This window comes from Anabrus simplex, chromosome 1 (genome assembly GCF_040414725.1).
Source record: "Anabrus simplex isolate iqAnaSimp1 chromosome 1, ASM4041472v1, whole genome shotgun sequence".
NCBI lineage: Eukaryota > Metazoa > Arthropoda > Insecta > Orthoptera > Tettigoniidae > Anabrus > Anabrus simplex.
Window position 1 is genome coordinate 1,298,211,247 of NC_090265.1, and position 144,179 is coordinate 1,298,355,425.

Consider the following 144,179-nt stretch of genomic DNA (forward strand, 5'->3'; position numbering starts at 1 on the left):
GTATTTTACTTCTTTTGAACAAGCAACACAGCGGGCTGTGACATCTCTTCAAAATAACCGACTTACGTTGCGTTTCGGACATCGTCTTCAAGTTGTCGCGTACAACTAGTACAATTTGACATTGCACCGTCATATATCGAAGTACCTAATTATGACGGGCATACTCTATAACCTTCTAAGGAATTATTTCCTTCATCACTAAAATATCGGTAAACACAAGCAGTGGTCATATGTTATTAAATGCGGGGTCTGATAACGCTGTACACTACCAGTCGAAAGAATTGGAACAAACTGAAGCATTTTAGATTACCCATTCCACTCATCCGTAATGGTGGTTGCATATGCAGCAAGGCGGATCTTGCCCCGTCTTGAGTTCGAATAATGCACGCCTCTCGTATCCAGTTACGTGTATCTACAGTAGCCGTCAGGTTCTGTACTTAAACCACTCATTCGTGTACCTACCAGTGCATACAATGCCCGAATGCGTATCCTTTATAATTATGTTATACTGCGTCAAAACAAACCTCGGTATAAATGAACGCCCTAGTCGCTTGTTGACATGTTTTTACGAAAATGAGAAGGCCCGTGGTTGGCTATTCGCATATTCGGAACAAACAACATTCAGCTCCGACTACGACACGCTGCTCGCCGCACATTGTGAGGACAACGCTCTCGAGATTTCTCGCGATAAATAATGCCTGCGCTAGTCTCGAGAAATCCCGAGACCTCGTCTCAGACTGCCCATCACTAATGTGCACCTCCGGAAGTGGAAATCTCGGTTCTTAAATTTCACAACTTCCTGACGGGGATTCGAACCCACGTCCTTCCGGGTGAACCGAGCAAGCCTTTACCACCTCGGCCAGGCAGCCCCTGAGATGATGATTAGTGCTAGTGTAAAATGAAATCTAAAAGCTGTAAACGATGGTCACTGAATTTGTGATTTTCTGCTGGATTTAGTATGTTAAACTAGTAGTATTTCCTCTAATATCTTCTCTCCATGGAACTGCTTGTTGTAATTGTTGGGTAGTTATGTTTCAACTTTAATATCACTTGTAGTGTTAAGCTACTAGGAAGTTCAGCCTATAGTATTGTAAGCCATAGTGTTAAGTAATGGAAATACTTAAGTGGTGTGTGAATTTATGTATAATGATACTGGATTTAGAGTTAAACTAGTATTTCTTCTTATTTTCTTTCGTTGTTATAGTTGTAGGGTAATGATGGTTTAATTTCACTTCATTATCACTTGTAATGTTAAGCTGGTAGAAAGTTCAACCTATACTATTGTAAGCGGTAGTGTTAAGCACTGGAAATACTGAATTTGTTTATGTTGGTGCTGGATTTACAATGTTAAATTAGTAGTACTCGTAATATTTCCTTTCCATGGAATTGCTTCTTGTACTCTTGTTGTTGGGTAATTATGGTAACTTTACATATGACGTGAATACTCTATAACATTGTAAGGAATTATTTCCTTCGTCACCAAAATATCGGTAAACACAAGCAGTGGTCATAATGAGATATTGAATGTGGGGTCGGATAACGATGTACACCTATCTGTCGAAAGAATTGGAGCAAACTGAAGAATTTTAGATTACACATTCCACTCATGCGTAATGGTGGTTACATATGTAACAAAGAGCATCTTGCTTCGAGTTCGAATAACGGTCGCCTCTAGTATGCTAGTACGTGCACCTACAGTAGCCGTCAGGTTCTGTACTTAAACCACTCATTCGCGTACCTCCCAAATGTCAGAATGCGTATCCTTTATAATTATGTTATACTGCTTCAAAATAGACCTCAGTAGAAGTGAACGCCCTAGTCGCTTGTTGACACGTATTTACGAAATGGAGAAGGCCCGTGGTTGGCTATTCGCATACTCGGCACAAACAACATTCAGCTCCGACTACTGTAGGCCTGACACGCTGCTCGCCGCACAATGCGGGGACAACGCTCTCGAGATCTCTCTTCAGAAATAGTGTCTGCGCTAGTCTCGAGACCTAGTCTCAGAATGCCCATCACTAGCTTATCGGTTAGCAGCGAGATCGCTGAATAACAGTGACTCTATTCGTGGTTTTATTTCAATTCCATGCAGGAGTTAAATTTGATTTGTGTTGAGTGGTACAGCGAAATGTAGCGAATATTTGTCGCGTAATAAAGTAGCCTATCTGATAACTGAGTGTGGAATATCAGCATTTCTATGGAAACGTGCGTGCCAATAAATATTAAAAGCCTAGTAAAGTACTGCAGGTTGAAATGTGAGCACCTCAATATCATTAACGAAAGTGGAAACAGAATATCATTATCTTAAACAGTCCACGGCTTGAGTTGGACATCTTAGGTGAAATCCTGTATAATTTATGAATAATAGTAGGGTAGGATATACACTTAGTGATGGGCAGTCTCAGGCGAGGTCTCGAGATTTCTCGAGACCAGCGCAGGCACTCCTCGCGAGAAATTTCGAGATATCTCGAGAGGGTTGCTCCGCATTGTGCGGCAAGCAGCGTGTCGTAGGCCTGCAGGTAGTCGGAGCTGAATGTTGTTTGTGCCGAGTATGCGAATAACCAACCACGGGCCTTCTCCATTTCGTAAATACGTGTCAACAGGCGACTAGGGCGTTCACTTCTACTGAGGTCTATTTTGACGCAGTATAACAATTATAAAGGATACGCATTCTGACATTGTATGCACTGGGAGGTACACGAATGATTGGTTTAAGTACAGAACCTGACGGCAACTGTAGGTGCACGTACCTGGATACTCGAGACAAGGCAAGATGCGCTTTGTTGCATATGCAACCACCATTACGCATGAGCGGAATGTGTAATCTAAAATGCTTCAGTTTGCTCCAATTGTTTCGACAGGTAGGTGTACAGCGTTATCAGACCCCGCATTCAATACCATATGACCACTGCTTGTATTTACCGATATTTTGGTGACGAAGGAAATAATTCCTTATAATGTTATAGAGTATTCGCGTCATAATTAGGTACTTCGATATATGACGGTGCCATGTGAAACTGTGTCTAGTTGTACGCGGCAACCTGAAGACGATGTCCGAAACGCAACGTAAGTCATGGATGTCGGCTATTTTTAAGAGATGTCACATAGCACAGCCCACTGCGTTGCTTATTCAAAAGTAAAATACATCGGCGTTAATACTTCTGGGATGATCAGTCACTCACAAACGCATAGGCCTATCAATGAAGAGGAATCGACACAGAACACCTCCGGCCCGGTCTGAATCACAAGGAGCTACCCTGACGACGATTGTAAGGCATCCAGGTAGGTTTACATCCTAATAACAATTAACAAATTATACAGGTTATTTAGCTAAGTCCACCTGACATAACTCGTGAACAGTTTAAGATACTGGCATTCTGTACTCACTTTCGTTAATGGTATTAAGGAGCTCATAGATCAACATGCAGTGCTTTCCTACGCGTTTGACAAAATTTATCGTCACACGTTTCCATATGAGAACTGCCGATGATAACGATCAAGCTTACTCTTAGTTCCTGGGACGTCGCGTCGCACAGCTCGCAGCACACGAGAATCGGTCTCGAGAGCGTTGCCCCATCACCCCTGCTGAAAGAATTGTAGCAAAGTCGGGCGTTTTAGATTATACGTTCCACTCTTGTGTAATGGGGGTTGCATATGTAGCGAAGCACATCTTCCCCGTTTCAGGTTCGAATAATTCACGCCTCTAGTATCCAAGTAGGTGTACATCCTATCTACAGTTGTTCATAAATTATGCATGATTATTCAGCAAAGATGTCCACCTCAAATAAGTTGTGAACAGTTTAAGATACCGACATACCGTTTTCAACTTCGTTAATGGTATTAAAAGGGTTCATAGTTTAACATGCAGCACTTTTCCTGGCTTTTGACAAAATGTACTGGCTCACACGTTTTCATATGAGAACGTTATATCACGCAAAAACTGCCAGTGATAACTAATCAAGTTTAGTCTTAGTTACTGGTACGTCGCACAGTTTGCATTACAGGACGATCGGTCTCGAGATGTGCGACGTCAGTCTCGAGCGTTGCCCATCACTATATACACCTACTTCGATACTAGATGCGTGCATTATTCGAACTTGACTGGGAGATGCGCTTGCTACATATATGCAACCACCATTACACATGGTGGAACGTGTGAAATGCCCGAGTACGCTTCAATTCTTCCGACAGGGGTAACTGTAGATAGGATGTACACCTACGTGGATACGTCCCAATTTTTGTAGACAGGGTAACTTCTTGCGATTCAGACCGGGCCGGAGTTTTGTGACAATGCCCTTTCACTGATATTGTGTATAGTGCCAGGACATCCCAAAAGTATTTTACTTCTTTTGAACACAGCATCTCTTCAAAATGACAGATATCCACGACACGCCGTTTCGGATAGTCTTCAAGTTATCACCAAAATATCAGTAAACACAAGCAGTGGTCATATATTGAATGGAGTCTGATAACGATGTACACCTACCTGTCGAAAGAATGAGAGCAGTAATGGTGGTTGCATACGCAGCAAGGTGCATCTTGCCTTCTCGAGTTCAAATAATGCACTCCTCTAGTATCCGGCTAGGTGTATCTTCAGTAAGGCAGTTTCTGTACTTAGCCAATTCATTTGTGTACTTACCAACGCATACAGTGCCAGAATGTGTATCCTTTATAATTGTTATACCGAGTCAAAAACCTCTGTAGAAATGAACGCCGTAGTTGCTTGACGTGCATTCATCCCTTTGAGGACCATGACATGAAAGTCGAAAAATAAAAGTGGACCTTTTCTGAATATCTAATAATGACTAGAAAAACGCTAACAACAACTGTACAAATTTTATTGACCATTGTACAATTTTCACATGGTTTCAGAATGAAACCACTGGGCATCTATGCATCTGTTACATGATTCATTGTTGCAAGTCTCTTTCAATCGAGTTCTTGTTTTTAATAAACACATCGTCATAAAACATGTGTTACACATTGAACTAACGTACTTACAATCTTTTGTGGATCTCTGCAAAGCAGTTCTTGGTTTTCAACAGGCAAAGTCCCACACCATGATCTTGTGCGGTGGGGTTCATTAGCTGTACTGCAGTGAGCGCATCTCCGAGATGGTCCCCTCTTTGGCATATCTTGTCTCAGGAGCAACACAGGCTTTGAACTTATTCTGCTGCTTTTGCACCCTCTTCCTTGTAGGAGTTGAGGACGAAGACACCCTTAACAGACCAGCAATTATGGACAGACGAAACTGCTTTAGTTATTGGGTTTGTTTCGCAGATTTCTTTGTAGATCACGAAAGCATTTACAACGGTTACATCCAGGAAGCGCCAAAGAATTCGGTGCCACCATTTCTTACCCTTTCTGTCAACCTCATACGTTCATTTCAACATATTGGCTTTATCCACAAATCCCATATGAGCATTGTAATCCTTAGGAATACATGGACATGCAATTATTACTCGGGTACCATCTTTGTTCTTTCGTGAGACTGTGGATATATCTGCTACTGCATGGAAGTTGGAAAGGAACTGAATTCCTTTGTTGTCTTTCCAAACCACTGCAACGTGACCTTGGCTACTGCACCGAAACTGGAATTCACCACGTGACATGCTCTTATCAAAGTCCTTAGGAAATCCAACTCTTCCTTTCTTCACTGTGCCGCAGGCACATATGCCCTTTTGTCTCAGATGAAGCATTGGTGGCACGGAAGTGAAATAGTTATCAAAATACACTTGATGTTTTCCCTCAAGTTCTTCAGGAAGATCTTTCACTACCCTGGAACGACACTTCTCAATGTTTTGCCCGACCTTTCCTGTATATATTTGATATTGTAAAATATATCCATTTTCACTTGCACGAACCCAAACTTTGTAACCGCTTTTGATGGGCTTTGTGGCATATATTGTTTTCGAGTTGACCTTCCTTTGAATCTTATCATGGACTCATCCACAGCCTGCTTTTCTGTGGGTTTATAGCATTGTAAGTTTCAAATAATCCAACAACGGACGAACCTTGTAAAGTTTATCAAAGTCTCTGTCCCCTTTTATAGGCTGAGTATCACTATCATTCAAGTGAATATGACTAAGTAACCATGAAAATCTGTTTTTAGGCATTATTTATGATATATATGCATCTCAGAGAGCAGGATCTGAAGACCAGTAGTCCCTATAAGATGGACTCTTCTTTATGCCCATCAAGAAATTGATGGCAAGAAACTTGTTCACTTCTTCCTTATCAGTTGCCTTGAAAGCCGTAGAGCCTCCGAGTTTCTGGGTGCAGTAAAGGTTAGTCTGGTATACTATGCTTTCTATAAGGTCATCGCCAAATAAACAGTGAAATATTTCAATAGGATTTTGTTTGTCACCTGGAATATTTGGTCCACAGTCTTGAGAAAATTCCCCCTTTTCATGTTCATATATTTCTTTCACCCACATAACAACGGCCTCGCTATCTTCTTCCTTATCTTCACTATCACCACTGTTCACACACTTATTGTTATCAGCAGTGTGTCACAGATGAATTTTCATCGTCGAACTGATCTAAAATCTGTTTCTAGCACTAATTCTTCACTCTCACTATCCACGCCTGAAATTTCTGATTCAGGATCACTGGGTATTTCATTAAGAATCTGCATAATTAACTCATTGATGAGGTCATCTCTTCTATAAGAACATGAACCTTCCATAGCAACACCTTATTAAAAAAAAGTGTTAGAAAATTTTGCAGTAAATGCACTGCGTCCTAGTAGCTTCAGATTGAAACCACGTACATTTATGTACAAAGCATCCAGTTCAAATTTTAAAAATGCTAAAAAACCATTTAATCTAGTCCAAGAGATATATAACTCAATATATATTACATTCTGATCTAGATACGAATGTTAGAAACATCAGAATTAAAAATGTATTTACTTCACGCTTTAAAAGCCACTGCACAGAGTACATCAACTAGGAACAATGGCATCACGCCCGTCACGAACAATCTAACGGTCCTACTGTTGTGCGCACTCTACGCTAGTGGAATCTACAGAGCTGCGCGCGCAGCTGGTATCAGTCTGAAACTAGTGGGCCGCGTTAGCAAGGCAGGCGAAAATGTGGTTTCAAACCGAAACCACTGGGCCTCAAAGGGTTATGGAATGGAGAAGGCACACTGTTCACTATTCACATATTCAGCACAAACAACATTCAGCTCGTCATGACCGCGTGTCGTGAGATGCTCCTTTCATATCTCAGTGCTGAGCAAGTCTCGAATCCGCAACCTCCCAGAATGAAGAGATTGGGAGGAATGGTCTAGAACCTAAGCGGATGTGTAACGGCAAGTTACAGTGCTTAGAATGTTTGAGTGATATTTTGAGTGGAAATTCAAAATATTCAAAGCACATAATTCAATGCAATTTAACATAAAGCGAAGTGAGCGCAGTGTGAGATATCCAACAGAACGACGCCAATATAGAAACAAATGCAATAGGAAAACTTTAAGGGTAGTTCGAGAAACCAGTGGAAAGAAATGTCACCTAAGCCACACTGATTTTGACGCAACAGAAAAACACTTTGTTCTAGACTGTTCCAAGAGGAAACACGTAAGCCAATCAGACTGAGACAACAGAACTTTGTGGTAGCAGGGGATGACGTTTGGGAAAGCACTGGAAATTTTTGAGAAAGTAGCAAATAAACATAAGCTGGAGTGTGAGAAGAGCTCAGAGAGAATCTGTCCAGCTACAGTGAAAGATACGTCGTGGCAGTAAGCCACAGGGAAGAGTCGAAGGGAAAAATCTTCCACGTGCCATGATTTACGCATCGTGAACTTTAGCCACACAGACACCGAGAGAGAACCTACTCCACTGTTAAAGAAATTCAAGTAACGGCAGTGTGTTATTATGCTCACCAAATGCATAATTAACGAGAAAACTACAGTACGGAAAATTGGACTTTAGTTGGGGAACAACAGTTTTTAAGCTACGAAGTTCGACTGTGGATCTGCACTGCTATTTGTAAAAGTGTACCGATGCTTTGCATAATACAGGTGAAGGGAGTTGTGAGTGAATAGGAAGTGGGTAGTCTTGTTATTGCCATAGTGTAAGCTCCCTAAAATTGAACCCAAGTCTCCAGCCTCTCCAGTCCTTAGGATCACGACAGGCCTACGACATGCTGCTTGCCACACAATGCAGGGACAACGCTCTTCAGATCTTTCAAAATTTCTTGAGAGAAATGGTGCCTGCGCGCTAGTCTCAAGACCTCGCCTCAGACATCACATCAACAGATAGATGTTGTGGTCACAGTTGCTGTAGGCACACATAAACACATGTATGACTCAAATTCAAATCACAGGAAATTAAAAAAAAAAAGAGTCCATGAACTGAAAATGTTGAGAATTATCTTGATCAGTGAAGCCTGGCCAAACATCTGAGGGAAGAGTCCATGGAAGTTGTAAGAAACAAAACACACAGATTCAATAAAAGGAACAATGATAGGCCCCTCTTTGATTAGCCTTTATTAAACATACTTTTGCACACGAGACAAGGAAACCAACATCTGTACATAATACCATATATAATGTTCTGCATTATTTTAAAGGCTTGATCTTGGAAGGGTCAATCGAGTCTTAGTTTAATGCTGCTTTCTCCTGAACGAACATCCTGAAACAAAAAATTAAAAATTACAGTGAATGTGCTTGCCAGAAAGAATGCACCACAACTACAATTTGTTTCCCTGATCACTGAAATTTTCTCTAAAATTGAGGAAGGTATTCAGCTTTTACATACAGTAAAACCTGTCCTGAGTGCAAACTCAAGGGACCGGAAATCATTTCTGCTATATACGGGATTCCAGTTAATAAAGGTGTTTAAAAACAAAAACAAACTTGTATCCCTCAGATAATCCAGCAGTACATTTACATTTTTTAGTGCAATAGTAGATACAATAATGACTCCAGTCACATGTCGTCGTTCAGGCAGAAACTAAGTCAGAAATCCTACTTCCGAGTTATAGCTCCTTTAATGTTTCAAACAACCACTAAAATCAGTTTTGCATTATTAGTTAGTACTAACATGTTTTTTGGGGTTGATGCCACTATTACTGCGACTTCCAAATTTAAAAGAAATCTAATATTTTTGACTTAGTGACTTCTGCCGGGAAAGGAATGAACTTCTTCACAGATTGTATTAAAGGCAAAAATAACAAGTACAGGCTCACAATAATTGTGTAGGTGCATGAAATTATTATTTATTATTTCTGAACTATTTCTAATAACTACACAGGATGATTCAGAGAACTAAAGTGTGACAATATAAAAAAATTTTAAAACACTCATGTCAGTAAATCAGTAAACCTTTCTCACTGTTACGTGTCATGTTTTACTCATTATCACTAGCTTCAGTCACTTTCACTGTCCACACTTGGTTCTGGATTTCGATCCCTTACTGCACCTGAATGGCGTAAGGAGCGGTACCATGCTTGAAATTCTGTTGGAATAACTCCTTTATTGCAGAGACTAATAAGATCCTTGTACTTTTGTTCTGATATAGGGAAAGGAGTTTTTTAAGCCTAAAAGTATATCTCAGAGTATCTTCCAGAATGACCATATTGATATTTGAGAATACCCGGTACATCCTTTTCAAATCTAAAGCACTTTACTTTCAACCAGTTTACTTTATTTCCATCACTGTCCTCGGTTTTGTTACACATACAAAGGGCACTATGAAAGTTTTGTAATGCGAGTGAATGCTTTAGATTTTCTGAAAATAATCTACACCACACTCAATACACTTCTCCATACACCGAAACTAGTCACTGAATCAACTCTGCCACTTTTCTTCAGTTACATTTTCACACTCTTGATCCCATGCTGCCAGAAACTCCTTGTCGGATGCAAAATGCCACCCTTTCAGTTTCATCTTCACTTCTGGGAAGAATGCAATGTCACATGGGGCAATATCAGGACCGTATGGAGGGTGATCAAGCACATTCAACCCTGATCTGGCAAGAAAAACCATTGTTAACATTAGCATGATATGCTGGAGTATTGTTGTGATGCAAGAGGCAAGTGTTGAGCCGTGACCATGGACGGAGCTGCTTGAGAGTCTGGATGACCTGAGGCAGACAAGTCTCACTGTACCACTTCGCAGCAACTGTCCTTTGTGTGTTTCCAGTACAACCCGAGTCAGGATGCCCCGTTTAGTGAAGAATACTACAATCGTGCTTTTCTTCACAGACCTTGACTTTCGCACAGTCACAGGAGTACCCTCATCTTCAAACAGCCACACCTTGTTCCGTGATTTTGTTGGGACATTATTAGAACTGCTGCTGCCAGGAGGCATACATGACTGCTGGAATATTCATGTGGGTTGTTGTAGGCTTTCTAGACCTACACATCTTGTCTATTTCACAACAATCTTCATCTGAAGGTAGCCAATTAGGATCCTTGTCACTATCATCCATGCGAGGATAGCCAAAGGGATCAAATTCACTATCCTGATAATGAAGATTGAAGAATTAGAAAAGTTGTTAAGTCCTTGTGATTTAATTTTCAAAACTAAAAAATTCTACACAAATTTACATCACTATTTTCATCAGCAGTCGATTCTGCAATGATGGTGCTTTTATTGCCCTGTATTTCTTTTGAGCCAAGTCCATTCTCCTCAGTTGCAGCCGGCTCTGCCTAAAATGTTAAAAGATTGCTAATAATAAATTTATTCCTCTACAGAATCAGATTTATTAATGAATGTAAACGAGAATGTAGAAAGTCCATGACAACTCGAAGAATGGATCAACTGTACTTAGAAGAATAGCTTCAGATTCTACATTTAGAGAGAGATCCTCAGGTTCTTGGTGTTTAGCATAATGTATTATAAGGTGACTTCTGCTTCTAAAGATAAATCGCATACTTTATAACAGCTGCATAATACGAATTCTACTGAACAATAATCAAAGGAAGAACTTGCACCAAGCAGAAGTCACTAAGTGGACTAAGGAACTTCTGCCTGACTAATAAACTGGAAAAATGCATTTAGTGAAAATAGCGAGTGCAGTTTGCAATGGAACGCTTCTCAATATGACTTAGTAAGTTCTACCTGCCGATAGAGCGTCATTTTGTAAGTATGGTTTTGCACCTAACTCAAAACTGCCATTCTGACTTAGTGACTTATGCCTGAATGACTACGATATACACTAGTTCATCACCCCTAACACAAATCTGATCTTTCTTAGAACCACCTTACAGTGCACAGCAGCACAGGACATCGCGAATTCCTTCCAGAGCCAGGTAGGACGTTTAAGAACGATGTGCCTCCATTTATTACGGTCCTAGTATGTTTCTTTTCTCTCTAGGGTATCCCATGTTTCTTCTCTCATCTGATCTAACCACCATTTTCTAGGCCAATTGGTCCTCATCCCGGAACATCGAAGACTTCCTTGGCGTTTGTCACCTGCATCCACTTAACGTGTCCTAGTTACTTATGCCTTGCAAAACACAGCCTTTCTTCCATGGTCAGGGCATACACTTATTTAATACACATTGCAGGTTTTATAGAAATAACATCAATAGTAATACTATACAGTAATGTCATTTACTTCTTCCAGTAATCCAGAATCGTACACTGGACACAACTATCCTCAGTAGCTCAGGTCTAAATAATGTTGAACAATTCCAACTTATTTTTCGTTAGCAAAATGGACAATGTTCTTTACAGCTGATAAGGCATGCCGGTAGGACTTCCCATTATAGTACTCGGCACGTAAGACTATACAATAAGAAGCCTATATCGCCGCCCTATTCTCTTGTCTTAATGGCTCATCACTGCTGCCAACTTGACTAGTTTCATACTGAAATCACCAGACATAACCACCAACAAACTAACATCAATGTATCAATACTGAAGGTTACCCCACCAAAGTAAAGGATCAATCAAGGTACTCATAATTAAGCGAATATATTAACGTACATATGCCGTAAGACAATAAGAATACTGTACCGGAAACACCGCTGAGTGAAAACAAATTTGAAGTATGTGGGTTAAACTTCACGAGAGGTGGAAGATAGGCAGCCCGCCTAACTCGCCGACATGCACAGCCGCTTCGAGCTAGCTTTACGCAGCCAGGCGTGACCATATATGGTAATGTTCCAACCTATGTGTAAAAGTTAAGACTATGTTTTTACACCGTTGGCGGAGGCCAACTTGTCACACTTTGAGCGATTTACAGTAAGACTGAAGATGGTTACTCACGCTTTTGTGAATCATATCAAACTATGCATCATCTTCTATTTGACTCCTGTGTTTGGAAGAGCAAGATTTACTCTAGAATGGCATTTAAACTCATGCAATAAAGAAATGGCTAAAACGTCTGTACTCTATCTTTAAAGGAAAAAATGACCCATTGTATTCCCCGCGTGGTGGTACTAATCACAAGGAGTTTCATGGTTCTAAAATAATGATCCCTTGGTCGCCCCTTATGGCAGGCAAGGGATACCGTGGGTGTATTCTTTGTCTACGTCCCCCACAAATAGTAACTAAAATGCCACATCAGCAAGTAGGGTCCCTAAATTTTATCGTTAGCAACACTAAATCAAACCCAACAATTAAAAAACTAAATCACTACCTTCAGTATTAACAGGGAAGAAAGTAACGTACCCTTAGTGTAAGCGCTTACACTGCAGAGACTAAACATAAACCATCTTCATAGTCATCAATCTCCGTTCTCTTTTCTTGTAGGTTTCTAACACTGACTGTCTCAGCTTGTAGTTGCAATTTTCTGCACTGACATTATCATAATTACACTGTTCTGGAGAGTTTGTTGTATCAATCAGTATCTGTCATTTTAGATCGATATACTGAAAAGGGTTAGGAAGAAAATTTACATAATTTTCCGCTACTGTAGCAAAGTTTCCTTTCGTTTCTGCATCAGACAGTTTTCGCTTAATTACAGGTAAACTTACATTAATATTAAACCATAATTCACAGGACTGGAAAAATTTTTCAATATGGACAGTTCTCCAATTCATGAAGGTTCCACTAAAGGCAGATATTATACTAATAGACATTAATTCAAAAGTTTTATATTCATTGCATTCACTAGTCTAGAAAACCTATCCAAACAAGCATGAAATTTATGGAGGGAGAAAGAAGACAAGTCGCTGACAGCTAAAGCCTTTTTGACGTACATTGAAAAGACAAAATAGGGAGGTTACTGCAGTCCCATGGAGTAAAAACCATTCCAACATCAACAAAAAATCCAGGAACTGCTAAAGTCTGCTAAAAACAAGAACTATCCTCTCTCCATAGCAGGAATCTACAAGATCCTGTGCCACTGCGGCCAGGTGGACGTAGGAACTACAAAACAGAGCATTGTGGCTGAGGCAGGCAGACAAAGACAGATTGATCAACGCCGGACTCCACACTGCTTCAATCACTGGAGAAATAACAGTCAATCAGCAACCCCCCCCCCCCCCCCACTTCCCCAAGGCAGACCAATAGGTGAGCAGCAAACTGTGGCCTGCATTATCATTGGCCAAAGAACAGTCCATCAATGTCTGCACCCCACCCATGGTGGGCCATAGCCTGCAATATATAGAGGTGGAATTGCAATGTCACTGATTAGTGTTATATAGAGGATGGTTGCCTAGTTGCACTTCCTCTTAAAACAATAACCACCACTGCCTTTCTCCAGATCTTCTGCATACTCAGATAAAATAATACAGTAAAACCTCGTTAATTCGAAGTCGTTGGGACTAAAAAATCAGACATTGAATTACGTGATTTCGAATTAACTGCCAATTCGCAATTCAGAAGTACTAACCCTTGCCGCATTACGAAATATTCTAAGGCCCGTTACTGCATGCAGTTAACCTTGATTCACAGTTTATACCTTTCAAATGCCATGAAAAAATAACTGTTTCCAAAATGTATCCAAAAAGGTGCATTTACAGTATTCAAATAATGCACTTGCATATCTCACTGGCAAATATAACCTCACGCAACGAAAGAAAGAAAAAAAGCACAATTCAGAGACGAGGAAAAATCTATGCTGTCTCCCGTGTGCAAGTGCTTTATTCATTGGAGTACTATACTGTATGCATTTTAGATGCCTTGTATTTACACAGAAAGTACCCGATGCCCATAAAATCAAACTTTCCTATGACTATCCTTGTACGATTTCCCGCCATGGCACTTCTCTCGTACTTCAGAAATTTAAGCACTTGCCGCGTCACAAAGTATTCTAAGACCCATTAATACATGCAATCACCTCGATTCACAGTTTAAACCTTTCCAATGCCATGGAAAAACTATTTCCAAAATGTATCCAACAAGGTGCATTTACAATGTTCAAACAATGCACTTGCATAAATAATTGACGGACATAACCTCACGCAATGGAAGAAAAAAAATCACACAATTCAAAGACGAGGATAAATTATGCTGGTTCCCCTCTGCAAATGCATTGTAGCTTATCGAACTTTTCTATGACGAGGGGATAAAGATTCTCGCTTCCATGTGCATTGAAATTGCAACGCACTACAATGACCCCCATCCTTGTACGATTCCCCGGCTGGCCCTTTCTCCTTTAAAACCATAAGACCGTTTGGGCTCGCATTAAAATAAAGCAATGCAGTTTCATCGGCAATTACAGTATTGTTCGGTGCCTACAAATTTATTATATGAGCAATGCTTTTTCGTCAACTGTCGGCATCGCCAGCGTTTGCGCATTCTGTTTTCCCGCACACTGCCTGTTGCGTGATACTACGGCGTTCCTTTAAAAGGTCGAATGCAAAAGAATTCCGATTTCATTGAATTTGGCAATCATGAAACGCACTGTAGACCCACCGAAGTGAGTGTAAATGCGGAAAGCTACCCCTCCACGTTCCGGAACACGCGTTCTATTATGAAGCGGATAAATTTCGAGTTGAAATTGCCCTGTAACATACTATTGTTTTAAAATGTAAAGGCAGTTTCGAAAAGTCTGAATTTCGGTAATGGGGCCGACATTGTACTTCGAATTACGAATTATCCTTATTTCGAATTAAACAATTTAAATAACATGCAAAACTGTATCTCAGGTTTCCGGGAACGAGGGCTTCTTCGAATTACGTTGGATTTTGAATTAACAAATTTCGAATTATCGAGGTTCTACTGTATCTGCAAATCTCAGAGTTTTGATATCCTCTCTTTGGATTGTGATTTCTTTTCCAAATTCCTCTGATTTCCTTTTCTGCCAGTTCTATATAATAGGAGAGGAGACAAACTGCAGCTTTGCACCACTCCCTTCTGGATTGGTTCTATTTTTGGAAGCTAGTCACCGCAGACTGATTTCTGTACAGATTTGCAGAGAAGTTATGCCTGTTTTCTACCCCGTCTCAATATTGAGACATGTACGAATGCTCATCAAATTTTGTTATCTGTGCTTTGGCTGTGATGGGTACTCTCTCAGAAACCTTATAAGCTTCACACACAAAGCACCAATGACTCTTCGGTTTGTGAAAGTCAAAATTGAACCGTGTAACGAAGATATGCCCATGCATGCCTTGCTTCGCTGGAGTAGAACCATTAGATAGCGATACAAATCATACAATTTATTAACGGACTTACGGTTTCAAAGGAGATAAGTGCCAGGCCGGGAAATCATACAAAGGTAGGGTCTCTGTACTGTGTTGCTATGCTGACCAGATGGAAACGAGACTTCTTCCCCTCGTCATAGGAAAGTTTGTTAAGCCACAATGTTTTAAGCGCGTCTGGTACTTTCCGTGCAAGTACAAGGCATCTAAAAATGCATACAGTAATCCAATGGATAAAGCACTTGCACAGATGAGCCAGCATAGATTTCTCATCTTTGAATCATGATTTTTTTGTGTTGTGTGAGGTTATGTTTAACAGCGAGGTTATCCCAGTGCATTCATTATTTGAATACTATAATTGGACCTTGTCGGATACATTTTGGAAACAGTTTACATCCTCAGTATTTGAAAACTGAATCAAGGTTAACTGCATGCTGCAGTGGGTCTTAGAATATTTTGTGATGCGGCAAGAGTTGGCATGTCTGAATTACGAGTTGGCAGTTAATTCAAAATCATGTCATTTGAAGTTCGAATTTTGCGTCCCAACAACTTTGAATTAAAGAGGGCTTACTGTATTCCTAAAATTTAATTTCTTTATGTCCAGTAGTTTTGGCTTGGCGATAAAACTTGCAGAATGACACTCAGCTTGCAATAGAAAATGGTGATGTTCATGTCATTATTGTCGACTTACAACAATGTATACAGACACCTCATATGACTGTTGTTCGACTTGTTGGCTGAACGGTCAGCGTACTGGCCTTCGGTTAAGAGGGTCCCAGGTTCGATTCCCAGCCGGGTAGGGGATTTTAACCTTAATTGGTTAATTCCTACAGCACGGGGGCTGGGTGTATGTGTTGTCTTCACCATAATTTCATCCTCATCACGACGCGCAGGTCGCCTACGGAGGTCAAATATAAAGACCTGCACCTGGCGAGCCGAACCCATCCTGGGACATCCCGGCATTAAAAGCCATACGACATTTCATTTATCTGACTTTTTATAAAAGACAGTGAAGGGCATTCAATTTTGGAGTGCATAATGCAGCTACTAATGAAATTTACATGTATACATGGTCTGAGGATGTGGGATGTAAACATGGTCTGAGGATGTAGCAGGAAGGGGAGCAGATGATATTTCTTGTATAAATTAGTATAATTTTAATGCAGTGCCAAATTATGTTAGATGTTGTGCATTCTGATTCATGTTAAAAATAAAAAAAATTGTGAGTTCCTGGTCATATCTTGTTCACACTAACAAATATGACATAGAGCTTAAGTATCTAAACTATTTCCAACAAATCAAAGCAGACAAACATTCTGTATCACTCCACGTGTCCATGTGTCTCGCTGCTTGCTCTTTATGTCAATATGAACATAAATGAAAATGGACGGATGAAGACATATGAACATATTTGAGATACGGTAAAAAAACAAACCATTTGTATTAGACCCCCGTTTCACCACTTTTACAGCCAAAAAAGGAAAAGGGGGGGTACAATATGCGGTAACCTCAAATTTAGTGCAGTGAACACGACTTCAAAGATATAAAGAGCTATAAATTGTATATTTAAAAATTCTACACTGTTCTTTAACAAACTAATGAATGTACTTGAGTTATACTGGTTATTTTCGTTGGAAGGCAGTAAAAAAAGTGTTAAAGTCAATAAATGATGAACAGTACTTTTAGGCCTGTATATTAAGTAAATATCCGTTTTACTCATATCACGACATTCAATTAATCTCATTAATTCTTCTGATGAAGTCGGCGTCAGGAAGGGCATACGGTTGTAAATACTTGCTAGGAAAATTAGTTTCACTTCATACTCGACACCGTACAGAGAACGGATAAGTGCATCGTATTACAATATTATGCAATGAAAAATCCACAGCCTGTTTCCAGTCATTCGACGAGGTCCGGAACGGAATGAAGCCCCATCTAGCGGCGAGGACAGGAATTGCGCCGGCTGCCGAAACCTGTCGCACTCCTCTGGGGCAGTGATTAATGAATGACAGATGAAATGAAATGATACTGATAAAAAATAACTTTATGGTCAGTCATTTGTCTTTGTCAGTTGAGCAGTAGGCCTACCGCAACTTCCCTGCAACCAGTGTGTCATCATTCCACGTGACATCTTCACTGCCATCTCGTCAGCTATGCACTGCAATTGAGACCGAGAGCATTCGAGGTCCCGTCTTTTTGAACACTTTAAAAACAGTTTCCTTTCTGACCAGAGTCCAAACTGTGTGAGGCTATTCCCAAATGGTTTGTGGAGATGGTCTGATATTCCCAGCTGGTATGTGTGTAGCAGAAGCCACTGCTGATTAAAGACGTGTTGTTGAAAGCGTGCCGAACGACCAGCTGATAACTAGCATATGTTACGAGTTGTATTTCCGAATGTAATACATAGTGATCGAAAGCATTCTTTTGATAACTGCAACTGTTGAAAGCCAGACCCTTATTTTTAAGTAAATTCCATGCTTGTTCTCTACATTTATAACATCAGCATTTACCTAAACAACTGTAAATGAGATGAGACCGCATTTTTTAGGTTAAGTAAGCTATCGCTCGGATACTGCCGAAAGTTCCACGGCGGAAAGAATAAAAATAAATAAGAGGAAAGTTTGCTGCATTTATGGATATCTACAGGTGTGGCGGTAATGCATTTAATTATCATAATATTTAATTTCATAAATTCGTTGTCTCCCACCTATTATTAACATATACAATAGTATGTTTTCTTTGGTGCAGCCGAAAACTGCTGAAAGTGAGGACATAAAAAATCAATATTATTTGCTAGGTACGCTGGCGAGTAAAACAATTGTGACTGATCACTAGAGATATGAATTTGCCGATTTTATTCCTGTGTTCAGAAACGTAGGCTTTTGAGATATAAATCCATTTTTGGGTCTTTTCAGCTGGATTTTGTTGGTTTTATTGTGCTCACAAATGCCCATTTTAGGGGTTTGTGCCTATTTGATGCCTTTTGACTGTAGTTTAAAGAACATTTTATTTGACAGAAGTATCTTCTCATTTCTCAATATCTGTTTACCCCACGCAAAAAAATAGGAATTCCCGGAAGTCACCAGGAATAGTGGTTGGGAAATTTCCATCAGGAGAAACAAGGAACAATTTGATAATGAAGCTTTCAGCCTCCTAAGACTTACGCGAGAACTAATCAACGTCGAACTATGTTGCACAACCAATAACCCCTATAGGCTCCGTGCGTATAGCACTGTGCTGCTACGGGTGGATATTATGAGTACTCAGAGGTTGATGTTTATGAACAACGGATCGTAAGAAGTGTGTTTAGATGTATTTATTCAATTGTTTTATAGTGTTATCTTGGCATTATTGTTTAAAAAAAAATCAGAGTTCTGGAAATACTATGTGCTGTGTTGTTGGCTGTAACAATACAGTAGATACTGCAATACAGAACAAAGTGTGAAATTTTATAGTTTTCCATCACGACCTCAAAACAGATTTGGAAAGATAGTGGAACTTAGCAGTAAATCGCAAGAAGTAATTGGGGATTTACATATTTTAATTAATACTAAATTACACTGTACAAAAACTATATTAACCATAAATTTACAAAAAGGTTATGAGCTACAACCAAATAATTGTAGCAATGAATTTTATAAATAGGTAAAGAGCTACAACCAAATAATTATAGTAATGCTATATTTGAAAAGTAAGCTCCATACACCTTATTTATAAAGCACACACATTATGATCGTAGAGATGATATATAAATCACAATAGTCTTAATGAAAGCCAAGATAATAATAATAAGAATAAATTCCTTAAATTGTGAAATTTTGTAGTTTTCCTAAGTCAGTGGGCAAATGTATTCACAGAAATAGGCCTACATGGCAAGAAATAGGAAGACCATCTTAAATATGTCATTATATATAAACATTAAATAAAGAAGCATTACAGTATTTTAAATAGTCCTATCAAAGTAATATTATGAAACCAGGTAGTCACAAAATATTTTGAGTTTATTACAACAGAAATTCAAATAAGTGTAATTCAGTTAAAACTTAAATTTTACAGTATGTGTTCAGAATGATAATTGCATTTAGGCCTACAGATTGCTCAAACTTTATCACATGTACACAATTCATTTTATAGGGCAGATGGTACTTTGTGGACACCAAAATCATCTAGAATCTGCAGCAAACACTTCATAGGAGGGTGTAAATCTCAACATCGTTCTAGTCCAGCATATGTACCAAGTATCTTTCCAGAATGTTACAGAAGAAAGTAAACAGGAACACGCTCTCTCAGCAGATTTGTAAGACTGAAGAAGAGAAGTGTAAATAGAAATTTAGTCATTTCAACACCTCATATCAGATCTGCAAGATAGTGAGCCTGTTCTAGTGACCATTAAAGCTGATGTCCAAACTCAAATAGAAATTGTGGTGTACAGTATAAAGTAATTTTTAATTCAGTTGTGTTTTGGATGGAAACAGTGTCAGCACACAAGCAAGTATATCAGCCATTCGCACATTACATGCTAAACCTAGACATGTTAGTAAACTGTCTGGTCCTGATTTCACATATGAACAAAGACGATTTCTTGGTTATAGCTCAGTTTTCCACGAATCACAAATTAAATGTTCTCACTGGTGTATAAAAAAAAAAGAAAATTTTTAATGTATTTTTAAATGTACTGCCAGACACTACTACACACAAAATCAGTAAAGAAAATAAGACTCTTGGTGTTCTTAATGAAAATTAAGTTAGCCTTGCCATTTGCTGCCCTTGCTGTTATTTTCAATCTTCACCATAGTACTATTTCTAGGATATTTCAATCGGTTTTACCTGTACTGGCACAAGCAACAAAAAAGTGAGTTTTCTGGCCTAGCAAGGATGTTGTTAAAGCTGCCTTCTGTTTTTAAAGATAACTATCCAAATTGTAGAGCTATTATAGACTGCACTGTAATTAAAACAGAACAGCCTCCTGAAATCAGCCAGCGTGTGTATATGTACTGTATAAGTCTACATATACTGCAAAGGTCTTTACTGCAATTGCACCTTGTGGTATGGTGACATTTATTTCCAAATATTATGGTGGTAGAGCTAGTGACGGTTTTTATCATAAATGACTGGAATTTTGAAACTGATAAACCAGGAGATCATTATCACCTACAATTGGTTTGTCTTTGCATGATATAGGGCATTTAATTTTTAGTACCCTTTCTGGATTCCCATCCACCATTACTATACCATCAGGAATAGCACATAACCAAGGATGGGCGAGATGAATTACAAGACCACATTCAACAACTGTTATGTCATAAATTTGTGTATTTGGCAAGAGCAGGTTTTTCTAATTTATTTCCAAATGTGACATGTCAAAGACCCCTACCATAAAGACATTTAGGATTCAAAAGTGTATTCACCAGTTTCGTGTGAACTTAACTGAATGTGCCCTACTTGCAGAGATCCCTTTCTTTCTTTCTTTCTGAAAACCAGAGGTCAGACTTTGATGTAAAGTTTTTACACAAATTTCAGTTGCTTGAGTCTTATTAATTACAACATGATTATTATACAAAATTATTTGCTAGTGAAGAATTATTGACAATACACACATTAATTACAGATGTAGTCTCCTGTTTCATTAATAATGTTATTACATGTTAACATGCTTTATTCTGAACAGTAACTGTGACATCTGCTATTAAATATCCTAGCAATTCATTGGCAACTTTAACCGATTCTGATTTTTTCTCCTCATAAGACTTTGGAAAGTATACATGGGGTTTTTAAATCATGAATTTCAGCTGCATGAACATCAAGCCTCTGTCTTTTCGTGGGAAAAAGTTCTTCTAACCTCTTCCCCTTGTTATATTTCTCTTTCCCGTGTTTGAGATACGAGGTCGAGACCATTCACATGGTTGATCAGTTCGCGAAGTTCCATTTTCTGAGTTCGCTGCATGAATAACAGCAGAAATATGCTTGCACTTCTCCGACGGTCCAGCAAGGCATTCACAGGGACAGTTAACCGTCTCTCTAGTAACACTAACCTATGAGAACATGATATCCTATTAGAAATAAGCCTAACAGTTTTCTGAAGTCAACACTGCTTAATGTGTACATGATCATTAATACCGTTATCACCTAAACTGGTACATACATGATTAGGTAGTTACCTCTGTCGTGACATGGTAAGGTTACTGGCGAACTGATGTCTTTCTTATCACATCAGCAGTTATTACACTGTTGGTATTTCCTGCAAACTGTTTTTCTAGTAAATTTATTACATGTCCACTTTCCGCAAGTAGACTGCCTTTCTTCGAAGAATTGGGCCGATTACTGTCATATAAAATACTCTGAAATCCCACTGTTATTATCAAGTCTGCCATGGCAACACGTGGTGAGGTGACAGCTGATGTTTGTGCACTCACGGAAAACGCAATAACTATTTCCGCCATTCGCAGCACGGCGGTGCATTTCTCTTAACGCACGGAGCCTATACCTCCCAATGGATGCGAGCTGTTGTACAAATACGCTTTATCTTCAGAACGCGTTGTGATTTATTGTGAAGAAGTAGTAGTATGTCTGCGCAATGCCAAAAGAAAAATCGACAAAAGTCCTACTGGCTGAACAGTGGAACACGGTGGGATCCCAATTTCACTACGGATGGAAGGGTGTCTTCCGCTAAGCTTGCTGTTAGGAGGTAGGTTTGTTTGTCCCTTTTTCCTGTGACTGAGAACAGTGATTGCATTTACAGGCCTATTAATTTATTATATTATGTATTGTGGCAAATGGTTGTCGCAATGCTGTATTAGTCGTAACTTTTTTTTATTGCCAAAATGTAAATAATCATTTCATTACTCAATGAAGAGTTAGAACGTCTGTGGTCTCAGGTCACAGAGTGGATGAAAATTAAAAATCTGTATTTTGAACTGTAATTTCCTGTGAAAATAGAGATTTACAACTGAAATGCAATTTTTAAAAAAAAATCATGAATAATTCTCACCAGCGCTATGTGTAGGTTGTAGTAAACCCTATTATGCTTCCGCTAAGCTTTTGAAAACATGGGTTACAGATCCAATGTGGTGCGGCCAGGAGAGTCACATGTTTTACAAGGCTGCCAAGACTATCTTTACATAACCAGGCCAGTGAAACGACCGTTGGTCTGGATTGGTGAGGTCCGGTTAGCAACTGTTGTGCTGGAGGGCAAGGAAAGAGAATCTGGAGGGTGTAAGCTCCCAGGTTGGGGCAGCGAAGCAGCCAACAAGCCTCTAGCATTACCTCTAGTCTTGCTATATTATGACAAAAAGCAAGATTATGGGTGAATGCCATGACAATTTCAACTTACACGGTTTTCGAATTTTAAACGAGGGTGGCAGCCTTGTGGGCACATGATGCAGGATCTATTGCAGGAACAGAAAATAGTCTTCACGACATCTGACACTAGTGACCAAAGCCGGCGAATAGCAACAAATATTCACAAATCTGAGATTTAGTGCCTCCGTTTATTTTTCTATTTTTTTTTTTTTTGGCTAGTGCTAGTGGCTTTACGTCGCACCGACACAGACAGGTCTTATGGCGTCGATGGGATAGGAACGGCCTAGGAGTTGGAAGGAAGCGGCCGTGGCCTTAATTAAGGTACAGCCCCAGCATTTTCCTGGTGTGAAAATGGGGAACCACGGAAAATCCTCCTCAGGGCTGCCGACAGTGGGATTCGAACCCACTACATGCCGGATGCAAGCTCACAGCCACGCTCCCGGTAACTTTTCTATATAATAAGCAAGAATACTGTTAGGGGCAGCTCGGTGGGTCCCTAGCAAGCATAAAGGAAGGATCTCTCCTCTACACTACTCAGGTACAGTTCCACATCATTTTAATGATTTTTTTCACCAGGTGAACTCCACATGATACAGCCAAATTTAACTGAAAAATCTTTGACAACATATTTCTATGTAAATTATGAATTCCCATTTTCCTACTTTAAAAGTTTTGTACTTCTGGAAACATCTCTAATAGTCTTTTTTATGAAACAAATGAATGATATAAATAAGCATTATCGGCAATTAGCCCATTGTAGAAATTTAAGATATAGGAACATTGCAATTTAAGTCAATTTTATTATTTTTTAGATCAATGTGAAAAAAAAGTACCATATAGATCAACAAAGAAATACTCCGATGCATCTGACATGAATACAGAAAGCTGTATCAACACAGCCTTTCTACCAGTCCACTGTGAACAGTGACCAACAACAATTTTCTTCAGACCTATTCACTGCAATCGTGGGAGCATAAACTGGAGCATCTTCCAACTTCAACAAGATGCCGGGAGCAATCACCGAGTTGGAGAAGAATGGCATGGCCCTGGTGGAGTAATTTAGGATTGTGGAAATCAGGGCAAGTTTTGACCAAACCTCCAGCAAGGTAGCAGCTGTCAGCGGAAAGTTCGATGGGGTCCTGCGGCAGAATCCAGGATGGAAAGCGATGGTAAAAGTAACCAGGGGCTACGAGGTAAGGTAGATGAAACAATGGAACTAAGGCCAGATGAAGTGGCTTTATTGAAAGTTTTGCCCGATCACTTCATATGAAGTTGAGAGATCTTTCTCCCAGTACAAAACATTCTGCAAGACAAGAGAACAAGACTTACCAGAAAACATTGAAAAGTTACTTGTTGTAAATTCCTTTCATAGAAATTGAGTGTGTTATTAAATTGTATTTTTCCACGCCTATTTTGTTGTCTATTTCACACGTTAGTGCCTATTTAGGCTAATTTAAAGCCTATATTCCTGCATATTCTAACGGTTTTTAGTGCCTATAATTCTATCACGCACCAAACCTACTTCTCTCCCAAAACAAAAACCCCTATACTGGCCCGAGTTACGAGATATTAAACGATCACTTTGTTAATGATCTCACCTGCCTATATTAATAGGCCTAGCAACAATCGTGAATATTTCTTAACTAAAGTGAACTCTTCCTCATCCCGAGGTGGTGCAGCTCTATTTCTGACAGGCCCCCAGTGGAAGGGAGTTGCACGTACCATTTTTACCGCAAATCAATCTTCCTGCCATTCGTAAATCTCAATACGGTACTGGGAATTGAAATCGGGCTCCTGAGAACGGCAGTTAATTGTGCAAATCATTACGCGGGCCAACATTCTTAACTACAAAACACAGATGTAACACATGATTTCGACGCATTTCAGTTGTGTGGGTCATACAGACGAAACTATTCACAAATTTGTAAGATGTCATCAGAGCTGCATAAGGCTTGTACCCACTTCGAAGCAGAATCGTTCCCTGACGAATTACGTGGGGGGAGGGAGGTCTTTTATGCAAGATTTATTTTTTTAATTTTCTTTGCCTCTAAAAGCCATGGGGGATCTAATACGCAAGGGGGTCTAATACACGAAGAAACACTGTAATCATTGCTATAAAATATATATCTGCCATGAAAATTAGAAATTATGCCTAATTACATGACATTTCATTAATCCGAACTTGCAAGATGCTCGATTCCCTATAGATCGGACTATTCACTGTCAATTGCATCACTAGAATCCTCTCCTAAATAGAACCATTCTTTTCAACTACGTATCTATGGCACTTTCCAGGTCCCGCATCATTTCCCCTTTTACAAGGAATCAATAACAGTAAATCTCCACCTTTTTGATGCTTATATTTGCATTAAGCAAATCTATCAATCATATACAGTACATGTTTCATTCCATTTGGAACATATCTGCTGTACTACAACGCTTAGCTGAAATTACGAGGTATTTATCTTCTTAAGAACATCTTAATAAGTACCTTGCTTTACTTAAAATCTATGTGAATATAAAAAAATCAAAATAAATTAAAACCAATGTGGCTGGTTGATGGGGTGGTGAAATGGGAGGGAAATGGATTTACTTATTTTAGCCTATTTTAAAACTATATCTATTCATTGGACCGTATGTTATTTCAAAATGTTTTTGTTTCTGGCACTTTTCACAATGATATATATTCTGCTTGTCTACTAAGAAAATGTTTTTGAAAAGTAATTTTCCTTTGTCACTGTTCTATATTTTAGAAGGATGTTCTCTTCATTTACTCTTTCCAAGGAGATTGTTGTTTGTTTTAATTTTATGAAAGTGTCCCTTGAGTTCAATTAATTCAGGATCCCTGAAGCTGATTTGCTGTCTTACTATTATTAAAACAGCTTCCCCGAAGTCTGAAATGAAATAAAATGGGGAATTGCTTTTTAAAAGTGCCTTAACTTTGCACAAGAAACACAGTATATAAAAGAGTGGTTTTGTTGACAAAGTCTACTGTGTTCTTGGAGGAGTGACGGCTGATGCAGCCTTCTGTCTTGTGAAGTAATGATGTGTGTGTTCCAAAGCTTGAAGAATATTATTTTTATGGTAGTTTTTATTCTTGACATTTGCGAAAGTTGATTTATCTCTCTGTTCTGACAAAATGTTTGTTCGTTTTTGGAAGCACCCATCCAATTCTACATTGACAACCTTGAGAAGCTCAAATGAACTGTTTTACAGTGGCAACAGGTATGTTACTTTGTCTCTTATACGCTCAGCGAGCCGATCTATCGGCTCGAGTGGTACTGCTTAAAACCACTATCGGCTCTGTTCGGATGGCTGTATTAGTACCTCAAAAGACTCCCCGATGTCAGGAAAAGACAGCAATAGTAGCTTTTGGATTTAGTTTACAATTTTCTCGAGAGATAGACACACTAAGCTCATCTGTTTAAATGAAGTTATCAAACCGCATATGTTTACGCATGGCGAGTTGAGTGTTCTGCTTGCGAGTACATTGTACTTTAAGTTTCAACATACCTGTTTTCCTTCGTTTTATTGTTTTCATTTTTATAATAGTTTACTGTTTATTATATTTTGTTTATATTCAACATTTATCAGTGTTCTCAAGTGAAGTTTAGTTTAACATTTTGTGTTATTAGATTTTCGTGCTACGAGTAGGCCTATTTTTTTTTTAAATGGCTGGGCCAAGTTCTAGGCTACATAATTCCAATGTTTTAGATTAGATAGATACTTTAGACAATGAAAGTGACTTTATAGCCGATTGTGATTTGGATTATAGTCCTCCGACACATTGGCTGAATGGTCAGCGTTGAGGCATTCGGTTTAGAGGGCCCGGGTTTGATTCGCGGCCAGGTCAGGGATTTTAATCGAGTATGATTAATTCTTCTGACCCGGGGACTGGGTATTTGTGTTTGTACCAACACTTTTCTCTTCATATTCAGACAACACACTACACTACACACCATCACAGAAACACGCAATAGTGATTACATTCCTCCATATAGGGTTAGCATCAGCAAGGGCACCCAGTAAAAAAACAGAGCCAAATTAACATGTGCGACAAAGCTCGTACCCGCGACCCCGCAGGTGTGGGAAAAGCTGTAGATAAAGAAGAGTGATTTGGATTTCACAAGGTAGTTATGATAGCAGAAAGTTTTCCAAAACACAAAATGCTGACTCCGGAAGGTACGTGTAGAGTTCTTTACCTTGGGTGCTATAACTCATGACTAAAGAATACAAAATATAAAATTATATCACGTCACTCAGAATTAAATGCTCTTATTTTCAGAATGACTGAATAATAGTAACACTAAAGAACAGATTACTTTTTTAGTATATGAAAACAATTTTTTCTTCTATTTGCTTTACGTCGCACCGACACAGATAGGTCTTATGACGATGGGACAGGAAAGGGCTAGGAATGGGAAGGAAGCGGTCATGGCTTTAAATAAGGTACAGCCCCAGCATTTGCCTGGCATGAAAATGGGAAACCACAGAAAACCACCTTCAGGGCCGCTGACAGTGGGGTTCGAACCCACTATCTCCCGGATGCGAGCTCACAGCTGCGCGCTCCTAACCGCATGGCCAACTCGCCCGGTAAACAAATTTTTTTTGTAATATAATTTCTATGCCTTTGCTGGGAGGACTTAGTTTTTACAGTGCACTGTGTCTTCTGGTATGGGCTAGAGCAATTTTGTTAATTTCAATGATGTGTTTGTCTTATCCTTGGCTTTGACAATATGAGCGATGCTGGTAATGCCATTCCCTGCTATGAATGGTACGAAAATGTTGCTCATAGGGTCGGTCGGTGCATGCATTTCAGTGGGCTTGGCAGACTGATATGTAATAGCAACTTCTGGCTCGGTGAGGAAAGCAACGGGAAACTACCTCACTCCTCGTTTCCTTAGTAGACCTCTTCAGTCGAAATAGGAGCACATTAGATCAAATATTCATGGTACGTCAAATGATGGAAAAATGCTACGAGCATAATATAGATCTACATATTTGTAGCTATATGAATATATGGAGACGATAGGAATACCACAGAAACTGATTAGGATGATCAGAATCACTTTAGGAGAAGTAAGGGCAAAGGTGATGGTGAATGGAAGAATTGGAAATGAGTTTGCTCTTAATACAGAAGTCAGACTCTCTCTACTTCGTTTGATCTGGCAATTAACCAAGTCCTTGAAAAAATAATGGATACCGGAAATATTGTATATAAATCTAAACAAATTTGTGCGTATGCAGATGATGTAGTGTTAATGGCCAGGAATGATAGATATTTGAAGGGAATGTTTCTTGAAATGGAGGAAGCAGGAAAACTGATGGGATTAGAGGTGAATGACAGTAAATCTAAGTATATGCATGTGACTGTTATAGAGAGCAGAAGTCAAGATAATCTGACAATGGGCATACTTTTAATTATTGAAGCCTGGAACCTTTTAGTTGATGATGCAAATAAATTAAGAATATTTGAAAGGAAGATTATTAGACAAATATTTGGCCCAATTCAAGACCAGAATGGATGGAGGATAAGGACGAATGCTGAAATACAGGACATATTAGACCAGGAGGATATAGTTGGACTTATTAAGGCACAAAGATTGTGATGGCTTGGCCATGTGGAAAGAATGGAGGAAGATCGAATGCCAAGAAAAGGAGTTAAATCCCGAGTAGATAAAAGACGGTGACAAGGAATGCCCCGTAATAGATGGAGCGATGAAGTTGAAGCTGACCTGAGGGCAATGAACATCCGCCCATGGAGAGTAGCCGCTCAGGATTGAAGTAGATGGCGGACTATCGTAGAAGAGGCCAAGGCTCACACAGGGCTGTAGCGCCGGATAAGTAAATAAGTTTATAAAGTAAATAATATATATAGTCAGTTTTAGTTACTCTTATATCATGTCATTTGTTTCATCTCATTACCTTCTCTGACGAAGTTGATGTCACCGGAACTGCAGTAAGGCCTGTACCCGCTTCGAAGCGGAATCGTCGTTCTCTGACGAGTTATGTGGCAAATATTTTCACGCCGAAGTAGTATGAAGGAGAAGAGGCATAGAGAAGTGCACAGCTACGGGGTCTTGTATGCGAGATTTAGTTTTTCACTTTATTTATCCCAAAAAACCAGGGGAGAAGTCTAATACGCGAGGGGATCTAATACACGAGTAAATACGGTACATTTAGGAATGCCATTTGTTTTACGTCGCACCGACACAGATATGTCTTATGGCGACGATGGAATAGGAAAGGCCTAGGAAATGGAAAGAAGCGACCGTGGCCTTAATGAAGGTACAGTCTCGGCATTTGCCTGGTGTGAAAATGGGAAACCACGGAAAGCCATCTTCAGGGCTGCCAACAGTGGGGCTCGAACCCACTATCTCCCGATTACTGGATACTGGCCGCACTTAAGCGACTGCAGCTATCAAGCTCGGTCATTTAGGAATGGCCGTGGAAGTAAGAGATTGAAGTTGCAAGGAAATCAAATTAAGCAAACAGATGTCATTGAAGGATAACATCATGGCGAGCATTATTGGCAGTAATTTGAACCTTAGTGAAAATTAGTGGTACAGACAGGCAAATAGCCGTACCCTAAGCCAGCAGTAGGAGAGGGGCGATGAGCAGTGTGGAGACCGTGCCGAATGCATGCCTGCGAACACTGACACTCACGACAGAACGTTCTCGGACACAGCCGAGAGTACGTTTATGTTACATAGTTTAACACCAATGAAATGGCTGGTGATCCCTTGAAACTCAAAGGCATTGAGGAATCACCAGGCATTTCATGGGCAAAGGAGGGAACTAGTGAGTAATGTGAATAAGTTCATGCAGAAGGAAGCAAATGATTTTAATATATGACAATTTCACATTTTCCCCATAAGAAAATATTCCCTGGTCAAAAGAAACGAAAATTCCTGCTTCCTAAAACTTTCAACAAATGAATTTCTGATTTAAACGTACTTGTTTTAGTTTTTATATTTAAACATTCCCTGAAGCTAATAGTATACCGTATAATCTCCAATACCACCCGCACCCTTATTTTGAAAGAACAAATTTTTTAAAAAAAAGTCATGTCAAAATTATTTACGATTCCATGCCGTCAAAAACCACGAACACAGCAGCTGAACTTCCGAGCGCTGAATACGACGCGTTGGCGTCAGTGTGTGATTATCAGCCGTCATCCATTCTGTGTAGAGCTATTTCAAGGCTGCTTTAAATGGATGGTTCACGCAGACATCCAGCGGCTGTAGCGTAAGACTTCATTCCGCGCGGAATGACTGCAAGGTCAGTTTTCCCATCCTTGATAGGTTTCTTCACGCATGTGTTGTGTGGCCGCGGTAACTGTCAAGAATAAGCCAGCTATTTTGTCCCAATAATGCACCAGGGTGACGTAGCCAGACACACTTTACCCAGTCTTGCACAAGTGAACTGTCCATCCAGCTGGAGTTCTGAGATCTGACAATAACACCAGAGGGTAGTTTTTTAGGAAGCATCTTTTGCTTCAGAACAATGTACGGCGCCAATTGGGTTCCGTCGGTGAGAATACACAACATTACCGTACCACTGATTTTCAATACCACCTGTTCTAATGGTAACACTTTTCGCACCCTTAACGTTCGGAGTCCTGTCCACTGGAATTTCGAAGTAGACTGGCATCTGATCTGCACTGCCAATTTGGGAAACCAAATATGCATTTTCCTTCCGCAACCAAAATATGTGACACTGAAAAGACTAACTTCTCATCGTAGGCACCAGGAAGACGCTGTGAAATTGAGGTACGCCTTCGTATGCTCAACCCATTTCTTAAAAAAAAATTACAAGCCCATCCTCGAGTTGCCTTAAACTCTTCCGTTGAAAGTTCCTTTGCGATCTCTAATGCCCTTAGCTGACATTTCGGTTGACCACCACATCCCAATTCCCGCCTTTCTGTCACATATTAATAAAGTTTTTTTTTCAATTTCTGGATATTGTACAATCAGTCCACGAAAAGCTCTACGATTACCTCTACATGTTAATAGCACATTTTCTTCTTTCTCTAATCGCAAATACACGACTCGCTGATATCTTCTTTCATACCGGCGGCACAATTTCCAATAATTTCGATTTCCCGAACTACTTACAGTTTCTCACTCGCAGCAAAAGATCACAAACACTTTGTGGAATTCATGTTAATACTCTGAGAACGTGCGTATGACTGACGCCAAACGCGGAAGTAGTGTATACTGAGAGCGGAGAGAGCATTGTTGCCAAGCCGCGCCGGTGGTGATGCCAGATTTATGCACTTTCGGAAAAAAAAATTCCCAAAATTTTAAATAAGACCCGCACCCAATTTTGGAAGTGATATTTTCGAAAAAACAGTGCGGGTGGTCCTCAAGATTATATAGTAATTTGTTTCATAATGTTGCTGATAACATCAGCAGCTGAAGAAAGAACACACCGCCTTGCATTCTGACTAGTATTCAATCGGACATTACACCACGCTAGTGGCATTTATAGTGGCAAATATTTTCACGCTGAAATAGCATGAAGGAGAACGGGGATTCAGAAGTGTATAGCTAGGAAGCAGTTAGTGATGCCGGCCTTCCTGCATCCTTTGCTGCAACCCCTGACTCCAACAAATTTGTACAATCTCACTGCAGAATTCAAGCAGTCTTCTGTGTGACATTTCCTATATATGAACCACACATAATGCAATGTCATGTCCAATAGTCACATGATGCACCACCACTACTTTTCACAAAGATACGTACAGTAGCTCTGCCTAAACGAGCCATAAACTCAAATCTACTTCCCAGTCATAAGAGGACATATGGAAATTCTTAGTCTCTCAGACCATGATGAAAAAGTGTGGCCTATAAGCTAAGGAAGGCACTGTTACTACTGCTCTATCATTCCACTTGCTAATCATAATCTTAGTTTCATTGTTGCAGGGAAGTTCAAAATTATTTTTTTGATTTTACATCAAACTAACAACCTTTACAGTTTTAGGAGACGCCGAGGCCCGCAGGAATTCATTGACATGCCAGTAAATCTACAGACATGAGGCCGTTGTATCTGAGCACCTTCTAATACCACTGGACCGAACCTGCCTAGTTGGGCTTAAAAGGCCAATGCTCTAACAAACTGAGCTACTCAGTTCACCGGCCACTTCAAATGACCCACAATTCTTCTTACTGAACTGTTTGCTTGGTGTTAGTGGACTATCTCTCGGAATAATTCTAACGTTTGGTAACTCCTAAATATCCCATCACTGAACGAATTTATAAGCTGCACAGAAATAAACATTGTCACAGTAAATTGGGTAGGGCAAGTTTTTTCTTTGCCTGGAAATTCCCTTTTAAGTATTGAAGTAAGGGTGCTGAAGCCTTCCCATAGTTCTTGTACTGTACTCTCCCACTAAAAGGCATTTTCCTCGATATACTCAAAATTTATGGTGTAGCCATGAACCAAACCAAGAACACGTACTTAGTAACCAAAGCGAATGGGCTAACCATACATGAATTGTTTACAGCCATGCTTTCTGTAATATGCCATCACAGATTCCTCTCAACTTACGTGCTGGTCTGGAACAAAGTGCTTCAGAAACCTTCCTGGTAGGAGCTGAATGATAGGCCTGAGCCTTCATATCTCTGCAAAGTGGAATACTGACTTTTTTTTTTTACAAATCTATATTCGTGGTCTAGTGAAAAGCAACATTACTCGTGTCTTTACCTTGATCCCAAGAGCAACTACATCCTGGCAAATTGTTGTACCAGTCAGACATAAAACTGCAATGAATGTTTATTTCTGCAGCATTTATTGAAGGATCTGGATAAAGTTTGAAAGCTCCATCAAAATCAGTTCTATCTACGAACAGTTCAGAAAAGTTCACGTGGAGTACAGTTCCTGTAAGATGAATAACCACGAGCAGGGAATAGAAGCATACTCAGTTTGACATAGCTTTTCCAATGAGAATTGGCTAAACATGAAAAATTTTCTTGATGTGTTCCACCTTCACCATTACTATACATTCCTTGTGATTGGGCAGTAGTTATACACTTATGAAGACTATTTGCCTTACTGGTTCATCAATGTTACACCAGTGGTCAACTTCCTTTAGGAAGAGCTATCTTTCTCTTGCCTGCAATGATCACCGAGGGCGGAGGAAGTCGTAGAAAGTTCTGCCGAAGCTTGGAAGATAGGTAGAACATTTTGACATGTAGTTCAAGGTTTTTAAGTGATTACCAACTCAGCAAGCTCTTGCAACATTTTCCCCGATTGCCCGCTTCCATCTTCCTGTGCATCGTTTACATCAGAAAGACCCCCATAATCTGGACACTCCATAAATATATTATTAGCATCAGGAATGTCATCTTCATTGATAAAAAATATTTTATTCAGAAACGGTAATCACATTGAGGACACACAAAGGACACTAAAGAAAGTTTTGCAATGTGAGTGAACGCTTTAGACATTTTCAAAATTTCCACCACACTCAATACACCTCTCCATACGTCAAAACCAGTCACTGAACCAAGTCTGCCACTATTCTTCAGTTTCACTTTCACGCTCTTGATCCAAATCATTGCGAACCGCTGCCGTTGCCGTGCTGAGGTTAAAAATTAGGCCTAGATTTCAGAATCAAGACCGCCTAAATAAGCAAAGGTAGCTGTGTTTCGCGAAAGCCAAGGATGGGGAATTGCGGGAGTGTTAAACGACGAGAACATAGCAGCAACAGCAGAAATATATCCAGGAGCTTCTATAAGCAATGTCCTGGAAAACGTAGAAGCAACTAGGAACTTCGGGAGCGACGATGGAGTGCTTATCGGTGGGACGGACGATGTAGCTCACGATGACGCTAAGAATGTAAGGTCACAACTTAAATACACACTAGGGAAGCTGACTCACACTAACGTCTTTGTAGTGAACGTGCCCCCCACGCATGATTTGAGCAGAGACTCGTGTGTGAACATTAGGTGGACAAGGTCAATACAGATACTATTAAAATTTGTAAACATTTTCGGAATACTCGGGTTATTGAATGCAGCAGTTTTGAGACACACTGGTGTACAAAACATGGCCTCCATCTAAACAATTCAGGTAAAGGAAAGATTGCTAATATTGTTCACAATTTTATTAATCATAAGATATGTAGTTTGAAAAACGCAACTCCCTTAGTTTATAATACCCACCAGGAAAACTAGTAGAAAGAGCCAGCTGTTCTTCAAGCTGGCTCAGTCAATTAGAAAATGTTATGAATTTTAAGAGGCCATGGAAACCAAAACTAGCATCTGTTACTGAATCAGATCGGTTACCAAATCAAACCATTATCAAAGATAGTTTTAGTAAGTAGCCAAACTCAACTATGTTATTCTCCTATTCATAAAATAATCTTCGTTTTGCCTGATGACTGAGGCAACGTGACTTATCATAATATTCAGCCCTCTAGCCAATGAACCATACTCCACCATTCTTCCCTATCTAAAGCTTTCAATGAGGTTGTTCTGAGAGACACTATAGGGGGCCATTCACCATGTCAATCCATCACGTTGGTACTCGTCCTCGTTGTCTGGTTCCCTGGACTTTGCCCTCAACAATCAGCTTTTGAAGACTACCATCTCGGTGCATTATATGTCCAAAGTAGCGTACAATCCGCTGAGAGACCTTACACGATGGACGAACTATTATCTTTTACTTTTACATGAAAAATCAGGTCAGAAATCTCCACCAATGATGAGTGATACAAAAAGTAGTTGCCAAGAGGTAAATGGCATTCAAAAGGATAGAAAGGGTAAATCAATTTATTGCAAGTGAATATCCAATGCATTAGAAATAAGATGTTAGAATTAGAACACTTTTGCCAAACCGAGAAAGTTGGAATGATTTGTGTATTGGATTTCTGAAAATCACGTAGAATATTTTGTGCCCTGTGGATATACTATTGCAGATATGTTTTGTAGGAGTAAGAAAAAAATGGGGGAGCTGGGATTTTAGTTAGAGTGTTTTAAATTTATAAAAATTTATTTCAGTCAATATTGTGTGGAATTAGAGGGAGAATTTAGTTGTGTGAAGCTGGTTGATCAGAATTTGATAACTTAGTTTGTATAGATCTCCAAATGCCGATGCTTATGGATTTCTTAAGAATTTTGAATTAGTAATGGAAAAAATTTTGAACTTTAAGGCCAAAGTTGCTGTTTGTGGGGATTTTAACAGAAATGGCATTTTCAGATGGGCAGGTTTCTAGAAATTTTCTGAATTTACTAAGAACTCTAAATTTAACTTGCACAAACAAGCTACCTACACGTAATAATTCATGCTTGGATAATATTATTGTAAATTTTTGCGAGATCTGTATTAACTAGACTTGTTGGTGGGGGTTTTGCAGATCATGACCCCCTGCATATATCATTATACTTAACCAGCCTTACATAATTTACAATGACGAACCTGTTCTGATGTGGGTTAAAAGTCAGGGTGATTATTATATTAATATATTTATTGAAAACCTGAAACAAACTAACTGGGGCTTTGTATTTGAATTTGAAATGGGAGAAAGTTATGTTGAAACTGTATTTGGAAACTTTTTAGATAAATTGGTTGAATTGTGGCATTTATGTTCACCACTGGTAAAAATTACGTAGGGTTAGGAGGGGTAATTGTAAACACCTTTTTGAGGTTCCATATGTATTACTTCAAAAAAAGTGTATTCAAAATTATATTTAAATATTTCTAGCCATATGAATGAAATATAGGGGCTTATGGAAGTATGTATTTGTGAAACCAATAATACAATCATATAAATAAACAAAATAAACAATGTTTATAATTACCCCATTAGTTCACAATTACCCCTACACTTCAGGGGTAAATGGAAACACCTATTTACACGTTAACAATACTTGAATAAAACCAAGGGAAAATTTAAACAAAATACAGAATTAATATGATATACAAAACTGGAGGCTGTAATACGTTGTTTACATTTACCCCAATATAAATGTTTTAAGCTACTGATAAGTTTTTCATTAACATTAAGAGAGGTTTTATTGGATGATATTCATGATAATGAATACACACTAAAAAAAGAAACAGAAAATAGCAGAAATGGGCTCTGTAATACATTTCAAAACAAATAAATAGGCCTATTTTTTCTCATTAACATTCACAGACCCAGAAAAAACATAAAAAAGCTTACGATCATGTGACTCTACATTTGGGGCTGGTAATACACCTTTTATAATTGAATAATGAATTGTATAAACATCAGTTTCTACAATAACAAAAGTTGCGTTGGTGATATTTGTGCTTTTCAGTCCAGTCACAATGTATTCGCCGTTTTCCAACACTGAGTTAACCACACAAATATACATGTAATGGGTTTTTCTCTTATTACCCCCAAGAAAATCAACCAAAATGTAAGAACCAGCAGTTACGGACTCAGGCATTCACAAATTATGTCTTCTGTTGCTTCAATTTCGAGTTCTGTTCTGATGTCTTCTTCATTTTCAGCGTCTGTCAGTTCAATGCTCTCGACATCAGTGTCGTTTGTTCAGGTTTCTTTATACCCATACTTTTCTTCATTTTAACAGTTTTTATACCTTTGCTGCCTTTCATCACACAGGTTTTCTTGTTCAACCTTTTCTTCTCTGCATCTTTCAATTTATCTAAAACCTCTGTAGTTGTTAGCACTTCTCCGTAGCTCAGTTGTTTCAGTCTTGGAATCTGTTTTCTTTACATCAACTGCTGCTTTTGAATCTCGAACACAGTTACCCATAACGTTAGAGAATATCTCAATAACACTTTTTGGAGTAGGAATACAATGCTTTTTCGGTGATGGCTGCCTGATTCTGGTGGATAAGTCCAGAACAACACTTTCAAGTCCCTTATTAGATGTGTGTCCAGTTTCAAAAGAAGTAGAAGTCGTGATCACAGTCTTTATAGGTGTCCTTGGTAAATTTCTATGAGAATTAGAAGACAATGGCGTGTTAGCTGAATGCAAAGTAGATGGCAGTGACGTATCAAATGAGCTTGAAGTAGATGGCATTGGAATATCAGCTGAAAGTGAAGTAGGTGGCAGTATCATATCAGTACAGAGTTTAGGCTGTTTGTAAGATTTGTACCTTAGCAAGTCATTTGGGTCAAACAAATCTTCTGGGAACTTGGATGAATCAACAGGAAACACACTAGTGCTCATAAAACCACTCACTACATTTTTTGGTGTTACAGCTGCATGTAACACTCCTCCAAGAAGTGCACCAAACTGTTCTTTTGTCAGGCGACTTGGACCCCTGCCCATTTCAGTTTTACCATGTTCCACCAATTTTTTGTCCCACTTAGTTTTCACTGGACCAAACACAAATTTATCCAGTGGCTGGATTCTGTCTGTCAAGTGACTAGGCAGTCGCACAAGTTGGATATTGTTATTTATAGCAGCTTCTACTATTGTAATACTTATGTGACTGCTATGTCCACCAAATATGAGCACTACTGTCTGATCAGGCAAATTATGATTGATTCTGATATTTCTCACATGAGGAATGAAACAACATGTAAACCAAGAAAAGAACTGCGGCTCTTCCATCCATCCATTTTTGGATGCTGCATACTGGGTACCTGGATAAGCTGCCTAAGATGTCAACCTTGCTTGTACTGCAGCAACCTTAAATACTATCAAGGGTGGCAAAAAATGGCCATCAGCAGACACACACAGCAAAACAGTGGTTGATTCCCGGCCAGAGCCTCCTGATAATCGACTCAGTGCCTTACCCTTTTCGCCAATTGCTCTCAGTCTACTAGGGTCATGAGAAAAGCCACTTTCATCACAATTGAAGACAGATTTTTTTGGATACTTCAAATTATATTTATCGCACAATCTTATTAGCTTCGCATAGAAATCATACACTGCAGCTGGATCACAAGCACATTTTCTAGATTTCTGCAGATGTTCAGCTTTCTTTAATGACAGATTGGGATGCCGCTTCATAAAGGACTGGTACCAGTCTTCCCCTGGTATGCCATCTTTAAAGCCTGAATTTATGTTGTTTGCCTGTACATAATCACCAACAAGATTTTTCAATTCCTGCTTATCACATGGGTACCCAATTTGTGATCTTGCTATAAGGCAAGTGACGATTTCCTGTTCAACGCCAGATTTCAGAACTGTAGGTCTTCCAGCACCAAGTTTATCAATGGGCACTTTTCTTCCCTTTATGCGATGGTACAGAACAGAAATGGGAACACCATAACGTTCTTGTGCCTGCCTGTATGTGCAAATGTGATTAACAATATCATTAACTGCATTCTGAACATCTGCTTTTGTATAGGACGGTTCTTCCTTTTTTTTCACATAGGTTCTTGGCATCTTGTTCCTGTTGAATAAATGAATATACTAAGTAAAACAATCTGCCAAGAATCTATAAACTTTGAAAATTTTAAATAGGCTACCTACAGGTTTCTGTGACATGAATGAAGATGTTTACATTTACCCCCGATGTAAAATTATTGGAGGTAATTGTAAACACCAATGTACTTCCATTCTAACCTATTCACAGGCTGTTGTGCAATCAGGATAAAACTCAATTTCACACACTAGGATTATCCAAAGATATTGAAAGTCAGTCAGTCAAACTTTTCGGTTTTCATATTGATGTCAAATTGAACTGGGAAACGCACATTGATCATGTTTATAAAAAAAATATCAGGAGTCGCTTATTTGATATGGAAATTGAGGGATTTAGTTACCAGTGACTACCTAAGGATGGCATGTTTTGGTCTCTTCCAGTCACATTACTTATGGACTGTTATTATGGGGGCATTCTTCTTATGTATATAATAATCATCTAATATAGAAAAAGGTTGTCTGAACAATGTGTAGGGCTGGTGCAATTGACCACTGTCGACCTCTCTTCATTAAATTTAAAATACTGACAATTATAAATTTGTAAATTTATATATCTTTGACACATGTGAAAAACAACATAAATGAATTCAGTTCTAGGGAAAACATTCACCTTTATGATACTCTGGGTAAAGCAGACAATGACATCCCAATTCTAATGCCGACAAGAACTGTTCTCTCACATAAAATCAGTTAAGCCCTGCATATATTTTGGTTTGAAAGTGCATTGGGACTGGGATTATTTTGATGGAAATACAGTGATGCTTCACTCGGTGAGAAATTTATTATTTACGAGAGCATTAAGGAGTTAATTATACAAGAATACAACATATGAGTTAATAAACCCTATATCACACCTAACATTTTAATCGGTACTTCAAAAGTGTGTGGTAAGCCTGAAAACACTCCTCCAAAATGTAGTGGAACCTGGCATCTTTGGCACAACCACCTAACTTCAGCTCTCTTGTGTTTTGTGCGAACTTTACAGGCTCTGGAGGGGAACTGCTTTGTTGCAGTGGGTGGAATAGGAATAGGGAAATGAGCCCAGTTCCTGGATTGCAACCTAAGGGGGGTCATCAGCCAGTGAGGGTCTTCCTGAAATTCTCCACTCTGGAAGACTGATACTGCTGATATTTCCTTCAGCTAAATCTACTCTAAAATCAGTGTAGTGCATCTTTTTCACAACAATATTTTGGTACACAATATATGAGTTGAATAAGGTCATGTCCAAAATATAGAAGAATAGTTTCCTGTAACCCTTTACTGTACGACGCATTACAGGAAAGCTAGCAAGTACTTGATCTTGCCTGTCCACTCCAGGCATTCCCTTGTTGTAGTCTATGATTGGAAGAGGCTTCTGAATAATCTGCTCACCACCATCCCTACGTTTCCTCCTCTTCCTTGTCTGTTGCATAGAAATGTCGGTATGCATTGTAGACAGCACACATATATCCCTACGGTCCTTCCATTTCACTGCCAGTATGTTCCTACAACTCGGAGCTACTGCCTCCCCTGTTTGTAGTTGAACTGCCTTGAAATCTGGTGGCATGTTCTTTCTGTTTATCGTAACAGTGCCAACAGCATGTAAACCTACTTCTAGTAGCTTATGAAACAGCTGGGGTGATGAGTACCAGTTATGCAAGTACACTACATGACCTGCGTTCATAATGGGCTGTACTAAGTCCAATTCAACAGGTTCACTAACTGGAAGATCAGGGCTAAATGCATAGCAGTAGCCTGTCCCACTCTCGCAAAGTTTGTACATTTTTATCCCAAACCTCGCCCGTTTGGAAGGGTTGAATTGAACATAACTCAAGACGACCACGGAACTTGATAAGGCTCTCATCAACAGCTACGTCACGGCCCATTTTGTAAATTCGCATGAATTTGGTTTCTAAATAATTTATAACAGGCCTTATCTTTCGGAGCTTATTAGTTACAACAGTGAAACCGTCATCAGAAAAATGAAGAAACCTGCTTATCAGCATAAAACATTCGTAGCTAATTATGGTGCTATATATAGGAGTCTCAATCACCTTCCTTTTACTCCAGTATGACTTTATTTTTGACTTTTTCATTTGGCCCATAAGAATGTACAAGGCAATGTAAGATTTCATTTCATCCACAGTACATTCTCGCCATGCCAAGTCAGACTGTAGTGTCTTTCGATTTGGATCACTCAACAAACGTTTAGCATAGTCATTAGTTTCTACAGTTACCATGTAATAGAATTCGTCACCAAGAAACTCGGAAACTACTTGTAAAACTGAAGGATTATTGCCTAGCCTTCTCGATACAACGGCATTCACACCACGAACAGCGGAACAGGGAATTTTTTTTATTTTGTTACCGTCACGGGTCCATACCCAGTCCGCCTGCTGAGCATGGTCATCTGTTTCCGCTTCCTCTTCGATTTCCACGTCACTTTGGTCATCAGAACTGTTATTAGCACTACTCACACTACTACTAATATCACTGAAAGAGCTGCATTCTTGATCATCATCACTTTCTAAAAGTGATTGTATGTCAGTAACTTTGAGTCGTTTGCTCGCAGCCATGTTGTCTACATATGAAGCTCAAAGTTGAAAGAGCCCACTTCAATTTAATATTACCAAGCATACTATCGATATATGTTAGCAAAGAACATATAACAATGAAGGCGAAGATATTCTGCACACATTGTAAATGCGACCTAATCTGCCATCTCTTGAGGCAAAGTAGAATTGCGTAGGAAAGTCAGACAACGGAACAGTTCCGTGGTCCGGCATTCAGTCCACCAAGCCAAAGCACGGAATGGTTCCGTGGCTCAGGCCCAATGAGTTAATAAATTACCACATTCTGCACGGCCCACTCCTTTTAATTTTATTTAATTTTAATTAATTTTACATGAAAAAGGTACTATTGGTTAATAAAATCCATTTTATAGTACCTCTGAATTCTTAGAAATGCATAATGTTAGTATTAAGTTTTAGTAAAAAGTGTATATACATTTAGCCTCAGTAATATTAAGTACTAAATTATCAGTTGACAAAGCCTATTTCATTGTATATGGTTAATGACAAAGATTCTTGATCCATGCTGCCAGAAGCTCCGCATCGGATATAAACCTCCGCCCCTTTTGCTTCATCTTCACTTCTGGGAAGAGTGCGAAGTAACATAGGGCAAGACCAGAACAAGGATCATCTTCAACCCTAAAATTTCCTCTCTGGAACTCTTTTATACCAGCGGAAAATTGTTGTCCGATGTGGACAGTCTTTCCCCAGCACAGGAGTCATTTCCTCCAGGCACTGGTCAACAGTTAAATCCACAAGCAAAATTGCAGCGGATAATTGCGAGATATTCACCTATAGGCCACACTGAAACTTAACTTGCTTTCAGTCCCACTGATTGGTAACAACTGGTGTGAAGGTCGTGCCTTGCTGTCTTCTAGACCGGTTTTCACCCCTCACCAGATCAGGGGTGTCCAAACAACCGTTTTTGCGTATTGCAAAACTTTCCTAGTGCCCTTTGTAGTTTTCTGCTATTGTAACTGCCTAGTGTAACAAAGCATGAAATTTGCATCTTCATAAACAGTACTGTGAAAATTGTGCAGAAGTATGAATCTTTTAAGAAATATTTATTTCAAAACATAATTACCTCTAATTATATTCAGAAAAATACAATCTTCTTTGTGTTTTGTACACACACACACTCTGATCTGAAGTGAACGCTTCTGAACCTCTTGGAAAATTATATAAGTATTGTGGTAATGTGCCACCTCTTGGACAAATATGCAACTAACAAAATACACAGACTCTGGGTACACTAGATTGATAAACTTAACCATAATAGGTATTTGTTCCTGTTCCAGCAAAAGTGTTCAAGTGTGATTATAATGCTTGCAGACAACTGTCACTATTGTAGTTCCCTTATTTTCAAACCGATGGCATTAAGCTGCTTATATCTGAATACAGTGAATCACACAGAACTACTGTAAAAACAGGATTTTCACAAATTGTCAGACCACTGGACATTAAAAGATCACAAATGACTATTTTAAACATTCTTAGGGACCTAGGAATTAATTGCAAAGTGAATTATCTGCAGTACAATATATATCTCAAATGAACATTTTAAAAATATAAGCTAGTTATATTGCAATGATCGAAGTAAATGATACCAACCTTCTGTTAGTCTCGCCCTCCCTCCAGTAGGCTGGCACAATATCGTTGAACAGCCAGCACATACTACTACACTTTGTGCATGACTAAAAACAGTTGTGATCTTGTAACAACCTGGAAAATAAACAAATATAGCAATAAACACAATCCAGTTTGAAGTATTCATCCTTAATAACCATGCTGTAAATTGCTGACTAGGTTGAAGCTAACAAAATTAACATCCCAGCAATTCCTAGCACAAACAATAGCATGAGAAATGAGCAAATTATTTGGCAAAAGGGAACAATAACTTGACATATTCTTCAGTTATATCACAAACTGCTTATTGAAGGCGGTGGTGATTATTGTTTTAACCTAGATCCGCCCAGCACGCCATAATGGGATGGCAAACTAGACTCAAACTCTTAAACCGTGTACACTGTACTGTTTACGTATTATTGTGCTTAGAAGTCCCGCCTAACATCATACGTAGTTTATTTCAGAATATCGTGCTACATACAAAACAGTAGTGTTTTCATGAATGGCTTCAATTTGGAAGTAATTCCCATCTTACTTATATAGTTATTTACATGGAACCTGTTGCACTGTATATAACTCTAAGGTGCTAATTTGTATGGCAACTAGCTGAGAGACACCCTGGTGATGGTGTCCTTTCACTTGAAGTACACGTTTGGTGGTAATTACCTGGCACACTGAGCAAAAGTGGTATCTTTCTGCTCTATACAAATCATCCCATACTTATTCTAGTGCTGTTCCGTTCAAACTTTTCCTTCATTTCATTCTTCTTCTTCTTATCAACCTAGCAACTTATTTTTATCACACTGACTAGCTGATGTACCCGTGCTTCGCTACGGGATTCTCAGAAAGACTGACTTTGTGGTTTTCCTAACTGAAATCAACATAGGTCATTACAAAAACTTAAGTATGAATGTAGCGATTAAAAGCAATGCTATCATATAAAATACTCGATCAAATGGAAAGCCGCACGTTTTATCACTTTTAATGAACAGTGCTGCGGTTAGATTGTGGTGCCAATCTAATAGTCCAAAGTTCCAGAGCTGGGATGACCAGGCCACAGATTGCCAAGAACACTCATCTGTCATTATTCCGCTAAATATGCACACTGTTCATTCCAATCAGTACCTCGGAGTAGGGATTGAATAGCCCGAATGCTATGATGATCCAATGTGTTACGTACCAGTAGTATCAGAAAATTTATAAACCAGCGGAATGGCATGCTAAATAAGAAAGTTATCTAACCCACCAGCTACTTTCCATCAATATTCAGGCAGGCTGTTACACTCTGTCCGACTGGGCGAGTTGACCGTGTGGTTAGCGGTGCGCAGCTGTGAGCTTGCATCCGAGAGATAGTGGATTCGAACCCCATTGTCGGCAGCGCTGAAGATGGTATTCCGTGGTTTCCCACTTTCACACCAGTCAAATGCTGGGCCTGTACCTTAATTAAGGCCTAAGTCACTCCTAGCCCTTTCCTATCCCATTGTTGCCGTAAAACCTATCTATGTCGGTGCGACGGAAATCAAATACTCTGTACGCAGCAGTAATCCTATCTACCGGAGATGAGGGGCAACAGAAGACACAAAGCACATCACGACAAACAATGGTCAATGTAATGTTATTGATCAGTGTTATGAGCTTTCTATATTGTACGCCTACACATTTAGTTTTCTTTCGACTCTGTGATTTGTAAAATATTTTATACCGTAAACTGTAGTTTCTTATTCTCTGACTTTACATACCGATTTTCATTAAATACTGTTTACCCATTTTCTGGTTACTCAGCGCTGATATGGACTTAGTAACAAAAATTCAAATCCATGAATATCTTTGTGATCATAGCCAGTACGGTAACAATGTATAAGACATGAATAATAGGAAATTTAATACTATATAACCTTAGTTATGTAGCATTCATCGATTACACCTCTAATAAGAAAATTTGAGAATTACATTTTAGGCCTTCCCCTAAACTACCATTTCACTCAGCGTGAGTAAAATGATTTATAGCCTAGATTGTAGAGGCTCATCCCCCGACTTCACATACCGATTTTCATTAAAGTCTCTTCAACCGTTTTCTCATGATGCGTGTACATACATACATACATACATAAATTACGGAAAAGGAAAAAGTGCATTTTCTTGTTACTATGGACATGACCGATACAGAAATACCATTATTTTCAAATTCTGAGCAATGTACAGACGAAACTCTTTATTTTATATATATAGATGGCCAGTTTCATCAAACTCCGTTAAGGATTTAATGTCACATTACACGGCTTTTATGGGACAGTTAACAGAATGGCTGTTTCACCAACCTTCGTTAACATTAACGCACTGTTAAACTCTGTTAATTCAACGTATAGCAGTCTCGTCCCATTAGGCTGCTTAACACTGTGTTAAAATAAAAGTAGCTGGAAGAGATTTTGTGTTTGGTGTTCAGGTGCTCTACAATTACCTTCAAAATGCCGAGACACAGAAGTTTCATGGAGAAGAAATCACATACTTCAACCAACAGAAGTACAGTTTTTGGAGCAATATAAGTTACCTAAACCTGCCGCGAGGAAAGTATGCGAAGATAGGTTAGAATACTGTAGGCCTACAGGATGAAATTCACTTGTTTCCAATGCAGCAATTGCTGATTACATTGAGACATAATGTAACAGGATCATTCAGATCATTGCAGAAGAAATCAGTATTGTAAATTTGCAGAAGAAATCAGTATTGTAAATTGTAGAAGAGAGATAGGTAGGCCTACTTAAACTAGTATTCCATTAACTTACTCATATGTAAGAAACATTGAGTTGAAATATAAATTTAAAGGAAGGGAAAGAATAAGCAAAAATGCAACCTACACCATGTATAACCTGGTAGGCCAAATTTCTAGCATGATTTTGCTACTGTAGTTATTAATGATCTGTCCAGTTAATAAAATTCTGATAGCGATATTCTGCATCACAAGTTGTCATTACGAAGAGGCTCAACTTCGTCGCTAATAAATAAAATAATCTTCTAAGTCATCTATTTAAATGCTGGAATAAATATATAACCTCCAATCTTGGACCGCTCCAACTCGTTCTTCGAATAATCTTTTATTTTTTTGCACTTCTTTCTCAGGTTGTCGAACTGGTATTTCCAAGAGAACAGGAGAAAGGCAACAAATAACATTATGCCCAGCACTGTTCAGAAGAGCGAAATAATTTTAATGCTACACACTGCTGACTTGATCGTTAACCTCACGTTAGTTAAGGAGCTTGTTATAGTGCTCTGTAAACGCAATTTCTGTAACGCCACATTAAATCTTAAGGTGTTAACTTAACGCTCCGTTATTGGATTTGTAACAAGGGTTGATGAAACTGGCCCTGAGTATGTTTCACATAAAATTGATATTATATTGCAGTTTTCTTGTTGAAAGTATCTTTAAGCAGTTAATCCTCCTGTTTTTTCACACATTTCACATTTATGGGTTTAAATTTTTTTTGAGATGAGGAAGAGAAGATATTTTACGGAATGTTTTTATGGCCGGATGCCCTGCAAACTTCAGTTAAGGGGACACTGTACTCCCTATACACACAATGTTAAATTACCTACCTTGAGATACATTTTCCTCATTGACTATACATTACATATGAAAAACTTTATATTGTTTAATGCTTTATTTTGTCTTGAACCAATTTCTTCAGTCTCAAATAGAAATTTTTTTTAAAATGTATTTTTGAAAATTGTCAATTATTTCATTTAATGGCATATAAAACACTGTATGAACAAATTTCTATAAGACGCGAGACCTTAAATAAATGCCATAATGTGTTTATATTGGTCGAAAAAGCAATGAAAATTTCCTATATGGAGGGTTGACCCAGTTTGTACGATTTTGATGTACCTTTTTTCCCAGGCAATTCCATTTCTCCAGACCCGGTTGTGCTTGATGTGATAGCCACGGGCACGGACTATTGCCCTACATCTCAATTTCCACTGTAGAAGACTGACAGAGTACAGGAATAGGAATATTGTCCTGTACTTCCTTGCACACTTTCCAAAGACCCTCAATAGTGACAGGACGTCTAGAAGAAAGCCTGCTTGCCAGGAGACCAAAGGCACAGAAATCCATCAGCAAGGCGCCCAGAAATTTGAAAGGAATATCTCAAAATTGTACGACCCGGACACCCGTCTCTGCTTCTTTGCTCTTGTAATAGGTTACTGATGATCTGACAGTATGACTGGATTCTTTATCGATGTGGCTCACGACATTTGAAGCACCCCCACCATACAGCCAAGGGATATCTTCGTCGAAAGAAGCATCCATGACATTCTTCTGGAAGTGGGTAGTATTGATCTTCAGTTTTCGGCACTCTGAGGATTCTGAGTTTATCCCAGGCACAGTATTCTGCCACTACCACGAACCCCCTAGTAAACTTTACTTCATTTTCCTTGACGAAGTTTGAGAGCTCCTTTTGGCCCTTAAGTCAATAAATTGCCCGGGGCTAGCTGGTGTCACCCAAATAAACCAAACCAAAGCTTTAAAATAACAGTTTCTGTAGGAATACTTAAGTAAACCTGTGTTTAACAAGTGATGTATACAGTAGAACAGCGTATTCATTGCGTCGTGCTATGCGAAGATTTCTTCTTATACAGAGTGCCGCTTTTGATTCATTCGCAAATTTCCTGGCATACTCCCGCCACATAGGAGCACCGTACGTCAATTAGTGAAGAAGTCGCGCACCACCGGATCCATTATGAGCCGTTTTAACAGAGGAAAAGCTTGACGAAAATCCCTGTCGCATCTCGCCGTGCAACAGGGTGTCCACCAAATCCAAAATTCCCCGTTTTCCAGTTATAAAAACTAGGTTTTTTCCCCGACACATTACAAAAAAATAAAATAAAATTGTAAAGGAAGTTTCCAGATATGACAGTAAAATTAAAATACATTTTGAAAGCTTAACACCCAAAAAATAAATGAGCAGTTAATGAGCATATTAAATTTCAAAACAGCGGGCGAGTTGGCCGTGCGTGTAGAGGCGCGCGGCTGTGAGCTTGCACCCGGGAGATATCGGCAGCCCTGAAGATGGTTTTCCGTGGTTTCCCTTTTTCACACCAGGCAAATGCTGGGGCTGTACCTTAATTAAGGCCACGGCCGCTTCCTTCCAACTCCTAGGCCTTTCCTATCCCATCGTCGCCATAAGACCTATCTGTGTCGGTGCGACGTAAAGCCCCTAGCAAAAAAAATTCCAAAATTTTGGAAATAGTCTAAACTCACTTTAAAGATTTAAAAATTGTCTTTATTGCCATTACTGCTTCAGCGAAGAAATTTCTTCATCTATAGCCACCAACGACTGTCGAGCTTCTGCCATCACCCTCCACTTCTTTTCCTCTAATTCTTTCAGCAACAAAGCGGACTTAATACCCTGGCCGCAAACACAAATTGTCCTCTGCCTGCCACAGCTACCACAACGAACTCAAAGTTCAACTGCACAGAACGAAAGTTGCTACCTATTTTTATAAACAAGTTCATGAGATGTGTACTAAGTGCACACGTTTCACCGTTGGTTCTGACAAGTCACTGAATAAAGTTTCTCAGATGGGCCAAATGGATTTTGTAGTTCGTTGCTTCAGTTGATACTAATTTTATATTGAATCCGTGTTTCTTGGTCACTACCTCCTAGGATTTGTTAAATGTTTTTTTTTTGCAAGGACTCAATCAAAAAAACTCTTGCAAATTTCAATGGATTGGTCCAAATGCTAATAAAAAGTTCCATATCAGTAATTTATTAAATAATGATCCAGATGCTCCTATTTTGGTGAACATTGGACCTTGTGGCTTGCATACTGTGCAAAATTCATATCGAATGCCAGTAAAAGAAACCCAGCGGAATATTGGAGAGTTTCTTCATGCTCTTCACTTCTTGTTTCGTCAAACACATTGGCTGAATGGTCAGCATACTGGCCTTCTGTTCCGGGTTAGATTCCCGGCCAGGTCGGGGATTTTAACCTTCATTGGTTAATTCCAGTGGTCCGGGTGCTGTTTGTTCTGTCCCCAGCATCCCTGCAACTCACACACTACACAAGCCAATATCCTCCACCACAATAACGTGCAGTTACCTACGCACGGCAGATGCTAGATAAAGCCACACGAAATTATTACTTCTTGTTTTGCTACAATCCTGCAAGACGTGCTGATTATACACATCATTCAGGTTCAAACATATTTCCTTTGAAATACAGTAGAAGTCCGTTATGACAAGAATTCATAACAGCGAAAAATGTACTCGCTACAACGGATTGTCGTTATATCCGATTTTTATATAAAAGTCGGAAAACACTTCATGCACTTCAAAATCGGCATGAAACGGCAATCAGTTTGTTCAAAACTTGCGTTTCAGCAGGCAATATCCACACTACGGCTTACTTGTTTGTTATTTTTCGTAATCCAATACTACGTGAAAATGTATGTTTAATTTCATTCTGAAAAAAGTATAGTACCATATTTCTCCGAATCCAAGATGAACCCCACTTTTTCCTTCAAAAAATTTTAATCAAGCTCAAAAAGAAGTTTGTAAAATCATATGAATGTCTTGTTGTACAGTAGGCCTACGCATTTTAGACCCTTTTTAGACGCCGAACATTGACTTTCGTCACGCTGTATTTCTTTTTTTTGCGGCTGCAAAATTATTCTCTATTTCTGCAAGTTTAAGGACCATTAACTTGACAATGGCATAATACCAAACAAAACCCATCGAAAATTTTCCGGCAATACTTATTCCAGGCGTCTCTACAATATAACGATCCATCAGGAAATTGTTCTTGCTGTCTATAAAACTGTTACTTTTACGCAGCATCAGATATAACCGGCTGCCGCTACACGCACGTCTCGCTTGTCGGGTTCGGCCAAATTCGGTGGCTAGCGATGTATAGTAATCGTGAACGTTGAAAGTCAACGAACGAGTTTATTGCGTCACGGTATGGCCATTACGCCCTTGCGTTTTTCATGCAATCACCTCACAATTTCATCCTCGACTTCTTTAAAGCGTCCTTGTTGCGGACCACTGAATGCATTTTTTTTGTACAGTACGCATTTTTAGCTCTTTGTCTTCACGCTAACGCCTATGTCGTATTTTCTTGCGGCTGCACAATTATTCTACTTTTCCGAGTGTTTAATAAACATTAACTTAAAATGTTCATTATAATATCGACTAGAACCCGTTGAAAATTTGCCAGCAATACCTTTTCCTCGTATCTTTACAATACGACTATCCATCGCGAAAATATTCCTGCTGTATAAAAACCTTAATTTTACTAAGCGTCAAGTACAATAGACACGTTATGACTCCGCCACTGAGTAGCCATGGCTTTTCTAAGAATTTGAAGGATCGCATGCTTTGATGCCATTCTGCAGATTCGAGAAACACACAGGCTCTGTACAACTGGTTGTCGCGGCTAGCGACGATATGCAGTAAAGAGGCGGTCGTTTGTCAACAAGTTCTGTGCGCGTGTGAAAAGAAGCAGCGTGGTTACAGCGGTAGTTGCAAGTGGTATCCATTAACTTAGGCCGCAAATGCAACAACCTTGAGTTTTCCGCATGAGATTCTGAGAGAAAAAAGTCTTTGATTCGGAGAAATACGGTATATCTCCAGAGATTTCTGTGGCCAACACCTCAGCATTCTTCTTCAAACAGCGTTACCTAACCTAACCGTACATGTAGCCCATCATGAAAACATTTGAAAGCATGTAGAGAAAATCTCCTCGCAAAAAATGTACATGTAAATAGCCGTAACTGGACGCAAGAAGATATGAAATATCCTCTGAAATCAGTGATGTACTCTGCCATATCTTGAGGTGTATCACATTCTTACTTAATTTCCGTATATAACATTAAAATCAAGATATCGTTTACTTCAGTCTTTATTTATAACGAATTAACAACTGCTATCGGCCACGTTATCGACTCATTTATTACGAAAACGTGTTATCCTCTTTCATTTCAAATTTTACTTTAGAGAACAGCAGTCGATGGGTATTACTAATCAACTCCAACATCGCATTTTAATGTCAACGAGAGAGCTCGCAAATGCACAAAGAAAACTATACCGTACCGAAGATGATCGATCGCATTTTGTTGCAAACGTTTCAGTTTTCTTATTCAAACAGAGTCACGTATCCTAACTTAACCGTACTATAAATATGATGCAAACACACTTCAAGCGCCAGTAGAGAAATTATACCTTTCTCGCTATAAATTTTCATAATGGCCTTTCCGGAATTTAACCAGATGCTACAAAATATAAACTAACCTCTGAAATCAATTAAGCACTCTGCCATATCTAGAAGTGTATCCCATTCTTACTTGTCGTATTTAGCCTCAACATTAAGCGGTCGTTTAGTCAGCCTTAATTTTTCATGAGTTAACCGTTATCGGACACGTTATTTACGCATTTATTACGAAAATAAGTTCTCTTTCATTTCGAATTTTCTTTACGGAACAGCTGTGGATGGATATTACTAATCAACTCCAACATCGCCTTCGTATGTCTACGAGAGAAATCGCTAGTGCACATACCGAGGAAACAATGCCGAAGGAATCAATCGCATGCAATACCATCGCTGGAGTGCATAAATGTCAGTAAAGGAAAAAATCTCGCGCGCTTAATTGCTCATACTAACAGATGCGCCAGTGATAGGGTTCTCGCTGTAACCGAAGGACGATGCGCAATTTAATATAGGAATTTTCAAGGGACAGAAAAACTCGTCGCTATAGTGGAGTTCTCGTTATATGCCATACTCGCTATAGCGGACTTCTACTGTATTGTGCTATAAGATGGCTTGAAAATTTGAAAGTCAATGAACGTGCTATAGATATCCTACTTAATGTTGACAAATATATGGAAGGAAAAAACGGAGACAAGAAAATCCCGAACTGTAAAATAGTTATCAACTTCACTATCAAAGATAGTGTATGCACTTGCTAACAATATCCGACCCTAAAACAAGAATAGGTACATTATTAGTATTAAGAATAAAAGAATGAAATTATTCGTGGCTAATGACTGGCATAGGAAGGATGTTGTGGGTGATCGAGACCACAGTGCCAATTTTTGCCGAATCACATTCTTGCCACGAACTATAGGCTCCGTGCGCTGCCGGGAAAAATGCACCGCTACGCTGCGAGTGGTGACCATTGTAAGTTAATGCGATCACCGCGCACATGTCTGTCATTTCACAGCGTGTTGCTATGGCCGACTAAATAATAACAGTGGGATTTTAGAGTGTTTTATGCAACAACAATCGGCCAAATTATTCCAAACTTCAAGAAAGTGGTCATGTATTAAATTTACAAGAAACACTGTTCGCAGGAAATAGCAACAGAGCGAATAACTGCAAATATGAGAAAAACGTTGGTTCACTAGAGAGAGTACCATTTCACAATAGAGGCAACATAGTAATTTATGTATTATTTGTGGAGATAACGAGGTTAATTTTCATGTACACATTCAATAATGCTGTCTTCAGAAAAATATATTTGGCCTCTCTCTAATACGATATCATGTTAGCGTAGGTTAAGTTGAGAGGGAGACCTTGGTAAAATAATAAAAATGTTTCCATGAAATGCAAGCATATTTCTGCTGTTATTTATACAGTTTACTCGGAACATGTCACCTCGTGTACCTATCAACCCTGTGAATTGTCTGGACCTCGCATCTAAAAAGCGCGGAAAGAGAAAAACAACAAGGAGAAGAGTTTATAGAGGAACTTTTTCCGATAAAAAGGCACAGGTTTGATGTTGGACCAGTTGAAATGATCAGAATATCTTAACTTTGCCAATAAATTATTGTGTCTGTATTTATAATATGATCGCGACCACCTTTGTAAGATAACGGTTAGCGCTACTAGTTTCCTTCGTCGGGGGCCCGGGTTTGATTCCCGATACAGACGAAATTTAAGATTGACATGAGGGTACATGCAGCTCATGTTCATTAGGGGTTGCTTGAAAAGAGTTGCACCACCTCGGAGCGAGAACAGAATTTTACGTATGTAAAATGCGGTATTTCTGTGAGCTATTGATACTGTGTAATGGAGCCCAATTGCTATAATTACAGTATATATGTCCACTGCCTTTTTAAATCCATTTCGTGAGGTTGTGACAGAATACTCTAAAATTTCACATTGTGATCTGTAGTACGGTATATTATTATTATTTATTTATTTTGCACACTTTCGTGGTAATGATAATCAAGCAATTGTACAGGTTTTAGGAAATCAAAGCAGAATAAACCTTAATGTAAACTACAATTCTACGTAGAATTTGAACCCATAAATTTCCATACCGTTCCAGTCATGGCAATGACCACCGTCTTCTGCATGGTCTTGTAGATGTTGGTGCTGACATCCAACTTCTTCAATAATTTGTTTGTAATTGTTAATCTTTGCATTGTGTTAAGAGTAACTCTGTATTAAATACTGTAAATGTACAAATCCGGAATCACTTCCTGAGATTTACTGCTAAGATCCACCGTATTTTCAAATCCATTTCGTGAGGTCGTGAATGAAAGCTCTGTATTACTGTATCTATTAATGCAGCCAAGAACAAGCACATCATTCTCTCGCAACGTAGCGACATTAAAAAATTATCATCTGAAGACAACACTGGAAAATAATTGAATAAATGCATGTAAACGTCACACACATTCCAGCTTCTTATGGCGAGCTGTCGATGAAGATGACTAAGTAGTTCTCGTAGTATCCACCCGCACCAGCATGGAGCCTATACTGAGATGTGGTACACAGACGAACTTTATAGGCCTACTAACCAAACACGGACGTAAATAAAATTACATCTACATTGAAGACTATTAAACCTATACAGCACATGCCGAGCCAGGTAGCTTAACCACGTGGCTATTTATTGTAGACAGTACAGTCGGCAGCCACGTTTTGAGATTGCACTCAATCTAAGTATATAAATCGATATGAATGGCAGCTTGGGATTGGCTGGATCAAGACCGAATGCATACAGTCATACTTCACAAACTCAAAAGCTCCAAACCAACAAACAACTTTCACCTTAAAATGTGATGTCACTTTATTTTAAATCTTGTTCTTTATTCACAAAATTACACGTGATATTACAAGCTACTAGTCGTGCCTCAAACTTCCGAACACCTCGCATGAAAGATAGGTTCGAAACTCAACCAGTGTTGCCAACTTCGAGATCCGCTAAATACTAGTAACAACCCGCTAAAATTCTGCCAAGAAATCCAATTTCAAATAATGAGCAATAATAATAATAATAATAATAATAATAAAAGTAAATGTCTGCACACACCTGATCTGTGAGTTTGTGGGATTAACCCCTTGCCTGCGAGCCGGCGAGCTAAAACTTGTAGGCGTTTTAGTGCTGGGTGCAAACTAAGTGAATCCCCTACCTCAAGGGCCACACACAAAACAGCCCAGTTCACTAAAAACGGTCTTCCTTCATAGCATAAATATAAATGCTACTCTCTCACAGTTCATTATCTGTCGTCATTCGTCAACTAAGAGATAAGTAACCTTTCCCCACGCGTTGCAAATTTATGATACCATGATCTCATAACATCAAATCAAAACCTCATGTGACTGCTAGTTCCTGACAAGAAATACAGAACAGCTCGTAGACAGACTGGAGCACAAATTTTTAAAAACGTAAAATGGATAAAACACTAAATTCCGCTATAATAAATCTAGAATTCTGCCAAAAATCCGCTGTCCGCTAAATGTTATATTTCTCCGCCGACAGTCTTCTAATTCCGCCAAATTTAGCGGAAATTTCGCTAAGTTGGCAACACTGAACTCAACATGGCGCGGCCCAAACGGTGTCATGATGCGTTACACATTTACACAAGGTTTACCTACATCAGCACATTTAATTGTAATAATAATAATAATAATAATAATAATAATAATAATAATAATAATAATAATGAGCACTCTAACAAATATTAAGTTTAAGCGAATTTCACACTTTCCTGCATTCAGCGTTTTTGCCTGTTATTACATTTTATGAGGTAGTGACCATCGCACACGTCATTACATAGTAAACAAACAGTCACCCGCTGGGTTGGGGAATTTTGCCGTATGCATATTTCACTGTGGAAGCCACATATTTAAGCCGTTAGAAAACTGAAAATGCAATATAGGCCTCTCATTTCCCCAACACAGAATATTCAATAGTAAGCAGATCAAAACATTGAAAATTCAATCGATCAAACAAGTTATCATAGTTGCTACTGCTTGCTATAGGCTTTCCATATAGCTATTGATTACTTCACATTCGAGATCACACTAGATTTTTTAAAATGTTTATTCAGTTTTCTTTACCACTTATTCCTGGCATAAAAGACAGCCCTAGATTAATGTTATAAAAACTGGAAAATGTACTTTTATTAACAGATAAATACAGTATGTCCATTTTATTTTGTCTAGCAGAAGAACGAATTTCCAGATTTTTTTCCAAATTCCCTGACATTTCCTGTCATTTATCGAATTCCCTGATATTTCCCGGTTTCCCATATGGATGACCACCCCGTGCAAGCTAATGTGTCATTACCTTCTGCCCACAAAGCAACAGAACTGTTAAAAGCAAAACCATACAAACCCACAACTGTCCAATATTTAAGAGGACCTGACAGTTTCGCTAGGATTCTGTATTGCAACTAGTTGCTTCAGTCAGTACCCAGAACTTTTGTTTTATAGCGATGAAGCTTGGCTACACTTAAGTGGCCATGTACATAGTCAAAACAATTGCTACTGGTGTGCAGAAAATCCCCACCAGCTACATGTCCATCCACTTCATGATGTAAAGATAGGAATTTTGGTGCGCAGTAAGTGCTTGTAGAATTGTAGGCCCTATATTTTTCAGTGAAACAAAGGCTGATTGATATATTAGACCTCATTCTCACACCATTTTTTCAAGAGATGACGGAAGAAGAAAGGAGTAAAGGTTACTTTATGCAAGATGAAGCGACAGCACACACTGCTAATCGGTCTACGGAGGTAATACGGGAAGTTTTCGAAGATCGTGCGGTTAATTATCCCCCTACATCTCCTGACTTAAATCCCTGTGATTATTACCGGTGAGGGATGCTGAAGGGAAAAGTGTATGTGAACAACCCTCGCACAAGAACTACAAGAGAACATTACACAATTATTTCGAACATCACACGGGCTAGGATTCGCCGAGTGTTTGCAAACCTATTTACGAGATGTCAGGTGCGTTTGACAGCTGAGGGCAATATTTTGAACATCAAATGTAATGCCAGGTAGGCTTTAGACTAACAGTATCACTAGAAATGGATTTCTATAAGTGCGAATTGCCGTGAGTAGTGGGAACGAAACGCACACATTGTATCGGCTAGCGACGGAGTGTCATTGCTCTAGCCATGCTCCGAGTGGTGCTGCGGAGCGAGCTAAAAAAACCCTGTATATATACGTTTTGATGCAATGTCTTCTTTGCTTAGCCCATGTATGGGATATAGTGGCATGCTTTACATTTCTGCAGAAATGTTCTAAGCAGTTTTGTGTGGCAGGTATACTTGTCCATTTTGTGTGTTTTGAGAGCTATCTGATATTATTTCAGCTTCAATGGAGTGAAACATCTTTCGTATTATCCTGTAGCAATCGTGGGATCAAGTATACATTCATCTCCTGTTGAAGGAAGTGACTGTTTCATCATAAATAGTGATTCCAGAAAGGAATTTTTTCATTAGAAAGATTGAGAATATATAGGGGACAATACTGAACTAAAAGAAAGTGTCAAGAGTGTGCTGTCTCATTATCTTGCAAGAAGTGACCATTACTCCTTTCTTCTTCAGTCAGTTCTTGAAAGAATGGTCTGAGAATGAGGTCTATATATCTAATCAGCATTTATTTTTTCACGGAGAGCGAACACATTGAACACGCTACTAATACCACAGATGTTAAACTGAACTACTGCTGTGAAGCAATGGTTATTGCTACCGTACAGCATTAGATCTTAGCCGGCCATGAAGCAATATATATCTCGGAAAATGAATCACCCAGCCGCGCTATCGCCTTCAGTGCATGTTCCCCCGACACATGGAGCGAGCTAAAAAAGAGACCCTGTACAAGTTTGGCAGACGAGGCACAGCATTAGAAATGTATAGATAGAGGTTTGGCATTGAATAGATCAATGAAAGATGAGAGCAAAGAAAACCAAACAATGACATGGGTAATGTAAATGATACCTTTATTTATTCTACGTTTATTTTGTGAACACAAAAACAAATTAGTACAATATAAAACTAGCAGATTTCAAATAGTTAGAAGGAACAGCTTCCAACGTAAGTTAAGCAAATAAACAGAAATTTCCAATATATAACCTGGTTGAAAACTTTTGTAAATTACACAAATGAATTTATACTGTAACCACAGTGTATAAAAGAGAAAGTGCGATCACTTCTCTGTGTGCCTCACTTTTTGTGTGCACAGGCACCACAGCATCTTGCTGAAACTGTGGGGTAGCAGTTACTAGAGGATGTAGTTGCTAATGCAGTACCTGATCTCGCGGGAGGAAGTACAGCTTATTTTTAACGTTCACAAATCAGTGAATGCTCATGTGAAGTTTTAATAAGTACTATATAGCATTTTTACAAGCGTCACCTAGCATTACCTGAGTGGACCTTTTGATTAGTTAAAGATCTTTGACATGAGAAAAATAGACACATAATTGCTGTTTCAATCACTTGTTTTGGTAATAGTTGAACATTTTGTTTGTATTCTAATCAATCGAATCGTTGGATTTTGAAAGATTATTTTCACTGCAGAATTCTTGAAACATGTATGTGAAATAAGCAAAGTTATTAAACTATATATCATTAGTACAGCCCGGGGGCCACCCACGCGTAGCGGCTTTGGTTTTTTTCCTCACTCTCTGCCTACTCTGAAAGGATATTCTCTAGCAGGGCTCAGTGCTGCCAACCTCTGTACTTAAGAACTATGCTTGCTTCGATAGCTGGTGGTGGTGATCATTAGATTCTAGCCTCTGGACGGAAGACGATTGGTCTGGACAGTTACGATTCTTGCCATGGACAAGACCATTGGACTTCTAGATTCGTGAGCGCGGCCACTTGCGCTTTTATTGTGCTGCAGTTGGTAACGCATTATGATTAAGTTCCTTCATGGGAAGGTGACCACGTGCAACTTTACATTGGCCAATAGGAATACAAGAAGCTATTTGAGAAATGAATATGGCGTGTAATAATCTCAATTAGGTTATAAAAGTAAATGTACTTCTTGGGGCGGGATGGTGGGTTCCTGGACATCGCAATGAACAGATCTCTCCTCTCAGACGCTCTCCAAGCAAGACTGCATTACTTTCCACTAACTTATATTACAAATATAGTGGCCCCCGGGCTAGATTAATACCAACTCTATTTAATAATTGATTTACTTATAGTTAATATTTAATACTGACATGGCATATTCAAATTAAATTCCTTGATTGTTTTGATTCATAATGCACTTTATATTAACCCTTTGCCGTACCTAACGTTCCCGAGCGCTCAAACATCATCACCTGCCTGCCGTGCTGAACGCTCCAAAGCGCTCGTCACACTTGCGTGTCATTAGAAGTGTGTTGACAGAAATATTGAAGGGTCTTGTGAAACCACACTGTATTCTCTAGACTCGGCAATCTGTCAGGAACTTGCCGACAGCATTTCCTGTGTGTTTCCCAACCAGACCTACTTTATGAACCTAGCCTTTCAGTTAGAGATGATTCATTGTTCATGTTTACACCATGTCGTCTAATTGCAGAGTTGAGCTGAAAGGTATGAAAGAATGCAAAATTTAAGATATGTTAGAAGTTAGTGGAGACAGTGAGCTTTGTAGTTGTAGTTCAGAATTGTATTCATAACACCTACAGTTGGGCAACAAGGGTAAATAGAAAGGGTTGGCATGATCAGTTCAGGAAACCTGCACAGTTGAAACTCAAGCAGGGAGAATAAGGATGTAACAGCAACAGTCTGGCAAGATAAACGTACTGTTCTTATACTGTCAACAAATTCAGATTCTTTGAATAATGGTACAGTGAAACGAAAAACCGGTAAAGGGAATGAATAGAAATTTTGCGCCCTTGTGCTGTCATAAATTACACAAAACATATGAGTGGTGTGGACACAGAGAATGCAACAGCTGATCGGAAACTTCATGTCCCGCAAACGTACAGGCAGGTAAAGAAGTTTACCCTAAATTATTTCATTCTCTTGTGAAGATACCTGGTCATGCCAAAGTGTGTGCTTTGTGTTTACAAATGAAAAATGGGGCAGCTTCAGGGAGAGGCAAACAACATTCAAATGTAAGCAGTGCGATCTACCATTGCAGGACGCGGTACTTTTTGGAATACCATCAGGAGCGAAATGTGGATATTCAAAATTAGGGTGAGTAATCATTTAAGAATAAAATTCAAAAGCAATTATTTGTTTTACTTCTTGTTATTTTTTCTTTTAAATGATGGTATATGCTTTAATCATTTAAGAATAAAATTCAAAAGCAATTATTAGTTTCACTTCTTGTTATTTTTTCTTTTAAATGATGGTATTTATGCTGCAGTGCCTATCAGGATTTAAAGGACTCTCAAAAAACACTAATTACGGCCGGGCATCCGCCTTTCAATGGGGGACAGCAAAGGGTTAATATATTGTTTTAGTTTCCCATATTTCCTTATTCAAAGACAATCGACTCGTTACGAGTTACATCGTACATATATGGGGATGAAGCGTGCAAGCTAGATTCAGTTTTTTGGATGGTTATGACAAAATTTCCACTAAGAAAAGTAAAATTCCTGTTATTCATTTAGTAAAACTTGATATACTGTATTTACTTGCATATAAAATCCATCACATAAGACTCTCCCCCATTTAGACTTGAAATACATGTAAATACAAGATGAAGATTTTTTTTTTAAATCTAGCAAACAAGACTCCCCCCTCCCACTCGTAATTAGACAGAAGAACAATGATTCCGCCTCAAAACTGGTACAAGTCTTATTGCAGCTCTGATGGCATAACACAAATTTGTGAATAGTCAGCTCTGATGGCATAGCACAAATTTGTGAATAGTTTCATCGATACGACCCACGCAATGAAAACATACAAAGTCATGCAGTGCATCTGTGTTTCGCAGTCCGTCTTCGTAGCGTAGGCTTACTGTAGCTCTGACGTCACACAAATAGGTGAATAGTTTTGTGTCCAACCCACGCATTGCAAGCATGCATCAGTCACGCTATAAGTCTGTTTTGTAGTTGAAAATGTTTGCTAGCGTAATGGTTAGCACAATTAGGTGGCGTTCTCGGGAGTCGCCGTTTGATTCCTGGTACTGTACTAAAAGAGATTTACGAATGGCAGGAAGGTTGACATGATGTTATTTGTCATACCTTGTGAAAGAAACATGATTTTCAACTCAGGTGATAGCCGCTGCCGCCGCCACAGTTGCGTGATCACGGTAAAAGGCCTTGAATTGCTGAACTTCCCAGAATAAGTTGCACCTTCGGGGAGAAAACCATTAGCCTCAGGAATGTTCATGTTTGCTTGCTGTTTAGCAGCAAGATTGCTGGAAAACAATGCACCTATTTGTGCTTGTATTTCACATCCATTCAGAAGTTAGAAATTTATTGTGTTGAGTGGTACTGTGAATTTAAGATCTCTTTCTCCACAGAGAAAATACGAACATATTACTGAACATCTAGGAAAATATTTTCAACTATTTAGATCAAAAGATTAACCCGATTTTAAATTTAAATGAAATTACCAAATAAACTAACATTATTTTCACATGAATAATCCTTGATAAAACAAAATCAAACCCTTCCCATTATTTCAAAAAGTTCTCCCTCCAACAATTTCCTCTTCTCCCTCCCTTGCCATGATCAACAAATAACTCACTTGGCAGTCTTATTAGTTTCATGTTTTTTAAACGTTTATCGTTTTCTGTATTAACAACATATTTCATTCCACTTTTTCTAATCGCCGGTAACCTAACTTTTCTACAGCATGATATTTCCGATGCGACTGATACTATTCTACAAGACTGCAAGAAATGAGTTTATATATATTCTTGATGATTTTTGATAATGTTAAGAGTTTTTTACGTTTCAAGATCAATTCTTTCTTGTGGACTTTTACTTTCCAGAGCATTCTTACAAACTTTATATTCTCCAAGACTCAAAAAGGCCACAATAGGACCTAAACATGTATCTGTAATATGTTCTTCATGAACATTTAGGCCTATGTATTGAAATATGAAATGGCGTATTGCTTTTACAGCTGGGATGTGTCCAAGGACTTCGGCTCGCCACGTGCAGGTCTTTGGATTTGACACCCGAAGGCGACCTGCGTGCTGTGACGAGGATGAAGTGATGAAGATGACACAAACACCCAGTCCCCATGACAGGGGAATTGACCAACTATGGTTAAAATTCCCGACCGTGCCAGGAATCGAATCTGGGACTCCTGTGACCAAAGGCCTGCACGTTAACCATTTAGCCATGGAGCCAGACAGCCTATGTATTAAGGTGGACTACTGAAATTACATATTTTCTTTAGTGGAAGACAATGGCAAAAACTGTGATACAGGGCACGATGATTAAGGAAGGTGACCATGACTGTTCAAAGTACTGTCACAACACTGACATGGAAAACACACACCGTAATAAAGGAAAAAGCGTCTAGTTTGTAAACTATGTATGCAAATAAAAAGGCAGGAAATAAATCTGAAGTGAATTGAGTCTTTCAGGGATCTAGTTATTATAGGGCTTATGGGGGACGTTATGAAACAAACTACCCATAAGCGCTCCCGACGGAATGGCTGCGACCAAGAAGTTTGAATGGGAAGAGAGATATAGACGTTCGTAAGGACAAAATTACTAAGGACTCCTCCACCTAGTGATCTGACCGGAAAGTGGAAGGAGGCAGAAATGAAACCATTTTATTGAGACCTGTCCGTAAAACCTAGGACTGTACCCAAACAAATGCCTCTGAAAGTAACACTCACCAAATACAGTAGAGACAATACGCGACACGGATTTCGCCTTGCTAAAATGGGAGACAATATGACGGTGGCGCTCATAGTGACTTGACCTGAACAAATCGCGCTAAATTCAAATATCAATGGAAATGTATATACGGAAATGGATAAATAAATTACGTCTAGAAAGAAAGTGTTATTGAGATATTAACTTCGAAGTTGCTAAAGCAATTCTGGATAAATGAGTGAAGAATTATTTAAAAGGTTATTATTCGAAGACTGAACTTAGACACATAAACAAGAAATGAAATGGGCTGCTGTGAAATGGCTTGATCTTTAATTTATGCATTACTTTTTTAGCTTTAACATTCCTTCCTGAACTTTTACGGTTGGATTTGTCTTATTTTTATTTAAAAAACATTGTATCATCACATTAAAACACTTGTCAATAAAAATATCGGCACATTCCTTACACACGATGCAATGAATTAACATTTAAAAGCTGGACAATTTTCCTCTTAAGATGAAGCCTACTAATAGAAAGAAAATTATAAAATCCCAGCTTTAATCTGAGAAGAGGGATAAAAGAAAGAAAAGTATGAAAATGTTGTCGATAGTAATGCTTTAAGGAATATTTACGTACAATTAGAGCAAAAATGTAATACAGTAGAACCTCGATAATTCGAAATCGGTTAATTCAAAATCCCGCCTAATTCGAAGAAACTCTCGTTCCCGGAAACATGAGATATAGTTTTGCATGTTATTTCAATTGTTTAATTCGAAATACGGATAATTCGTAATTCGAAATACAATGTCGGCCCCATTACCGAAATTCAGACTTTTAATTCGAAACTGCCTTTACATTTTAAAACAATAGTACGTTACAGAGTAATTTCAACTCAAAATTTATCCGCTCCTCGTCATAATAGAACGCGTGTTCCGGAACGTTGAGGGGTAGCTTCCCGCAATTACACTCACCGGTGGGTCTACAGTGCGCTTCATGATTGCTAAGTTGAATGAAATCGGAATTCAACCTTTTAAGGAACGCCGTAATATCACGCAACAGGCAATGTGCGGGAAAAAAGAATCCGCGAACACTGGCGGTACCGACAGTTGACGAAAAAACGTGGCTCATATAATAAATTCGTAGGCACCGAACAATATTGTCATTGCCAATGAAACTGCATTGCTTTATTTTAATGCGAGCCCAAACGGTCTTATGGTTTTAAAGAAGAAATTGCCAGCCGGGAAACCGTACAAGTGTGAGGTATGGGGGTCATAGTAGTGCGTTGCAATGCACATGGAAGCGAGATACTTTATCCCCTCGTCATACGAAAGTTCGATAAGCCACAATGTTTTAAGAGCGTCGGGCACTTTCCATGCCAGTACAAAGCATCTATAATAAAAATGCAAACAGTACAGAAATCCAAAAAATAATGCATTTGCACAGGGGAACTGGCATAATTTATCCTCGTCTTTGAATTGTGCGATATTTTTTCTTTCGTTGCGTGAGGTTATGTTTGTCAGTGATTTATCCAAGTGCATTATTTGAACATTGTAAATGCACCTTGTTGGATACATTTCGGAAATAGTTTTTTCCATGGCATTTGGAAGGTTTAAACTGTGAATCGAGGTGATTGCATGTATTAATGGATCTTACAATACTTGTGACGCGGGAGGTGTTTACATTTCTGAAGTACGAGAAAAGTGCCATGGCGGGAAATCGTACAAGGATAGTGTCATAGAAAAGTTCGATTTTAAGGGCATCGGTTACTTTCTGTGTAAATACAAGGCATCTAAATGCATACAATATAGTAATCCAATTAATAAAGCACTTGCACATGGGAGACAGGATAGATTTCTCCTCGTCTTCGAATCGTGCTTTTTTTCCTTTCTTTCGTTGCGTGAGGTTATGTTTAGAAATCAGATATCCGAGTGCATTATTTGAATACTGTAAATGCACCTTCTTGGATACATTTTGGAAATAGTTCTTTTTTCATGGCATTTGAAAGGTATAAACTGTGAATCAAGGTTAACTGCATGCAGTAACGGGCCTTAGAATATTTTGTAATGCGGCAAGGGTTGGTACTTCTGAAATGCGAATTGACGGTTAATTCGAAATCACGTAATTCGAAGTCCGATTTTTGAGTCCCAACGACTTCGAATTAACGAGGTTTTACTGTATACCCTTGGCTGTATTGTCGAGGAATTCTAAAGTCGCTGGCCTGGAAATGATCTGACCAGATCTTATAATTCTTATATAAGCGTAACGTGTCTTCTTTCTTGTACACCTTATCCAAATCGCTTCTGTGACATTTCAAAACCCACAGATCACACCTACAACAACACACCGGTATTGAAGGTTAACTGCTGCACTATAGAATAAGATATGCGTATTACATTTTATGCCAGTTAAAATATGGGTCGAGCAGGTCAGAAGATTATGAAGTACTATAAAAATCTCTGTCAGTGGAAGAATATATATGCAAACACAATATTACTTGTTCTTGTGACGAGGGAACCTGAAGAACGACCGCGCATTTTTCTCTACTTCGTAATTACTGCAGCCAAACACAGCACATACCTTTCCCCTCATTTTAGAGGAGATATCAAGGAATGACACACGCTACTATTTAATTACGTCAACTCACTGAAAACTCATAAATAACACCAAAAACTTCACACAAAAATACACGTGCTCTTATGAGAGAATCAGTACTGCTCAGGTCTATCCGCTAGAGTGAGCTCCAATAGCTGTCCCTCGATATCTCACTCAGTGTTGCGTATTATCTCTACTGTATTTGCACTCGCTCACAAAATATTGCTGATAATTTAGTTAACAAAATGGATAATAATGAAACTTGTAATTCATATTTGTATGGTAAAATGTATTTCCTTCCTATAGTTTCCCAGTGTTAAATTGGACTTCAGCAAGATGCCAGTGGGAAATTTATTTGACCCCAAATAGACAAAGTGATTTTAAATAACAAGATCCAAATATTTTAAAAATTTAGATTCGATACAGTACCAACTTCTGGGAATACTTGGAACATTTCCCAGAATTTTTTTTTTGCTATGGGCTTTACGTCGCACCGACACAGATAGGTCTTATGGCGACGATGGGATAGGAAAGGCCTAGGAGTTGGAAGGAAGCAGCCGTGGCCTTAATTAAGGTACAGCCCCAGCATTTCCCAGAGTAAGTGTCAGGTAATCGCTACATTAGTTGCAGGTATAGTTACATCAAAGTTTGTTTAGTTAATATTTCAAAATCTGTCAAATAAGCATAACTTACCTGGACATTTCACATCCATAAAGTAAGAGTTTGGGTGCTGTACAAGCCTCTTAAGCTTGTGCTTCCTCTTTTCTTCCGCTGGTGACGGATGCAATAAATCCTTGGCGAGCTGGAAAACAGAAGATGAAACCTTAGTAATTGATAGGGAGCACTGAAGAAATTGAAATGAAACAACCTATACATAAATAAAAATGAGGAAGAAAATTTACGATTAATTATAACTGGGTTAGGAGTACTTGGATGTGCAAGATCTTGTGAGCAATGAAAGACTCAAAACAATGAGGTGATCATATCAAGATTGGCTTTCAGGATGTAGAATTTTTTTTTAACAATATGCTTTACTTCGCACTGACAGAGGTCTTATGGCGATGATGAAATGGTAGAGAGCAGAGTGGGAAGGAAGCGACCGTGGCCTTAATGCAAGCTCATAGCTACATGACCCAAACTGTCACCTGTTCAGACCACCTCGCACAAGCTACATAACCAGACTGCCTCCTAACGTCTGAAGGATTTCAACACACTCACTAGACGCACACTTACATCCAGAATCCAGTCTAACTCCTCTTTCAGGCTTACACGGAATAACTTCAAAAGCTTCACAACATACAGCTTGTTTATACGGAGATAAAATAATCCATTATTTAATGAAACTCAATCAAGCTCTCTACCAGCATTCTTGCCATCCAACCGGCACTCCACTTTATTAGCGATTCTAATTCTTCAAGGAAGTGATGTTACTACAGAATATTTAAGCCATCCCAAAACCATATAAGCCGAATGTGTGTAATCCTACTAATGTAAAATGAAATGTGTAAATAATATGATCCAATAGATTACAATTGCCATTCCAGCATCGGCATTGTGTATGTTGATATTTTGCATTATCCCCATACGACGTGGACATGAGTAGGGCATCCCATAGAAGCTTTATGACGGGATCAGCCAGTTCATTTCCAAATTGGTTTTTTTTTCTAGGGGGCTTTACGTCGCACCGACACAGATAGGTCTTATGGCGACGATGGGATAGGAAAGGCCTAGGAGTTGGAAGGAAGCGGCCGTGGCCTTAAGGTACAGCCCCAGCATTTGCCTGGTGTGAAAATGGGAAACCATGGGAAACCACGGAAAACCATTTTCAGGGCTGCCGATAGTGGGATTCGAACCTACTATCTCCCGGATGCAAGCTCACAGCTGCACGCCTCTACGCACACGGCCAACTCGCCCGGTTTTTCCAAATTGTACCATATGTTGTATATGTTAGTGTAAAAAAAAAAGTTTTTTTAGAATAGTTCTAGTACAAGTTAATCTCCTAATATTCAGTAAAAATGTACAGATGTTTTAAATCCCACTTGTATCGTGCTGTTCTCACTACCGGCATATGAGAGTTGACGGGTAATATTTCCATTGGATGTGAACTTATGTTGGACATCACATTAGAACTTTAAAACAAAAACAGCTTATTCACTCCAATATGACCTAATGTTCTTGTACTTCAGTGCAAATTGTTATAAAAAATATTGTTTTAGAATAATTCTAGTAAGCATCCACTCAGAACTCTGACTTGGTTGACAATGCCTGCAATGACAGGCGAAACATGTACCATACTTAAACTTAATACAATGACAATGTTATAGTCCCAAAGACTTGACTAGTATTGAATAGGTGGTTTCAATAAATTAACTATTTTAACGTTTAATAAGGGAATACTAGTACAAAATTAATACGATAAAATGTTAATGTACTCCCTTCAGGGCATTAACAGTAATATCAGACAGGTACACATTAAGAGGAAAATTGAACTGTTTTAGTGTTATTTTCCCAAACATGTCATAACAGATCATTTCGAACTTCTAGTGTTCTACTGCTCGTTCATAACCACATAGCACTGAGGCTTACAACTCTGTTGCTGTCGAATGCCCTATGGGTTTGTGACGTCATGCAAAACAGTGGTCGCTTGCGATTCTACGCTAATCTAGACAGCCTGCGCACGACACTACGTGATAGTCAAGCTAAATATTTAATCTCCGATGTAATTGATGCAATTATGCTGACAGTAATGAAGATTTATCATTCACATTATCAGTTTTACAGTATTTAGGCCTACATTTTAATTTGGAGCACCTAATGATTCAAATATGTATCAATATTATGTAACTAGCACATATTTAGGTTATGTTAGCCGAACGGTCTGTAAAAATGGCCTAGGGAGAACAATGGAAATGCTTATTTTTTGTTGCAACATAACCCTTAACCTGAGCCCAAATTTTCTTTATTGCACTGAAATGGCAGTGATAAAGTAGATGTCAAATAACTGCTCATGTTGTCTTGCAATTTCATCCACAATATACACTGGAAATTGTGCCTAGTTTTCTTTCACAAGCTGAACAGTTCACCTTTCCTCATGCTGTTCTGCACAAGAATACTGTGCCTGTTTAACCACTCGGCAAGAACCGACTTTTGCTGCCACTCTTGGGAGCCTTGTTCTGAATTACGGAATGGTAGGGAGCATTGTACATTATTGTACAATTCTAAGGCACGTTATTCAGTAACGTGTATTCAAACCAGTTCTGAAAATGTAGCATGTGCCACAATAATTCTTCCCGCCTTCCCAATGAGCACTGCCACTGTACCTTCCACAGAATCGTCTGTCCAGCCTTTTCCTTCAGTATGGTTGGCAATGATACATGCTTAATTGAGTCACACAATCAAAGTTTTCATTCATAACACCCCTTAAAAACCGGCAGTGCCACAACGATTATCACTTCTCTCCGGTAATACTCACCTGCTGCTTAATTTCTTGTAGTGGAATCCCAGTCCCTTTACCACAACATTCAGTGAGGTCTAGCTTCCCTTAACCCCTTATAAGTTAGTGGCCACCACTTTTTTCACTGAACGCACAACTTAATTTTTCTCCCTAGTCTGCAAGATATTATGTTAGTGCAGTTTGTATAGGTGTAATTTTGATCAGACCTGTGCATTTTGAATGCTTATTACCACAATTGTTCCAGGTGACTAACCACTATTCATCAGCATCAGAAAGCAAAAGTGTCCACATACCTATCCAGCAACCATTTATGAAAAAAGGACATTAAGAAATCTGAGCAATAAAGAGTTAAACAGTTTGCTTTCACTCAGAGACTTATATAGATTAGCAAGAGAAGAGCGGTCTTTCCTGTGGTAGTAGTCATAAATATGCCGACGAATGGCAACTAGCTGGAAACTGTCCCAAGTTTGTCGCTGATTTGGCGCAATTCCTTTACTTAGAGTTCGGGCCAGCTAGGAAGACAGATGGTGAGGGGAAATGTATGAGTGAGACCGCCGACTTCCCCTTCTCGCTCGGTGTTCTGGCGACGTACAGTTGACCCGAAATATTTGTTACAACTGACTTGTAACACTGCAGATTTTCAGTTAGTGGAATTTCCTTCCAGCTGTAAATTACAGATATACCTAGCCAAAATGAATTCATTTAGAAGTGTTACAGATGATAGATTTAAGGAGTTACTATAATAAGAGGTTAAATTATGTTCTAACTGTCAAAATATTCTCACGTATCAATTTGCGTAGTCATGATTTTAAATTATAATTTGATGTAAAATTAACTTTACAACGCTGTAGATGTACATATGGTCTGCTATAATACCAGGCTTCATAACCTGAGCCGTCATGTAAAATAATTCGATGATAATAAGATGATGTACACCATGAAACACACTACCAGAAAATTGAAGAACTCTCAAATACTATGCAAAAAAGGAGGATATTTGTTTGGTCATCTTCACCTCAGAATGAATTAACCGAACAAATCACCTGACTTTTTCCGTAACCACAAAACAAAACAGTCCTAGTTTAAAGAAACTGAAAAAGACCTGATAAGATTTAAAAATTACAGAATATTCACTATTCAGTCAAACAGCGAAAGTAATATCTGAAGAAGCAAATATAAGGTTCCAAGACAAATCTACATTAAAAGCCAAATCTATTATCCCGGAAGACAAGAGGAAACAAGATCAGAAAGAATGAAGAAATATTGGGCACTAAGAGAAGAACAAGCACAGAGAAAAGACTGATTTGACATACCCCAAACAGGGTGAAATGAAATAATTATAATAAGTAGGGTCAGTCAGGGTAAATACGAGACATTTTTTACAACTTTGTTCATAAATTACATACTACAAGAGTGACAATTATGCAAATAATTGTAATAAGTTGTGACTGGTGTTACAAAAAACAATGGAAACTACAGATTACTATATATTCATTAACTTTTGAAAAATAATATAAATGTGAGTCTCATTTTTAACCCACAAAAGGGGGAATTCTGAGACAACCCAGGGAAAAAGTGAGACAGTATTGTAGCAGACTGTAAAATCATGTTGGAGAGTTAATAAGGTAATTGTGAGACAGTTTAGGGTCAAAGGAAGACAGAAAAAAAATCTGGGTATAGTTTGCAACACTTTCCTCAGTTTTATTAAAGGAACAAAATGGCCACGTTTCGACAACACAAAATTTAGGCTTGAGATACATCTTTATACAGAACATTTTCCTGACAAAAATTATGTAGTGTAGGTTGTTGACATACCATCTAATTAAATGGTACCTGAGCTTTATGTCTGAATTTATGTTACATTTTAATGATACTAAGTAAATATATTGTAATCAGAATGGTGAAAAAATGAGACATTTCACTTGGCTAAAAGTGGGTTAGCAGAAACTGTAGTTCTAGGTTTTTTTTTCCAAAAACATCAACTGTTCCTGGGAATGCAAATGCAATGCCTATATTTCCCTGTTATTATTGGAACAGGCAATTTTGCCAGTTAATTTGACTTTTGCCACAATGGATATGTCATTTTTGTTAAGCCTAATGCAGTTTTGTTATTGTCCACTCAATTGACACACAATTTGCATGTCTCTACCTTCCAGTACTCTATGAACAGTGGCAACATGTTTATATTGAAAAGAATGCCGCTTTCCACAACTTTCAATTTTCAAAAAGTACAAATACAAAGTCTCCCAGATTTACTTCATCTGCCATGGTCATTTCCTCAGCATCTGTGTCAAGTAGATCAACTTCATCAAGACTGCCACCGCTACCTTGCCAATCTTCACCTTTGCTTGAAGCTGAGTCAGATGAATCAACTTTTGCTCTTGTCTTAGATGGAGGTTTTACTGCTGGAACTGTTGCCTTTTGAATACCAGTACCCTTTCTAATCTTATGAACTGGTTTCTGCTTTTCCCTCATAAGCTGAGAATACTCTTCAGATGATATCACCTTTGCTGTTGGGTCCACTCTTTTTCGCTTGATTATGGTTTTGTCAGTGCATTTGATTTTTAAAAGTAGGATAAGTATTTAGGTACAGAAACAAGTGTACCAAGTGTCTCATTTTCCCCTTAGAAGTGTCTCACTTTTACCCTCATGTCGTCTCATTTACCCCCGTTTTTAAAAAATGAATTTTCTTCTCAAATCAAAAACTTAAAATTGTGTTTACAAGCTGAAAAGGAAGGTTCTCCCTTATACTATGAAATAAAACCACAAACACTTCCCTGGATTTTTGGATTGAGTCACAGTAACAAAATACAAAGTGCAATACATGAAATTTTTTTGCTTAGAAAAAACACCACTCAGGAAAACCTTGTCTACTGGTAGATATATAGTTCGTAGACTTTTCAATTATTTTATCATAATGGATATAAGACTAATATATAACCTCATTCATGCAAAGTGTTGAGATCATTAATCAGAGCAGAAAAATTTGAGTGTCTCATTTCCCCACCCTTTTTTTTTTATCTGTCTCATAATTACCCTGAGTGACTCTACTTTTGCTATTAGGCGAGAAAGCAGGGTTAGAAGACTATATGATAGTCTGTCCCTAGCTCTTTAATGCCAAGATTTTGTTGCTCTCTTTAAAATAATGTAACTTAACAATATGACATATAATAAGAATATATTGCAGCCGAATGGCCATTATGGTATACAAAAAGTTATGATTTACAATATTCCAGTAATGATTTGTTCTCATTGTACATTTGTTGAAATGGTACAGTTCACATTGTTTATTACACAACACACACTGTGCAGACGGGCCGTGAAAACCTCGGCGCACACTTAGTTGGTGAAATCCATGTACCACTAGTCTGTTCAAGACGCTTCTCAGGTCGTTGCTTGGTCCTGTCCAACTTTGATCCAACACTGGGTCTATTGAGAAGTCTAGGTCAACCTCTGCCCTTTTCCTTCACCTGGTTAGGAGCAATTCCTGTTCCTGCTGTGTGGATGGGAGTGGCAGTCTGATTCCCAAATCTTCTATTAGAAATTTTTCTTTGGCTAGCTCGTATGCCAGTCTTGAACGCGACATCTTGGAGATTCCTAGAATCCTTTTAACGAACCTAGCCTTAAAGTTTTCTATGGTCTTTAGTACTGGGAGCACCTTGGCGTAGAACAAAGTCACGGCTGTGGATGTAGACAATCTAGTGAGTTCACTGATATCATTGTATATACTTATTGCTACCATATATGGTTTTTCAATGAGGTGGCTGAAGTTTGAAGTGTTATTCCATGACATATGATATAATGGTGCTCAGGTAAAGAAACAAAATATAATTCATAAAAAGAAACATCATAAAGGCTCTACATATGCTGAGTAAAAGGCAACAATGTATGTATACAAAGATAACTTAAATGACACTATATTCACAAAAGGAGCATGACTTTTTCTATAATGTCCTCTACAGCTCTTCAATTCCACCGAGTCTTCCGTCATCACTTCTGTCGTCCTCACCAGATGACGTGTCGTCGGTTCCCAGCTGGATCTCAAAGGACTATCTTCAAGAGGTTCCTCATCCCTAATGAAGTCTTTCTCCACCTTCTTTGTGGGTTCACATTTACGCTTCCAGTCTAGAGCAATACTGACTCGAATATCTGTCTAGCAAGTATCTGTAAGTCGTCAACAGTGAAGGTGACTTGAAAAACTACTCGGTTCTTCACTTCTGCCCACATTTCAATAATGTTTAATTCGGGGTGATATGAGGGCAGTCAAAAGGACTGAGTGTCCGCACTGTTCCAAGAGTTCATCTAGGACGTAGGTTTTGTGTGCAAGCTTGTGCAATTTGATAAGCTCATAAAGCTTGTGTCTGTACATTGTCTCACGGTGTGGAATGTTCCTATTCACTTCGTCACTTTCCATGAGCTGGAGGTTGGAGCACGATATACTTCCTTGTTGTGATACAACGCGTTATCAATCGCAAAAACACTGCGAGGGGGAAGATAATAAGCATACTTTTCAACCACTTAAACAAATTGTCACTATACATGCCATCATGGTAGTTACCACTCTTGCTGCCCGACTTCCAGATTAGCAGACAGTTCTCGATAAAACACATTTCTCCGCCGGCATATACAACCAAGTCTTTTTCCTTTCGACATAGGCTCTAATATACCAGATATTGAATTATCAGACCAGCCTTTGCTGGACACATGAAACGTATGTATATAGGTTTCATCGGATACACTATCCATCTTACTAATAAACGGTGTATAACTTTTATACAAGTTTTATCCACCGTTTATGTGAAATTTGTTACTAATAAACCGTGTATAAGCCTCCTGTGTATACATATGTTATAGTTATTCACTGAATTGCTTATACAGACCAGGACCCTTGTATAAGCTTTATATAGCAGCGAGTAGCAAAAAAAAAGAAACGAGTGAGCAGTTTATATTCAAGGTATTTAATGTATGCAGTAATATAAACGTGGTGAAATATTCAACTTATCCATTTAACACACATTGAAAGAATGGATGATAACGATGATCTTCACAATATTTTAAACAGAGGACATACACCATTCAGAGGTTATAGAGGCTAGACATCTTTGTAAAGTAAAACACATTAAAGAGATGGAATGACAATGAATAACTATAAAAGAAATGATGGCTGGGCATATTTTTTTTGTAATAATGCATACCTGCCAACTTTTGGAAAGGGCTAATCAGTAAAACTCACACGCAACAAAAAAAAAATTAACGATTCTCAACATACCCCGGCTTGACGAAAATAATAATGCTTCTGGGTTACCAAATGCAATAATTCATGCTTTAAACAGGATACTATATCTATATCTACTTATATCATAGGCCAATGATTTGTAGATGAACGTAACAATCAAGAAGAAATCGATGTTAAACAGCAGCAGGCGTGGTGAATATTAGTTAGGAGTATACATACCAGGACTTCCGTGATAAATTAAGCAGATATGCGATAACTGAAAAAGGCTTTACACAATAAAACTTGTTTAACGTAACGCAGGCAAGAAATAATATAATGCACACTGCAAATCACATGCTAGTTTGACTTTAAAGAGGGACCAGAACTCTTGGATCTGAACTCTGTTCTATTTTTCTTCACAAGGCTCAAAATACGTTCACATTCTGCATTGCTATGGTGAGAATAGAGAGCATTACTCTAGAAATTCGGTTATACTTGAGGAGTATGTCTCGAATATTATTACAATATCTGAGGAGTCCATTGGCTCCACGAATTCTTGATATTTGTGCCCTACTGGAATCGCTTGCAGCATCTTGATTTGCAACCAAAGTGTCATTTTCCTGAAGAGCTGTGAACTACCTCCGAAGCTCATTCACCACCTCATCTGTAGTTTCATTCTCTTCCTTGCATAGTATGATAGGAAACTTTTCCAAGACAAACGAATGGAAGAAAACTGCCTATCTTCAATTTTGTCTAACCTAGCAACTTGAGTATGCTTTAACACATTAGCTTTGAGTGGAAACTTATTCATGATGTAGTCACAGGCAGTACTAAAGTAGTTTCTAACTGAAAAAAAGAAAAGGGATTTATCTGTATCCTGGTGATCACTCGCTATGTTCAAGTCTGAATGTCAATAACTAACTCATCACTTCTTTGATTTTGAATCAAGTACTGTTTCTTGGTGGAGTTATTCATGATAATCTACAATAGGAATACAGTGCATGAAAATGTCTGAGAACAAATGTCTAGATATCCACCAAAACATTCGAAGGAACCTGGATCACTGAACATCACATTAAATTATAACTTAAACAGTCAAGGCAGTCAAACACTTCAATAAAACATGTCAAAGCACACAAAGTCTTAAACCATTGAATGAACATGCCAACCTCGTGAACAAAAAATATGCACAAGGTAAAAACATACATGTGGAACGAATATAATACTTATTCTTCTTTATAATTTAATAGGCTTCGCCAAGAGCGCTATACCCAGTCGCTGGAACGAATGTAATTAGTCCAACGAATACAGGAAACTTCAAAGCACAAAGTTATAACACAAAAACTCGAACACTTCATTAAAATATGGCATAACCTTAAAAGACCATAACAGTCAAGGAACGCCCATTTCGTAAACAACGAACACTCATGGGGTCAAAGAATATAGGTTAAATCACAACAAGCGACCAGAGCATAACAAAGGATTTACGGAGTAGAGCCTGTCTACAGTTCACATGGAAGAACTGTTACCCGAGCTTTAAATTCAATTCCAATAACGACACAAACATCACACGGTTAAAAATACAAATCATATCAATGAGTTATCGACTATCGTGGACTTGCCCTCGACCCATGCAAAAAATTGACTGTACGGAAGTGGAGTGATTATCGAATGTTAACGTTTCAAATTTTTGTCCGTAAAGTTGTAAAATGACACTGTCCATCCGCAAAACCGTAAAATGCTGCAATTCCCGTCAATTTTATGGATAAACCGTGAAAGCTGTTAGGTATGTTAATGTGTTACTGCTTAATAGACTTTTGAAATTGAGTTTATTATACATTATCTGCCTCTAAAAAGATCTTTCTCAAATTTGAGTATAAAAAGGGACTTATTCCTCAAAAAAAAGTATAATTTGAAAACTGTACGTTATACGATTTCCATACTTTGTAGTTGAATACGCTGATATATGATGTTGCCTAATAGAAACTTTTTTGATAAAACCTTTCTTTTAGCTACAAAACAGTTTTTCCTTTCTCCTGGAAAGGAAGGATTTAGGAATGTGTACCCTTTTCAACTCGTCAATTCAATTACAATTGATTGCGTTTTCCATTCTATCCCAGTTATGAGTTTTTGATCTTTTCTTTAGCTTTTCCATTTCTTTCACGGCGTTCATTCCACACGCAAGCTGAAGAAATGTTGATATCAATATAAGCCAATTTCCAGCTGTCTCACTTTGTGTTGCCACTGCCTTTTCGATATGCCGAGCTACTGCGCGACTTTGCTTTGCTCTTAACCAGCAGAAGCAATCAAAGGCAGTGAACGTGCGAAATAAGTCGGTGAATTGCAGGAAGAAAATCCTAAGACTTGGAAAGAGTGTATACGCGCTGTATAGTAATACAATGCGTACACCACGTTTCTTCTTTTATGACCACATAGGATCACTTCAGTCAGTCCGTCGTTCAGGTCTCTTTGAAGGGATTGTTCGGGCTTTGCGGTCCTCCCAGTTTATTAGTAAGAAAAATATACAACGCTTACAAAGGGTTTATTCACTATATAACTATACAAGTGTTAAACCACTGTATAAGGACTTGTTAATGGTAAGATGGTATAAGTCTATCCTCTGCCCGATACTGGGCAATTTTTTCAAATAAACAAATCTTTTGTAGATTGCTACAGTAGTGTGAAGACTACAGCCGGGGCATCAGAATGGTTTAGAATTGAAAATGGACTAAAACAAGGAAGTGTGCTGCCACCCTTACTGTTCTTAATGGAGATGGATGACATCATGAACGTAGCAATGAAAGAATACAGTAGGAAGATGATAGCAGATTATGTGGTGATTAGGGGTGGGATGAAGGAGGTACAAGAACAGTTACATACAATAAATAAAAATATTGAAAAATGGGGATTGAAGATAAATGTGGAGAAGAGTGAAACAGTGGTGATGAGTAGAGGTGAGAAAGAAGGAAAGGAATTATCAAAGTAAGATTGGAAATAGTTAAAACACTTCAAATACAGGTTCTTTATTTATGCTTGGCAGGAATTTCTCGCTAAACCTCAGCCACCGATGACAGGCCGCTACCGCGCGCAGTTTCCAGCACTTCCTGAGAGCTGATCTCCAAGATAGTAGGGCGTTCAATGAAGCTACTGCATACTGCGGCGCGCGCAGTTTGCGGCACTTCCTGAGAGCTGAGCTCTAAGAGGGTAGGTGTTCAATCAAGCTACTGCGTACTGTATGTCGTATTGTACAGTGTTTTAAATAATACCAATATAAATGGTCCGTTAATGGACATTATAAATTTTCCAGCTAACTCATTCCTGGTTGCCAGCGTTTCGCCCTCGTGTGCTAGGCTGGGCTCATCAGTTGGTACCTAGCACACCTACCAAGACGCTGGCTAATGCATACCATGGAGGCCACTGCATAGGCTAATTGTAGCCACCGGCAGTGCCAGTGCACTAGAGAGACTTTGTCTCATTATCAAAAATTGATGCCTGCTTGGCCATCAGATGATATAGATTTTGATTCCCTCTGGAAAATTTATAATGTCCAATAACGGACCATTTATATTGGTATTATAAATTTACTCATTCGGAACAAATGTTTCAGATTCCCTATGGGAATCAACATCTATATCATTGTACAGTGTTTTATTGTGATTGAGTACAGTGCTCTAATGTATGTGAATTATTATTAGTTACGTGAACATGTATATCTGCACAATACTTACATTAAGTGCAGAAAATCGTGCGCTAGGACAAGACAAATGTTTCGAGTGAAATTTCCAGGGAAACCCATTCCTATCAATCTGACAATAAAACAATTGGCCAGGAGATTCAAACGTACAGGTTCAGTAAACAATACAAATTGACGTAAAGGTTATTATCTCCTTACTGAAGCTAAATTAGATGACATTGGCAAAAGATTGGAACACACACACCACAAAAATCACTTAAGCGTTTGGCGCAGGAAACTGAGGTATCTCATGCTTTTGCCTGGAAGGCAACAGAATTATTAAAACTGAAACCATACAAGATCAGCGCAGTGCAACAATTACAACCGCTAAATCCTGTTAAGAGTGAATTTTTGCAATTGGGTTATAGGAAAGGTAGACTCAGACTCAGGTGAAACTGAACCAAAGTTCATTTTTTTTTCAGATAAGGATAATTTCCATTTGCATGGCCATGTAAGCTCACAAAATAACATACTACAGTGCAACAAAACCAGAAATAGTGTTTGAGCAACCGCTTTACGACTAGAAAATCGGGGTCTGGGTCGCTTTGAATGGGCACAGAATTATAGGGCCGATATTTTATGAGGGCACAATAAACAATGTGCATTATAGAGATGAAATCCTTGACCAATTCTTTGATGAACTGATATACGCAGAACGTTTTTTGGCATATTTTCAGCAGGATTCAACCACGGCTCATACGGCTGGGGCATCAATTGCTGAATTACGCTGTGTTTGCTACGAAGATCATAAGTAAAAATCTGTGGCTCCCTCGTAGCCCAGATTTAATGGCATCTGATTTTTATTCATGGGGAATGTTAAAAAAAGTAGTTTATTGGAACAACCCTCACACACTAGATAAACTTAGACAATATAAGAGCTGCAATTGCATCTATCAGTGCTGAAGAACTTGGCAGAGTAACCGAAAACTTTATTAGGAGATGCCGATTAGTTTAACAGTGCATGGTGAACATTTTCAGTATAAACTGTAAAAATGGTGAGTAAAATGGAAGATAATGATTGAGCATAAACTGTAAACATGGTGAGTAAAATGTATGATGATTTTGAGCATCGTATTCTGCTGTACATACGCAGGCGCAGTAGCCGGCAACTTATCGGTCACTGGTGGCCAAGGCTCAGCGAGAAAGTCCTTGCCAAGCATAAAGACCCTGTACTTGGGAAGTGTACTGTCTGAAGATGGGATAGATCTGGAAATTAAGAGAATACAACTGGGGAGTGCTTTCTATCAACAGGTGAGAGGACTAGTATGGAACAAGAATATACCAATGAAGGCTAAAGAAGTTATGTATAAAGCTTATTATGTTCCTATGACATATGCAGCAGAAACTTGGACAATGACAGAGGGATGAGAACAAACTACAAGCAGCAAAACGAGGAGAAACGGAGAAAGAAATGAAGATATCAAAAAGAACCGGGGGTACAGTAATTAAAGGACAAACTGGAGCAAAACAGATTGAAATGGAAGGACGGATGACAGGGAAGAGAGGACGAGGAAGAGCAAGAATGCTGTGAAGAGCAGCATTAGAAAACAAAACAGATTGGAACAGTGTCGGAGGAAAGATGGTGGAACAACAGAACAAAGTGGAGAGTAACAAATAGCTTAATATGATAATAGTGGAAACTCCAGCGAGAAACTGGCGACACCGCTTCTGCGTGCCATCTAGCGGTTCGAGAGGCTAACTACTCTTGCTACTGCTGTCAGCTGTGTACGCCAGAAGTGAATTATTTGTACTTCAGATAGTTTTGTGCCTGTTATGTATCACGATTTTGGAAATGGCAGGAAAAGGAGTTATTTGTGCTATGCATGGGTGTTTTCATTACAGAAGAAAGTGATTGCAAGCCGTTTTAGAGATTTCCTAACAACAAAGTGCTGTGAGTATAGGCCTACCTGTTAATGTTTACGTGCCGGTATTTTTTTCTATTTATGAGAACATACTTTCTTTAAAATATTGTTATGATTAAACCTATGAATGTAATCGATTTTTAGGTGTACTCAGTGGGTGAAGAGCAGAAGGACTGATTTAGATTAAAGGTATGAGGGTATGTTTAGCCAGCAGGGTCCTCAGCCATTCTGTAGCTTCTGGAATGCTAGTTCATGTGTCATTCAATTCTTTGCAATCAAGTGCTGCAAACACTGCAGAGTTTATAGAAATGTGTGATATTTTGTCTGATATTTTTAATTCTTGAAGTCTCAGTAGCCCCAAAGAGTACAGGAGACCCTTAAACAATGACTCAGGGCATATGAAAAAGCTGGATGAAATTTGTGATTGTCTAAAACAACTCAAAGTTTTGAATAACCGCAAAGGCAACCCTCTCTGTATTCAGGGTTGGATAGACAATATTTCTGCACTGAAACTATTGTGGTCTGAATTATATAGTGATTATGGTTTTCATTATTTGCTAACAAGGAGGCTCACACAGAACTGCATTGAAAACATTTTTTCCATCATCAGAGCAAGAGGAGGTAACAATGTAACTCCAGATGCAACAAAATTTCGCAGTGCCATAAGGAGTGTTATGATAAATCAATTGATCTGTGCTTCTGATGACAGCAATTGTGAATCTGATGTTGCAGACTTTCTACTAACTCATAATGATGTGATGAAGTGCAAGTTTGATGCTAATGTCACTCGACAGTGTGAGTTAAGTGATCAGGTACCGGTAACTGATTATGACTATGATATAATACAGGAAAAATGCAGACAATTATGTCATGGGCTGGGCATGTAGCAAATTTCTCCATGCTGAGTGTAGGGATGTATTTTCATCATTATGATAATGATATCCGCCTCTGTGGTGTAGTGGTTAGCGTGATTAGCTGCCACCCCCGGAGGTCCGGATTCGATTCCCGGCTCTGCCATGAAATTTGAAAAGTGGTACGAGGGCTGGAACGGGGTCCACTCAGCCTCGGGAGGTCAACTGAGTAGAGGTGGGTTCGATTCCCACCTCAGCCATCCTCGAAGTGGTTTTCCGTGGTTTCCCACTTCACCTCCTTCCTTCCCTCATCCTTGCCTATCCCTTCCAATCTTCCCATCCCCCTACAAGGCCCCTGTCCACCATAGCAGGTGAGGCCGCCTGGGCGAGGTACTGGTCATACTCCCCAGTTGTATCCCCCGACCACGAGTCTAAAGCTCCAGGACACTGCCCTTGAGGCGGTAGAGGTGGGTTCCCTCGCTGAGTCCGAGGGAAAAACCGAACCTGGAGGGTAAACAGATGATGATGATGATAGCATGGGAAAAGAAATGAAAAAGTATGACAATTCTAAAATTATGTTTCCGAATATTTGTGGGGGAAAGTTAGATGCTAAAATATCAAGAACATTTGAAGATAGTTTCTTTTCAGTTTTTGTTAGAAAGCAAAGATGAGATTAGAAGAAAATTAAATGACAGGTTTTTGTCATTGAATGAATGTAGTGTAGGCTTATGTAACAGCTGTGAAAAATTACTGACTGACAAGTATTTCAAAGTCCTTATAAAGGCACATGTGAATATAACCTATGATTCAACAGTGAAAAATATTGCCTGTAAAAATATCAAGTTTAAAAAGATATTGCATGTGTGATTTGCTCTTGAAGACTGTAGGCCCTAGTCATAACATGACGATCTAATGTTTTAATTTGATAATACATTTGTTTTATTCTTATCACTGGTTCATTCAGATCAACATCCACCTTTTTCCTTCCCTATATTATGTTACAAGAACGACGCAAACGTCTTAAAATCAGTATTTCGTTGAGTTGGAAGTCGAAATGTGTAGTGTTTGAATGGCGCGTTATGTTAGTGTTCCCTGCGAGCCGCTAGATGGCAGCACTACGTGCTGTCGCCGCTGCTCTGCGTGCTAAGTGAGGAGAGTTTCCACTATTATCTTACTAAGCTATTTGAGAGTAATTATATTTGGTCCCACCCAGTGTCAGCTGGAAATGGGAAAATGATAATGATGAAACAAATCTTTTGTATTTTATGTCATGTTTTTCCATTAGGATGCGCTTGTTGGTGTTAAAAAAAATTTTTTTCCAGTGATATCCTAATGATCAAAGGATTCGCTCGACAGTAATACTGGATCCTTTGAACTTTGAGAGAAAGTCTTTCTCTAACTTTGCATGAATTTTCGAAACTGTAGGTAAACATTTTTTAACTTAATAAAAATTGATTATATGATCTACGGCACATTTGTCGAAGATATGAATTTCATTGTTGTTTCCGTATTGAACTGAGATCACAGAGATGAGTTATTTATAAGGTTCAACCTATTGTCGTCCAAGTCCAGTAACATTCTCTGTGCGCATTATTTTTCTGTTTGGTTCCAAAGCATTGATACTTTGTCAATATATGAATTTTTCATCTAACCAGTGTTATGTGGCTGAAGATGTTAATAATATACTAAACACATACCACTTTTAACAAATAAGTTGCCTTAAGTAACTAATGTATCAACAAGGTGAAAAATAAATTACTTATACTCCCCATGGCCTTACTTCTAAATTGAAGTTTCCTAAAACAAATGAGCATCGCCTTCCCTCTGTTCCCAGCACACTACACCTTCAAGAACAGTTGATGCAATATGACTGCGGTAAACAGCCCTTTTAAATTGTAATACAGTACTCAGAAAAACGAATGAATATGGATTGAAAACAAATTCTCAAGAACTACACTTTCCAACAATAGCTGGCACTAAAAGAGAATATATTATGAACAATAAAAAAGAATGAGGAAATAACACATCACTAATGGCTAACGGCTGGCACAGAAAGGAGGATATGGCCTACAAAGGGAACACACTACTGATCTGAGTCACTGGAACCCTCCTACAATATGAAAAACACACTAAATATTGAAGGAAAATGCAAAAGATCGCGAATCATACCGAATACCATACACGCTGAGCGAGATAGGTTAACCACGTGGCAAATGCAAATATTAGAGTTGGCAACTAGGTTTCGAGATGGTGCTCTGCCGATATAAATCAATATGAATGGCAGCTTGTGATTGGTTGGATGTCTATGCTTCAGCGCATAACCACCAGACAGGACCAAAATCTGCTAAAACGTCAATTTAGAAGTAGAGCCGTACGGAGTATAGTTGTGAATCTGTTAAAGAGCGATACGGACCATGAAGTTGATTTTGTGTCAGGCTCTTTACTATTGCCGCAGCACATACTGCCCACAAGGGGAGGAAAAGTTAATTTAGTGGTTGTAATGTATAGTCACATTTCGTTGGACATTTCCGTAACAGCTGGTGACAATTCGCAGATCACAAAGATGCTCATATTGGCAATCCCGTGAACTAAAAACAAAAGAGCATCACCTGCCGCCGAGCTTCCGTGTACAGCGAGCGAAGTGAGTACACTAGGGCTCTGCCAGAACGATAAATGAAGGCAACTTAAAAAATATGGTGAAAGCACAATAATAAAATATGCATACTGTATTTGGACATTTTTCTTTTATGTAAATTCATAATAATAATAATAATAATAATAGTGTGCGGCCTCCAGAGGCTCCTGGTGCAGGTCTTTCAAGTTGGCGCCCGATAGGCGACTTGTGCATCTATAAAAATGTGGCCCTACCTATGATGAATTCTAACGATGACGGTGCACAGAACCAGTCCCCGGACAGTCAGAATTCCCTAAGGAAAGGTTAAAATCCCGAAGTCAGTCACAACCCCTTGGACCACAGGCCAGCACACTAACCATTTAACCATGAAGCCAACACGCTCGTACTATACATAAGTGTCAAAATATTGCAGCTACAAGATACACGATGAAAATAAAAAGCACAACATTTTTTCACTTTTCATCTCACAATGTTCATTCATGCTAAGATCTGGGGGCAGGAGGGTACAACCCTCCTGAATGTTGCAACATTAAGCATTCTTTTTGAAATGAATCTTTCAAGAGACAACTTTTTCATCTTATGCATCTGGATATGATCATGTGGACGCCAAGTATCGTTTCTCACTTGCGAAAACTGTTGTGTTGGCCAAGTGTGCCATGTTCCTTCATTTGTTGAAGTCTTGGTCCAACATGTCAGCGGTGTTTAGCAAAAATCCTTCTGAAAGACTTAAATCTTTTTCATGTCTGCCGTTGGTCCACATTGTTCGTGACAGTAACTTGTATATCTACACAAGTAGGCGTAACGAGTTTCATGCTAGAGCCCTTGTCATAAAGTGCAACATCTTTAGCTAGCAGCACCTACAAAACTTCAGTGTGCAAATAACGGGTATATACACACACACACGTGTATGCACTGTGAAATAGTTGTCAATGGAGGGGGTGTGTGTGTGTGTGTGTTTTGTAGGGGAAGGAGTTGGTGCAAGCAAGACAGACTGTTCTGACTATAGAGAAGACAGTATGCACACACTACTCATTGACATTGGCTTCAATCTGTCACAAGTCCACTTAGTCCAGGAAGGGTCAAAGGATTATTCAATAAATTATAGCTACCTTTATATGTGAAGTATTCTTTTCAGTATTAAAACAAAGTGAACTAAGCCGGGCCCATAGTGAAGGGGGCAACGTGTCCACCTGTCACCCGGCAGCACCGGGTTTGATTCCCAGGTGGGTCAGGGTTTTTAAATTGTAAACGATTAATATCCCTGGCCTGGGGACTGGGTGTTTGTATCATCCTTAACGTTTCTTTCCTCACATTCAAAACTACACTTCCTCCATTCTAATTACTCACAGGTTCATATCACATGGTGCAAGTAGGGGCTGTCGACGCCCTGAACAAATAGCATTTTTCTTTTTTTAAAAAAAAAGGTTGTGAGCAGGCATATCAGAATCTGATAACTTGTTTACGCTTGTCTGTAATCCATTCCTTCCCCACGATTTTAAGGAGACCGTTTACTCAAGAATACAAGCACCTAACAACGCTCTATTGGCATGCTCGTGAACCAAGAACCTTCCTCTCGACACTTCAATAATACAAGGTCATCACCCAGCGCCGAGCCTCCACCTATACTCTCTGAAGCCCCCATCCTAGAGCTGTATCGGCGTAAGCTTTCTCTATGTTGATCAAAGTTTCTTTTTGGGGTAGTGTGGTGGGATTACAATGAACTCCCCTCTACAAGAATTTAGAGATAACATTCATATTTCATTAAGCTAACTATCCACTGATTTCATCACAAGATATGTAAAAGGTAATGAACAAGATTACAACTTTATTTGTGAATAGAGTGGCAAGAAGATGCAATGCTTACAATAACAATGGCTAAAATTGTAGCACAGTCCTATCACTTATTTGACAGTGCTAATCCTTATTTGGAAATGAGCACAAAATTAAAGTGATTTACCTTTGCAAACAGCCTAATGACTACTTAATGAAAATTATGCTGGTGCATCTAACAGACCACAAAGTTGGTTAATTCTTACAGTAAACCTTAGAAAAAAATGTTTCCACTATATTTACAAATCTTTCTAGGAAGAGAGCATCAGCACCAGCCAGAGATATGAGCTGATATCTGTCAAAACAGGTTCAACAGTCTCTTCATGAGGAGAAATGAACAAAGCACAAGACGAGGCAACAGACTTGCAAATATTGATATCTAAATAAAAATGGGGCTTAGACACAAACTTAATATACACGATGGGATAGGAAAGGGCTGGGAGTGGGAAGGAAGCGGCCGTGGCCTTAAGATACAGTCCCAGCATTTGCCTGGTGTGAAAATGGGAAACCACGGAAAACCATTTTCAGGGCTGCCGACAGTGGGGTTCGAACCTACTATCTCCCGAATACTGGATACTGGCCGCACTTAAGCGACTGCAGCTATCGAGCTCAGTATATACACAGTTCTAAACCACGAAACATGTTAGGAACATTTTCCACTTAAAGTCTGCTGTCACACTCGAAAATACAAAGTTAATAATACTTCTTTGACCAGGGAATACGAACGAAATAAATACGATCAATCACCACTGACCGCCAGTTAGGGCAGTCGTCCAGGTGGCAATTTCCTATCGGTCGTTTACCTAGTCTTTTCTTAAACAATTTCCAATTACTTAGAAATTTACCGAACATTTCCTTTGATAAATTATTCGAATCCCTACCATCTTTTCCCATAACCGAATATTTGACCGAACCTGCTCTGTTAAATTCAAACAAATTGCACAACATTGGCAAAAAATAAAAGGCATTGCACAACAGCGCCGAATATAGAAAGAACTTTTACCACCCCGCAAAACGTCCACTACTGTATACACTTAAGAATTGTAACTACCTATACAAAGAATTTAATTTAACGCAGACATACAGTAGCTATCAACCAAAATTTCTGACATGGCATGCTTGGCCAACGCAACAGTTAACCAAGCGAGAAATGACACTCAGCATTCGCACAATGATCAAATCCAGATGCATAAGATCAGAATGCTGTCTCTCGAATGCTTCGTACGGAAAAGAGAGCTTAATGTTACAAAATTCAGGACGGCTGTCCTCCCCCAGATCTTAGCATGAATAGAACATGTGGACACCATGTGATGAACAGATATTACACCTTATTCTATCACACAAGCTGGAAGTATATAGTGAATATATATCAAATACTACTCTATATTAGCTACTATCAAAATGAATATTTCTGTATTAAATAAAATAAATCTCGCGCACTAAATACAAACACAATCACAACATACATACAGGCATGGTCTCTGTTATGGCGCTTGCCGGAAAAGAACTGCGTTTAGAAATGACAGACAACGAAGGCACAGGAACAGAGGTACGTTCACTAAGCCAAAGCCACTAAACGGAATTCTCTACGTCACCGCCGTCTCGATTCTCTTATACTGCCTGCTCTATGCCACTAGTTTAACACAGGAAGGCGCGACTACCAATAATTCTCCAAATCGCAGTAAGAGTGCAGCAGTAGACGCACAATCTTCGCTGTCAGTGTGGGTGTAGCACTGTATTATTGGTGCATGAATGTGTGCGAAAACCTGAGTTATTTTGTACAATGAGTAAACTTGTCTGGTCACTTTCGTTCGTACAAGCTATATTTTGAATAGAACTGTGATATGAATTAATCATGTTATGTTTATAGATATTTCAAAAATTGATTTTAAGGTGTTGGTACTTGTTTCTTTCCGTTCGTGCAAGGTATATTTTTCGTAGAACTGAAACTTCAGATTCTTTCCCCGAAATATTCAACTGTTGTATACCATGTTGCCAATCTCAGCAAGGTTGTTCGCAGCCAGAAAATATACGACTCCATGAAATACAGTCTAGAAGAGAATTGAGAGAAAAGCGGCTGTCGGCTTTATCTAGGCAAGGGCCTAATGAAGGAAGTAATTGGATATCCTCAGATTACTCTCGCATCTGTGCCTTTACACCTTATTTCAGAATTTGATGGAGCCTCCGCGGCTCAGGCGGTAGACGCCGGCCTCTCACCGCTGCGTTCTGTGGTTCAAATCCCGGTCATTCCATGTGAGATTTGTGCTGGACAAAGCGGAGGCGGGACAGGTTTTTCTCCGGATACTCCGATTTTCCCTGTCATATTTAATTCCAGAAACACTCTCGAATATCATTTCATTTCATCTGTCATTCATTACTCATTGCCCCGGAGGGGTGCGACAGGCTTCGCCAGCCGGCACAATTCCCATCCTCCCTGCTAGATGGGGGCTTCATTCATTCCATTCCTGGCTCGGTCGAATGACTGGAAAGAGGCTGCGGATTTTTTTTTCAGAAGGTGATTTAAGCCGTGGAGGATAGTGGATTCCTTGCGATAAAAATTGTGACGGACAATCACTAAACGCCTTCATGTTTAGACATTTTGGGCAACCTCAGATATCCAGACGATAATATTCCAATCAAACTAGAAACATGAAATCAAATCCTAGCTTGCGGGTACTAGGTTCGTGTTGTTGAAGAGAGGATGGAGTGTGACATTTGTGTCAGCAACATCTCACTGCCTAGAGCTTCGACACCTCTAACTGGAACTGATTATACATCAGGACAGAGGAGGAGTTCGATACCCAAAACCTAGTTTTGTTGCTCTGGTGAAGCATCTCCAGGAGTTCGTTCAAACTGATGTGCCCTATTGTCGAAGTCCTTCAAGCGTATGAGCGTAATACGAGGACTTGCGACATCTTCCCTTTCAGAATACCGGGCGAGTTGGCCGTGCGGTTAGGAGCGCGCAGCTATGAACTTGCATCCGGGAGATAGTGGGTTCGAACCCCACGGTCGGCAGCCCTGAAGTTGGTTTTCCGTGGTTTCCCATTTTCATACCAGGCAAATTCTGGGCTGTACCTTAATTAAGGCCACGGCCGCTTCCTTCCCATTCCTAGGCCTTTACTATCCCATCATCGCCATAAGACCCATCTGTATCGGTGCGACGTAAAACAAATATTTAAAAAACTTTCAGAATGTGTTTTGTTACAGTGAGAGGTCAAAGAACATCAGCAAAATGTTAGTGATATTATCCTAACCAAGTTCGTAAGACCTCTATTATTTGATATTGCGTTGGCAAGAACACAAAAAGTAAGGTACCACTCCAAGCCTTCTTCCAGGAAAATCTTTAAATTGTGCAAGAAGAGGCCAACTGCGACTTCGTGCAGGTAATATTGCCGGTATTTAATATTACTGATGTAATTTACGAGCTTCAGTGAACATATGACCATACTGCATAAGTGTTTTGTAGGCTGTCGTCATTAGAATAAGTTTAGACCATTGTGCGTCTATGTCTGCCATCTAGCGGAGAAATGTTGTCGCAGCGTAGTCGCAAAAAAGCTCGCATAGAGCAGGCAGTATAGGAGGATCGAGACGGCGGTGCTCTACGTTAAGGCATCGCCCTCTACTAAGACTGCGCTAATACGCCTTCCCAATACAGCAATATGAGCGATATGGGCCTAGTTCCCATTTTTACCACCGAGCGCTGCTTCGCTGGCATTGAAACACGATTGTTCATTAGAGCCAACGAGCTCTCTTTCTAGCTCGTTGATTAGAGCACACGTTAAGTGTTTTGTATATTTCTGTTCAAATACATAGCCAATCACTCAATAAACATATTTGAATCACACCTTACACCTTAATAAAGAAAGTCAGTGAAGAACGTACCCCTCTGCAGCGGTAAAACCGTGCAAAATAATGTTAACGGTAGGTAGTCAATACTGTAGAAAATAAATTTCATACACTTTTCTGTTTAAGTGTTTCGCGTTCTCGCGTTCAAATCTTTCAAAGATCTATGTTATTTATGTGGCTATGTTATTTAATAATACAGGAATAGCACAGTCACAAATAACTTCACTCAATAACTATGAATGTCCGATTTCAGGACAACTGAAGTGAGGGAAATCACGCAACACAGGCACTAAACAGTCACTCATAGACACAACAGGATTTTTATGCAGAAATGGTTGTGCTTTCAATACAAAATCATGAATAACTTTCAAAATCCACAGTGGCAAATCAGATGGGTACTGCACCCTGCTGTTTTAATCTATTTTATAAATCAAGTTCATTAGCACTGTTGAGGTCTTGTCTTGTCTTGTCTTGTCTTGTCAAAAGAATCAGGCATCTTGTCCGGCTGCAATGTTCCTACATTTGTGCTACTGACACGTATGTCGAATCAACATTTTATCGATGACAGTGGTACCTGCATTAAAAAAACCGTGCATATCTTTATACGAATGGTCTTTTGAATATTCTAGGGCTGTTATTACTTCAGTCGCGAAAATATCTTTCGCGCGCCGCACATTCATTTTCTTAAACTTAGACGGCTCGATGTTTTTGCATGTAAGAAAAATGAACCGGTTTCACAGTTCCATTTCATTGCATCTGATACAGTTTCTTGATACCATTTATATCCTGGGAACCATCAAACATAGATTTTTGTAAAGAATTTCTTACTTTTCAGAATGTGCCATTTATCGAAAGCAAGAAGAGGCATTTCACTATCAACAGGATGACAGATCTTCAGTTTAATATTTTGATGTAGACATTCTTCTTATCCTGCTAACATTAGTCTTATGATTATCACTCACAATGCACAACACGAAAAAACCGCAAGCTTCGACTTCCTTTATTGTTTCGAGTGTTAAATTATGTAGCTCTGTGCCTTAAAGAAGAAAAAAGAAGAAAAGAAGAAAAGAAGAAAAGAAGAAAAATGTTGCTGTAACCTTTATTTTATAGTCGCAGCAGAAATTATAAAACAGAAAAGGGTAATTCGATTTCTACTTTTGCTTGCATAACAGTCATCTTGAGTAGTTTTTATTCGCTCAACATGGAATGAAGCGTCTCTCTGTTGAAAGAAGGTGTCGAGTTTCTTGACATATAACATCTGCTGTTCAATGGACTACCAACAATCACAATCTCTCTACTTCATTTAGGCACTGACTTTCTCCTAAGAGGCGCTCCTTTACTAAGAGTGTTATTCCAGTCTCTCAGTTTATATCTCCTACGTAGCGTTAAAGTGTGGACTTATTCGGTGTGGCAAACATATCTAGCATAGCGCAGTCATAGTAGAGGGCGATGGTTAAGGTTAAGGAGATACTATACTCGAACAGGGTTGCCACAGCTAGTACTTTAGTACTAGATCTAGTACTTCATGGATATTTTTTGTACGTTAGTTTTTTATGGAAATCTAGTACCTTTTACGGAGGTAGTATAGACGCTCTTCTACTGCAGTAGAACAAGAAAGAAATTGATAAGAAGTGTCAGTTTTCATGTTGAATTCTGTGAACAAGTTTTTAAGAAGGTAGATTTTAATGATCTTATTTTATGAAATCTTTCCATGCCGAACTAAGCAATTGCAAAAGAGATGGCAATTTCATCAGTATAATCCCATTAGCTATATATTTCCCTAATGTAATTACAGAAAGTGCTTATGAAGTTAGATAGGAAATAGTCGGTAGCTAAGTCCACAGAAACTTAAAAGCTTTTCAGTCTGCCAAACATACATGCTCAATATAAATATTACACTATAACATACCAGCAAAAGGAATACACTATTAAACAATAGCCCCTATTTATATTGAACTTGTGCGTTCGACAGACTGAACGGGTTTTAAGTTATATTTAACTGAGTCGACGCTGGAAAGTATGGCTTCCTTCTTAACAAACAAGTCCACAGAATCGCTGAAAGAGAACTAAGAATTTACGGACATTTGGAACTCTTTAATCGAACTGAAAAATCATGTAGGCGACTACATCTTTTCAAATTTGACTAATATTGTGAAGGCAGCTCTGTTTACCAGATTCTCCTGCTGAAACAGAACAGGTTTTTCCTTGCTCTTTCTATTAATAAGGCCGGATTGAAAAACAAACTACTATTCTGTAGCGGGTGTGAATGGGCTCCTTCTAAAGCACTCTTGTCTGCCCAATATTTTCAAATTTCAAAACAGTTTATTGCTTTGAAGATCAAAATGTGACATGCATGTAAATATACTCTAAAAGACAGCCAACGTTTGGGTAGTGTATGAAGACAAAATATGTGTGTGTAAAAGTTGAATAGAAATGCGTGAGAATATTCATAGTGTTCACATTCTAAACATAAATAAATGACACATCTCGTAGTCAGCTTGGAACAGGTAGTGTTAGGATGGTGGGTATTGAAACTGCAACATTGCTGCATCCCATCATAGTTATCAAAACAGATAACTTATGATAATTACGATATTTTCATTTAATAAAGATGTATATTTGAAAAGTATACTTTTTCTATACTGCCTTTATGAATAATCCTACTCCATTGTAAAAAAAAAGTGATTTAGTACTTTTTTCCACAATCTAGTACCATTTCACGGGAAAATTTAGTACGAAGTTTTTTCCCCGATGGCAACCCTGTACTCGAAGCGGTGTGGACAAGATGGCTGTGATCGCCACGACATCTTACAGATAACATTTTTATGTATGGCGGTAATGGCTGGTTTACGCGTGGACAGTGTTTAGTACAGTAGGAAGTGGTAAGTTACTGCTTAACACACGTAGACTTGATTAAACGTAAGACAGCGTTTAGTACAGTGGCACATGGCAGTTTGTCACTCAATCCACGTGATTCAGTCGTTCCTGTGTAGTCAACTAGATCTGAGATAAGATGGACGGCCATCAACAACGTGTAAAACTTGTTAATGACGTTATTCGCTGCGTGTTAGATAACATTTTAGAGGAAGTTGGATTACCTTAATGGATTAAAGAATTAGCCGAGGAGGATCGACAGTAATATAATATGTTATCCTTGCGAATGAGGCTTCTTAAAGGATGTAACAAAGAATTAAAAGAAAAAAGTTACTTGAATATGGTTCGTCCATTATTGGAATATGCAAACAGTGTTTGGGATCCTCACCAAGAATACCTAATAAAAGAAATAGATAGTGTGCAGAGGAAAGCAGCAAGATTTGTAACAGGGGATTTCAGGAGAAACAGTAGTGTATCAGAAATCTTAAAGGAACTTGGGTGGGAAACTTTAAGTAAGAGAAGGGAGAAAACTAGACTTATAGGATTATATAGAACCTATACAAGAGAAGAAGCATGGGGAGATATCCGTAAGAGGCTTCAGTTGGAAAATAATTATATCGGCAGGACTGACCACAAATATAAAATTAGAAGGAATTTTAGTAGAAGCAATTGAGGTAAATTTTCATTCATTGGGAAGGGTGTGAAGGAGTGGAACAGTTTACTAGGGGTAGTGTTTGATCCTTTTCCAAAATCTGTACAGATATTCAAGAATAGAATAAACAGCAACAGAGAAAATAAATGAAGTGTTAGAGGACATTCGACCAGTGCAGGTTATGGTAAATTTTAAAAAATGTGTGTGAATAAATTAATTCCATCCCCTGGTCTAAGGAGTTTGGACAGCCAAAGTAGGGGACTGCCTGTAGGGGTGAAGTACAGTGGGGACTTCGAGGGCCCTGGGACCGCTACGGTAGCTGTGAAGGCCCTTCAGGAACTCTGAAAAGTGGTGGCAAAAGGGGCTCTGGTTAAAACGCAGCAGGTCGTTATGCTACTTATGTTCCAGAACGGGTAATAAAAAAAAGTAAATAAGTAAATAAACGCAATGTAAATATTAATCTTATACCAGTTGTATAGTATCATTTGAAGTAATTCCACATAATGTATATCAGTTGACTATTACTTGTAAGTAGTACAGGAGATATTATAAGTAGAATTTTGTAAACGATATAAATTTATTAAGGATGAGCTGTGTGATTAATAGAAGACATTGTTAGCGTAAATTGTAAAATTATGTATTATAGGAAAATTTTCTTCTCTTGTTAATTTAATATTTAGTGCTTGACAATAATGTATTTTAGTGTACCATTTGCCACCGAGGTAGACACCTAATTTGCAAATAAAGAGATTTTTATTTTTATTTTTTTATTTTTGAATGTCAGAAGTAATATTTAATGAGTTACCGGCACTGCGTAAAGTTGAACCACTGATACAAAAGACAGATACCATCATGCGTAGTGCATTATCAGCAAAGCTGAAACTGCATATCGTGCTGTACATGCTCGCGACGGGAAATAATGTCCGAAGTCGTCATCATTTCTTCAGAGTTTCCAAAGCCAGTATATCTTTAATGATTCCGGAAGTATATGAAGCTATATACATACTGCTCTGAAAGATTTCATACAGGTAAGGAAAAATACAAATACATATTGGTTACAATATTATATATAAGCAATTGTTTAGCAAAACGACTATTATCAAAGGTTTATTGCTTTTAAATTTCAGTGAATACACATCAAAAAACCATCATAATAATTAGTACCGTATTGTTTTAATTCTGCAGTGACTTAAAAGATTCTCTATATCTAGCCATTGTTCTCGGCAATTAGAAAGAACGATCAAAAGAGAAAAGGAACTCACAACAATGATCAGCTCCGTAGCTTTACCCACAAATTATGAACTTGACTGAATTGCCGCTGTTCGAGCGTGGGAAGTTGCAAATACAGTGCTCCCCCACTACTCCGATGGGTGCGCGCGCAGGTGGTGAGAAGTCTACTTGAAAAGTAAAATAGACTGGATTCTATTCCACTTGACTAAATTGTTACTTAATCGTTTACTTACCACTTACCACTAAAGTCACAGTTCACACGCTGCAAGTCACTTAAAATTAAGTAAAACGTTTAGTTACCACTAAATTACTGTCCGCGTGTAAACAGGCCAAAAGAGACGTGGCTTTAAACAGTTTTCTGGACGATAATCTTTGAGTCCAACCACACCATCAGGAAGAAAGAAGAAAAAGCAGTTTTCTATCCTTGTGCTTATAAGACTCGCCTTTATAAAGATGTGTATGCGCATATTTCTTTCCCTTATACACCAACGTGGTCTAAATTACGTACCGTACTGTAAACAAATTTTATAAAAATCGTGTTCGGAACAATTGATTGTACAAAAATATATTGTTTATACGTTCCTTCCTTTACGTTATTGCACATATATTCTGAAGGAAGGAGATTAGGATAAATGGGATACAACTAATGTTAGTACTTCCTCTGTACCAACGGAGTATTTAATAACCTTCATTCAAATCGGCATATCAATCAATCAGCCAATCAATACTGATCTGCATTTAGGGCAGTCGCCCAGGTAGCAGATTCCCTATCTGTTGCTTTCCTAGCCTTTTCCTAAATGATTTCAAAGAAATTGGAAATTTATTGAACATCTCCTTTGGTAAGTTATTCCAATCCCTAACTCCCCTTCCTAGAAATGAATATTTGCCCCAGTTTGTCCTCTTGAATTCCAACTTTATCTTCATATTGTGATCTTTCCTAATTTTATAAACGCCATTCAAACTTATTCGTCTACTAATGTCATTCCACGCCATCTCTCCGCTGACACCTCGGAACATACCACTTAGTCGAGCAGCTCTTCTTCTTTCTCTCAATTCTTCCCAACCCAAACATTGCAACATTTTTATAACGCTACTCTTTTGTCGGAAATCGCCCAGAACAAATCGAGCTGCTTTTCTTTGGATTTTTTCCAGTTCTTGAATCAGGTAATCCTGGTGAGGGTCCCATACGCTGGAACCATACTCTAGTTGGGGTCTTACCAGAGACTTATATGCCCTCTCATTTACATCTTTACTACAACCCCTAAACACCCTCATAACCATGTGCAAAGATCTGTACCCTTTATTTACAATCCCATTTATGTGATTACCCCAATGAAGACCTTTCCTTATATTAACACCTAGATACTTACAATGATCCCCAGAAGGAACTTTCACCCCATCAACGCAGTAATTAAAACTGAGAGGACTTTTCCTATTTGTGAAACACACAACCCGACTTTTAACCCCGTTTATCAACATACCATTGCCTGCTGTCCATCTCATAACATTATCGAGGTCACGTTGCAGTTGCTCACAATCTTGTAACTTATTTATCACTCTATAGAGAATAACATCATCCGCAAAAAGCCTTACCTCCGATTCCACTCCTTTACTCATATCATTTATATATATATAAGAAAACATAAAGGTCCGATAATACTGCCTTGAGGAATTCCCATCTTAATTATTACAGGGTCAGATAAAGCTTCACCTATTCTAATTCTCTGAGATCGATTTTCTAGAAATATAGCAACCCATTCAGTCACTCTTTTGTCTAGTCCAATTGCACTCATTTTTGCCAGTAGTCTCCCATGATCCACCCTATCAAATGCTTTAGACAGGTCAATCGCGATACAGTCCATTTGACCTCCAGAATCCAGGATATCTGCAATATATTGCTGGAATCCTACAAGTTGAGCTTCAGTGGAATAACCTTTCCTAAAACCGAATTGCCTTCTATTGCACCAGTTATTAATTTCACAAACATGTCTAATATAATCAGAAAGAATGCCTTCCCAAAGCTTATATACAATGCATGTCAAACTTACTGGCCTGTAATTTTCAGCTTTATGTCTATCACCCTTTCCTTTATACACAGGGGCTACTATAGCAACTCTCCATTCATCTGGTATAGCTCCTCCGACCAAACAATACTCAAATAAGTACTTCAGATATGGTACTATATCCCAACCCATTGTCTTTAGTATATCCCCAGAAATCTGATCAATTCCAGCCGCTTTTCTAGTTTTCAACTTTTGTATCTTATTGTAAATGTCATTGTTATTATATCTAAATTTTATTACTTCTTTGGCCTAAGTCTCTTCCTCTATCTCGACATTATCCTTGTAACCAACAATCTTTACATACTGCTGACTGAATACTTCTGCCTTTTGAAGATCCTCACATAAACACTCCCCTTGTTCATTAATTATTCCTGGAATGTCCTTCTTGGAACCTGTTTCTGCCTTAAAATACCTATACATACCCTTCCATTTTTCACTAAAATTTGTATGACTGCCAATTATGCTTGCCATCATCCTATCCTTAGCTGCCTTCTTTGCTAGATTCAATTTTCTAGTAAGTTCCTTCAGTTTCTCCTTACTTCCACAGCCATTTCTAACTCTATTTCTTTCCAGTCTGCACCTCCTTCTTAGTCTCCTTATCTCTCTATTATAATAAGGTGGGTCATTACCATTCCTTACCACCCTTAAAGGTACAAACCTGTTTTCGCATTCCTCAACAATTTCTTTAAACCCACCCCAGAGTCTGTTTATATTTTTATTTACCGTTTTCCACCGATCTTAGTTACTTTTTAGAAACTGCCTCATGCCTGCTTTATCAGCCATATGGTACTGCCTAACAGTCCTACTTTTAAGACCTTCCTTTCTATCACATTTATTTTTAACTACCACAAAAACAGCTTCATGATCACAAATACCATCTATTACTTCAGTTTCCCTATAGAGCTCATCTGGTTTTATCAGCACCACATCCAGTATATTTTTCCCTGGCTCCATCACTTTCTGAATCAGCTGTCCTTCCCATATTAACTTATTTGCCATTTGTTGGTCATACTTCCTGTCGTTCGCAATTGACATCTTTCAAATTCAGATCTCCCGCTACAATCACATATCCTTCCATGTCGTTTCCCACATAGCTGACTAACCTATCAAATAATTCCGAATCCGCATCAGTGCTACCCTTTCCCGATCTGTACACTCCAAATATATCAAGTTGCCTATTATCTTTAGAAATGAGCCTTACACCTAGAATTTCATGTGTCTCATCTTTAACTTTTTCGTAGCTTACAAATTCTTCTTTCACCAGAATGAACACTCCCCCTCCCACCCTTCCTATCCTATCTCTACGATACACACTCCAGTGCCGTGAGAAAATTTCTGCATCCATTATATCACTTCTCAGCCATGATTCAACTCCTATTACAATATCTGGTAAATATATATCTATTAAATTACTTAATTCTATTCCTTTCTTTACAATACTTCTACAGTGCAACACTAACAATTTTATGTCATCCCTACTTGATTTCCAGTTCCCTGTTCCCTTATCACCGCTCCCTACGCTATCCCGTTTCCCTGAATGTACTTCCCTATTACCCTTCCAAACAAATTTCCTAACTTATACGTACCACTGTTCCACCTGTAGTTTCCTATCCTCTGCTCTACTTTTCCCTTCCTCCTACTTCCACACATCTCACCAACAGTTCCCTGTCCCTCATCTTCCCTCTGTTGTTCTACCTGGAGTGACTCGTACCGATTTCGCACAGACACCTGTCCTGAATTCTGATCCTGAATGGAGCCCTTAGCCTGCAATCTCCTTCCCCTTAGAACATTAGACCACCTGTCTTCTACAATTCCCCCTTTCCTTCCCCTCCCTCTTGTACACCTACTGTAATCTGTACATTGTTTGAGGGAGTCCTATCTTCCTTCCTGTCTTCTGTGGGAATCCTAATTATCTCCCTCAAACTTTCCAACTCCTCCCTCATACCCCTCAATGCCTCGCCACACCCACAGTTCGTACAGTCGCGCTACTTAGCCATTCTTTACGGGGAAAAAATGGAAATAAAATAACTTATTTGCAAAAAAAATGAACGGAGGGTTATATTGTCTGGGATAGTACTCAAAGGTCACACGACTGGAAGGTAATTTATATACGACTACACTACAATACTACTTAGTCGTACTCTATTATTTATCATACAACCCCTAACAGGATAAAAACTGCTGTTAATTACTGAATACACAAGAACCACACAATTCCAAACTGCAATTAAGCCTATCCGAATTACAACAACAGTATTTTAGTACGAGTTTCTACGGATACCTCTACTACACCAGTACTACACAAATATTTTACAATAAAATAGCACACTAAATTCTAATAGGATATTACTCGTATACTACTATACAGTACAGTACACTACAGTAATTTTTAAACTACTTTCAGACGTATCCTAATTACGATACCGGTACAGTATGTCACTACTAAGCACAAACAGAATGAAATTTGCAAGAACTACTGTACTCAAAGATTACCAACGAAGCTAAATGCTTAGACAAATTATTATTAGTATTACGGTCTAATAGATACACACGAAAGATAACGCGAATATAGCAGGCAAGATACGGCACTATCTAAATGTACCGTACTGTATCTATACTACAATGTATCTACACTACACTACACTGCGTTTGGTTAAATGCTTAAGTATCGAAAGGATTGCCGTACACGAAGAAAAACAAGAATATAACTGGCAAGATACTATCTAATATATTATACCTTATCTTCACTACAATTCACTACTGTACAGAAAAACGTTAATGCAGGCTATATGTACAGAACCGTAATTAATAACATTCATTACAATAAGAACGCTGTACAGAAACACGTTCATGTAAAATAGATGTACAGTATTTAATTATACAACACATTGGCATAAATAAATAATAGCGTGTGGCCTCGGGAGAGGCCTGATGCAGATCTTTCGATTTGACACCTGATAGGCGAACTGCGCGCCTGTGAGAATGGAGTCCCTCCTATCATGAATTCTAATGCTCAAGACGGCACACATATCCAGATCCCGAGCCATCAGTGTTAAACAATGAAGGTTAAAATCACCAACCCGGCCGGGAATCAAACCCGGGAGCCTTTGGACCAAAGCCCAGCACGCTTAACATTTACCATGGAGCCATACATTCATTCAATCAGCACAATGCACAGAAACACGTCAACTTAAGCTAGAAGTAGCCTACAGTATTTAATAACATTCATCGAAATAATCACACTGTGCAGGAAAATCCTCCCTGTGAGTAGAGGCGGTAGAATTAACACACATGGTATGTCCGGCCTGTCATAAGAGGCCACAGAAGGGGGTACAAGTAGCACTTGACCCTCTAGTGCCCATAATAGTAATCACGAATTTAAAAAAAATTGTGTTCTTACCGTTTACTCATTCATAATTGCTAATAACATAACCTGAGAAAATTTTTTAATATTCAAAGTATTTAGGAAATTATGGGACGTTACATATATGTAACATTGAGCATTAAACTCATGAGTCAAATATTACCCAATTACAACAGTCAAGTTTAAGGGAGGAAGGGGGTCTGAGATTGATCTTGGTAAACTGTCAGAGTGTAGTAAATACACAAATAAAATTCAGTACATTGATGGAATCTTATGAGACTGATGTGGTGATAGGAGTAGAATCATGGTTGAGAGAAGGGGTGGGTAATAGAGAAGTATTTCCAGAAGGGTATACAGTCTATCGTAGAGACCAAGGAGATAAAAAGTGTGGGGTGGGTGTTTATTCTGGTGAAGGAAACTTATTGTTCACATGAACGGTTTACAGATGAAAGGGATGAAATATTAGGGATAAAATTAGTTTGTGATAATATGAAGAAGGTGGGAATTATAGGAACATATAGGCCTGGAAGAGAGGAAAGAGACATGGAAATATTTGAGAAAATAATACATTATACTCATAAAAGCAATAATAATGATATGGTAATAATTGGGGGAGATCTAAACTTGCCTGAAGTTGAATGGAATGGAGCTGCAAGTGAAGCCCATGAACAGAAACTGGCAAATAGGTTAATTTGGGAGGGAGGATTTACACAAGTAGTACAAGAACCGACTCGTCTCAACAACTTGCTAGATGTATTCTTGGTTAAACCATGGGAAGTTATTGATAAAACTGAGGTAATGGAAGGAATAGGTGACCATAAGGCTGTAATAATGGATGTAGGACTTGTACCAAAAATGCTTAATAAGAGGGTTACACAAGACTAGAAATTATACAGAAAAACTAAAGTTGATGAATTTGGGACTTACCTTAAATCACAATTCAGATGTTGGATAAGTGAAGGGAGTAATGTGGATACACTTCGGGTTAAATTTAAAGGAATCATTTGGGAAGGAGAGAAGAGATTTGTATCTGTTAAGAAGGTTAAAATGACCTCAGACCCTGTTTATTATACAAGGGAAATAAGGAAATTAAAAAGAAAATGTAGAATAGTAAACAGGAAAATCAAAGAGGGTAGGGAGAATAGAGAAACTAGAAAACAGCTAATGAGGGAACTGAATAGAGTGAAAAAGGAAGCAAAAGAGAAATATATGAATGGAATACTTCAAGAGGTTAATGACCACAAAGGGAAATGGAAAATGATGTATTCATATATTAGGATTCAAAAAGGAAAAGGAATCCAAATTCCTACAATGAAGGGAGACGGGGGTGAACACTACGCAACAGATACTGAGAAAGCAAATTTATTTAGTAGAGAATTCACAGATTCAATAGAAGATTGTCAGGAGTTGGAAACAGTAACAAAATATAGAGAGGGAGAGACACATAGGGAAACAAGAAATTTCTCATTCGCGACTGAAGATATTTTCAGAGAAATCCAACTGCTTCAGCAAGAAAAAGCAGCAGGAAGTGATCAAATTACCGGGGAGGTATTAAAGACAATGGGGTGGTACATAGTGCCTTATTTAAAATTTCTCTTTGACTATGCCATAAATAAGAGTATAATACCAAAAGAATGGAAGGAATCTATAATAATACAAATTTATAAAGCAAAGGGTGATAAAAGGAAACCAGAAAACTACAGACCAATCAGCCTGACCAGTATAGTTTGTAAAATACTATAGAGTTTAATGGCAAAGTACATCAGAGGGATATGTGATGATAAAAATTGGTTCATGAGGAGCCAGTATGGATTTAGAAAGAAATTTTCTTGTGAGGCACAACTGGTGGGATTTCAGCAGGACATATCAGATTAGTTGGATTCAGGAGGCCAGTTAGATTGCATAGCCATAGATCTTTCCACAGCCTGTAATAGAGTGGAACATGGAATATTATTAAAGAAATTGGAGGGAATAGGATTGGACGTAAGGGTTATACGTTGGATAAGAACATTTCTAAATTCAAGGGTTCAGAAAGTCAAAGTAGGAAATAATATCTCACAGGAAGAGAAAGTTTGGAAGGGAATCGCACAGGGTAGTATAATCGGTCCGTTACTTTTCTTAATATACACAAATGATTTAGGGAACAATATAACATCAAAAATAAGATTGTATGCAGATGCTATAATTGTTTATAGGGAAATAAATAACATTGAGGATTGTTCAGAATTACAAAGGAACCTTGAATGTATCCAACAGCGGGTTGAAGAAAATAATATGAAGGTTAATGGGGGCAAATCAACTGTTAAACGTTTACAAACAGGAGCTTTAAGACTGAATTTGAATATACTTTGGATGAGGTAGTTATCCCAAAAGATGGCAAGTGCGAATACTTAGGTGTGAGATTTGAAAGTAATTTGCACTGGAAGGGTCATGTGGATGACATTGTTGGGAAAGCATACAGATCGTTACATGTCATAATGAGGCTACATAAAGGGTGTAACAAAGAATTAAAAGAAAATGTTACTTAAGTACGGTTCGTCCATTATTGGAATATGCAAACAGTGTTTGGGATTGTACCGGGCGGTACACCTCCACGCCGCTAATTCAAAAGGTGCGCCAGTTGAAACTCCTCTGCTGGAGGAAACCTGAACTTTATTGACGGTATTAATTTTCTACTTTCTCAGAAGATGTCACTACCTGTAAATTTCGGAGTTTTAGAACTGTGTCATTTTTTATGTGTTTTTGTTTTGCTTGAAGTAAGAAGTGTGAACTTTCTCTTCTAGAGGACACTACTGAAGAACTACAATAGTGCACCCTAGTGCGAAGAAAAAGAACTGTTCTTTGGAGAAATTTTTATTTCAAAAGTTTGTTTCTTGTTAAATTTCCTTCTGTTATGGTTTAAGTTGGCTGTATACCCCTCTCTTTCTCCTTGTTTTGTATTCAACCAATCCCGAATTTCTTAACTTAATTTTCCACCAATAATGTGTTTCTTCTTCATCTTGTGTAGGGGTTTCTCTTTATTCTCCAATAAAGTGATTGTGGGCGGGTGTTCTCTTTCCCCTAACGCCTAGAACCTTCCGCGAGAGTATATAAACTGCTGATTATAGGGTCTCTGTGCCACTTCTGTTCCATCTTTCAGTGTGTAAAGTACATAGCAGGGGGCGGGAAGCGCCTCTTTCTTCGGCAGCGGTCAACAACAAGGTAATGGCCAATTAATAACTTCTTTCTTTGCTAGCTCAGCAGTTTAACTCTCGGGGATGGTCCGAAGTTTTTCCGTTATGTAACCTTCCTTAAAAATGTAAAGAATCTGGTATCTATTTTACCTTTTAAACTACGTATTGGGATAGAGAGTGCTTAACCCTCTCGATCTCCCACTCATATTGTTTTGAGGTGAACTTTTTTCTCAACCTATTCTTCCTTAACATTATGTAAATTTGTTTCTTTTCTAAAGTCACCTCCGTAGTATGGGATTAGCCCTTGCATCAGTGGCCTAAGAGCCAAATTAGGTTTTAAAAACAAAGTGTATTAGGAGTGCCGATCGCCTCCTCTCAAATTGTTATTTTGGAGGTCATGTAATCAACCTTCTTTTCATTTAATAGACCTCAGTAGGTTGGGTATTTTACCCCTGTGTCTATGTCCAGTGAGCACAACTCGAAGGTGGAGTTTGGTGTGGCCTTTGAGAGGCTTAAAGTTGAGAGCGAGTGGCTCTTTTTGAAAATTGAGTGTTGTATGCCTCGTGGAGGCTTTTCAGTGTAATTTGGAGCAAGGACTCCTAGGCATGAATGGGGTTTTCTGCCCCTCTGTTGAAACTTGTGTTTGGGGTAAAACTGAGCTGATTGCCCAAGCATTGTGAAGTCAGGGCGCGAAGCCCAAATCCTGTAAATATTGTAACTACCCTTTTGACTTGCTACTTCGTACCTGCCATGCTTGTTATTTCCTTATTTTGAAAAGAAAATATAACCTTGTTAAATTTTAAATTAATTTTACTTTCGTAGCTTGAGACCCGTTCACACCCGCACCTTCTTTCACCTCTACCTACCACGGAAAGCTCCGTAACAGGGATCCTCACCAAGAATACCTAATAAAAGAAATAGATAGTGTGCAGAGGAAAGCAGCAAGATTTGTAACAGGGGATTTCAGGAGAAACAGTAGTGTATCAGAAATGTTAGAGGAACTTGGGTGGGAAACTTTAAGTAAGAGAAGGGAGAAAACTAGACTTATAGGATTATATAGAACCTATACAGGAGAAGAAGCATGGGGAGAAATCCGTGAGAGGCTTCAGTTGGAAAATAATTATATTGGCAGAACTGACCACAAGTATAAAATTAGAAAGAATTTTAGCAGAAGCGACTGGGGTAAATTTTCATTCATTGGGAAGGGCGTGAAGGCGTGGAACAGTTTACCAGGGGTAGTGTTTGATCCTTTTACAAAATCTGTACAGATATTTAAGAAGAGAATATACAGCAACAGGGAAAATAAATGAAATGTTAGAGGGCATGCGACCAGTGCAGGTTATTGTAAATAAAAAATGTGTGTTAAAAAAATTAATTCCATCCCCTGGTCCATGGAGTTTGGACAGCCAATGTAGGGGACTGCCTGTAGGGGTGAAGTACAGTGGGGACTTCGAGGGCCTGGGACCGCTACAGTAGCTGTGAAGGCCCTTCAGGAACTCTGAAAAGTGGTGGTAAATGTGGGCTCTGGGCCCCAGGGGCTTTGAACTTTGGAGCGTGGGTTGGCGACCACGGGGCCCTTAGCTGAGTACTGGCATTGCTTCCACTTACTTGTGCCAGGCTCCTCACTTTCATCTATCCTATCCGACCTCTCTTGGTCAACTCTTGTTCTTTTCCGACCCCGACGCTATTAGGTTTGCGAGGGCTAGGGAGTGTTTCATTTTCACGCCCTTCGTGGCCCTTGTCTTCCTTTGACCGATATCTTCATTTTTCGAATTTTCGGACCCCTTCCATTTTTCTCTCTGATTAGTGTTATATAGAGGATGGTTGCCTAGTTGTACTTCCTCTTAAAACAATAATCACCACCACCTGTGGGCTCTGGTTAAGACGCAGCAGGTCGTTATGCTACTTAGGTTCCAAAATGGGTAAAAAAAAGTAAATAAATGCAATGTAAATTTTAATCTTATACCAGTTGCATAGTATTATTTGAAGTAATTCCACATACTGTGTATGAGTTGACTATATTTGTAAGTATAGGAGATATTATAAGTAGAATTTTGTAAGCAATATAAATTTATTAAGGATGATCCGTTTGTTTAATAGAAAAAAATGTTAGCATTAATTGTATATTATTGTATTCTAGAAAAATATTTTTTCTTCTCTTGTTAATTTAAAATTTAGTGCTTGACAATAATGTTTTTTATTGTACCATTTGCCACCGAGGTAGACACCTCATTTGCAAATAAAGAGATTTTGATTTTTGATTTTGACTTTGATTTTTAAAGGGAGAAGTACATTTTACAATGAGAATACCATTTTAGGGTGAGATCTCCTTTCTGGAAATGTTTACGAGGTAAACTTGGGTATATTAACTGATTCCACATGTTTTAAAATATCTCTTAAAAATATATTGTATTTACAAATGAGTTGCATGCTGGAAATTTAGTTACAAATAAAATTTTCCCTTCAAATTTACACATGGAACCTCCTGAAACAGTTTATGTCTTTGTTGAAGCAGAGGTAGATCTCGCATTTTTCACACAACACATATGAATTGAGCTTAATACATTTTTACAACGTCCTCTCATTTCCTTCGAAACAGGCCAGTGTTCATATTTACCCCTTTGGCTACGATTCATAATTCTTATTGCCCAGTGTTACACATGTGTAACGTATACTTTTGAACAAGGCTGTTAGCTAATTTTATTGATTTCATAAGAAATTGTAAGTCCTACAACAACTACTAAGCCTTATAGAACCAGGATTCAAGGTATAATTAACGATACACCTACATTTTTTTTAGAAAAGTATTAATTGTACCTTACATTCGAAGCCATGCTTTGTTCCCGGGTAAACAACATAAATGCAATGCTATACTACAAACTGCAGAGTCCTTCAGTTTGAAGGATGGCCACCAGGGAGTGTTCCAAATGCTGTTACAGTTGTGTAACAATGGGTGTTAGAGGAAAGAAACGATGTATAGGACAGGCAGAGCTATTAAAGCTCAGAGTTACATATCTGTAACACAGGGCATTAGAGGGTTAATTGGGGAGCGTGGGTTGGCGACCACGCGCGCCTTAGCCGAATCCTGGCATTGCTTCCACCCACCTGTGCCAGGATCCTCACTCTCATCTATCGTACTTTATACATTTTTACAAGTTGCTTTAAGTCGCACCGACACAGATTAGTTTTACGGCGACGATGGGACAGGAAAGAGCTAGGAGTGGGAAAGAAGCGGCCGTGGCCCTAATCAAGGTACAGCCCCAGCATTTGCTTGGTGTGACAACGGGAAACCACGGAAAACATCTTCAGGGTTGCCGACAGTGCGGTTCGAACTCACTATCTCCCGAATACTGGACACTGGTCACACTTAAGCTACTGTAGCTATCGACTCGGGATCTATCGTATATGACCTCCCTTGGTCAATACTTGTTCTGTTCCCGCTCGGACTGTATTATGTTCGCAAAGCCTAGGGAGTCCTTCATGTTAACGCCCGTCGTGGCCCAAGTCTTTCTTTGGCCGATACCTTCATTTATCGAAGTGTCGGATCCTTTCTATCCTCCCTCTGATAAGTGTTAAGAGGAAGGTTGTCTAGTTGTCCTTCGTCTTAAAACAATAATAACAACCGTCACCTGTGCACAGAATGCCAATGTAGGCTATATGTACAGTATTGAATAACATTCATTGAAATCAGTAAGTTTTACTGAAAAATGTCAATATAGGTTATATGTAGAGTTTTTAATAACATTCTTGAAGTCAACTCATTAACTGAAATCATCACACTGTACAGGAAATTTTCAATGTAGCCTTTTACAAGAGATTGGAAGCTATACCAGGATTCGGCTAAGTGGCCCCTGGTCACCAACCCAGGATCCCAAGTTATGGAACACCGGTGCCCCCTTTAGTGGTCTCTTAAGACAGACAGGAGATTTTGTGTGTTTTAATTCTACAGTCTCCACCCACAGGGAGTATTTTTCTGCACAGTGTGACTATTTCAATGAATGTTATAAAACGCCGTATATCTAGCTTGAATAGACGTGTCTCTGTCGTGTGTTCCGATTTCCATGATTGTCGGCTCCATAATTACATGGTTAGCCTGCTGGCCTTTGGTCTAAGAGGACCAGCGCTTGATTCCAGGCCGGTTCGGAAATTTTAACCTTCATTGGTTAATTCCGATCGTTCGGGGTCTGGATGTGTGTGCCATCTTGAGCTTTAGAATTCATGATAGGTAGGGCTCCATTTTCAAAGGCGTGCAGGTCGCCTATCAAGCGTCAAATAGAAAGACCAGCATCAGGTTTCTCTGAAGGTCACACACTATTATTATGTATTTATTGATGCCATTCAATTAATTGTATTATTGAATACTATACATCTGATTTTTATGGACGCTTTTCTTTACAGTGTTCTTATATTAATGAATGTTATTAAATACCGGTACTGTACGTATAGCCTATATGTATGGTATGTCAGATATTATGTACTACCGGGCGAGTTGGCCGTGCGCGTAGAGGCGCGCGGCTGTGAGCTTGCATCCGGGAGATAGAAGGTTCGAATCCCACTAACGGCAGCCCTGAAGATGGTTTTCCGTGGTTTCCCATTTTCACACAAGGCAAATGCTGGGATGTACCTTAATTAAGGCCACGGCCGCTTCCTTCCAACTCCTAGGCCTTTCCTATCTCATCGTCGCTATAAGAACTATCTGTGTCGGTGCGACGTAAAGCCGCTAGCACAAAAAATATTATGTACTATCTGAGAACGAAATATTGTTTCCAAGCATGTTAATGGCCGTTTTCCTAAATCGTATTACCTTACCTTGTTCTATTTAATTACCGCTGGCCGATAACCTTAAATATACCTCTCAGTTCTGAGGGCTAACATTTTGTACGTAACCAACTGTAGATCTATCATTCCACGCATTTGGGAAGTTGTATAATATTGGATGTTCCGCACCGCCCGCGCCTCAGTCCCCTGGGAGAGGCCTCCGCCTGATGGAATGTGCTGCGCATGCTTAACCTCACATGACCCCACTTGAAAAGTAGGGTGGTTAGCTAAGAGCATACCCTTAACCTCACATGACCCTATGCTGGCTACGTGTCCTGGAGTAACCTCACAGATTACGCGTCCGACCCCAGGCCTAAGTTCGTTATCCTTATAGACCTAAGTTCGATGTCGAGGCTTACCGCATAACAGTGTAGGCTTAACCTTACATGATGTTAAAGGCTAAGAGTGCAGGCTTAACCTCACGCTGATAGGCGTTAAGTTAAGCGGTTGCCCTTCCCTAAACCCTGGCTGAAATGCAGGCTTAACCTTATGTTAACAAGGCTTTAACCTATCCGACTGACATTCCCTACACTCTGGCTAGAGATTAGATCCCAGGCTTAAGCTAACTAGACAAGATGAAACATAGTGAAGTGGCTTTCGGAGCTGAGTTTGGAAAAAGACGAAGGCTACATACAATGTATTAATGGGACTAGGGAGCAGGTGTAAAGCTTAATACACATGCTTTATTCATAGGGGTGTAACATTGGTAAGCATCAAGTTGGGGCTCGAAGCTGAGCAACTGCAGAGTCATTCTTGCTCTTCCTCTTCGTAGACTTAGACTTCCTCCTCTTCCTCCTCCTACTCATACGCTTAGCAACGTATGACTATCTCCTCCTCCTGAGTGCAAGCTTAATCTAATAAGCACGGACTTGACGTCAGGTACAACCTTACATGGGCGTTACAGACTCCGAGATTGAGCTTCAATCCCTGTCTAAACCTAACTACACAAGATGAGAAATGGTCCAGGGTAACTTTAGGGAGCTCTGATGCTTAGATTGGTAGAAGCTGAATTTGAAACTAAAGAAGGGCAAAAGGGCTAAAGGTAATAAGCTATGGTCTAGACATCAGAGCTGAACTTCGGAGTGCAAAAGGGGTAAAGGGCTAAAGGGCAAAAGGGCTAAATGGCAAAACGCAAAAAGTGCAAAGGGCTAAACGGAATGAGCAATGGCTCAGAGCTGAACTTCGAAGGTCTAAGGGCAAAAGGACAAAAGGGCTGAAGACCAAAAGCCTGAAGGGAATGAGCTGTGGTCTAGAGCTCAGAGCTGAATTTCGAAGGGATAATGGGCGAATGGGCGGAAGGGGTTAAAGGGCAGAAGGTAAAACGGCTAAATGGCAAAAGGGCAAAAGGCCTAAAGGATAAAAGGGATAAAGGGAATAAGCTAAGGTCTAAGGCACAGAACTGAACTTGGAACAAGATGGTATCACGGGACTAAGAAGATGGTGTAATACTTAATGCACGTGCTTTATTCATAGGGACATTACATTAGAAAGCTACTTCAAGGTCTTGAAGCTGAGCGGCTGCAAAAATAAAGACGCTAGCGTACGAGCTGATGCGTAACGTTCTATTGGTTTTAAGTGTTTGGAACACAGAATTTTAGATTTCGTGCTTATAGATTTTAACTCCAGAGACCTATACTAGCTTAAAATATTGTTGACATCACTTAGAGATTAAAACTTCGTGTTCCGAACAGAAAAAATATTTGAGCTACACATGACAGGTAATGGAACCCAGGAGACTTTCCTTTGGACTGCTGATTATAATGCTTAGTAAATGACTGCGCATTGAAATCGCGCGTAAAATTCAAAACCCAACGTTCGAGCTACAAACCTTTAAACATTGCAGACCCGACTAGAAATCGAATCCGTGGCTCCTCTACTTGGGCAGAAAACAAGTATGACTGTACGTTAAAAGCTTGTGCGTTGAATTGAAACATGTGACTATAGCGCTACAAAAATTAAAAAATCACCGACCGAATTGGGATTCGAACATGGAGCTTACTTGCACACAAATCTTAATTGCTATTGTTTAATTCAAAACACCTAACGTTCGAGCTGCGAGAAATTAAAAATCTCCATCCCAACCAGGATTCGAACCTGGAGCATGTTTGGACTCAAAACTGAAGTGCTATTCAAATATCTAACTCTGAATTTCAAACATTTAACCCTGAGCAAAGAGAAAATCGTCAGCTCGGTGTTTCGAACCTGGAGCTCACTTGGACATTAAGACATTAAGTGTATAGAAGAAAAATCCCCAACATGAACTGGAATCGATGGTGAGCTTTCCTTTCACTGAAGACTTGGGTGAAGTGCTAGTTCAAAGTACGTTAAATGAGCACGGAGTGAGAATGCAGCTAATATATATATATAAGGATTTTGTCTGTATACTGCTCAGAATTTAAAGAGGATGGCATTTCTGTATCAGTCGTGTCCACGGTAACAAGGAAAAGCACCTTTTAATTTTCCGTAATTTCTGTCTGTCTGTCTGTCTGTCTGTCTGTCTGTCTGTCTGTCTGTCTGTCTGTCTGTACACGCATGACTACAAAACGGCTGAAGAAAATGTAATGAAAACCGGTCAGCGAAGTCGGGGAATAAGTCGCTACAATCTAAGATATAAATAATTTTATTCACGCTGAGTGAAATGGTAGTTTAGGGGGAGACCAAAATGTAAACCTCAAATATTTATATTATTGGTGGTCTATCTTAATGAAAATCGGTATGCAAAGTCAGGGTAATAAGTGGATAAATCTCGGCCTTAAATAATTGTATTCACGCATATTGAAATGGTAGTTTAGGAATGCCAAAAATGTAATTATCAATTATTTATGTTATTAGTTGTCGTATCATAATGCAAATCGGTAGGCAGTCGGGGAATAAGTCGCTACAATGTAGGCTGTAAATAATTGTGTTCACGCTGAGAAAAATGTAGTTTAGTGGAAGGCTTAAAATGTGATTCTCGAATATTTATGCTATTAGTAGCCCTATCGCAATAAAAATCGGTATGCGAAGTCGGAGAATAAGTCACTATAATCTAGGCCATAAATAATTTTCTTCACGCTGAGTGAAATGTTAGTTTAGGGGATGGCCTAAAATTTAAATCACAAATGTTTGTTATTAGTCGTCGTACCGATAAATACTGCATAATTGAAGGTATATAGTATTCAATTTCCGATCACTTATGCCTTATATATTGTTACCGCACCGGCTACGATCAGAGATATTCTTAGATTTGAATTTTTGTTACTAAGCCCATATTAGCGAAGAGTGTTGAGAAAAGGGTGAACAATTTAAAGAAAATCGGTTTGTGAAGTCGGAGAAAAAGGAACTACAGTGTACGCTATACAAAATTTTATAAGACGCCCTAATATCACAGAGTCTAAAGAAAACTAAATTTGTGGACCGTCAGTGGATAAATGTATTGCGTAACGTGCTTATAAAAGATTTTATCATGTTCCATATATTGAACTATTTCCCTTACTTGATCTTTATATTTCTCTGCAATAGGATGTGGCTTCCTCAAGTATGGTGTAGTATCTGCAACTTGTAATTTGTATTCATATCTTTTAATTACACCAGGTTTAGTATCAAATCCTTCCTTATGTTACAATTATGTTCTTATCAGGATTTGCTTTTGTTCCTCATTCAATTCTGCTTCATTGATTTTTCTCTTGATTGTTTGAACAATATCATGATCATCATCTTGAATCTCTTCCAAATCATAATCCAGAGTTCTCTCCATGTCAATTCTATGTTTCATGCGAGTTTTTTCTCCAGGCCTAATGTGATTTACAATAGCAGCCAACGCGGTTATATTTTCCGTTTCGTTGCTCTGATAATCATCCATCAGTCGAATTTCAACTAACTGTGGGTATTCCAAATACTGTGCTTGTTTATCATTTAAGCAAATGATGTCAATAAAGAAATCAATAATACCATTATATTAATCAAAATGTCAAATCGGATAATAATATTATATTGAATATTAGCCAGTATGATGAATATGTGTTCAAACTCTCACACGTAATCTTAGTCAATATCTGAAATTTGCATTTCACGGACTTTTCAGGAATTATTCCTCTCACCTTGAGATTTGAAATTGGTAAGATCTTGATATCATCATGTCTCTTGATCTGATTATAAAGATCTTCATATATAACATAGATCTCCGCCCCAATATCAATTAATGCATGAGTTACTATATTAGTAATTCTGACGTGAATAATTAGTAATCCTCTTCTATTCCGTATGGACTTATCTCTTTCTTGTTCTTCAAGAAAATCATCATCTTGTACATGCCATGCTAAAATCTTGATGATAAACTTTGTTTCAGTTTCATATGGTACTGTATCCTCATTTAGTTATCTGGAGTGTTTGTTTGCGTTTTCATTAGGAAAACTACCATTTCTCCTCTCACGCTTATCTCTTCGAACATCTTGTTGAAAATCTTCAGATAATCCTAATAATTTATCAATCTCCTGTTGATCTTCATGTTGACTCCTACTTCTCCTTTTACAAATTATTCTTAGGTGCCTGTTGTTCCTACAGAAATTTTATCAAGACGTACTTGAGTTTCTTTTTGTCCTCGTTCTAACTCTGGTTTATGATCATCATCATTTCTATTTTTATCTCTGATAATTGTTATTGAATTTATTTCCGTGGTATCTGTGCTTTCTTCTGAAGTATGGTCTGTAATTATTTTGTCGCACTCTTGACTTTCTTCTATCTCTTCTGTCTCTTAAGTAGTCATATCCTTTTCCACTATCTTCTTGCTTTATATCATCCTCACGCCTGTCTTGACTTGGACTAGTCACTGTCTTATTCTGATCAATAAGGCTTAAGACGTGGATTTTTGTTTCAGTGTGACGAATTCTGGTATTCGTTAATGAATTGGTATGATCCAGTCGTTTCAGAATAGTATCAAATTACATAAAATAAGTGATATTTGCAGATATTAATATTCTCTGAATATCTACGGGAAATAATCTGATTGTTTTGTATTGTGTGTACTAATTCATTTTGACACAGCGGCGGATCAAGAAATTGCATCCGCCTAAGTCGAGATGTGAAAAATTTTGCGTATCTAGAATTTGAATGACCATCAAATTTAGTGTTATATAATTCCATCCGAACTGTATGTCGTATTTCATCGTTCCAATATGTATCAAAGGACGCCTTCGAAAAGTCTTAAAAACTTTTCCAAAGAATATCTAAATGAAGCATGCCAAATAGTAATTGGGCCTTCTAATAACTTCCCTACAGTTCTAAGTGTTTTTTCATGTGGTATTTTGACTTCCTGAAAGTACTCTTTAACATCTCTAAGGAACTCTTTCGGTGTAAAGCTTCCTATGCCATTAAACGGTTTTGGTTTTTCGTGAAATTTGACTAATGTTAATGGTTGTATAGGGTGACTGCCTTTATCAAAGTTAGTATTACTAACTCCTATTCCCCTACCGTTCTCTTCATTTATTTTCCAACTTCCTATCTGGGCTTTATTTGTGTCAATAAAATCTCCTTAAACATGAGCAGATCACGATCATTCTCTTCTAGCTTCTTTCTAATATCTTCTAATGATGTATCTTGTTACTTTTGGTTTAATTCGAGGTCTCCTATCTTGTTACTAAGTTGGCTGACTTGAGTATCTATTCCGTCTTGACCGAGCTCGATAGCTACAGTCGCTTAAGTGCGGCCAGTATCCAGAACTCGGGAGATAGTAGGTCCGAACCCCACTGTCGGCAGCACTGAAAATGGTTTTCCGTGGTTTCCCATTTTCACACCAGGCAAATGCTGGGGCTGTACCTTAATTAAGGTCACGGCCGCTTCTTTGCCATAAGTTCTATCTGTGTCGGTGCGAGGTAAGGTCAATTTTAAAAACATTATTTGAATGTAATTGTGATTTCACCGCGAGAGAATACCAACTTTACTTTCACCGGACTAAATTATTTCGTTTGTATTATGTTATTTTATATGTAAATGTAAATAATAGGTTCCGTCCCACGAGTTCCATTCCCGTGAGTTCCGAAAACAAATTGGTTAGGAAAAACGTCCCATGAGTTCCTATCGCGTATTCACGCCAGAGTAAATAAGGTAATGAGTCCCACTAGTTTCGAATGTCTCTGGAAAACCCAGCTGTCGGTTCTGAGGTTTCATCGACTAGTAATAGTACGACGCGACCTCAAGAGTTAATGGCCTTACCACCAGGTACCTACCTCAGGGCTAATTTAAAGTAATTTGTGTTTGTGTCTTTGAGTGGAGCAGATAAACATGGAGTTCAAAACTAGCATTAAAGGAAACCAAATTTTGATATTTAATGGATACCGTTTTTATTAGAAACGCGATAACAAATCAAGCGAAGTGTGGATTTGTGCTGCAAAACAATGTGCCGAAAAAGTGATTTTCAAATATCGGGAAATGATTAAAGAAATTGACCATGATGTTGTTCCTGATATGGCCAGCGTTGAAGTGTTGATAGCAGCTTCCATGGGCAGGAAAAGAGCTCACGAGGAGAACAACACTTCAGTCTCACAGGTAAGGATGATTCATATTACTTTCTTATTGCTTCTCTTTATTTATATTTTACAAGCTATTTTATTAATCAAATACAGAAAATGAACACAGGGGTGTTGGACTTTTGAGCCACTTTAAGTTATTATATTAAATATAAGGCTAAGATTAAAACATGAATGATTAAGTAATATAATATTTATCTTCATCTAATATGCTTAGGAATAATATGGTCATGCTTAGCGATCTAATATGATTCATGTGATATTCTTAAATATTTAACAATTATTGTAATTTAACAATATTGTAATTATGAATTACATAATTACAAGCGGTAAAGAGAACCATTCTAACGCCATGTATTTTTTTCAGATATACGACGAAGAATTCGGACACTTGCATCAGACAGGATACGAGTTAGTGACTCGAATGCCTCAGTTCCAAAGTTTAGAGAGTTCATTGTACAGACAGCGGTGTAAAGCACAAGGAGTGCAGAAAGAACCAATACATCGAGATGAAGTAAATTTAGCTGAAGAAACTCTATGTAGGTTATACCCGATGGCACAAATTTATTATTGGTTGACGTCTGTGAAGGCGACAGATTATTGATATTTGCGAGCCCTAGAGGCAAAGAAATATTAAAACAAAACAAAAAAACTTCTTAACGAACGGGACATTTAAGAATGTCAGTAGCAAAGTGTGCACCATTCATGTAGACTTGGGAAGCAACAAAGAGGAGATAAATGTAACGTCTGTTGTTTTCGCACTGCTTCCAAACAAGAGCAAAGCCACTTTTGTTCGCCTCTTCAAAAAATACTTAATGTAATACCTGAATGGTCACCTGAAATAGTAAACATGGATTTTGAGGTTGGAGCTATAAAAGCGATAGAAGAAGTATTTCCAAGAGTCCAAGTGAAAAGTTGTTTTTTCCATTTAAGCCAAAGTATTTGGGGAAAAGTACAAGAAATTGGGCTTTCGGGTATTATAAAACTAGCCAGGAAATCAGAAACACCATCAGGCAGTGTGCTGCACTTGTATTCCTCAAACCAGAAAAAGTAGAAGACGGTTGGCTACCATTCATAGCACGCTCCCGGACATTGAAAAGTTAATCGAGTTTTTTTATTACTTTGTCGAGCAATGGCTTAAAAACGTGCATATTCCGATTGAAATATGGAAATGCTGTGGGAAGAGGCATAGAACGAATAACTCTGTACAGGGTGGGAACCATAAACTGAATTTGAAATGCGGAAAACCACATCCCCGTGTAAGAGACTTGGTGTTGTGTTTGTAGGAGTCTCAAATTTCAGACGAAGAAATTATGCGGGACGAGTTGAATTTGCAAGCCACAAAATGGAAAAAAAATGTTGCAATGGATGACAGAATCCAAAGAGCAACTCAACAGTTTGAAGAGACCGGTGATTTAACAGTATTTTTAAGAAATGTTTCTTTTGCTCCACATATTGATTAAAAGTATAAAGAGAAGAACAATTCAGTTAAAAGATCAATTTGACGAAGCTACGTGCTGATTACTAAGTGACTTGTAAATAAGATTTAAAAAAACAGTTCAAAGACGAAGCGACATGCTGATACTATTTTAAAAACTTCGTAAACATAACTCCAAACTGATTATTTTGACGAAGCCACATGCTGACACACATACTGACAAGGCGAAAGCTGCTTATGGGAGCTACCGGTCCACGGCGTTCGCCTCCCTCTGTTAGAAGAGCCAATTCATTAAAGAGGGCACGCACTCCCGGCTGGCGCTAACAATGGACCTTATTTGTTTCCGTAATAAACAAATTAATACAATGTTGCTGTAGAGAACTAAGCTGAAACTCGCTCAGGTAGTGTTCGGAACTGACGGGACTCGCTCAAGTAGTGTAATTGGCAGATAGCCAATTCGTGGAAGAATTCGGAACTGGTGGGAATCGGAACTCATGGGAATCGGAACTAATGGGAGGACACGAAATAATATGCCCCGTGGATTATTCGTAATAATAGTTTTTTGAGATTTTGATTCAATGTTGTATAATCAAATTTTCACCAGCTCTCACAAACATACTACGGGGCATTTACTTAATAAATAACATAACACAAAGGAATAATTTAGGGACGTTGGTATTAGCTCCCGTTGAAATACGATTACAACTGAACATTTTTTTACAATTGGCTTTACGTCGCACCGGCATAGAGAGGATTTATGGCGACGAAGAGACAGGAAAGAGCTACGCGTGGAAAGAAAGCGACCGTGGACTTAAATAAGGTACAGCCTCAGCACTTGCCTGGTGTGAACATGGGAAACCACGGAAAACAATCTTCAGGACTGCTGACTGTGGGATTCGAAACTACTATCTCCCGAGTGCAAGCTCAGAGCTGCGCGCCCGTAACCCCACGGCCACCTCGCCCGGTATAATTAAATAGAAGTACGGCATGATTAGGCAATTCAAAATCATTTAGTATTTGAATACTCACTAAGAAACTAACAGACACTAAAGAGACTGCCATGCTGACGAATGGGTGGGGCAAGTGGGTGAATTATTACTCAGTGGCCACGACCTCGTCAAAAAATATGTACCCCTACTACCCTTCCTCACAGCACATGCAAAGTCTCCACTACTTGCCGTAGTGCTATATAAATTGGTTAGCCACGACGAACAGCATTGTGTGCGTATTTCCGTCAATAATTATGTTAATAGTTAAAGAAAATAAACGTAGGAATTAGCATATAAAATAACGAGGTTTGTACAAACAGCTTTTTTAAAATAATTCCTATTTCCAGCTGGCTAAAGTGGAATACAAATGTAATGTTTATTCCACAAGGTGGGGGCGACTGTCCCTCCTCGCCCCACCCCCTACTCGCAACTACTGTTTGTTGACACTTCAAAGATGCAGAAAAGGAAATCTAATAACTTATTAATTTATACAAGTGTAGACATTCCACTCGATGGAAGAGTTCCTTGTATGAAACAAAAACTAATACTGTTCGGTGAAGTACGTGTGTAGAAGGTATACGTCTGTTTGGAGCTTCTGTTGCATTCCGACCAGACTGACCACATTAAAATAATGTCTGTGTATTCGTCGCTGCTGATCACACTAGCCATTGCTGATATGCAGACAGCAAATATAGTGTGGCTGTACCATACACCAGCCTAAAACTATGCAGTCGAAAACGATGTTTACTAATGCAACGGATGCATTAAACCGGCACCGCTGAGTAACACGCTGCGAGCAACACTCCGTTTCTTATCTCTTCATATTCTGACGTAACCTGACCGCTGGCTGTAATTCCCCTGTGAAAATCAGTTGGTAGATATCCCATTCATCATTTGTGCATGTGGGGCATCTATAAGTAGAAACTACGGCGTTCGAGAGCCGCATGGTATAAGAGATATGATCTGCTTCCTGTATGTAAATATTAATTAAGTGTTCAGTAGTAAGAAGGCATTGTGTTCAAGGATGTATGAAATAATCAGAGTTGTTTGTATATAGCCATATTATTATTGTTGTTGTTGTTGTCCGAATCGTTGGCTGAATTGTCAGCGTACTGGCCTTCGGTTCAGAAGGTCCTGGGTTCGATTCCCGGCCGGGTCGGGATTTTAACCTTCATTGGTTAATTACAGTGGCCCAAGGGCTGGGTGTTTTTGTTGTCCCCAACATCCCTACAACTCACACACCATACATAAAACTATACTCCACCACAACAACACGCAGTTACCTACACATGGCAGATGCCGCCCACCCTCATCGGAGGATCTGCCTTAAAAGAGCTGCATCCGGCTAGAAATAGCCACATGAAATTATATATCTTATATATATTATTGTTATTTGGACAAATTGTATTTCGCATGTGCGAATGCAATGCAGTGTACGCAAGGTATATATCTTTATCACACTAATTTAAGAGTTCAGTTATATCATTCTAGGATTATTTATGAAGTTCTGTTTTGTGGCGACTCATAATATGTGATACCAGTATCATCGATTCACCAGAGGGCGTTATGGGAAATTACATATATCACACCCTCGCGTTGTATTCAGAAGTAAGAGATATTGTTATTGTCAGTATTTGATTTATTATTATTATTATTATTATTATTATTATTATTATTATTATTATTATTATTATTATTATTATTATTATTTCATCTGCATATTTATTCCTAATATTTTAAACTGGGAGGTCTCCGTATGTGATATGACTAATTTGTTTTGTATAAACGGATAGAAAAACAGTGCTATTTTAACTCGGAAAGTTCTGTGAATATTGCGGGAATCCCAGAATCTATTGAGGTGACCTTGTTATTATCATAGGACGCTGAAGTGGTCCGGGGCGTGGTCCCGGAGTGACCAGAGGATTTTCTACTCGTGATTGGACGGCCAGCTTCAATCTAGACGTATCATGTGAGACGAAGGGTGGAGCTGAGGTCTATGTAGGCATGTGATCAAACGGTGGAAGAGAGGAGATGAAACTTTTGTGGAACGTAGTCTTAATAAGTTTGTGAAGTGTGGAAATAACCTACAACTGTTTAGAGCTGAAGGCACTTGGTATTGTACTGAACCCGACAGGGGCATGATCCAAGGACCTTTGGTTGATATTGATCTGCGTAATTACGCATGCAATGCTATTTAGGGAAAACAATACCGGTACTGAAATTGATTAATATTCATATCATTAATACAGATAATACCGAAACTAATTAATATTCATACCATTAAGATAGAGAAATTTAGCCAACTTAGACCCGGGAGGGGTTATGAATGGGGATTCCCCATGACATCACCCGAGAGAAGACATCCCTTCCTCAAGACTTAGAGAATGAGGGAAAACCAACTTTTTCGAAACGAAATATAGGAGCCATCTTGAATTCGGACTAACCAACTTAATTAGCTACGATCTAGAAATTAATGAAACTCGGATTCTGGAGTTGTCTCCCGATTTAAAAGGGATAAATGTCACTGAGACATTTATTTAGAGTGTCTAACGTCCCCTTTCTTGATAACTTTCAGAAGAAGAAAGAATATTGTGTTGCTTCTGCGTGGAAAAGTACCGGGGCCATCTGTTTATTCTCATGACACCTCCTCGAAGAAGGGAGTTCACCCCGCAGGGTAGGGGGAGCCGGAGAGACTTTAATTAATTACAGAAGATTCTACGAAGAATAATCATACGGATAGGTCTCAGTCACATTAAACAAATATTAGTCATATGATCGTCGTACTATTCGACCTCTAATCGGCCGGAGATAGGCCGTATGCAGATTAGGGGTGGAAGAAACAGTCCCCTAGTAAAAGCACTTCCGAGGGCGAAAAGCGTCAGTCGGGACTCGTGGCTTACAGACGGCGAAGCTATGTGCAGTCGAGCTTCCAGCGATCCTTTGTTTGAGTGAATTTAAATTTAATTTACAAGTGAAATCGTGTACTGTGCGTAAATATTGCATAGATTGGATAGACGCGACGCTAGTGTCTAAACTTTAAAGATCAGGGACTTGTCTCGAACACTTAATATAATTTGTAATATTATTATTATTATTACTACGGCGCTACTGTGTCGAGTAGTAACAAAGATACGCGGAATCCGATACTGAACCGCAGATTGCGGAGTGAGGTCCGATATCGTGGCTGGACGTTCACACTGAATGTAACTAAACAAATCTTGAAATAAATAGTGACGTATTGCGTGCCTCAGGAATACTGCCAGCGGTTTCGTCAACCTAGAACCATGGACTTCCGGTTGGAAAGAAGAATGGTGCCTCCAGTAACTGCTTTGGTGCCAATGGGTCAGCACTAAACCAATAATGGACTTCCCAAGCCGACAACGGGTCATCAAGTGATGGAGATGAGTATTAATCATATTTAATATGATATGATCAGATTGGTCGGGGAACAGTTATCATTACCTGACACTATAATGTTAGAGATTATAACTTCAGTAATGTAGATGTGCTACCATGATGCACGTAGCTTCTATTTACTTTATTTAATTAGTAACACGTCTGAGCAATCAATTGTAAATAAAGGTGTAATACGATAAGTTTGCATGCGGTAGTAGGTTGACTTTTCATTTTATTTGGGGAAACTTGTAATTATTGATGCGTCAGGAAACCAATTTTTAGTAATTCGGAGTAATTCAAGTTAGGTTGTAGTTAGTCCAGCGTTGATAATGCATGGCTGGTAAATAGTGTAATTTGATTCCGTGAGCACCCAGAACTACGAGATATGATTTCGGAACTGACACCACAGGCCTCCACTGATATATATTTAGATAGGAATTGTACAATTTTAATTGGCAGGCTTATCCCAATTTAAGTGCAATTTGAGGGATATTTAATTCATAATTGTATTACCGTGTGACGATTTTATCAGAAATCACAATTTAGATATGGATTAATTACACCGTTATTACGAGGAAGTTATTTATGATCACACAGTATGGTCTAATTTCCAGGTAAGTCGTGTAGGGAGATAGTGTAATGATGAACCCAATAATAATTATAATAATAATAATAATAATAATAATAATAATAATAATAATAATAATAATAATAATAAAATTGTAATTAAGATAATCAGGCAAGTATTGGCATCATAGAAACCGGTATCGCGTCGCGGGATCATGATAACGTAAACGAATATGTGTGTGTGTTGAATTGAAGTGAAGTACTGAGAGCCGATGTAATTTTGCTTAATGTGCAACGAAGCTCAGTTTATTAGTGAACGATCCCCGAGATGGGGTGTTTTGTTAAGAAAGGGCGTTATGCCTGTGAAGGCCGAGGCCATTGACCACCCGTCGTGCAATGGTTGGGCAGTTGACCTAGTGAGGAGAAGTGTTTTTTTGTATGTTCGTCCGCTCGTATAAGAGGGGAGCCTTGAGTTAAAGAGAACGAGGCCCGTGGGAATCGCCTAATAATGGAAATATTCAACACGCCGGAATGATGTAGTCGCTAATAAATGACACGGCGATTGATACCAGTACTTGTCAGTTTACTGGCATTATTCATTTGAGTATAGTGTAGCTTAGGGTTTTCAGAGTCCCACTTCCATCCAAAGGGGTGTCAGTTCAGTTCAGTACCGCAATGCTCAAACGAAGGCTGGATGTCTCACGTGTTTACTGTATATAATCTGTGTTTCTCTAAGTTGTTTATGTATCGTTTTGTGATTATAATTGAGTTGCCGATGGTCCTGACCATCGGGGTGGTGAATTGTATCCAAGTGAGGTTCGGTTCAAACCCGGGCGTTTGTTCCACATTTTTATGAGTTCCTTCTTGGTACTTCGTTGGGGAATAATTGTGTGTTTAGTATAGGGATTGCTCAGACTCGTTGCGTGCATGTTAATCCTATTAGTCAATGATATCACATAGCCTCAGTGTCTATGATAAGTGTTTTTCCGTTCGAATCTCGACATAACGGATCGCTCTGCGATAGATAATACTCGGATCCATCACACACGACTAAAAGTCGATAACAAAGCACAATCATTGATAATAATCCATGTAATTCATTTTTATATAAATGCGTCATTACCATCATCATCATCATCAAGGCCTAATAAACCACTTGTATTAATCTAAACTATAACCCGAATGTGTCCTCATTGTAATTAATTATGATTGTCTCCTACCCTGTATGCCTTTAAGCTAAGTCTAGTTAAGCGCCTATTTCGTTTTATTCCAACCCGTTAACGTCCTGTAGATATCATGCCGGAGCCATTATGGGTAGGGACGGGTGCAGTACCACTTATGGTGGCTTGGTATTCCATGTTGATGAAAGCTATGAGGTACTAAGTCTCAGACATTCCATAATTTATGTTCTGGAACGGCGAATGTGAGTGAATGTATCTTTTAACCAAGTGTTAGAGTCAGTGAACACAGTATTATAAGTTACAGTATCTGTGTGATATAACAAGTGTCACTAATGAGAATATGTAAGTTGTGTTGATACATAGTGAAACCGTACAGTGTCCTGTACAGCTTATTGGAATCATAGGTGCCTTTCTACCTCATTAAAATCAATTCTAAAGGTCGCGTCATTGATAGTAGTATGGGCGATGGGGATCGAGCGGCGTCCGAGAAAGAGCGCTTGGGAAACAAAGGGAAGACTGAGCAGAAGTCAAGCGCCCGCGAAAGGACCCTCTCAACTTGCAGATAGAGCTGGAGAGATGACGCGATGCTGGAGTAGTCAGATACGCCCCGAGGTGTGGCCTAGCTTCCCAGGGTTCCAAACTAACATAAGGAACTTCCGGGTTTTTATGCACGTTTCACGGGTGCCAACGTCGGCTTTTGGCGCGTAAAAATGAGATGATATTTTGATCCAGACATAGGAAAATTATGGGAGGTACACCAGTGAATAGAGCTGAATTTCCTGCATATCCCAGACTAAAAATATGTAATACTTTATTCAGGGGAAGAAATGAGGTCACCAGATGTCCAGATTTGACAGATTGCAAACACATGTGAACGATAAAGCGTTACCCACGCTAAGAGTCGCGCTCAAAAGATGACTCCACCTTCACGGGACTCTAATGAAATAATTAAAGGAGGGAGTCGAATTACGTGATAACTGCCGATCGTTGGTTAAGCGCACCTGGATCAATTAGGAGAGGAAAAAGAGTGTTACATTATCCACTATTTAAATGTCTTCAACTCCTGAGACGAAAGGAGCTGCTGTCCTTAATGGACCGTGAATCGTTTACGCCCATTATCTTCCGGTGCGTATACCATAAAAGCTGAGCTGACCCTCGCTGAAGACAGTTCGTAGCGGGTCGTTGAGAGGGGACATTTACGCCCATTATCTTTCGGTGCGTATACCATAAAAGCTGAGCTGACCCTCGCTGAAGACAGTTCCTAGCGGGTCGTTGAGAGGGGACATTGTGTCACGTTGTGCCCCAGTTTACAGTCAGAGCCCTACTGACCGCATATTGTGCTATTGTGTCCGTCGCGGCCGTGAAATACGAAGCCTGTGTGAAGTGCGGACGGGAAGCCAAGCGAGCCTAGGCGAATGTCTCTCTGCCGCGTGTCAGTAAATAAGCTGCGAGAAGAGTTTATAAACGAGTAGCGGTTTCGGTTATGTACAATGCCGGCCTAAATGAGTCCGTGATATGAGTAAATTGGTGTGCCATTTCACAGTTCTTTATATGAACTGATCGGAAAAAATGGAGTCCAAGTTACTAAAATGTCAAAGTTAAAACATCTAGTGTAAATACGAGCTGAAATGATGATCTTTTCTACAGGCATTTACTGAAGGAACCGCACATAGAAGGCGGTGGAAAAAGAATGACATATGGAGATTATTTAAACCTATTAAAATGAAGACCTTCATCTGAATAGCATTCTTTCAACTGACCTTCAGGAAGTAATACATAATCGAGTACGAGAACATAGATCAGCTTATCGGAATTAAACATCAAGTATTAACGGGAAGTATAATTCGCGGCAACACGCACGACAGTAGCTGCAGAAGTTAAATCGCTGCGCAAAATTAAACGTCCTGTGAAAAGAGCTATTAAGATTGCTACTGCGATACGTCACAACTGGACTTAGACGATATATATTTATCTGATACTCCCTATTACAAACAGCTGTGAGACTGACCAGCTGACCAGTGCATTTAAAGAGAAGAAAACATAGAGAATCATTTTTGCTTTCTAAGCAAGATAAATAACCAATACCTATCCCATTCTATTTAAGACGATCTTATTGAGATAAACTGTCCCATAACAAAACGTGCATATCGTAGTCATTCCAAAACAGATATCGACTATAAGATGACGGCATTGAGTAATATGTTTTATTATTCTATTCCAAATGCACGAACCACCACCATGATGCTGTAAAAGGAAAAGGCGATACTGCTCAGATGATGGCGGCGCGGATCGATGTTGATAATCCATTATGGCTAGGAATCAGCTGAGAGAAGCAACTATGTACCCTAATTCCTAAAGGAGAGCCATGGAGCGTTGTCCGCACATCCCATCTAGATGCGAGACGGCAGCACGGTTTCATAAGTAAAGTTAAGTCCACTATAAGTCGCAATCGTAAGTAAGAATATTTTCGTTTATTGGCTATGTGTTGTCATAACTTGGTGACAGTGTGAATATGTGCGTAAACGATTATCAAAGTGAGGTTACAGGATGTAGGTATTATTCTACATTTAATGTCAAGTCCACATGTAGGCGTAGTCAGCCAGTGATAACCTTTCGTAATGTTATCAATGCGATGTGAGAGAAGGTAATTTGTATTTCTATCCTTATCAGTGAAGTGCATAGAGTGTGAGATAGATGTTAATACACATATTATGTGGAAATATTACCAAGCTGCGATAATAAGAGATCCTATATAGGATATGTTTACGGTGAAAATGTGAAATAATACTTCTCAGAATTATGATATGTTTTTAACACTATGACAGTAGTAATAATTTTTGGTAATATGAGGAGATTATTATGTACATACGTCGTGTTTAATGAAATATGTGCTTATAATGTACGGAAGTGTTTTCTACGTGAATTATGGAATGATAATTGAGGATTTGGAGTAATGATATAGGATGGTGACGTTAGTGATGGTGATATTTATTATTCTTCGAGAGGTTGGTCATAGTAGTTTGGTGAGATGATGTTATTGTCAAGTTATACATTCTGAGATAGATTTTGGAAATGTGCTACTTTCTTTCGAAGATATTAACCCGAAATATACTCGAGGTAGCTTAGGATACGATCACAGCGATCACAGAGTGGGATAATTCTTTACATTTAAGATCATCAAACGAGCCATGATGTTAGCATGATAATCTAGCCTTCACTGAAATATTATAATGATTTTAGAGAACTCTCACCTATAATAAGTTAATTTCAGATTTTATTTAAGCAATTCGACACATCACTGGTGACTTAGTTACATATATAAGGATCATTAGTTGAAGATAGTGTCTTCTGACCAAACAGATTTTCTATTTGTGGTATGTTTTTGTAGAAGTTTAGCAAAATATACTCATTAATGCAACTTCTAGCTCAAATACGCACTTTAATAAATTGGTAACCTTGGAATAAGAAGATAGTTTCCTAAAATTTACCACGTATGCCATATGATTATGCTATTTTATGTTAAATGTCGACTTAGAGCGGAGATAGCTTTGCTTATATTGAAGTAAACTCCAAGAAACAAGATGATGCAGATAACACGAAAGCTTACATTAACTATTTAAAGTTACAAGAAATGTGAGATCGATTTTCCATATTCTTTTCTTTTGTGTATGGACACATAATATTTAGTGCAGCCCAGGATAACGTTTTTCGTTAAGCAAGAATGGATTAAATGTTAGCTGACAGAACTTTTAAGTTAATTTGAGGAGCAATCTCGCTCAAGAGGAAGAGATTCCAACCCTTAAAGAAATATTTATCGAACATTCTTAATTGCGTTCTAGATTCTCAAGACAACCTCGATCTGAAATATTGTATATAGCAATTAACATAATTTTCTTTTCATCTTTATTTGGTTAGATACATCTAATATTTTTGTTGTTATTTAATATATTTTTTCATTCAAATACTTTAATTTTAGACTAATTTTCTAAATATTTTCCAATATTTTACTTAATTTTGCAATATTTTCATGAGGCCAATAATTTAATGGACCAACATACTTATGGCCTGGGTCTTTAGTACTCTTTATTAACTCCATGAACCTAACTTTACTTTTACTACAGTTTAGTCTAGTACGAATCTACTGTACTGTGAATTAGGTATTTGACAGAGGTCGAAACGACTTTAATTTCAAGTAATTTGAATAGGTAAAGGAATTCTAAGGACACAACGAGGTTCACTGACCAATGTTACCTGAGTTAATGAAGTATCAGAGAAATATGTCTTCGTTGTTCACAGGGTGTGATTAATAAATGATGCATTGTGAAACCTCACACTTCTTTCAATGTCTTCTTAGGATAAGCATTAGTTGTAAGCCTGTATTCTTTTATTTTATTTTGCGATTTCTCTGGCGATGTTTTTGGTATCTAACTGATAGCGTGTAGGAGACGTCCTTCGGCGTGAGTTAGGGTTTACCATAAAATTAACCGGCGCACTTTCTCTAGTGGGACTCATAGCCCATAAACTTTGATCAGCGAATACCATTTTACAATAAGAGCTAATCTGGATCTTATGCGTCCTTACCTGGACGTGGGAACGGCGCATTGGTATCACCCAAGTTGCTACTCTAAGTCAGGGTGCTCAGGGGTTGTGAGCTACCCGATTCATGCTGTGAACGCGCTCGCTGTAAGTGGCATGACCTGCTTGTTCGTGTTGTAAACTCTGTGTTCGTGTCGTGGTAACAGCAGGACCGTGTGACGAGTTGTGGAGTGTTACCCCTTGGATTACTTTAAGATTTCAGCAGTGAACGAGCCAGCCAGAATGTCGGACCTGTGTGTACCAGGGTCACATGACAGCACGCTCGACGCCAGCGCCGAGGTCATGCAGCTGTAAACTCCGCCATGGGTCTCCCGTAGAAGGAAAAACCACGGCCACCAAACAGATGAGTTGATGTCAAAATATAAATTTCTAAAGCACGATAATGTATTCCTTTGTAAATACTTAAATGTTGTAAAATAATAATTGCCCTAATATGGGAATTTATTGTTCTTTAAAATGTTAACGTAAATTCAAGGGAGCTAACTCCCCGGACGACCCTTTTTTTCTCTTCTTAATGATTAGTTTATCGTGAGGGGTTATTCTTAGTAATATGTGGAATATCCTAGCAAGTGAGACAAGGGTAGGAGAATATTTGAGTTCCCCTTAGGGGTGTGTTTGTGATTGACCAGAGCGCCACTTCCTGCGGCTGTGAGAGTGAGCGACAGGTTAAACAAATGTATCACGATGTGTATATAGTGTAATAAACCTAGTATATGTATAATTAAGTACAGTTCATCTTTCTATGTGTATGAACCAGCATGTGGTTCTTAGCACCACGTGTTCTCAGGGACCTGTCCGTATGAGGTCGGAATATGGTCATACCGGGCCGGATTCTTGAAAGTGTCGCAATGCTATAATATTACGTGGTCCTCCGGTGTTTGTGAGTGTATGTTTCGAGTGCTGACAACCTGTGGAGAGAATATTGGAGCACGTGTATCATCATCCCTGCGGCATGCTGAACTGACGAGGCGGACAAAGCATAAGTGCACACCACAGCGGTATACCAGAGGTCAGTCATTCCTTTAATTTTTCCTGTCTTTCCTACTCATATCATGGAGTCTAGTGAGAAAAACATGTTAGTGAAACAACGAGCGGTCATTAAAGGGTCACTGACACGTATCAGTAAATATGTAGACAAGTTTGTGGCGGGCTCCGATATTAATGCAGTACGTAGCAGGTTGAAACAATTGCCTTCACTCTGGGAAGAATACAAGCATGTTCAGTGTAAACTCGAGATTAATGACGACGAGAACTACGAAAATCATGAACGGGATAGGGAACAATTTGAAGAAAACTATTACGATTTAGAGGCGAGAATGACTACACTGATAGAAAAGAGCACAGCCCCCGAGCAGAATGTCGATCAGTTATCTCAGCATTCTTGCGGTAATTCCCAACAGAATTCCATGGAAATACGATTGCCCGTCATTTACCTCCCTACATTTCATGGGCAGTATGAGACTTGGACTCATTTTCAAGACACTTTTCAGGCTTTAATTGTTGACATTTTAAAACTATCAAACGTTCAACGTTTTCATTATCTACTTTCAGCACTCAAGGGCGAGCCTCATCAATTAATTCAGAACATTCCTGTTTCTAACTCTAACTTTGTAGTAGCTTGGGAAGTCGTATGTAAGAGGTACAACAACAGAAAACTGATAGCAACACAACATATCAAGGCTCTATTGTCATTACCTACATGTCACAAAGATATAGCATCAGACCTTAGGAAGTTGAACAACCACTTAGTAAGCAATTTGAACGCTATTCAGAACCTCAACCTTTCAGTACCTTTACACGAAGCCTTACTCCAGCAGCTGATGTTAGACAAGTTAGATCCCGCTACCCGTAAAGAGTTCGAAATGAAAGCTCCAAGCAATGATTTTCCGAGACTCGCTGAGGTATCCACCTTTCTGGAAGAGAGGGCACAAGTGTTAGAATTGATGATGGCAACACGGGAACAGAGGGGGAGCGCGGCAAATCCAGCTAAGCACCAGTATGTGAGAAACAATGAAAGCCGAATTCGAGTTAACTCATACGTATCTACAAGGGGGAAGTGTGACTTTTGTGACTTAGATCATCCGTTACATTGGTGCGAAGGATTTCTGCAAGCTAACACAAGAGAACGGTATGATTTTGTCAAAAGAAAGGGTTTATGTTTTAACTGTTTTAGGCATCATAGTGTCAACGTGTGCAAATCTGATAGCTGTAAGACTTGCCATTGTAGACATCACACTTTGAGTCACTTTGACAGTGCCACACAAATCAAACGACTACAAACAAGGATACCCAAGCTAGTAGAGGTACCGGTATTAGAGACGACGAACAGGGTCAGAGTAATGCTAGTTACTGCACACTAAAATTCAAGCCACAGTCTCAAGTAATGCTGTCCACTGCAATAGTAGGAGTTGCAGACAACAATGGTCGAATTCATCAGTGCCGAGCTCTACTTGACAATGGATCGCAATCACATTTCATAACCGAGTCACTTGCAAGTAAGCTGAGGCTGCAGAGACATAGAAACTGTATTCCAATTAGTGGTATAAATAACACTGCTGTCACCGCATCTCAAAGTGTTGATGTTCGTATCATTTCTAATGTGTCCAGATTCGAAACTGTTATAACGTGTTCTATACTCCCTCACATAACAGGTGATATTCCAGCGAACCATATTGATTGTAAATCGTGGAACCTGCCTGAGGATATCACATTGGCGGATCCTCACTTCAACAAGCCAGGACCAGTAGACATGCTCATCGGCATGCTCATCGGTGCGGAGATTTTTATGCAGTTGTTGCAAGAAGGGTGGCGGAAAAACTGCAATGAGGTACCCATCTTGAAAAATACTGCATTGGGATGGATACTGTCAGGTCCAATAAAGTCGCGGGCTCGGACTAGTGAGAGAGCAGAAACTCCACACGCTTCATCATTTTTCCTCAGACAGGACGATGGCCTCAACAGGAAGATGGAAAAATTCTGGGCAATAGAAGAAGTGACAACTAGAAAAATGCCCCTAACCCAGGAGGAGCAGTACTGCGAAGAGCATTTCGTAACTCACACCATACGGGACAATAGTGGACGTTTCATTGTAAGGTTGCCTACGAAGGCAGAAGGTCTGCAACTTGGAAACTCTTACAAAATATCGGAGAAACGATTCAGACTACTGGAACAGAAGCTTGAGAAGAGACCTGATCTGCGAGCTGATTACGTGAATTTCATGGAGGAGTATGAAACCCTGGGTCATATGAAGCTGGCCCCAAATATATGCAAAGACGAAGGAGCATTCTGCTATCTCCCACACCATGCAGTTTTGAAGGCTGAGAGTACCACTACTAAGACACGGGTTGTATTCGACGCGTCCTGCAAAACTGACAATGGCGTTTCCCTCAATGACACTCTCGCGGTGGGACCTACTATTCAACAAGATCTACTATCAATTGTGACAAGGTTTCGCACACATCAGATTGCGATGACGGCAGACATTACAAAAAAGTACCGTCAGATCAGAGTAGACGACAAGGATGTTAACTTACAGCGTATAATTTGGCGAAAACATCCATCCGAGCCTCTACGCACCTACCAACTGAAGACGGTAACATACGGTACATCCTCAGCGTCCTTCCTAGCCACAAGGTGTCTGACTTAACTGGCTGAAGAAGACGCCCACGTATTTCCTACAGCATCTCGCGTGTTGAAGCGGGACTTCTACATGGACGATGTATTGTGTGTTAGCGATACAGTGGAAAATGCTATAGAGCTGCGAGGAGAACTACAAGAATTGCTGCAACGCGCAGGCTTTCCGCTCCGCAAGTTGACTTCGAATCACTCCGCTGTACTTGAGACGATACCAGCAGAACTGAGAGAATCACAGTTACCCCTACGATTTGACAAGGAAGACAATATTAAAACGCTAGGATTGCTGTGGCATCCCTTGCTTGACAAGTTCCAGTTTGAGGTTCACATCAAGGAGAACAATGGAGGCCCTACGAAACGAAATGTGCTTTCAATTATAGCCTCTATATTTGATCCACTAGGGCTGATAGGACCAGTAATCGTAATGTGTAAAATTTTCATGCAGCAGTTGTGGCAAGAAAAACTAGAGTGGGATGAACCACTACCATCTCCTTTACTTGAAGGCTGGATTAAAATCTTTACTGATCCTCCAACACTGAACAACATTCATGTCGACAGGTTGATTCTTTGCACGGGAAGAGTCGTCCAGATACAAGTTCATGGCTTCTCAGACGCTTCTGAACGGGCCTACGCAGCATGTGTGTATATCCGCAGTACCAATCAACACGGTGAAGTTTCGGCACATTTGGTATGTTCGAAATCTAGAGTTGCTCCTCTGAAACAACAGTCTCTACCTAGATTAGAACTGTGTGGGTCTCTTTTGTTGGCACGTCTGGTGGATAAGACTACCAACACCCTGAATCTGAAAATTGACAATACTTTCTTGTGGACTGACTCGACCATAGTACTCTCGTGGCTTGCAGCTGAAACGACGAGATGGAAAACGTTCGTTGCATATCGTATCACTGAGATACAGCAGTTGACTAGAAGAGCCGAGTGGGGTCATGTTATGTCAGAAGACAATCCGTCCGATGTTCTTTCAAGGGGAGAAGGACCACTCAGCCTACAATATAATGAACAATGGTGGCATGGACCGGCATGGTTGGTGCAAGACGCAAGTACCTGGCCCACTAAGGATTCAAACGATTCTGCAGACGAAGTTCCAGAAAGAAGGGATACGGTACAATGTTTACTCAGTGCCACTCCATCTGACGAAGTCACGACACGGTTCTCATCTCTCCGTCGTCTACAGAGGGTGATGGCTTATTGCAACAGATTTGTTTTCAATTCCAGAAGACACAACGTAAGAAGAACAGGACCATTATCTGCAGAAGAGCTAGCAATGGAACTTCAGATATGTATCAAACTTGCTCAACGTGTGACATTCGCAAGGGAAATAGGCGAGTTGAAGTCGAACTCATCACTTTCACCGCAATGTTAAGTAAGAAATCTGGACCCATTCCTAGATGGGAATGATGTATTACGAGTAGAGGGACGCTTACAAAACTCTTTGAAACCATTTGCAGAAAGGCATCAAATCATATTACCTCAGCGTCATAATATAACCAAGTTGATTGTGGCTGACGAGCATATTCGGCTGCTACATGCTGGTGCGAATCATGTAGCAGCCTCTCTTAAGTCCAGATATTGGGTAGTGAGCATAAATAAAGTGGTTCGGAGTGTCATTCGCCAATGTGTGAAGTGTTTCAGACTACGAGCCTCTACAGCAACGCAGCTCATGGGGCAGCTACCTTCTCCTCGAGTGACTCCATCGCGCCCATTCTTGAATACGGGAGTTGACTACGCTGGCCCGTTGTACATTAAACAGGGTGCAACCAGGAGCAAGGTCAAGGTAAAATGCTACGTAGCATTGTTCGTTTGCCTTTGCACCAAGGCAATACACTTGGAATTAGTTCGTGACTTGACCACACAGGCCTTTATTGCCGCCTTACGGAGATTCGCGGCCAGGAGGGGGAGGTGTACAAACCTATACAGTGACAATGCTACTAACTTTGTAGGAGCTAGAATTGAATTGTTGAAGGTGCACCGGTCGGAACAGTGGAAGACAGATGTGCTGAACAACGCAGCGCAAGAGGGATTCACTTGGCATTTCATTCCTCCTGATTCACCTCATTTCGGGGGACTCTGGGAAGCTGGAGTAAAATCCATGAAACATCATTTGCGAAGAACCGCTGGCAATGCCTGCTTGACATACGACGAGATGTATACCCTACTTTGCCAAATAGAGGCATGCCTAAACTCAAGACCGCTCGTTAGACTCTCAGACGACCCCGATGAACCCTCATACCTGACTCCTGGCCACTTTCTGATCGGAGCCCCCGCTGCTATCCTTCCCTGAACCTGACCTTAGTGATAGTGTGCACTGTTATACTTCCAGATGACGCTACATTCAGGCGCTGCAGCAGAACTTTTGGAAACAGTGGTCTAATGAATATCTTAATAGCTTACAACAGCGGCAGAAATGGTTGACGAGTCAGCCTAACCTTCAGCCTGGAACTATCGTCTTAGTTAAGGACGACAACATTCCTCCTCTCTCTTGGCGACTTACAACGGTCGAGGAAACTCATCCTGGGAAGGACGGACGAGTGCGTACGGTTACAATTCGCACCAGCAATGGAATTTTGAGGCGTTCTGTACATAAGTTATGTCCATTGCCAGCTCAAGACTGATACTTGCAAATACATTCAGTGTCTCATTTCGTGTTGGTGTTAAATTCTTTGCTCTTGTATTGTAAGACTTTAATTATGATCAGTGTCCTTTATTGTTTGTGTCTAGTGCTGTACTTATTATTGTAGGATTTGAATTTGTTCATTTAGGTTTCAATATTTGAACATCTGTGTACATTTTTGCTCAGTTACTTTGGTTGAAGTTGTGCGTGTTTCATATCGGCATATGTATTGATGGTGAAAGAACTTCATAATATGACTATGTGTTCAATTTAAATTCAACATTTCTTGTTATTGTTAAATGTGATACATTTAGGTGTGGCGGTATGTTTGTGATTGACCAGAGCGCCACTGCATTAGCGCTGCGCCACTTCCTGCGGCTGTTTGTATGTTGGAAGTGTTCGGGCACCTTCGCGTGCCATCGAGTGAGCGAGAGGTTGACGGGAAAGCAGCATGGCTGCCGGACTATGTTAAAATGTGCTATGCGGACAAGTTCTGTAAATATCTAAACCATCGCGTGAGCGACAGGTTAAACAAATGTATCACGATGTGTATATAGTGTAATAAACCTAGTATATGTATAATTAAGTACAGTTCATCTTTCTATGTGTATGAACCAGCATGTGGTTCTTAGCACCACGTGTTCTCAGGGACCTGTCCGTATGAGGTCGGAACAGGGTGGCTGGAACAATAATAAATTAGCAGGGAAAATCATGTTCAGAGGTTGCTAGTTAATGTCCAACATGGCTATCGTATTTGCTGGAGAAACTTATGGGTCAATCAGACGATGCATGCGTAATGTACACATATAATAAGTGCATGTACAACAAGAGAGAAGAAATCCTGACCGAGAGAGTGGTGCATTAAGTTATTTAGGTAAAATAGTGAGGGACAGTTCGCGAGTTTCCCGTGATTCTTGATTATTTAACCAGAAAAGTATGGATTTTTTTTTGTATGCAACCGGCTGAGATCCAGGGAAGCCAGAGTCTTATGTATGGTAGAAATATAAATATATGCATAAATTTGGGCGGTGAGCGAAGAAAATGAGGAACGTGGAATTGAGAAATCATGAGAGTCCTATGCCCAAGGAAAGAAGATACGCGATATGAGACGTAATGAGAGGGCCGAATGCCCAGATAGTTTATGATGAGATAATTCGGAAGTGATGGTGCTCATGAAAAGAATGAGAAGGTATAGAATAAATGAGTATTTCATGGGAATTCTACGGTAAGATGAATAAACAAATTGGCCAGAGATATGTGTCTCCGAGGAAAAGGAGGGCTGGCCATTATAATTGAGAGGTGTCAAGAAGCCGACGTAGCTAATGAATGAGTGCTGGTTGCAGTACAGCGAATGACCCACCCTTCCTTTCTTTTTTGTGCGTGTCTGTTCGCTCCATTCGTGACAGAAGGGAACCTGCTGTCCTATTGTCGTAAGACTCGGGCTCTGGGTTTTCACCATGCTCTTTTGTTTGGTTTAAATGGCTTAGCTAAGAATACTTATATAATGATAATATTACGGTGATTTAAAAGGTAATTAATAAATGAATATGGCTTTTCCCCCAATGTCCGGTTATATGAGACCGTAGCTAGTTAGGGATTTCTCTTTCAGGAATGCACCTCTCGGTCGGAGTCATATGTTCGAGCCGTGGTCAGATGGGCTGAGGCAGAAGATACTGATGACCATGTTTTTCTTACAGGAATGGCCTCCTTTCGGCATGAAGTGTATACATCTGTGTGTGTTTAGTATGTAATGTGCATCTATTTTGAGTTCAAACAGAACCGTTATGCAGCGTTGTCTGGTCTTGGTGACAGATACGGGAAGTCTGGGGTTTAGCTAGATGATATGAGTGTTTTTGTGTGTGTATTAGGTAAAATATCTCTTTGATATGTCAATTATGTAAAGTAGGGACCGGTTGATTACGTGCTAAGAATAGAATGTATTATGTAAGTGGACATCATCTCATATTACACGATGTGATCGACAGAAGAATAAAATTAACGACATAGCTACGAAACTAATGAGGGAAAGACGATATTGGTTGCAAAACCTCAATTATACCTTCGTGCTAGACGACGCCCTCAGGCGAGTCAATTTTTAAAGTGTTCATTATTTTCTTTCCCTCCCGTATGCGGAAAATTCATTGTATAGGGTTGTTTCTTTATGTTATAATTCTGAATAAATTAGTATTCGTAAACCCCCATTATATGATTCTTGTCATTTGTAGTTATGCTAAGCAGTATCCAGTAACAGTTGAACCTGGAGAATCCTACTTTCATATTACATAAGGCTCCATCTTAAATATTTGTTTTTTTTATTTTTCGAACGTAACTACTCCCCAAGTGTTCGAGCTGCCGCGGCCAGCACAGAAAGTAGGAAGGGGATCGGTTCGAAGCCCGTTAGGCAAGTAGAGCCCCCCTGACTCTAGTCTCATCCGTGGGTGTTTGCCCAGTTATGCGGAGGCATTCTTATGCGCGGGTCTTCCATTCGAGGCCCGGAAGGGTGTAATGGACAATGAAGCGTATTCATCCGCACATACGTAGGTCGAGTCATAAGTCGTGGCAACAATTTTTTTCTTGAGAATAGGAGACAACACGGAAAATCTAAGATATGCGTTTGGAAACGTGCGGTATGTACTTGCGTATGATGCCACTAGATGGTGTATGTAAACAACAGTATGGGTCTAAGCATGCCTCCAAGTTCAGTGTGTGAGTGAGAGCGTCAGAAAATGAAAGTCAAAAATCAGGAGCAACGATCGTATCTTAAAATAGCATTTCTCCGCGGCAGAAATGCACGCCAATGTCGTGCAGATCTGCGGGAAGTATCAAGTGTGCATGCCATGCACTATAGAACAGTGGCGAGGTGGGTGGAGACGTGAGGACATCGTAACAGCATTTCGGAGAGGGGTGGCACATGTTGGCGATACACATGCAGCGAATGGTATTCAGCTCCTGCCCCACCACTGGCAACGCACAGTGGAGGCCTTGGGTGATTGTTTCGAAGGTCTGTAACCAGTGGGGACCTGTCCTTTGCACGTAGTCTTGTGTATTTGCTGTCTGTACCATAATAAAACATGTTTACCAATGGCCCGTGTTCTGTCACTGACACCTGTCCTGAATTCTGAACCTGAATCGAACCCTTAGCCTGCAATCTCCTTCCCCTTAAAACATTACGCCACCTGTCTTCTACAATTACCCCCTTTCCTTCCCATCCCTCTTTTGCACCTACTGAATCCTGTACATTTTTTGAAGGAGGCCTACTTTCCTTCCTGTCCTCTGAGAGAATTCTAATGATCTCCCTCAATTTCTCCAACTCCTCCCTCAGACTCCTTAATGCCTGGCCACACCCACAGTTCCTACACTTGCACTCCTTAGTCATTCTTTACTGAATAATGAAAAGTAAAGGAAAAATAAGATAACTTATTATTTGCAAAATAAAAATGAAAGGAAGGTGATATAGTCTACAATAGTTCACAAAGATCACACGACAATAAGGTAATAAATATAGCCTGCTACTACTACGCTACAGTATAATACTACTTTGTTATACAGTTTTTATTCCTACAACACCCTAACAGGATGTAAATTTCTGTTAATTAATGTTAACAGGGAATAATACACTAGAATTACACAATTCTAAACTGCAGTTAGGTCTACCCTAATGACTACAACAGAATTATAGTAAGAGAGTTACTATATGTACCACAGATACTATACTACACAAATATTTCACAGTAATAGAATACCACTCTATTTTCTAATAAGATACTATAATACACTAAAATAATTTTAAACTACGTTCAGACGTATTTTAATTACAACAGGTTATTGCTAACCACAAAAAGTAAAGGAAATTACAATTAAAGTTGGAAATTCGCAAGATGAATCAAATTAATAGAATAAGCATTCTCATTTCTAATAAGCTCTTATATTACACTGGAATACTTTTTAAACTACGTTCAGACGTAGCAGAGATTCTTTGTTTCATTATTTCCCAGTCTATCTCACAAATATTAGATGCCATGAGTGCATTTTTTTCCTCTGCATATTTCTGTTTAATTTCCTCGTTTTGCAATCTGTTTAAATCCCATCTGACTTTCTTCCTTCTGATTATCTTTTAAAAAATTAAAATTGCTTTTTGCCATCACAAGTGTGTGATCACTTTCCACTTCAGCGCCAGGTAGCTGTGGCTTGATTTGATTTCTATACCTAGATTTAACGGATATGAAATCAGTTTGGTATTTTTGCTTGTCTCCGGGACTTTTCCAGGTAGGTATGTCGTCTTCTCAAAGGCAATTCAAACATGGTGTTAGTAACTGCCATATCATACTGTTTACAAAATCTAGTAGCCTTAAACCTCGGTTGTTTCCCTTTCCCAGTCCAAATTTTCCTATTGCCTTCCTGTCTGGTTTTGAGTCAACCACAGCATAGAAATATCTCATAATCACCAGATTTTCCTTATCATCAATTAGTTTTAGTAGCTCATTAAGGCAATCATACAGGTCTTCAACCTCATCTTCATTAGTGTTCGATGTTGGAAAGTACCGTACCCTTGTATAATGGTCATATCCCTAGGTTTTGCTTTGATCTTCACCTTCAGTATTCTGTCATTTACATGATAGGTGTTCTCAATATTCTTTGCCTAGTTCTTCCCAAGAATTAGTCCCATACCGTTTTGACCAGGTATTGTTCCTCCGTTACAGCTGATCCTAAATGAATTACTAATGAAATCACCATTTCCTTGCCATCGTGTTTTACAAAGTCCTAAAATATTAATATTATTATTTTCCATCACATTTATACCCCTTCTAACTTCTCGGGTGTAATTTGTGTTCTGACATTCCAAGTTACGATTATCATTTGTTTTTCTGTCCTTTACAAGGAATTCACTTACTGACGGCCTGTGAAACCTTGCAAGTCTCTCTTCCCCCGCCGGATCTTGTGTTCCGATGCTTATGATCAGTAACTATTTGCTCAAGTAGAGACGATAGCATAGTTGGATTACGAGGGATAATAATGCAATGGTTTCCAATTGCCTTCTGCATCCCAATGCCGTTGACCAAAACAAGACGGTTCATCCGCCTTTAGGGGCAATTTCACACCCCATGGGCAATAGGGTTCCCGGAACCTCCACTCACTCATCCACCCTCCGAAGAGTGTGTTGGCACTTGGCAGAGAGATCTCCTTATGCCGGGAGAGATTCGATCCCATCATTCGTTAGCCGCCTGTATGTTATAACATTGTCATTACATACATTCGGTGCTCACTCTCTACTACAGGGAGATGAATGCCTGTATTTTCCCATAATTGTAACTAGGACAATAGAGGCATTTCCTAGGTCCCCAGTTTCTTAAGAGTGGTCTAAGCTCTTCATATTCAAATTTTAGTAGATTATTCTCGAATACTACAAGTTCCAGGCCTATCCAGGCACAACCTACATTTAACAAAATTGAAAAGTATTCACTGTCCTAACTACTCAACAGTCTGATTGTCTTACATTGAAATAAATAAGATTGACTTTAACAGGGGCAACGAGTACCCATTCTACAGGTTAAAGTTACTGGCCAAAAATCAAAATATTGAGGAGGCGAACACTTGCGCTCCTTGAAATTTACATGGTATAAATTAAAACCTATTGGCCCGACGTTACAGAGGCTAAGCCTACACTACGAAAGTGACTAGATGGACAAAAATGTAAAAGATAGATAATTTACAATATAGATTCTCAAGGTTACAAAATCATAGTCACCTCAATATCAGGTTGAGAGGGAATACAAGAGGCTTCCACACTCTGTATTCCCTGATTTCGATTAAGTTCCTTCGACTTGTTTGAAATTTAAAAGTTTGAAATTTAAATTTGAGAAAATAAAAGTTACATTACTAAAGATTTGAAACGTTCCCCCGAGCTACCTTTCAAAGACTGTTACAGTGTTATACTAAAACTGCCATTACCTTGAGCTGGTGGACCTCCTGAAGATGGATGAGGGAGACCTTTTCCCCCGCCTCCGTTACGTACACACTCTAGACTGGAGCGATGGCTAAGACAATATAGCTCACCAGCCGTCGGCTATTATAGCGCAGAGGAAAGTTCCAGAAAACTCCGGTACAAGACCCTGACACACTCAAATTTTTACTGGATATATTTTTTTAACATAGATGAATAAATAAACGTACAAAATTTCTCATTGGTCAACATCTTAAGTTGGCGGGAAGAGAAAGAATTGTTGATAACATTTGAACACCCAAAAATATACTATAAACAATTCACTTTAGGAAACGTTAACATACAAAATAACTCTTGAATCTGAATAGTTCATCTTCACCCCAGAGGGCACAAGATTTGATTGTAGCGACATCTGTCGAACAATGTTTAAACTTCTTGAACTAATCGTTTCAAACTTCACTTTACAGATGGCCTTCTGCAACGCGCTATTTTTAGATGCATGGGGCGGGTGGACCACCGGTACACACCTCCATCCCAATAAATTTCTTCTACCTGTGACACAGTTTTGAAATTTTGCTTTTTAGAAAAATTTGCAGATGAAGTTTGTAGTCCAAAAAAATCTTGATGGAGAGTTATTATGCTGTAAATAAGTCTTGAAGTATTCCTGAACCCGCAGAAGTCCGGATGATATAGTGCAAGTTTGACGGCAAGAGCGGCCGCCGCAGACGATACCCGGGTGGGTCGCCAGGACCCCCAAGTACTCCCAGATTCATCTCTCCCGCTACATTGAGTGGGGTGGCCGTGGTGATGGTCGCCACGGAGCAGATATTGAGCACTGCCCCATGATGATGTAGGCGGTTGTGGTACCGTACCTCAGCCCTCAGAAGACTGCACCAGAACGGGGTTGGCATTTACCCCTTGCCAGAATCACTCGCCAGTTGTGGTAACTTGGCCGCAGATGACAATTAGGGCACTGGAACAATATTTTACTTAACGACAGTGACAGTTTTTCTGGAGGGGCTTCTTTTACACTTAAGTTAGAGATTCAGATGAGGCGGGTGGCATCGAGGATGAGTGTGTGAAATGCAGGCTCGGATTTGGAGGCGAGGGAAAGGTAATGGGTCCCGGGCGACGGAGAAAATCAACCTCTCTATAGAGGGGAAGGTACACGAACAGAAAATATTCCAGATGTAGATTAGCTTGACAGAAGTCCCCCGTTTTACAAACTAACTTACGAATTTAAATATTCTGTGGTGTAAAGAAAGAAATGTAACTATTTCTCACTGCCATGATTTAGCAGCCTACACTGAAAAAACAAGATATCATACGGGTTTAATTTGTGACATTTGCACCCTAAATATTCCTTACGTGGATGGATTGCTCAACCAAAGAGTAACCGGTATTAAGAAATCCAAAATAATACATGGTCCATGAAATCTGGGGGCAAGCTTGCCTGCCGGTACAAAAATCTTAACCATTGCCTGATCTCCGACCTTTTAATTGGTGGGTGTTCGCCCACGGTCATATCTTTCTTTAACGTTTTCATAAGAAGACTTAAGGTTACTTTTAACCTTCTTCCACAGGTCTCTTATATTATCTGGAACTATTGTCTCTGGTAGTATCTCATTGATGGACCAAAGATTAGACAACGGCGTGTTGGGTACAAATTTAAACATGACAGAGGCAGGGGTCAACTTATGGGACTCGTAAACAGCTGGATTTAGTACAAAAGGTAACTAATGCAGAGAAGTATCCCACTTAGACTGACCTTCATTATGTAAGGCTATCAAAGCAGATCGAAGATTACGATTAACGCGCTCAGCCAGCGTTGGTTGTGGGTAGTAGGCAGAAGTAGTGACATGGGATATGGGCAAGTGAAAAGAAAATTTTCGGAATAAATCATATGTGAAAGCCTTTTCATTATCGGAAACTATATATTAACAAAGAGCAAAAGAAGCAAAGATAGTATTAAGGCAGGAATGGTAGCCTTTTGCTAGTTGCTTTACGTCACACCGACTGAGCGGTAGCCAGCTTAATAGGAAATAACCATGAAAATCTGGTGAAGCCATCTGCGCATACAAGGATTAATTTATTCCCGTTCCCCGTAGATTGAGGGAAGGGTCCGACGTAATCTACATACAAACGCTCCATAGGGCGAAGTGCTTGATGCGATGACAATAGCCCCAGATTAGTGGACAAGCGGCTTATTAATCAAGCAAGATTGACAAGCTTTAATCATTTCCCTGATTTCACCCTCCAAACTCTACAAGATGAACATTTCTCTAATTTCCTCTCTGGTTTTGAAGATGCCTAAATGCACCCGTGATATAGTCTCATGATAGAACTTGAATATCATGGGTGCAAGAACAGCTGGAACAGATACTTTCATCTTCTGGTCATGCCCCGAAGGACAACACAGAACCCCAACCTCAACACATAAAGAACAACGTGTTCCCGAGAAGAATGAGTTTTCATTACAGGAGCCATCGCTGGATCTTCCCGTTCATCCTTTTTGATATCAATAACTAACATAGAGGCATCAGACAAAATAACACTAACACACAGAGGTATGGAAATGGGAGAACTTTCCTCCTGTTCAATGAACTCAATAATACTAGAAAACATGCGCCTTAAACCACCTGCGATCACATTTTCTGATCCTCTAATGCAGGGCCTCTCAAACGCCCAAAATCTCACGCGTGCAGAGCGAGGCGCAAGAGCTCCGTGCACTGTGCATCGGTGTCGCTCGGTGCCGCTCGGTATGGCTCGGATCAACGTTTCGTCTCTGGGCTACTCGGCTATGCTCGGCTCTACTCGGCTATACTCGGCTCAACTCAGCCCGGATTTGGAGCGCTACGGCGCAAGTGGGGGAGAGGGAGACAGGCGGAGCGAGCGAGAGAGGCGTGAGCAAAGAGAGAGTTAGCGCTATTTCTCCAAATCGAGGAGTGGGGGTCTGCACTCTGGTCAACCAAGCCAAGTCGTCTTTTGCACCGTGCACAGTGCATGCACCACGCGCATGCACCCTGAGAGGCCCTGCTCTAATGTGTCGCACGTCGAATTTAAAAGCTGAAATTCTGCTGGCTCAACGGGCGATACGTCCTGTACGACAAGGTCTAGCTAAAACCCAACTCAAATCCTGATTTTCAGTTTCTAACTCAAATTTAACATGTTCCAGATAAAGGCGGAACTTCTCCAAGGCAAACAGGACTGCAAGTCCCACTAACTCATAGATGGAGTTTTGGCCTCTTGAGCCAATAACGTCCTATACGCATAGGCAACAGGTCCTCTTCCGAGTTGTTTCTTGAAGAAGGACAGCAGCAACAGCCGATGAAGAGGCATCAGTTTGAACAAAGTTATTTAAACTTAAAATTAAAGGCATAGCGAATACTGGGGCGTTGGAGAGGGCTAACTTAAGATCTTCGAACGCAGCTTGCTGCGATGGCCCCCAATCAAACATGACACCTTTCCTACGAAAACGGTTTAGGGGCGCCGCCATAATAGCGACGTTGGGAATAAATTTCCTGAATAAATTCACCATGCCCAGCGATTCCCTTGACGTCATTAGGCTGCTTGAAGTCACGAATAGCCTGCGTTCTAGAATGGTCAATAGAAACTCCATCCGGCGATAAAATATGCCCTAAGAATTACGTAGAAATCTTAGCAAAAGCTACATTGGATAACTTAACTATTAACCCAGCCTTGCGAAGGCGATTTAGAACTACCTTAAGGTAATTTATGTGTTGTTCTTCTTCAAAGGTTTCAGAAAACACAACGACATCGTCAAGATACTGATACAGATATTCGAATTTGATATCGGAGAAGACTCTATCTAGCAATCTGGTAAGAACAGCCGCGCCCGTATGGAGCCCGAAAGGCACGCGGTGGTATTCATACGAATTCCAATCAGTAGCGAAGGCCGGGAGATGTTTGGATTCTTCCACCAGAGGAATCTGATTATAAGCTTGGTTAAGATCTAAGATGGTAAAAAACTTAGCCTTACGAAACCATGATAAACACGAATGAAGATCAGGAAGGGCACTGCTTCGAATACGACATTTACGGTTTAAAGCCCTGTAATCAATGACAGGCCTGAAACCACCTTGGGGTTTCGGTACAAGAAAAATGGGCGATGAATACGCCGACATTGAAGGCCGAATAGTACCATCCTTTAACATTTGATCGATTACCTCATTAAGAGCCTTCATTTTAGGTGGAATCACCTATATGGAGGAAATCTTACGGAAATAGAATCCGTTACTTCAATCTTAAACTCAATCAATTCCCTGACACCAAGGGTTTCGGAAAATAAATCGGTAAAAGACTGACACAACATTCGAATACTCTCAGCCTGGTCGTCAGGTAGATGCCTAAGATCTAACGACATCTCACTCTGGGCAGGCGAAAAAGATGAATACGGTATGAAGCAGAATTACATTTTAAGAGAAGAATGTTTATGTTACGATTAAATTTGAATGTGCACAACTTGCTCTGAAGATCGAGCAGAAGACCAGAATGTGACATGAAAACGGCACCCAATACTACAGGGAAAGACAATTGCTTAGCAAAAAACCACTTGATTTCCCATGTAAATTTTAAAATGCGGATTTTAGCAAAAATAAAGCCTGGAATTTCTAAAGTTGAAGAATTTGCCGAAACGCATTTAATGGAAGACAAACAATAGTCCGGAAATTTATAGCAGGCTTTCAATTTAGAGTACTACTCCTCGTCAGTAATAGAGCTAACGGTCCCTGAGTCTAATAGCGCCGTGACGGGTTCATAATTGACCTCAATTTTAAGAAATAGCACAAATCCTGGTGTCTCAGAAGAAATTCTCTGGCATTACCTTGGGCCTTCCAATGATGAATTAGAGAGGGCTGAGCCTCGGAAAGTTGAACGCAGTGACTCAGCCGACTGCGCTAGTTACTTCCTATCGCCGAAGTTCGTGGATGCAGCACCAGAAGTTGAACGAGAAAGTGTGCTGTTAAGTCAAGTGCAATTCTTGGCTAGATGGGAAAACGACCCGCACTTAAAACAATCTTGGGATGGACCTGCTCCGTTCCTAGTTCCACTAGGTTTTACTAAGGGACACTTATTCTTAAGGTGTTCTACCGATCCGCACGCATAACACATGTACGGGGGGAAGGTTCGGCGTGGTGGTGGCCGAGACCTGTCATATAACGGAGGGGGCTCCCTGGCGACTCGTAAGGTGTCAACGTACCTTACTCACTGGGCTGTCACTGCCATTGCCTCAAGTTCAGAGAAGGTTTTAGTTCGAGATGCAAAACAAATACGACCTATGAGAAGGAGGAATTCCCTCGACAATGGTTTGCACAATTTGATCTTCGGGAAATGGAAAGCGAATACCGCTCGTGTAGAACTTATTGTATTGGATGAAATCGGCCAAATTCTCGAACAACCTCTGGACTCGGAAGTAGTATTTCTGTATTAAAGATGACATGGCTCTAGCTTGAATGAAGTTAGCCTAATGTGGGCATGGAAGTCTTCTGTAGAAGATCTATCAGCTATTGCTTTTAAAATTTTGTCTGAGAAGACACCTACAGAATAGGAACTTATTTGGAGGATTTGCGAGTGAGACAGAGCGAACACCAAAGCATGATCTTGAAATTCAATCAGAAATCTTTGAAATGAAGTTACATCATTACTCGAATTCATCGAAAATGGGTATACTCCCTTAAGCAACATGGCTAAGGTGTGGGGCAAGCTGATGAAACCTGCAGAAATGATAGGCGACGACATTGGAGGTTGATAGGTTTCAAAGACTGCGTTACATAAAAAGGGTGGAAGATTTTAAATGATCAGACACTTGTTCCGATGGGGCAGATGTTTATTGAGTAACCGCCGTTTTCCTTCTCTCAATAAACCTACTAGAGTCCTCTTCCGAGGTCAAATTTACAGTTGAAACATGGTCAAACATGGTCAATTTTCGCACTAGCGGCCCCCGGCAACAATTGACTAACCGTATTAGACCTATAAGAAAGGTATTCCAATAAATTACTAGCTTCCTTAGTGTGCTTGTCTTTCAGTCTTAGAGAAAATAGATCCCTATCCCTATAGTAATAATGGAAGATTCTAGGTTGAACACGCTTAATTTCGTTGGTAGAAGGGTCACTTACTTAAAAAAAACAATAGACCCTAACTCTGTGGTACTGTCAGTGATATTGGACAGAGCCTCATCAATGTCCTCCCCAAATACTGGGAAACAAATGGGAAAATCTAAAGATTCTTTAAGTTTGGCAATATCTGCCGCAATCGTGCCACCAGACTGGACCTTCCTAATTAGAAGTTCATAAATTAATTCCTCCTTGCGCAAGTACCCAGGAACAAGGACTTCTCGAGAACTAGACATAGTGACAGGAAAGCGAAAAAATTGGAAAATACCAGCAACCAACAAATGTTTTGGAGTTTGGTATCTATTTCTATGTGGGGAAAACAAGGGGAAGCCGAAAGGGTTTCCAAGTTTTACGGGAAATGAGAAAAGTAATGGATTAGCAGTCACAACATTTATTATAATCTTTAAGAAAACAACAATAAAAAATTTGAATGATTTAATCAATGGCAAAACGTCAGGTAGCGTACGCATGTCCTTGAGCCAAAAACGCCCACTGTGCCAATATAAAGGTAAATATAAATAAGACTGGTGTCTTATTGAAGCTGACACAATTCAGAATATCTGAAAAAAATATATTAACTGAAGGCTGGTCCAAGCCAGACCAATATTGAAACTTGATAGCGAGATTAGATATTAAAGACATAAAAAATGACAAAGTTGAATATAAAGTGGTCTCTATGACCAATGGATTAACAAAGACTCAAAATTTAATGAAACTCTCCACCGGGAAGATAACAATTTAAAGAAATGGTTGCCAAGCATTATACTGAAAAATAAACAGTTCAACACTGCAGTGCTATAGATGAATCTTGGAAGGCAAATAAGTTGAGTAAAATGTCGTCTTCCAGAAACAAATATGCTGACAAAAACGTAGATTCAAATATTCATAAGATTGATGCACAAATTTGTGCAGAATGCAAAGTCCAGGCTGTCATTAGTATAATTCAATAAGACAATAGTAGTGCCGGACAGGCCAGCTGCAGAAGTGTCGAAAGTGTTCGACTTGACATGGCTTAGTTCAAGCAGGCGAGCAAGGCTCAAATCAACGGTCTCAGGCAAGGCGAAGTGAAATGCATGTCATCAAGTGCCGCCTCCAGATCACGGCGAAATATCTGCCTGGGCGATAAGTCAGCATACAATCTGCCGCCGAACGGCAATTATGGTGAGCTGTTCGTTGGGAGTGAGGAGCCGAATCCTGGAGAACGTGATGAAGGGCAGCCTTTAAGAAGCACTGCAGAAGGTTCCAGATCCGGTATAAAGTAGTACTGTAAGACTAACGCTAGCAATTACTAGACAGTACATAAAAACCTTATCAAAAGTACAAAATAACGAGAAAAAAGAAGTCCGGAAAGAATATTGATAATATTCAATTAATTAATAATATAACAAAAGCAAAAAGCATATAACAGTAATGACCAATGAAAAAGTAGAAAGGCGCGGAAAAATACATTCTCGGTACCAATTGGAAATGAAGTTGCCGGTGACGCAAAGAGTCATGTCAAGGTGATGTAACCAATCAACAAGCAAGAAGAAAAATTACGTAAGTCAGTGGAGCCAGAGACAGAAAATA

General features: G+C 39.2%; 1 protein-coding gene across 1 annotated transcript; it reads right to left on the minus strand.

Annotated features, from left to right (window-relative positions):
* Positions 1-8,450: 8,450 nt before the first annotated feature.
* RpS27 (ribosomal protein S27) lies at positions 8,451-85,114 on the minus strand. Its single transcript, XM_067137702.1, has 4 exons — positions 85,057-85,114; positions 64,700-64,808; positions 42,382-42,492; positions 8,451-8,638 (listed from the first exon to the last, which is right to left on the minus strand). The coding sequence occupies exons 1-4, from the start codon at positions 85,060-85,062 to the stop codon at positions 8,610-8,612; spliced, it is 255 nt and encodes an 84-aa protein (XP_066993803.1). The 5' UTR covers positions 85,063-85,114; the 3' UTR covers positions 8,451-8,609.
* Positions 85,115-144,179: the final 59,065 nt, after the last annotated feature.

Coding starts and splice junctions, on each gene's coding strand:
- RpS27 (XM_067137702.1), bottom strand. Junction 42,493..64,699: donor TATGGATGTGAAATGTCCAG/GTAAGTTATGCT, acceptor TTTATTTTCCAG/GTTGTTACAAGATCACAACT. Junction 8,639..42,381: donor GAGGGCGAGACTAACAGAAG/GTTGGTATCATT, acceptor TTTTTGTTTCAG/GATGTTCGTTCAGGAGAAAG.